The 144,179-nt window shown below is 41.7% G+C and overlaps 2 protein-coding genes across 7 annotated transcripts; both read right to left on the bottom strand.

Annotated features, from left to right (window-relative positions):
* Positions 1–4,416: 4,416 nt before the first annotated feature.
* On the bottom strand, positions 4,417–28,100 carry LOC121283572 (dehydrogenase/reductase SDR family member 13-like). Of its 3 annotated transcripts, XM_041198322.1 has the most exons (7): positions 27,883–28,100; positions 26,912–27,030; positions 23,416–23,539; positions 13,760–14,071; positions 5,915–6,144; positions 5,680–5,747; positions 4,836–4,882 (listed from the first exon to the last, which is right to left on the bottom strand). In XM_041198322.1, the coding sequence occupies exons 1-6, from the start codon at positions 28,007–28,009 to the stop codon at positions 5,727–5,729; spliced, it is 933 nt and encodes a 310-aa protein (XP_041054256.1). In that variant the 5' UTR covers positions 28,010–28,100; the 3' UTR covers positions 4,836–4,882; positions 5,680–5,726. The 3 variants fall into 3 exon arrangements, with proteins under 3 accessions (XP_041054254.1, XP_041054255.1, XP_041054256.1); XM_041198320.1 differs by lacking the exon at positions 5,680–5,747 and having other exon boundaries at positions 4,417–4,882; XM_041198321.1 differs by having other exon boundaries at positions 4,417–6,144.
* Positions 28,101–34,831: 6,731 nt separating this feature from the next.
* On the bottom strand, positions 34,832–107,141 carry phf12b (PHD finger protein 12b). Of its 4 annotated transcripts, XM_041197153.1 has the most exons (15): positions 106,870–107,140; positions 105,413–105,594; positions 75,938–76,010; positions 74,765–75,182; positions 64,801–64,921; positions 54,186–54,318; positions 52,921–53,085; positions 50,353–50,511; positions 49,243–50,107; positions 47,887–48,021; positions 46,612–46,761; positions 41,929–42,027; positions 40,380–40,462; positions 36,629–36,767; positions 34,832–35,943 (listed from the first exon to the last, which is right to left on the bottom strand). In XM_041197153.1, exons 1-15 carry the CDS (start codon positions 106,933–106,935, stop codon positions 35,615–35,617), a joined length of 3,117 nt encoding a protein of 1,038 aa, XP_041053087.1. In that variant the 5' UTR covers positions 106,936–107,140; the 3' UTR covers positions 34,832–35,614. The 4 variants fall into 4 exon arrangements, 3 of the variants coding, with proteins under 3 accessions (XP_041053087.1, XP_041053088.1, XP_041053089.1); XM_041197154.1 differs by lacking the exon at positions 41,929–42,027 and having other exon boundaries at positions 106,870–107,141; XM_041197155.1 differs by lacking the exons at positions 105,413–105,594; positions 106,870–107,140 and adding an exon at positions 104,978–105,079.
* Positions 107,142–144,179: the final 37,038 nt, after the last annotated feature.

Genomic DNA, 144,179 nt, shown 5'->3' with positions numbered 1-144,179 from the left:
TCGCACCCCCCCCCCCCCCCCCCCCCCAATAGGGGGGAAAATGTCCTTATTTTGGGGAGCATGAGTGATTGTTCCTCCAAAAGGATGAAAGCCATTATTATCTGAACTGCACAGTGCACATCCCGGAATTTCCAGAACTAAGGCAATTGCACGCAGCTATCTACGGTGGCCTGGAATGGACGAAGAAATAGAAAACTTTGAGAGAAGTTGTACGCAGTGTCAGCAAGTACAGAAATCACCTTCAACAGCCCCCGTTACACCCCTGGGAGTGGCCAGGAAGGCCATGGGTGCGAGTACACATCGACCAAGTGGGACCTTTTATGGGAACAGTGTTTCTCCTTTTAGTTGATGCTCACTGGAAATGGACGGACGTATATGAAGTGAAGTCGCCAACATCTTCTTGCTACAATTGACAAGCTACGTCAAAGTTTCACAACCAATGGACTACCAGAAGTGGCCGTTATCAGACAATGGAACATAAACTTCATCGTTCCACCCTTCTTCAAACGGACTGGCCGAGAGAGCGGTTCAGACTTTCGAGTCTGGTATGAAGAAATTGTCTGGAGATTCTATAGCGACTAAACTAGCAGGTTTTCTTTTCCATTATAGGACCACCCCTCATACAACAACAAATGCCACACCTGCGGAATTGTTGATGAAACACCATTTCCGATCGAGATTGAGCCTAATTATACCAAACTTAAGGGGTGTGGGGAGGTGGGGTGGTGGGGGAAGGTGGAAAGGAGTCAGGGAAGTCCGAAAACTGGACATGATTGGCACAGTCATGACAGGGCATTTAATGCAGGAGAGAAGGTATATCTGAAGAATTTTAAAGAAGGACCAACATAGTTGTTTGCTGAAACAAGTGCAGTAACTGGATCTCTTTCCTACCACATGAAAGTAGAAGATCGAGTCATAGGGAGACATGTAGATCATCTAAGAGGAGGAGAAACAGAATACCTAGAAATGATTCCACCAGTGTTCGTGTCTGAATCAACGTCTCCTGTTGAAAGAACTCAACAGAGTACAAATCTGTCTGCAGGGCTAACTGTACCTGAAAGAGTCGAAGAATCATATTTGCAGGTACCTACAGAAGAACCAGATGCTCAGATGACTACAGTGACGGAGGTTCTGAATAAAACATCAGAAGCTGTAGAGCTGAGATGTTCTACATGCATAAGGAAACCCCCAGCAAGACTGACTTTGTAAATTATTTCTGTTTGAATAATTTGATATTTTGAGAAAAATTGTAAAATATATTTGAGTAAAGGGGGAGGAATGTAGTAATCTGATGTGTAATATACCTTTAAGACAAATGTTGTAATGTAAGATCATATGATCTTGGTACCCAATAGCAGAGTAGTGTGGGCTACCTCTGTGGTCAGTAGACTTGAGTTAGAGTTTGAAGTGTAAAGATAGAGTTTTGAGTTGGAAGCACACATGTGTAGCTGCTGAGTTCCTTTTGTAAATAAAATGAATGTGTTTCTTCTAAGAACAGTCTACAGATCTTCTCTGTCTTGGTGCCAACTCAGTCACCCCGAAACAAGCGTGCAACCTGGATCCTTTAGGCCCAACAAACCAGGGCACTGGATCCAACACTTACACAATTAAATATTAGCATTACTTCATCAGTATCATTACTCTCTTGTATGCTGGCCTTTTATTACTCTTCTGTCTACCTGTATTTACCCCCCACCTTCCACTGAGTCAGTATTCATTGCACCTGCCTCCCTGTAGTCCTTCCTTTCCCCAAGCCTACTCTTATTCCCTACTCATCCCTAATCTCCCTGCAGTACCACCCCCACTCCTCCCTGTATTGTCCCCCTTCTCCCCAGCCCCTCTATTTTCCTCCCTTCTGCTCCCGACCAGCTCTACTGGTTCCTCCTCCATTCCTCTATTTTCCCCTCCCTCATCCTTCCTCTATTACTCCACCCTCTGCTACCACAACTTAAATTCATTTACCCACCTTTACGTCATGAAACATCTCAAGTGCTTCACAAGAGCATTATAAAACAAAGTAAAACACCAAGCCACATAAGAGATATTGGATCAGATGGTCAAAAGCGTCATCAAAGAGGTAGATTTTAAGGTGTTTTAAAGGAGGAAAGCAAGGTTGAGCGTCAGAGAGGTAGGGAGAGAATTCTCAAATTTAGGGTGGAGGCACATGAAGGCACAGCCACCTGTGTGAAGCAATTATAATTAGGAGTGTACAAGAGGCCAGAATGAGAGGAGCACAGATGTCTGAGGGTTATGGGGCTGGAGGAAATTACAGTGACAGGCAGGGTGAAGCCATGGAGGGATTTGAAAACAGGATGAGCATTTTAAAATCCAAGTTGCTTGACCAGGAGTCAGTGTAGGACAGTGAGCACTGTGGGAGGGGAATAGAACTCGCTACAAGCTCAGACACAGGCAGCGGAGTTTTGGACGACCTCAATTGTATACAGAGGGTAAAATATGGAGGAGCATCCAAGAGTGTGTGAGGATAGTCTAGAGGTGGCAAGTCATAGATGAGAATTTCAGCAGCGGATGAGCTCAGACAGGGCACGGTCCAACCATGTTATAGAGGTCGAAATTGCCTGTTTTAGTGCTGGCACAAATATGAGGGTAGCGAACAGACTGACAATCTCACTCTCCGCAACCCCCCCCCACCCCCCCCATTTCCCTTCACCTCCCCCTGTGTTTTCCCCACTCTCCCATTCGCCTCTCCACCAGCAGCTGCTGCTGGCTTTGATGCCGGCCACTCCGGCTGATATGGCAGCGCCTTAAGATCTCGTTGGCGCCACTGCTCGTCCACCACCACCTCCATCCAGCTTGTCCAGGTGCCCGCTGTCCCTCCGCCGCTGGCAGAACAGCAGCCCGTCGCAGAAGGCGTAGCAGGTGACGGCCTTGCGGAAGATTCCTGCCTTGGTGTTCTCGGTGCCTGGACCGAGAAACGGCACTCCACTGGAAAGGATACGAACAGAAAAGTTGTCCCGGACAGACGAGAGTCCTCCACTTTGGTTCCAGGATCGAGTTCAATGCCCGGATCAGCGACGCCATTGTCCTTCCTTCCAATCAGAGAGAGCTCTGTGCGCCTGCGCTCACATTAGCAGTGAAGAACTGCTCCCATTGTTGAATCAACTTTTGGTACAGTTTCACCAGCTTCGACGTTTTGTTTTCCCCTAACCCTGCTCATTTATTCCTGCTTATAATTTCCCTCAACAGCTTTACAAAGAAGCTGCAATTTTCTCATTAAAGCTGGAAGTCAGACTGAAATATTAATCATCCAATTTTAGGAGTAAATCCAATTCGATCCATCTGAACTCCTTAGGTTTAGGGTTAAACCAAAGCTGGAACTTTTAGTATCAGCATATTGAAGTTTTTTTTTTTTTTGCAAAATACACAGCTCCTTTTCCCTGCTTGCTGCTATATACATGTATTTAAGTCCCAGCACTATGTGCAGTTTTTGGTCTTATTTGAAAAACGATATAATGTTAGTAGATCAGAAAAGGTTCACTTGTCTCACACCTGGGCTTATCCCAGGTCGAAGAAAGGTTGAACAGGTTGGGCCGCTACCCACTGGAGTTTAGAAGAACGAGAGGTGGTCTTATTGAAGCATTCAATAGCCTCAGGGGACTTAATAGGGTGGATGGTGAGAAAGTGACAAAAAAAAACAAAAAAACTGCGGATGCTGGAAATCCAAAACAAAAACAGAATTACCTGGAAAAACTCAGCAGGTCTGGCAGCATCGGCGGAGAAGAAAAGAGTTGACGTTTCGAGTCCTCATGACCCTTCGACAGTTCTGTCGAAGGGTCATGAGGACTCGAAACGTCAACTCTTTTCTTCTCCGCCGATGCTGCCAGACCTGCTGAGTTTTTCCAGGTAATTCTGTTTTTGTGTGAGAAAGTGTTTCCTTTCATGTCAGAGGACAGAACTAAGGGGGCACAGTTTCTCTCAGGGGGCTGTTAGTCTGTGCAATTTTCTTCCCCAGAAAGCAATGGAGGCTGATTCATTGAATTTATTCAAGGCTGACTTATGCAGACTTTTGATCAACAAGGGAGTTAAGTGTTATGGGGTGGGGTGGTGGGGGGGGGGGGGGGGGGGGGGTGGTGGCATGATGATCTTGAATGGTGGAACAGGTTCAAAGAGCCAAATAGAACTTAGGAACATAGCTTACTCCTGCTCCTATGTACAGTTGACACAAGATTTGAATCAGAGATCACAAGCTAGAAAGAAATTAGGCATTTATTTTATAAAGCCATGTTTTTAAGACCCCGGTGTATTTTAACACAGAGCAACTTGCTGCAGATAAAGATGTACCTAAAATAAAGGAAGGTTTGAGCTGTTTAGATTCATGAAGACATCACAACAATAATTATTTATCTAGGACAGTTACTGCAAAGAATTTATATTAATTAGAAGACATGACTTACAATATATCAGAAAGAAGGCAAATTTTATTGAAGCACAAATAACTGAGAAATCTCTATTGTAATCTAAAATAGGCACATGGTAATTGTACGAGAGTATTAGCTAATGAAGGAATATATGGCTAGTATGTCAGTGGTCCCAGTTTTATTTTGTTTTTGTTTTGGTCCAACAACTTTATTTCACTTCCCTTGATCTGGGCCAGTAAAATTTGTCAGAAAACAAGCCCCCAAAATAATTCTCTTAGATAAAAGGAGTCATACGGACTCGAAACGTTAACTGTGTTCCTCTCTGCAGATGCTGTCAGACCTGCTGAGTTTTTCCAGGTACTTTTGTTTTTGTTTTTAATTCTCTTGGATGACTGCAGTACTGGAGACTGGCCATTCAACAATGCTGTCAAGAAACTTCAACCTTGACTTAGACAACACCTTCCATCTGCAGCAACAGATTCCAGCCATGCTGTAACACTGTGCAGCTACAAAGCAACCAAAATGAAATACATGTCAATAAAAAATAATTTCAAAAAGCACAGAACTGGGAGATTTAAAAGATGAAAAATTGGAGAAGAGGATTGAAGAAGAGACCATGATTATTAAAATTTCTAAAACTTTCATTTGAGTTATTCACATACATAGAAGTGTATCAGTTGCTATTTGGTGCTGAACTAGATGATTATAGCCCAAGTGCTGTAGGAACTCTTTGGCCACTACTTCTGTGGACTAGAGAAGCAAAGAGGAATTAAACAATAAAAATGGCATTGCTCCTTTGTCACTATGCAGTGACCTTGCAGAACAGAAGCAGATGGGGTTACAGTGTGGCCTGAATTAGACTCAGGAGCACACTAGCACTCATTTGTATGCTTACAAGAGAAGAATGGCCACACTGATGAGGTACTGAAGGACCACTGTTTCCTGCCAAGTCACCCTGCAGCACCTTCAGAAGAGGGGGAACAGAAAGAAATATCTGCCTGTGTTATATAATTCACCCATGTATAAGTGCTTTAATATCTTATTGATCTCCATCTGTGAAACTCTAGTGAGAAACGGAACAGCAAGTAAAATAGCTTAATATTCCTGTATTGAATTAAGAGTTGAAGGAATGTGATTAATTTATATTGGGTTTTTTTTTTGGAACACTTATTGAAGCATTAGTCTAAAATTTATTATCCTACCTGATTTGTCAGAATGTCTTTCGTCACGGTTTGTAGTTTTTAATCTTAAAGAAAAAGGAATGTCTATACCTTGAATTCAGGATAGTTTGAACAAAAGCTACCTCTCGAGATTAATTTTCCTCTTCAGCTGGTCCTTTTAGTTCTTTTGTCACTGAAATTTTGGAAGACCCTATAGGAAGTTAAAAAAAAAAGCTTCTCCACTGTAAACATGCACAAAATGTTTTCACATTTTAAATCGGCAGAATGCTCCACAGGCCTTTACAAATAGGCTGTCATTTTTAGAATGACTTTCTTCACTAGCTAATGACTGCTGAGTCCAACCATCCTTTCACTCACTTCCCAGAGTTTTCTGGCCACCGCATCATCTCGTGCATGAGGCAGGACCTCCTGAACCTTGCAATCAGTGAAGTACCTGCCACTGAATTTCTCAATGCCTTCTTGCACGGCACAGAAAATGGAAGTCTGAGCCCCATCAGCTGGGCTTCGAAAGAAAAGAGTAGCGACAGGGGCAAAAAATACTTTTTGCCACCATTTGAAATGACGAAACGCCTCAGTGTTCACAACACCTGTAAGAGGGAGAGAAAAAGCAATGTTTGTTGAACACAGATTTTATCATAAAATATTTAACTTGTTAAACAACAAACGTGAAGGAAAAACATTATTTTAACTGTTGAGCCTTTTACAAATTGTGAAGCAAGTTTCTGAAACCTCCTGACTTAAATGACCAACTTGTAGATCACAACCTATTTTCACACACCACAAGCAACTCAGCTGGAAAATTATTAATACTTTGTCTTCTGCTAGCAATAAAACCCTCTGCTTTATTTCATCCAGTTTATAGATAAATATTAATTTGAAAGTTAAAAACACACAAATCAAAAAAAAGATGAATGAGTTTCTGTATGATTTCCCCACATTTGAAAAGGGCTCTTCCAAATCACCTTTCACCTGAACGTGCTGGTCCGCCCTTGGAAAAACTACATATTTCCCAAATCATTCTACCTGCACATCCATATCATCCATGTTGCGCCCAGTGTTTCTGTGTCAGTGCTTAGTTTTAAAAACGGAGTTGCGTTGGAAATGCCTATAGGCGCTACAATACATCATGACATCCAGCAGCAAAATGTTAGTCACCGTGCATTCGCCAAAACCATAGTGAATGACAATTTATCCTGTGATAAATTAGTGGCTTAAATGCACCAATATTCTAACAGTGAACTATGCACACCGGGGTGGGGGGACTTGTATAATCGGCAGACTTTGCTGAATTAGCTGAGCACAAAGGGGCAGAATTTTCCGCTTGTTGGGTGGGCGGGCAGTCGATTGCGGCCGCAAAAACGGGCCACGACGCTATTTTGCGCGGGCGGGCCAATTAAGGCCCGGCCAGTGGGTTAGCGACTCCCGTGGAGAACAGGAAAATAGCTAATGGGGAGGCGGCAGCCTGTATAAAGAATGGCCAAGCAGCCTGCTTGAGGCAGTGCACCATGGCCACTCGGGGAGAGAGAGGGAGGGAGCTGTGTATACAGAAGAGCATGAGCAGGAGGAGTGGGGGTTGGGGGTTGGGGGGGGGGGGGGGGGGGGGGGAGAGAGAGGCGGCTGCAGGAGAGGCCGGCGGGGAGGCAGTGTGCCTCTCGATTCTCCGATGCATGCCTTGCTGTCCTCCTCCAAGAGGTTTCCAGCCGTCGGCACTTGTTGTATCCGGAGGATGGGAGGAGGAGGGCCCCCCATGTCACCAGCCAGGTGTGGGAGGAAGTTGGTGACACTGTGAGTGCCCATGATGATGATGTGCGTTGCATTGGCACCCAGTGCTGCAAGAGATTCAACGATTTGCTGCGCTCTGGAAGGGTGAGTTCCATGTTGGCCTTGGCTATTTGACCCAGCAGGTAACCTTAGCCTTTGAGCACCCGCCCTCCCCCCGCCGACGTCTTACTGTCGTTACTGCATTGGGCATTTGGTGCATGCTGGGTGGGCAAACAGATAGTGACCGTGCTTACATCAGCCTTAGTGGTTGAGGAGAAGATGGGTTCTCCCTGCAGCATATGTTGGTGTTTGTGGCATTTGAGTAGTCTGGGGGTAACCTGCAGGGGAGGCAGCTAGACACATAGTCAGAACTCAGAACTCTTATTGATGGTGATGAGATGGTGGAAGGGGAGCCTCAAGGTGTTGTGGTCAAGAGCCATCTGCTGGCCTCGGTACTGCACTTAGTTGCACCTCCTTGCCATGGGCGCTAAGACCCGTGTGTTATTTAAAGTGATGGACGCCGAATGTGTCCAAAGTAGCCATTGGGGGAGGGGGTTGGGAGCAGCCGTATTATCTTCTGGGGACTGATCACCAATAGTGTGGACAGGATCCACTGGAGGCCTCAGATGGGCCACTGTGGTTGGGGTGCGGCGTGAGTGTACAGAGTACATGAGCGATCAGCCCCAATAAATGCTCTTCCCTATTCTGCAGGCAAAAAGTCAACACAATCTTCGGGTGCACCAGAGGACTGGAGGTGTGCACGCCGTGCTCCAGCACCTCATCACCTTCGAGGAGCAGGCCATGGAGCTGGGCAGGAGGCAGGAGGCCAGGGCGGCCGGGGGCGGTGAGGCTGGGGTCCAGCGGCCAGGTATTTGAGGTCCGCAGTCCCATCCACTCCGTCTGCCCACCATCCAAATCACTGATGGCTGCTGCAATCGTTAATGCTGCAACACCGCTCATTGACAGACTGAGACACTCTGACGTGTGGGTCATACACAAAGGTCCCTCAGCCCCTTGAGGATTCGCATCTCCATCACCTTCCAAAGTCGCCTTATCCCATTTGTGACCACTATCCCCATGGCCTAACATGCCAGGGCATCGCTGCTGCACAGCCAAAGACTTAGTGCATCTTAGGAGGGTTTGTACCTCCACCACCCTTTCAGCCAGTGCGTCCCACATTACTCTGTCCAAAAGGTCCTCAGCTCCTCACCTGTCAACCTCATGGCACTCAACTTAAATAAATGCCACCACATTACTCATCCCTGCACCAAGGGGAAATGTTGCCTTTTGCCCATCCGGTCTATGTCCCTCCTAACAGAATGAAGGTCAAGCATGTGACCTCTCAATCTCCTGTGCTCCATGGCAAATGTCACAAGTGTTTGCAATGTTTCCTCAGCAACACAACTATCCAGGCCACAATGCATCCAGGTCAGGTAGCTCTGCACTCTCCCCGCACCTATGGTACATAACACGCCATGTGGCATTCCTGAGACCATCTGACCAGCCTGTCTGTATGTGCGTGTAATGTTTGGGCCGCCTCTTGACTATTTTCCACCCTACCAATGTTCGTCTCCTTAGGGTCTTGAAGGATGAGCGACTTATGAGGCTAGGGGGGGGAAAGGGATGAAAGGTGTTACTGACTGAACGCTAACTGATGCACTGTCCTTGTTGTTAATTTCAGCATCACCACCAGATCACCGCGCCCATCAACACCGCAGCACCCCCCTCCACACCTGCAACTTGCGACACATCATTTCAGCCAGCCAGGCACCAGCGTAGACACAAATACCTCGGTGGGGAATTTACTCTCAGCTAGTGTCCCGGGTCACAGAGGAGAAGGCACTTCACAATCGCTGGAGGAGATGGTAGAGACAGAGAGTGCCAATGGCGCCTACAGCTGGAGGACTGCAGGGGACCAGGCACATGCTGAGTCCGGCACTGAGGACGTGTCTCTGGAGATGTCACCAATGCAGCAGCTGCAGGACAAGCGGCAGGGTGCGCGGGAGCATCTGGCAGGGTTGCATGAGGGTGTGCTTCAGTTGGTCTCTGCGTTGGAGGAGTCCAGGCAGAGTGTCAGTGAAGGCGTGAACCTCAGGGCACAGCTTCAGGCTTCCTTCACTGAGAGATTGGCGACTCTCATGGAGAGGGGTTTCGATTGGATGCAGAATCTTCTGATTGGGTTACGCTCTGACCTGCAAGCCCTCACAGCGGTACTGGCCACAGGTGGTCATTCCCAATGTGGGAGATGTTGTGGGCCCCAAGTGTCGGCGCTCAGTGCCCATGCATCTGCATGAGCAGGGAGGTCGAAAGGGACCTCACATTGGCGCAGCAGCTGCCTGTCGTTGCTGTGAGCTCCTCTCAGGGTGCTCCCGGTGAGGGCAGCAGCTCCTCCGCCCCTCTGCCAGTCAATGTTGCTTTCATTGAGGCTGCGACGACCGGGGAGGTGCCAGCTGTGGAACTGGCAGCTCCCTCCCAGGCGGGGCCAGCACAGGCTCCACAGGCCAGAGGACGACTGCCAAGGTCATCGAGGCCAACAGGACAGCAGAGTCAGCAGCTGGCTCAGATACCACTCCCAGCGATGGGTGGCAGCTAGACGTAGCACCCGTAAACATAAGCATAAGGCACATTAGGCCCACCACGGGTTTGTCACTGGTGATTTTGTGTTGGCCTTAGAATAGGGAACAAAATTCTTCTTACTGCAATGGAGATGTATGTGTACTTTTTTTGGACATAATAAAGTCCACTTTTCTGACCAGGGTTGAGGGTGTTTCCTTTGTGCTGCATTTGTCTGTTACACAGACATATCATGAGTGTTTGAGTGGACATTGATGTTTCTGTACTAAGCCCTTAGTTGCAGCTGATGAGGTGGAAGATGTAGCACCTAAGTGCCACGTGTGGAAGCGCCAGGCAATGCTGTTCTTGCTGATCCATGTGTGTGGAGCTAGCTGAAGTTTATTTGGATTAAATTGTCCCGGGTGTCCTTGCCTCCTTGGTGTAGTAGCGGGTTGACGTGCTGCCCCTCATCATCACCCTGTGCTTCCTCATCCTCTGAGCCACTGCTGGATTCATCATGTGCAGCCTCATCCAGGGTGTCAAGGTCTTCATCGTCAACTGCATCCCCCCTTTCCAGTGCAAGATTGTGCAGAGCACAGCATGCAACCACCATCACTGAGACGTGATCTGGAGGGTACTGGAGTGCACCCCCTGAGCGGTCCAGGCATTGGAAGCGCATCTTGAGAAGACCGATGGCTCTCTCCACCACAGCCCTTGTGGTGCCCTGGCTCCTATTGTACCGCTGCTCAGCTTCTGTTCTTGGATGGTGGAGAGGCGTCATGAGCCACCTTCTGAGGGGATAGCCCTTGTCACCCAGCAGCCATCCATCCAGCCGGGCTGGAGCACTGAAGAGCCCCGGCACCTGGGAGTGTCTGAGGATGTAGGTGTCGTGGGAGCTGCCTGGGTACCTTGCACAGACTTGTAGAATCAGCATCCTGTGGTCACACACTATCTGCACGTTCATGGAGTGGAAGCCCTTCCTGTTGACGAAGGCACCGGGCTCACCTGCTGGCGCCTTGATGGCCACATGTGTACGGTCTATAGCACCCTGGACACAGGGGAAGCCAGCAATGGCCACAAAGCCTCTGGCTCAATGTGTCTGGCTTGTCTGGTCCCAGCAGATGTGGATGAAGGTCAATGCCCATCTGAACAGAGCGTCTGTAACCTGCTTGACACAAGTGTGGACAGTTGATTGGGAGACACCACAAAGATCACCCACCAAGCCCTGGAAGAAGGCAGAGGCATAGAAGTTGAGGGCAGCTGTGACCTTCAGAGCTGCTGGCATGGGGTGTCCTCCCACACAGTTAGGGGAGATCTCAGGGCCAATCATCTGACAGATGGAGGTGACTGTCTCCCTTGAGAGATGGAGCCTCCTTTGGCACTGCACCTCAGTCATATTGAGGTAGCTGCTTCACCGCCTGTATACCCAGGCAGCAGGATAGTGGCGTCTTCTGCAGCCCCTTCCACCTCGGCAACCTCTTGGCCCTGCACCCCTTGTGCCTGCACCTGGCCTCCCCTGGAGGCTGACTGTCCACTCCTGGCCTCCTCCTTATTCTATCCCTCCCTTCCTCCTCAGGGGAGCTGCTTCCAGTGGAGATGTCAGAAACCATAGCCAGGCTAAATGGAGGCCTCTGGAAAGCTGAAGGCCCAAGAAAGATTACTGTCTGCAGACTGGTTTCAAAGTCCACAAAAAGCTCTTGGAAATCGATGTGAACTGCTAACAATCACACAGGCAACTTTAAAACACTTTCTGCAATTAAAGCTTTGTGGAAAACTTGAACAACCCCTCTGAGTCCACATATCCCGCCGGTGCATGACTTTTATTAAAAAATCTCCTACCCGCCTGCCCATTGGGACCCGTGTGCCGACCTGAAGGGCCCCTCAAAATCCTGGACAATTGTCAAGTTAAGGGCCTTGTTGAGGCCTTTCATTAATAGCAGGCGCGTGTCTGGAAGCAGACAAGAGGTGCGCGCCCACCGACCGAAATATCGCAATGCCACGTGCTGACATTGGGACGCTCGGGCGACCTTTTAAGCGCTGACATGCAGGCTCTGTCACCCACCGCCAGCCGGAAAATTCTGCCCAAGGCAGCTGTTGGAGCACTATACAAATCGGCCTGAGGATTATTATTTGGAAGACTAAAGCCGCCGTTTTTGGCCCAGCCACAAAGTCTGTTTTCTGACTACCATTTCCATCCCGATCTCTGGAAAATGCCTGAAACTGATCCAGGCTGATTGCAATCTTGGTGTTGTGTTTGACCCTGAGAGTCACTCCATCACCAAGACATATCTACTTCCACATCTGTAATTATAGCCTGACTCTGCCTCAGCTCACTTGCTGCTGAAACTTTCAAATGTATCCTTGTTACCTCGAGACTTGACTATTCCAACGCATTCCTGGCCGACTCCCTTTTTCCGCCCTGCATAAACTTGAGCTCATCCAGAGCTCTGCTGCCCTGTCCCAACTTGCACCAAGTTCCATCACCCCTGTGCTCGCTAAACTACACTGGATCCCGGTTGAGCGTGCTTCAATTTTAAAATTCTCACTCTTGGCTTTCTCACTCTGCTCCCCCCCTCCCCACTTCTGGGGCCTCCACCTGCACTACAAGTCTTCAAGATCCCTACGCTCCTCCAATTCTGGCACCCCAACTTTAATCATTCCATCAATGGTGGCTGTTTCAAGCTATCTTGGCCCTAAGCTCTGGAATTCCCTCCTTAAACCTCTTTTCCTCTCCACCTCACTCTCCCCTCCTAACCTTTCTCTTTGACCTAAATGTTGGTCATCTACCCTGATATCTCCTGTGGCTGAATGTCAACATTGCTAACACTAAGTGCCTTGGGTGGGACCTTTTGTTTGATTGAAGGCAAGTTGTGTTGTTGTAATGATCTGAAAGGCTCATGCAATCAGATTCCAAAGGAATTTTCAAAGGGCAACGGGAATTGTATTTGAAGATAACTGTTTTGCAGCATTACGGAAGAGAGCTGAGCTATGAGATTAAATTTGGCAGCCCTTTCAAAGATTGGCCCTCCTTCTGTGCTGTAAGGTTCTTTGATTCTACCCTGGACTAGAGAAAGGGAAAATAGCTAGAGTAACCCTTTTTGGAAAAAACGTGCGTGCCAAGGAACAACAGGAGCCAGCTCAACTATGCTGCCTTATGTAGCAAAAGATTCTACTGGGACTGTTGAGGTTCCCATGTGAAGAATGACCATTTACCTGGAGGCATCAGAGGTTTGTGTAAGCCTCAATGGAAGAGAAATCAGGGAAGCAACACAGTGGGAACCAGGAAAGTCGACAATTAAAAAAAAATTATGCCTTAAACTCAATATTAAGTCTTCCAGCTCCACAAGCACAGTCCAACACATGACACAGACACAAGGAGAATCAGACCGATATGACGAGAGTCACCCCCTATCATACCCCGGCAATTTATTTATTTATTTATTTTTACTTACGTTTATATTAACCTGCAACACACCATCTCTGACTGGGTGGATGTTTGGAGAACAGCTGTAACCCCACAAATCTGCAGCTCGCTGTTCAGAGATGCCCATCAGTAACGCAAGGTGTTTGAAATTTTTCCCATGCTTATTCTTAACTACTGGAAATTATCCTTAAAAGAGGAGGAGGAGGAGGAGAAGGAAAGCTGTCGTGGTCTGTACTATATATATGCACACGTACATACATTGTGCACCAGTTTGAAAATAAAATGGTGGCCTTTTAATGTTGGCCAATGTGTTGCTCTTTTAAATGTTTCAAAATTGTTTAAGCTGGGAAAAAAAAATACACATTTCCTCCCAACCAATGGAACAATATCTGTCTTATTTCTATGGTCACGTTGAAAGAAGAGGTGTTGTGTAAAATATACCTGCTAAATAATTCTCTGCTCACCTGGATAAACAGAATAGCAGGTAACATTAGTTCCCTCCAGACAATTGGCAAGTTCTCTCACAAAAAGTACGTTGCATAGTTTGCTGTCGCTGTAGTACTGAATCAACTGGATCAAGCTTTCACCCGGAGGATTCAGGTTACTGAAATCTATTTTGCCAAAACGGTACATTGTAGAAGAGACTGCAACAATGCGGCTCGGGGCACACTGCTTCAGCCGATCCAAGAGAAGGTGAGTGAGAAGGAAGTGGCCCAAGTGGTTTACTCCCCAAGCCATGTTGAATCCATCAGCTGTCTTGCCGGCTGTTCCAGTACCTGCAGGATAAAAAGGAATCATATTACTTCTCAATCAGCTTTAAGCCAAGGTGCTGAATGAGTCACGATTGGTAACGTGTTAAACCAAGTCCCTGCTGGGTCTGGCCTGTTCTGTTCTGTTGGTTCAGCTGATTGCAAAAATCTCATGGATTTCATCCATGATGAATTGGTTCATAAACAGGGACTCCTTGCAAACATTCTTGCCTGAAATAATCATGACAAACACAGATAAAATTATTTATTCAACCCACTGCTCTTTGCGCAACACGATGCTGTGTTTGCCCAGACCACATTCCAGTGCATGTGGAGAACTCAAATGTTCCTGGGAAAGTGGCTTATAAATGTTAATATAAATAAATCCATAGGCTTTTATCTCTTTAAAAGTGCAGGATTGGATTGAAATTACTGATTTGGGTTAAATAATGTAACTATAAGTATTCAGCAACAGTGTGCCCTGATGGCTCAAAGGGGAAATGGTGTGGAATCAGCAGAAATCGGGAGTCCCAGGCATGATTCTTAACCTGTAAGTTAGCTGGTCTCAGACAGGAAGAAAGCAGAAATGCTACAATTGGCCTGAGCATCTCTCAGATACTCAAAAGGGGAAAATACAAATTGAAGTTCCTGATGGAAAGAGTGAGTGTCTGGCTGTATGGTGAGAACAGGGATTGGGCTCACCTGTTATGCTTGCCACGGCCGAATATCCTGCCCTCAATCACTTTCTATTGTCACATACAAGAACAGCTACTTGACTGAGGCACTAGGGTGTTGCTGGTGCCCCCAGAATTGTACCCCAGAAAGAATTCATTCAGGGAAGGTAGAAAATTAGGAAATAATATAAAACAATGCATGTGCAAAAGAAAGATTAAGAAAAGGCTATTCTCTAGTATTTCAATTCAACTGGTTAATCATTAATTTAATTGCAGCTTCAACTTGCCTCATGTCATTGATTCCTTGACAGATCATTCCACACATTTATCATCTGTTTAAGCAAAGAGATATTTTTGAAGCTGTGGTTTAAATGTATTTTTCACCAATTTAAATTTTTGTCTCTGTTCTACCAGCCTGACTGAGAGAAAAAATGGTATTCATCCTAACTGCGCTATTTAAGGCTTCACATTTCCCAAATAAGCTGCCCCTTAACTCCTAGGGTTTGGCGAATAGTTTCTGCTCTTTTTCTTCACAGCTTGCCCCCTTTACACTTACAAGATCGATCTTCTTGTTCTTTTCTGTTTCCTTTCCAATGCATTTACATCTTTTTTGAAGTGTGACAACCTGAATTGCATAGTACTTCAAATAAGGTCTGACTAATGAGTTGGTAAAACTTCAGCATTACTTTTGTATATTTATACTGCATGTGTAACTGCATTCTATTTGCTTCTCCACATTGTCTTAATAGGCATCTCACTTTTGATACCATCATTTCAGGCCCATTTCAAAGTCTCCCAGTGGTAATCCTATTCCCTTTATGGCGTACCAGGGGCTCATTCTTACTTCCAATGTGCAATATTGCATATTAATTTGTCAATATTAAATTTAATTTGCTGTTCACCCACACAAAGTGAATAACAGATCAGAATTCTTTTGCCACATGTTAACTGTCTTACTGACAGCTGTGATAATAAGCGTTGGTTTCTGCATTCAGATCATTTGTATAGGTAGGAAACTGACACAAGGTGCAATAAATAGTAATGTTATTAATAAATTATTAAATAATAAATGAGTATTGCTGTAAAAAGACATTTTGTCAAAGCTTTTCGTCTCGCACTCATCAGGACAATCGCAAGAATACCAATGTCGGTGGAAGCAACAACTTTATACTGAGAAGAGAGTGCTGATTGGTTGGCAAGTAGACTCTGGTGGAGGAATTGCCATGGAGAATGCACCAGTTGATGGTGACTGACAGTTAACTGCCAAGCTTCGTCTGAAATTGTAAATTAGGCAGCTTGGCTCTGATTGGTCAAGACATTGCCCTGGGGAATAAACCAGCAAATGGCTTTCAAATTTTGTTTAGCTGAAACAGGCGCAACGTGGGTACATGTTCTTTCTGTCTGCAAAGAACAAGGCCCTGTGTATTAATAGATGTAGCTTCCAGTACACGCAAATTGGCTGTCAGTGTAATTTTTAGCACAGAGGATTATTTAGCAAATGTTGTCCAATCGCAAGATCACACCTAATGTTGAACATTGGGTGTTTTGAGTTTTGCAAGCAAGGGCTGGTTGGGTACGGTCTGTACCTTGCCCATTGCGAACAGCAGCTGGGACATGCTGTATGATACGATCTGCTAGTCTTTGGGACATACGGCCTACATACCTACCATCACACTGTTACTGAAATTCATATACCACATTACTCAATTGTGTGCGATAGGCAGAATGTCTTTTTGGCTTGACGGCATCATCCTGTTAGTGGTGAATACCACGCATGTTGCCACTTTTTAGTCGCAGTTTGAAACAGTTAGCTTCACTTATTGCTCAAATTTTTGAGATACCTTTCCCTTCCAGGATAATCCGAGGTAGACAGGGAACTTTTCAGGGCCAAAAGTGACAGCCTTAGGCCCATTCACAAACCAACCTTGCCACCAATGTCCACTGAAGACGCTGAATCCTTGAAAACACACCTAGCTGATGTGGCACACACATGCTGCAGGATTCCAAATGACCAGTCTGACTTTCACATGCAACACGAATGTCTTACAGTGTTGCGAGGCCTTAAGGCCAACCCAGACATGCACATCAGTAAATCTGACAAAAGGGATGGGAATAGTCATCCTTAACAAGTGGGACGATATCAACAAAATGCATGGCATTCTTAATGATGCATCCAAATTCATATCCATTTGACCTGCTGCACCACATGACTAGGCAGCCTTGTTCAAAAGTAAGCTAAAAAACGCTTGTTGAACTTAGGTAAGAGCGATGAGCTACCGCGTGATATAGATGACAGGGTTCATCCTCATGGGTCGCTACGTCCATGTATGTATGTATGGGCTGCCCAAGGCACATAAAAGTGCTGACCCTTTATGCCCCAATTTACCTATGGCTGGTTCTGCACAGCATGAATTAGTCAAATGGCTGGGCGAGTTGTCACCACCAGTTCTGAACAAGTTTTCCAGATACCATGGTGAAGGATGCCTTCAAATTTTGTGAAGGCCAAACAGGACTCACATGTGCTCATTTGGCATTTCTAGTCTATTCACCAATGTTTCACTTAAGGAAGCCATAGAGGTTTGCGCTGCAGCACCAAATCATGGTGATCTAGATCTGCCACCATTGGGTGAATCAGTATTCATTGAGCTTATGAACTCGGCAACTCACAGAGTTCAGCTTTAATGACACCGTATAAGTCCAAATAGATGGCCTTGGCCCAGCCCTCACAAACATCTTTGTTGGGTTCAATGAGAAACGAGTCTTTGATGGATTGACACCTAAGCTCCTAACACTTGCATATTTCTGACATGTGGATGTTTTTGACACATTTAAATCCATAGCAGCATGCAATAATTTCCTTGCATGTCGCAGCTGGTTCCATCCTGTGCTAAAATTCATCTTTGAAATGGAGCAGTCAAATGAACTCCCTTTCCTTGATGTACTAGTTCAGAAATCTGCCAGGGGATTCTCTACCACAGCCTACCGCAAGCCTACCTTCACTGGTCAATACACATGTTGGGGTTTTTACAGTTCCACGCGCTATAAGGTTGGTCTTATCCTCGTAAATAGGACCAAGGCATTTGCTCACCATTTTTGTTTTGCATGCAATCTTGACGCTGAAACAGGGCGCATCAAAGACATCCTGTGGGATAATGGCTACCCTGATCAGATCATTTCTCACTGTATATCACGCAAACTCATGAGCAGGCCTAAGGCTGTCACTTTCGGCCCTGGGGAGTGCCCAGTCTACCTCACATTACCCTGGAAGGGCAAGGTCTCTCAAAAATGTGAGCAACAGGTGAAGCTAGCTGTTTCACACTTCCACTATGCAGTAGCAACACGAGTCATATTCACCAATAACAGGATGCTATCAAGCCAAAAAAACATTCTGCCTATCTCACAAATGAGAAATGTGGTATACAAATTTCAGTGCCAGTGTGATGCTAGGTATGAAGGCCTTACATCCCAAAGACTGGAAGATCATATCAAACAGCATGTCCCTTCTGCTGTTCGCAATGGGCAAGATACAGACTGTATCCAACCAGCCCGTGCTTGCAAAACTCAAAACCTAGTGTCCAACATTAGATGCGATTCTGTGATTGGACAACATTTGCTAAATAATCCTCAGTGTGTAAAAATTACAATGACAACCAATTTAAGATTATCAGGCTCACAATGTGACACATTTACATGTAATGGAAGCTACATATATTAATACACGGGGCCCTGTTCTTTGCAGACAGAAAGAACATGTACACACATTGCACCTGTTTCCGCTAAACAAAACAGGTGAACCATTCGCTGGTTCATTCCTCAGGACAATGCCTTGACCAGAGTCAAGTTGCCTGGTTTAAATTTCAAACAATACTTGTCAGTTAGCTGTCAGTCACCATTAACTGACACCTCTACCAGAGTTCACTTGCCAACCAATCAGCACTTTCTTCTCATACAGTATCAAGTTGTTGCTTCTCCTGACATTGGTATTCTTGCGATTGTCCTGATGAGTGCAAGACTAAAAGCTTCAACAAAATGTCTTTTTTCATCAATACTCATGTTCTATACTACCAAATGACTATTCATAAATGAATAAATAATTTCTGTTTTTGACAGGATTAAAGTGAGAATGTTTGCAAGGAAAGTGAAGGAAGTTCCCCAACCCCTCCCAGCTCCACCATTGAGATCACCACTCAGCAAATCCACCCCCCACATGACATCGTGCACAATCTTGTTTCTTATCCAACCCCACATTCTATTTTGGATTCTCATGAACTTTGATTCCATTGGTAGACTTTCATATGTGTCTTTGAGCTATAGCATTTCACAGGATATTCCTTTTTAATTAAGTGGTTTTTCGGGAGGGGATATTGCAACTAAGGTCTCTGTTGGTCATTAATTGCTTATTATTGTTGCTGTGAATGAAGGTCTTAGGTTTTTCTACCTACCCTGAATTGCATAATTCATCCACCATTAGAATACAGCACATGTATTATAGAATTTTACTTTTATACTCTGGCTCAGCTGTTGCTAGTTTCTGACATCTAGGGCATGTCCTAAGCAATAACTCTCCTCCATTAACCAAAAGGTTTGTAATCTGCTTCCAGTCGTCTACCATTCCAGTAGGGGAAACATGACATATTACTTTCAGAGAAAGTGATGAATGAAAAGTTATATTTTATGTGCTGTAATTACCAGCCTACCAGGCAAAGATCAGGTTTGAACTTGAGATGCTGTTTGTTTTGAACGAGATGATTTTTTGTTTGGAAGCAGAAGTCTTAAACGTACATTAACCCTCTGAGTTCTAAAGGGAAGTCAAAAATGTGAGATTTTTACTGCACTGTGAAGCATTACTCTTTCAAATGTATATTAATCAATCTCCCATGGCATTGGGAGTGAAGACCAAGTGTACACTTCAGATAAAAGTGTGGAGATTATTGAAGTTAAGCAGACAGACGTTATCCAGTGCCTATTTTAAAGCCATACATTCTCTGTTCTTAAGCTTATACTGTCGTTACAAATTCCCATATCCACATTTATAGTGGAAATTGTACACGCAATTTGTCCCAACATTAACAAATGCCAGTGGTGACATTGCCCCCACAGGGGTTTTAATCACATTATGAGATGTTTGCATAGACAGCTTCCATTACAATTATGGTCAGATATTAATGGACTTAAGTAAAATACTATGTTCATGAAATTATACTTGGTCTCTTGCTGCAGGAAAAGCCAAGTAAGGAAATCTCCGATGCCAAAAAAAAAATCCGTGTCAAAGGATTGTGGTTAATTTTAAAACCTCCAGAAAAACACAGCCTCACTGCCATGAAAAAAAGTCAGTGCACATGCCACAATTCTGATATAAACCTTAACTTCGTAATTAATAAAACTACTTGGATGCTTGCAAGTTCTATACTGTTATGTTAGTAAATAAAAACTTCAACAAACTTAAAAGTTTCAAGCTTGTTATCTCTTGACCCCTCCACCAATCCTCTAAACCAATTTTACCAACCTGTTTATACAGCGGTATCCATTCCCATCACATTGTTCAAAACTGGTCTCTAATTGGCTGACAACCAAATGCTAGTCACGACATGAAAAACTGACCCTGTGAAAAGCTGATCCTGACTTTAGACTTAATTGCCAGTTGAATGGATAAATTCTCTCATCAATAGCTCTGATAAAGCTATTGTGCTCTGATGATTTAACTTGGTAACAATCTTCAGGGTTCAAAGGAAACACAATCCACAGAAAAATCACTCAAAGTTTTATTATTTGAGACCCTACTTTCAACCTTTTTTTAAAAAAAAAGACTTGCATCTATATAGTGCCTTTCAAGATCACTGGATGTCCCAAAGCACTTTACAGCCGATGAAGGATTTCTGATGTGTAATCACTGCTGTAACATAGGAAATGTGGCAATTAATTTGCACACAGCAATGTGACAATGATCTGTTTCTGTGATGTTCAATGAGGGATAAATATTGGCCAGGACACCAGGGTTAACGCCACTGATCGTCTTCAAAAAAGTGCCATGCGATCCTTCAAGTCCATCTGAAGCATTGGCTTCATGTCTAAAGATGACAGGTTTGATAGCACAGCGCTTCCTCACCACTGCACTGGAGTGTCAGCCAAAGTTTTTGCGTTCAAGTCCACTTGAAATCAGAGATGAGAGTGCTGCCAAGTGAGTCTTGGCTGACACTTAAAATCTAATTGGCACTTAAATTACAGAAATTTCAGTAATTTTTTTTCATCAGATGTCCCAGCCAGGCTATCCCAGAATACATCAGATGTAGCATCATGGTAACATTGCCAGAGATGCTGTCTTTTGGACAGCAGGTTAACCTGAGGTCCTGTCTGCATGTTCCAGTGAACATAAATTACCTGACAACCCTATTCAAAGAAGAGCAGAACATTTTCCCAGTGTCCTGGTGAACAGCATTCCCCCAACTCAACAAAGTAAAAAGAGATTATCTGCCCATTTACTCATTTGTGGTTTGTTTATGTCATATTTTTGAGAAAGTTGCCTGCTGCATTTGCATTGGCTGAAAAAGTAAGCTAGTAGTTTTAAAATCCTGTTTGTCACCCTAATGTGAAAGGGTTATACAAATAGTAGCTTTCCGCTGATACTAGTATTTTAAATTAAAACAAACTGAGCAGAAATTGATGCTTGGTTTCCTGAAGTCCTTAATATTCGTTAAAATCCTACCTTAAATATCAGCCACTATGGTGCAAATAAATGCTCAAAAACTGTGTGATGGATTTATCCTGTTATAAGTTATAAGAAATTCAATATTTTATATCTTTCCATTTGAGTTGTGGCTTGCCTTTATAGAATTATATAGAATGCACAGCACAAAAACAAGCCATTTGATCCCACTGGTCCATGTGCCACTGTTAATACTTCACAGAAGTTTGCTCCCATCCTTCCTCATCTTATCCCATTGATACATTCTTCTTTCTCTTCCTCCCTGATATGTTTATCTAGTTTTTCCTTAATGTGCATCTGTGTTATTTACCTCAACAGTTCTTTTGCGCTAGTCAGTGCCACAACTCCCTCCCTAACAGCACTGTGGGTGCACCTACACAACATGGACTGCAGCGGTTCAAGAAGGCAGCTCACCACCCCCTTCTCAAGGGCAACTAGGGATGGGCGATAAATGCTGGGCCCAGCCAGCGATACCCACATCCCGTGAATGAATTTTAAAAAATATTCTAACTATTCTCTGTGTAAAAGTGTTTCTGCTGAATTCATAATTGGATTTACAGTGTCTGTATTATGCTTTGGAGGGGCTGGTTAGCTCAGTTGGCTAGATGGCTAGCGTGTGGATCAGATCAATGGCAACAACATGAGGTTCGATCCTCGTTCAGGCTGAAGCAGACACAGGGTCTGCCTCTGTGCCCCACACAAAGTAAAAAAAAAATCATGGCACTTTGCCATGGCATGGTAAATACTTGCCAAGGACCTGCCATTGGGCAGAGAACTCAAGAAGAAGATATACCTATGGACCCTATTTCTGGTGTCAACCCTCACCCCAAATGGAAACATCTTCTCAACCCCATCATCATTTTAAAGACCTCTATCAGGTTACCCCTCTTAGGCTTCTCTTTTCTAGAACAAAGAACTCCAGGACTGTTCAATCTTTTCTGATGGTTATAACCTCTCAGTTTGGGTTTGACAATGGGTCGCCCAAATTTGAAATTATTCACCTGAAGCACACAATGCTTGCCTTTTCTCTGTGAAGCCTGAAAGGACCCTGTGCTCAAGTGCTGACCCCGAAGCTATCTGCAGCTCTTCAGGTATTGCCAGGTCTGTTTCATAAGAGTTAACAGAGAACTGTATAAAATTAATGACAGAAACAGGCCATTTCACCCCACATGTTGACATGCTTCAAACAAGCCTCCTCCCACCCAACATGCATGGCCGTCTTCTCCTTTATCCATCATGTACTAATCTTGTGAACACAAGTTTTACAGAAGCCCTCCTCCACAAAAACACAATGAGATTGTACCTCTCACTTCAGGCGTTATGAGGCTCCTTTTCAGCAAAATACAGCCTCCTGCTTGTGTCTGTCGCTGAGGAACAGACACACAAAAAAAAAACCATGTTGCGTGGAAATAAATGAAAAATGCAAAATCTGATCAGTGTCCAGCCAACACACACTGACCGAGCAACTCAGGAAATAACACGATCCTCACACAGAGCTCCTCCTCAGTAACCGAGCCAGCCACTGGCTGAAGTCAGTTCAAAAACAGAATTACCTGGAAAAACTCAGCAGGTCTGGCAGCATCGGCGGAGAAGAAAAGAGTTGACGTTTCGAGTCCTCATGACCCTTTGACAGAACTTGAGTTCGAGTCCAAGAAAGAGTTGAAATATAAGCTGGTTTAAAGTGTGTGTGTGTGGGGGGGGGGGGCGGAGAGAGAGCGAGAGAGAGAGAGAGAGAGAGAGAAGTGGAGGGGGTTGGTGTGGTTGTAGGGACAAACAAGCAGTGATAGAAGCAAAACAAAAACAGAATTACCTGGAAAAACTCAGCAGGTCTGGCAGCATCGGCGGAGAAGAAAAGAGTTGACGTTTCGAGTCCTCATGTCAGTTCCCTGTCCTATTGTAATGATTCTAAATAGTTTCCCAGACTGTTACTGTTGCAGCTATATGGGCACTTTCAAAGTTAAACATTAGTTGTAACAGAATGTTTAAATTCTTGCCTGCATTATTGATGAGCACATGCAGCTGGGGCTCCGATTTCAGGAAAGTCTCTGCAAAAGCCCTCACTGATTTAAGACTCGCTAGATCCAGTTGCATAAAGATCACTTGGTTGTTGCCACTCTTCTGTGGATGACATATAAATATCTGCGTTAAAGCATCCTGCAAAATCATTAGTGTGCAATACTAACGAGAGAAAAAAAAACTTCTCCAAACCTCTGGGTGTTATTTGCAGCTTTCAAGACACTATGCTTGGTGTTTGAGAGATATTTAGAAGTTGCTGTTTCACATTCCTAGTAATGGGCTTAAAACATGGTTAGGAAGCAAGCTGAATATTTTTAAGCAAAACTTATTCTATGTAGAGCATGTTCCTCCTCCATTATTTTTGTTCTCTTTTCACCCTCCTCTCCTGGCAGCATTGACTGTGCTGAGCTACAGTTCCACAGGTGCAGCTGGACCCCCCCCCCCCCACCACATTTCTTGCCCAGGATACTATTCTTCACATGCAAGAGGAGCGCAAGCAGTCTCTTTGACTGAAGGAGAACATCAGAGCCAATTATAATCCTATCCTTTGCAGTTATCACGCTAGCTAATGAAGCTGAAACACTCTGATTTTTCTTCTCTCCAGCCCAAAGCTGAGGCCATAGCTGACTCGAGGCAATATTTTGTTTGTTTCTTGTACTTTCAAAGTTGTTGCCCTGCCTCTTTTGAACCTGCTAACTCACTGTTTGGATATCAGGTAGTGGGGAGGGGGGTTGGGGGGAAGGATGCAACTCTCTAGCAACTCATCATCACCTAGGAATATTCAACCATATGAGCCGTCACAGCCACATCCAATCCTGCTCTCAGAGAATGGACAAAGTACTTTTTTCAATAGCAAATAGACATTGAAACACTTTCCCCTCCCTAACCTCGGGTATCAGGCCAGTTTCCACCACCCTGCTCTAGACTAACTAATTGTAGACTCCAGTATGTATGGTCTGGTCAGAATGGATTAGTTACAGATTACATTTATCAGCTGAAAGCACTAGGGGGGCCAACAGTTTGGAAGAGTCAGTTCTCAGGACATTGGAAAAACTCTATGCCTACCAACAATTTAAATTGGCATTAAAACCTCCTTCAAATTAAATGAAAACAAAATTATCTTTCAGTTTGGAACCAACAGTTGATGGGAATTTGTGTTGTAATTATTTATATCTAGACCTCACCCATAACTGACACCACCCCCCGCCCCCCCGCCCCTCCCTCCACCAACAAAGACAAATATTTGGACACCAGTGCAACAGAGGAATGTAAATCGTGACTAATGTGACTCAAGCTGCAGGCAAATATTAATCGAACTTTTCTATTTTAAAGACAGGCAGAATTTCAGAAAGTGATCCCCTAAACACCAGTAGAATCCTAGCATCTCAGGAAAGAGCAACAGAGTTTGACTTAATTCAAACCAACAGCAAACAGTAGGCATCATATGGATGATAAAGGCAGTCTGGGGGCTGAATTGGTTGCACTCACCTCTGAATCAGAAGGTTGTGTGTTCAACTCCTATTCCAGGGTCTTGAGCACGTAACTTATGATCGCACTTCAGTGCAATGCAGCACTGAGGGAGTGCTGCGTTGCCAGAGATGCCATATTTTGATGAGATGTTAAACTGAGGTCCATCTGTCCTCTCAGATGAACCATTCTGAAGAGCAGGAGAGTTCTCCTTGGCTGATTTGGGGAGGGGGGAGGTTATCCCTATGAGGGAAAGTTAAACATGCTGGGCCTGTATCCATTGGAGTTCAGAAGAATCAGAGATTACCTTATTGAAACGCAAGATCTTGAGGGAACTTGACAAAGTAGATGCTGAAAGTAGATGATTCTCCTTGTGGAAGACACTAGAATTAAGGGGCACAGTTTAAAAATAATGGGTCTTCCATTTAAGATGGAGATGAAGAGAATTTTTTTCTCGCAGAGGGTCTTGAGTCTTTGGAACTCTCTTTCCCCAGAAAGCGCTGTAGGCAGGGTCATTGAATATTTTTAAGGCCCGGTTAGATATATTGTTAACTGATAAGGGAATAAAAGGGTATGGGAGGGGGAGGGGGAGAAGAATAGTGGGGTAGACTGGAGATTGGAGTTGAGGCCACAGTCAGATCAGCCATGATCTTATCGAATGGCGGAGCAGGCTCGAAGGGCCGAATGGCCTCCGCCTGCTCCTAATTCGTACATTAGTCAAGTCAAGTGCAGCTTGTGAGACTTTGCTGTACAAAACTGACTGCTGTCTTTCTTACAAGTGACTATACAACAAGAGCACTTACGTGGCTGTGAAGCTCCAAGGTGCATCCTGAGGTGGTTAAAGGCACAACATAAACGCGTCTTGCTGACTAAAGGTAGAAGGCAGAGTATTATTAACTATCCGGTTGAATTTAGGGGTGTCTAGCGTTTAGCCGAAACAAAATAGATGCACTGAAACCAGTCTCAATTCAAAAGCCCGGCTGAAATATAAAGGACTAAAGATGGCACTGGGGAGGCTGCACATGCGGTTACTGCTTTTTCAAGATGTTGAAAAGGCAACAGAGAAGATCACCTGGATAAAAGCAAAACACTGCGGATACTGGAAATCTAGAACAAAAAAATACCTGGGGGAAAAACTCAGCAGGTCTGAAGACATCTGCGGAGAGGGGACAACAGCTAACGTTTCGAGTCCGTATGACTCTTCAACAGCGCTAAGGAAATAGAGAAATGGGGTGAGATATAAGCTAAAAGCAAAAAACGGCGGATGCTGGAAATCCAAAACAAGAATAAAAATACCTGGAAAAACTCAGCAGGTCTGGCAGCATCTGCGAAGAGGAATACAGTTAATGTTTCGAGTCCGTATGACTCTTCAACAGAACTAAGTAAAAATAGAAAAGAGGTGAAACATAAGGTGGGTTAAGGCGGGGGGGGGGAGGCGGAGGTGTTGAAGGGCTTATAGTTCACCTCATTTCTCTATTTCCTTAGTGCTGTTGAAGAGTAATAGACTCAAAACTTTAGCTGTTGTCCCTCTCTGCAGATGCTACCAGACCTGCTTAGTTTCCCCGGGTATTTTTATTTTTGCTTTGGATTTCCAGCACCCGCAATTTTTTTTTGCTTTTAGCTTATATCTCACCCCATTTCTCTATTCCCTTAGCGCTGTTGAACAGTCATACGGACTCGAAAGGTTAGCTGTTGTCCCCTTTCCGCAGATGCTGTCAGACCTGCTGAGTTTTTCCAGGTATTTTTATTTTTGCTTTGGATTTCCAGCACCCGCAATTTTTTTTTGCTTTTAGCTTATATCTCACCCCATTTCTCTATTCCCTTAGCGCTGTTGAAGAGTCATACGGACTCGAAAGGTTAGCTGTTGTCCCCTCTCCGCAGATGCTGCCAGACCTGCTGAGTTTTTCCCCCCCAGGTATTTATTTATTTATTTTTTGTTGTTGTTGTTTGTTGTTGGTTTGGGTTTTTTTTAAAAAAATTCTGTGTTTGAGAAGAGGAGATGATCACCTTCCTGATGTCGAAGACAGCCGCTTCCGCACGCTGCTTGCTCCTACAAGCCAGGATGAGTTGGGCTCCCCGCCGGGCCAGGTCCAGCGCCGTCTCTTTCCCGAGCCCCGTGTTACCACCTGTCACATCCAACACAAGAGCTAAAGTAACACTTGCACTTTAACGCAACGTTAACATCGGTTCTGGAGTGTTGAACAAACAAACAAACAAACAACGCCCATTTCCTATTCGGAATATTATATATATATATAAAATATAATATAATATATTATAATAGAATTATAACATAATATAATATAATATATATAATATAATATAAACAAACAAACAACGCCCATTTCCTATTCGGAATATTATATATATATATATAAAATATAATATAATATATTATAATAGAATTATAATATAATATAATATAATATATAATATAATATAAACAAACAAACAACGCCCATTTCCTATTCGGAATATTTTATATATATAAAATATATAATATAATAGAATTATAATGTAATATAATATATATAATATAATATAAACAAACAAACAAACAACGCCCATTTCCTATTCGGAATATTATATATATATATAAAATATAATATAATATATATAATAAATATAATATAATATATTATATATATATTTATATGAATGTGTGTGTATACATTCGGAACTTTTCCCCTCCCGTTTATACTGGAACTTGTAATAAATTTCTGCAGCTGAAGTTGGACTTATTACTATAGCTAAAAACAAAAAAAAAACTGCGGATGCTGGAAATCCAAAACAAAAACAGAATTACCTGGAAAAACTCAGCAGGTCCGGCAGATCTGCTGAGTTTTTCCAGGTAATCCTGTTTTTGATTTGGACTTATTACTGCCCGGTGCAGGGTTTCCAGTCTCCCACCCCCACCCAGGGAGAGCAGCATCTATGGGAAAGCTATCCAGAGCCCTGCAAATTCTCCGCAGATGTACCTGTGACTATCACCGTCCTCCCTCGCAGGCAAGTGTCGCTCCTGCACCGAGTCCCTTTCAGGAGATTGTAGTAAGTTAAAACGTACAGGGCCACCAGCATCGCAGCAGCTACTACATAGGACACCATGGCTGCTCCTGTGTGGAGAGAGAGGGAGTGAGAGGAGAGAGAGGGAGAGTGAGAGAGAGAGGGAGTGAGAGAGGAGAGAGAGAGGAGAGAGAGAGGGGAGAGAGAGGGAGTGAGAGAGGAGAGAGAGGAGAGAGAGAGGGAGTGAGAGGAGAGAGAGGGGGAGTGAGAGAGGAGAGAGAGGGGGAGTGAGAGAGGAGAGAGAGAGGAGAGGGAGAGAGGGAGTGAGAGAGGAGAGAGAGGGAGTGAGAGAGGAGAGAGAGAGGAGAGAGAGAGGAGAGGGAGAGAGGGAGTGAGAGAGGGAGTGAGAGGAGAGAGAGAGGAGAGAGAGAGGGAGTGAGAGAGGAGAGAGAGAGGGAGTGAGAGAGGAGAGAGAGAGGAGAGAGAGGGGGAGAGAGAGAGAGGGGGAGAGAGAGAGGAGAGAGAGGAGAGAGAGGGGGAGTGAGAGAGGAGAGAGAGAGGAGAGGGAGAGAGGGAGTGAGAGAGGAGAGAGAGGGAGTGAGAGAGGAGAGGGAGAGGAGAGAGAGAGGAGAGAGAGGGGGAGAGAGAGAGAGGGGGAGAGAGAGAGAGAGAGAGAGGAGAGAGAGGGGGAGTGAGAGAGGAGAGAGAGAGGGAGTGAGAGAGGAGAGAGAGAGGGAGTGAGAGAGGAGAGAGAGAGGGAGTGAGAGAGGAGAGAGAGAGGGAGTGAGAGAGGAGAGAGAGAGGGAGTGAGAGAGGGAGTGAGAGAGGAGAGAGAGAGGGAGTGAGAGAGGAGAGGGAGAGAGGAGAGAGAGAGGGAGTGAGAGAGGAGAGAGAGAGGGAGTGAGAGAGGAGAGAGAGAGGGAGTGAGAGAGGGAGTGAGAGAGGAGAGAGAGAGGGAGTGAGAGAGGAGAGAGAGAGGGAGTGAGAGAGGAGAGAGAGGAGAGAGAGAGGAGTGAGAGAGGGAGTGAGAGAGGAGAGAGAGAGGGAGTGAGAGAGGAGAGGGAGAGAGGGAGTGAGAGAGGAGAGAGAGGGGGAGTGAGAGGAGAGAGAGAGGAGAGAGAGGGGGAGAGAGAGGGAGTGAGAGAGGAGAGAGAGGGGGAGTGAGAGAGGAGAGAGAGAGGGAGTGAGAGAGGAGAGAGAGAGGGAGTGAGAGAGGGAGTGAGAGAGGAGAGAGAGAGGGAGTGAGAGAGGAGAGAGAGAGGGAGTGAGAGAGGAGAGAGAGAGGGAGTGAGAGAGGGAGTGAGAGAGGAGAGAGAGAGGGAGTGAGAGAGGAGAGAGAGAGGGAGTGAGAGAGGAGAGAGAGGAGAGAGAGAGGAGTGAGAGAGGGAGTGAGAGAGGAGAGAGAGAGGGAGTGAGAGAGGAGAGGGAGAGAGGGAGTGAGAGAGGAGAGAGAGGGGGAGTGAGAGGAGAGAGAGAGGAGAGAGAGGGGGAGAGAGAGGGAGTGAGAGAGGAGAGAGAGGGGGAGTGAGAGGAGAGAGAGAGGAGAGAGAGAGAGGGAGTGAGAGAGGAGAGAGAGAGGGAGTGAGAGAGGAGAGAGAGAGGGAGTGAGAGAGGAGAGAGAGAGGGAGTGAGAGAGGAGAGAGAGGGGGAGAGAGAGGGAGTGAGAGAGGAGAGAGAGAGGGAGTGAGAGAGGAGAGAGAGGGGGAGAGAGAGGGAGTGAGAGAGGAGAGAGAGGGAGTGAGAGAGGGAGTGAGAGAGGAGAGAGAGGGAGTGAGAGAGGAGAGAGAGGGGGAGAGAGAGGGAGTGAGAGGGGAGTGAGAGAGGAGAGAGAGGGGGAGAGAGGGAGTGAGAGAGGAGAGAGAGAGGGAGTGAGAGAGGAGAGAGAGGGGGAGAGAGAGAGGGGGAGAGGAGAGAGAGGGGGAGAGAGGGGGAGAGGGAGAGAGAGAGGAGAGAGAGAGGGGGAGAGGAGAGAGAGGGAGAGAGAGGGGGAGAGAGAGAGGAGAGAGAGGGGGGGAGGGAGAGAGAGAGAGGAGAGAGAGAGGGGGAGAGAGAGAGAGAGAGAGGGGGAGAGGGAGAGAGAGAGGGAGAGAGAGAGAGAGGGGGAGAGAGAGGAGAGAGAGAGAGAGAGAGAGAGGGGGAGAGAGAGAGAGAGAGAGGGGGAGAGGGAGAGAGAGAGGGGGAGAGAGAGAGAGGGGGAGAGAGAGGAGAGAGAGGGGGAGAGGGAGAGAGAGAGGGAGAGAGAGAGAGAGAGAGAGGGGGAGAGAGGGGGAGAGGGAGAGAGAGAGGGAGAGAGAGAGAGAGTGAGAGAGGGAGTGAGAGGGGGAGAGAGGGGGAGAGAGAGAGAGAGTGAGAGAGGGAGAGAGAGGGGGAGAGAGAGGGGGAGAGAGAGAGGAGAGAGAGGGAGAGAGAGAGAGAGAGAGAGAGAGGGGGAGAGAGAGAGAGAGAGAGGGGGAGAGGAAAAAAAAGGAAAGACCCGGTTAAAAGTCCTGTTTAATGAAGCAGTGCTCCTCACATTGCAGTTCTCACCCCCCTCCCTCCCTCCTAACCCCCTCCTGTTTGAAGTTGGCTGGCCGGACCACGCACTGAAACCCAGAGCAACAAAGAGAGCAGATTATCCTCGGACTGCCACGTTTCAGTGCTTCCCTCCCCTCCCAATAAAAGCAGCAGACCCTGCCACTCGCTCAGCCTTATCATGTAAACAACTCCGGCTGTACCAATGAAAAGAGCTGGGGATGACTGCACCTCCCCACACACACCCCCTTCCAGGGTCTCTCTGAGTTTCCTTGGCATCTTTTTTTTTTCTTTTCTCTCTCTCTCTCTCTCTCTGGTCACAAAAGAAGTGATGGAAATAATGGAGTTTCTGCCATTCACTGTGACTCGTTTCTCCCTGGCGTCAATACATGCAACGTGTACATGTCATTTTGCTTCAGTTCTTGTCTGCTGTCTGCTTTCCATTGTTTAGCTTCATCTCATTCCCCTTCTCTCCGCTTTGTCCACTCTTCCTCTCTCCACACAACCCCCCCCCCCCCTTCAACCCACTCTTCTATTTCTCTTGGCTTTACTTTAACGTCTTTCCTTTCTGCATTCCCAGAGCATGGACCAAGTTTTAACCTCGAAGAACAGGTAGGTGGCTTTGGGGGGGGGAAGGATGTCAGCTGAGAGAGGTGAGCTGCCTACTTTCTCAGTAGCGACTGTGAAGGTGGTTTGCCTGTTCCGTTTTTGCCAGGCTTCTCTTTTTTCTTTTTTTTTTAAAAAAAAACCCCATTTCGGCTTTTGTGAAAGGAGACGGCCAGGGCTGGATTCATCAGTTAAGTGCATTGATACTACTTCTGGTCAGCGAGGGGCAAAGGTGTCCCCACCAACTCCCCCAACCAACCAACCAAAAGCCCAGCAATCTGCCAAGGAAACTCAAAAAGAGACCGTCTCAACCACATCCTTCCCCTTCCCCTTCCAACCACGACTGCCCCTGGTCTGTGTGGTCTTACACTGTACTACATTCTTTCCTGGGCAGGAAACTTGCAGCAAAACGCCCTCTGCAGTTAATATCTGGCCACCCACAATCCCAGGTTTTGGATCCACAACGCCACTCCGAGCACCTCCCCATGAATATCAGGCCCCTATCTCACAAATCAGCAGCACAATGCCCAAAAACGTGCAGTGTGGGAATTGCAACAAAATGGCTGCCAACTTTTTGATACAAAATTTGATTGCACATTCAAATATTATTTTGGCAGGTCAACTAACCGGCTTGGTAGCTTGTGGGTTAGTGGCACATAATAAAATGCAGGTTGCTTGGTCAATAACAGTGATTGCCTTCTACAGTTTGTTACAACTTTCTGAAAAGGGTTAAACATAAAAGGATAACACTTCATGGAGATGCTGACAGTCACGAGGTATATCTTGTGGCTCTGAATAATACAAACATTGGATAGCTAGCTGCTGTGATTGTCAAGTTTCTAAGCCTAGAAAACGTACAAGCATTACCTACAGTTTCAATTACTAAAAGTAATTTGCGAAGTTGCAATGCACATTTCAGTTGTACAGTACAGAAGAGTTCACATTTTCAGAGATAGGGATAAAAGTAAAATTTCAATCATTAGGTGCCAAACAACCATTAGATCAGACCCTCATTTCGATGTCAAAATGTTTAGTTCAACAAAAATGTTTAAACTGAAGACACCAAAGCAGTGTATGATTGCTGCCCAGGTTAAGTGCACACTGACAAGTAATAACAGTTAATACCTTTTTTTTTACATTTACTTTTTTGAACACTATTACAATCTTCAAGTACAATGATTGTAATGATCAATAACTGTAATACATTTGTGACAAATTGCTCACCTTACCTATATGCTATATTTGTAAGATCTCAGAGGTAAGCAAAGGCCATAGCTAACTGCATTACTGTAACTCCAAATATGTTGTTCAGAAGGGTGAAGCACAGGATGTAGGATCTTGCTTTACTTCCAACACCAAAGCCAATCTGATAATTTTGCAGTCATCAAGGTGTTAATATTTGGCACTCCCATTCAGACCTATAGACATGTAGTTCCCTGAATCATTGGAGCAGCAGATGGGGAAAGAAGAACAAAATTGAATCTAATCTTACAAGAGTGACAGCTTGTGGAGATGTAACTGAAGAATCATGACCAATAAAAATGGAAATGTTTAGAAGTGGTAATGACTTAATTACATCATACTTAATACAACTAATCATCAGCCAAAACCTTAAAAGATATTTGTCTCACAGTAGTTAAGCAGAATGCAATACATCTGACATGCAGCCATACATTAATTTGCACCTCAACATGCCAGAAAATTGACATTTACTCAACCTTTTTCACTTTTGGAAATAGTGACTTAATTTTCAAGATTCTGCTCTGTCATAGACTAAGAATAACAGTAACACATAATAGCAATGCGATTCGTGAACTAGAACCACCTCCTTAACATGGCAATGTACATAGGAAGATAGGACTTAGGAGCAAGAGGCGGATATTCGGCCCTTCGAGCATGTGCTCTTTCCTGTCTGCTCCTTCACTGCCCAACATCCCCCCCCTAGGCTGCCTTGTCTGTCAAAAATCTATCCACCTCAGCCTCGAATAAATTCAATGACCCAGTCTCCACTGCTTTCTGCGGAAATTCCAGAGAAATTTCTCATCATCTTGGTCTCATAAGGGAGACCTCTTATTTTTAAACTGTCCCCCCTAGTTCTAGTCTCTCTCACAAGGAGAAATCTGCCTTAGCCCTATCTCTTTCAGACAACAGAGGTAATATGCAATTTTATTTTTTCATTTGATGTCCCAGAAGTCTGGGGGTCTGTGAAGTCTTAAGATTGTAATCCATTCAGGGATAGAAATGACAAACTATGAACTATTCTATATTGGTCATCCATATTGACTTAGTATACAATAAAAGTATTGTATACTATTTCAAAAAACCTATTCTGCCTGATGGTACAGTTGTCCTTCAGTATCTACTGTGGGGAATTTAGAACAGGGGTTACCAATGTTTTTGGGGAATTTGCCATACAAAAGTTGCAAAGCCACTGCTTCAAACTAGAGCTTAAATTTCCACTTAAATTCAAGTATTTGGATTCCTTCATCTCTAAAGACCATCTCAAAAGATTTGAATGATCATCTCATTCCCCCACCCAAAATGAAGAATAGGTGACTCAATCCATTTAATGTATGTTTCCTTTTCTACAATTCTGTTGAAAATACCATTAATTATATCTTCTTCCCTAGAAGTGGGAAAGACCTTCCTCATTGCCAGAATTTTATTTGGGATTGGGTGGTTATTTCTTTGTAGTCAAAAATGAGGCAGATGTGAACAGATTGGGCCCTTTCTTCTGTTCATGCTGCAAGTTGACTTAAATCATGGATCCTGCCAGCAAACAAAGAGCTTGCAAGTCAAATTGGCCTAAGAATATTAACATCTCAGCCCGACGTGTGCCAGCATCACTTTTGGCCGTCTAAACTACCTGCTCTCAAACCCTATTGCTTCTGAGGAACAAATTGATGTTGAGCAACATTGTCAGGAAGTATAAACTATTAATTCTATTATTTCAAGCCGCTGAATTTGAGCTCCTCAGTTGCGTATGTAAGCTGAAGCCCTCTGCTTCAAGCCTGCTGTTGCTGCCGACTGTGATAATTCAGTTACAAGTTCCAGTTTTGGATGAGGACAGTTTGTGTTGTCAACATTTTCCATGATCCCTGGCTTAGAACTGGTCCAATTGGCTGGTCTGCATTAAGAATGGAACTCATTAAAATGCTTCAGTCTACATTTCTCCTTACTCTTGATTTTTTTTTGCCCAATGTGGTGATTTCAACATAACCTAAATTCCCATCTGAAAAGAACAGCAATTGAGTAAACCGAGTACTTTCTAACCAAAAGTCTGTCAGACATCACGGTGTGACTGATTTTAGGATCTCTTCCAACATTTTAATAGCATAACTTTTCTTTTTAAGTTCCATGAAATGTGGCAGAATTACTACAATGCACAATCTCAATGGGCTGGCAGGTACAGTGGTTGGCAACCATTACATTTGATGACAGTCTTTCCTGTTGATTAAAATGTTTGAAATGACTGATATTTGAAATAATTCTCAAGCTCAGATTTTGAAAACTAATGTGGTACAAAGGGAAAGCAAACAACATTGAGCAGAAAGAAAAACTGAAGGTAGTATAAGGATATATATATATTTGCAATTTTCAAGTCACGTGATCAGCTTATAATGTGCTTCCAAAGCAGTAAAAATCCTGGAAAAAAACTGTCCATCTCATATCATTACCTATAAGATGTGAAAGAGGATAGGTGAAGAATGATGATAGCAATATTAAAATATTCAACTGCAACAAGGAGTTTTTCTTTAAAAAAAATCTGATGTATTTACAGTCATAATAGACAGGCAGAGACAGGAATTTGGAGTCAATTTTTTATATACAGAATACATGAAAGTGTCTGTTGTAAAATCTGAAACAATACATTAACTATTTACATTTGAACTACTGTGTGAAAAAGGACCTTAACAAGCTTACGACAAACTTTTACGCTACAATACAACACAATGGCAGCTGGTGCCTTACCACAAGTTTTTAGCATGTTAGACATTTAAAAACCACTGACACCATTAAAGGTGCATTAACACAGACTCTACTTTAACACTTTTCCTTTCTCAGTCAAATAAAATCCATTGATATTTGAAAGGGCTTTTTTTCCTCTTTAATCAGTACACAGCAGCTACTTGTAGTGCAAAAGTAGCAGAAAACATCTGGGTCATAGGATTCCAGATACATTAAATAAAACAATGATCAGAGTAGATAAACATATCCTTTTATGAAAACTTTGCACATATTTATAAAAACTATTGTCACTGGCACAAAATATAACAAGTCTTTGATTATTTTTACATGTTTAGGGATGCAGTCTGAATGTATCCTAGGCTTTTCCAGTTCGTTCTGCAAAGGGCTTCACCATGACCTTCAAATAGGACCTTGCTTCTTTTTCTCATTCAGTCAACATTTACAACTATGACAAGTTACATATTTAAAAGAGAAGTCATTATACAAATTCTATGTGCAACTGCCCACAAAATCTGAGCAAAAAAGAAAGAAAAATGCTGAAGATACTTCATTTCATGCAATATAAAGACAGCTTCTTCGGTTCATGGTTCCCAGTTTAGTCCTATGTACATTTCAGAAACCTCACGGAACAGAGTTGGATCGTAACACTGGCACTTGATGAAGTTTCATCAAATGCTTCTGTTCTAAGTCAGCGTCGTGTACTAGGGTTTCCTCCTCTTTCGGCTGCTTCATTGCAAATTCCGTGATGCTGAACACAAACTGCAAGCAACCAAGCTTGATGTAACTCCCATGGTGCAACAATGCAGTCCCTTCCCAGCCTGCTCCACTGCCACCTATTAGACTGGAGCTGCTGGCCTTGCAGTTACAGGTTTTACCATGCATCCCCTGGCCTTGGGAACTCATGACAGTCTCTTCCTGTTCCTCCTCTTCCTTTTTGCTCTTACAATATTCTGCAAAAAAAAAATCAGAAATTATTGACCCTGAAGTTCAAAGTAATTGAAATATTGCCTGGTGTTTCCAAACTGTGTTGGAATATTTCAAGGTCTACAAGAAAACCCCACTTAAAATCAGCTTCAATTCGTTATAAGATTATTATAGTACAAGTTATTTAAGTGAGTCCCATTTTACGAACTTGAATTGTCCACTGAAAATATTTGCACATTTCCAAGTGCTATGGTCAACTGGATGTTTTGGTCTCATGAATATTGGACAATACCGTTGTTTATGCACTGCTACTAAACTTTACTGGGGAAAAACTACACAGTGGTAGATGCCAATCACTCTTTAGGAGAGATCCTGTGTCTTTGTTGTTGTTTCCTTCAACACGGGCACCCAGTGAAGAAGAATGGGCTACTCTCCATCCAAACAGTTTGAATTCAAAGAATCAAGCTTCTGTTAGTGAGGGTATCAGCATAATTATGCCTCTGTTGCCCAGAACACAGCTGTTCTGTTGTACTATATATTTGGTTTCCTTAATTAATTATTTTCACTGTTTAAATGCTTCACTATATTGAAAAGCTGCTTAGTGGATTAATGGCTGGATGGTATGGTTGTCTGCTATTACAGTACTAAACGCCAACAGTTATGGTTCACCTACTCAGTTTAAATCTGGAAAATGTAAAACAGTGTACTTACTTATTACACTTTGAACTTTGGCAACAATACTGCTTGGTGGAGTGGGAGAGGTTTTCTCAGAGAAGTCACACGAATACAGAACGTTGTCAACAGTCGTCCCATGCTCACTGTAGTTTAGCAATTCATAGTGTTTTGTATTCTAAAAAGATAAGAATTTAACAAAATTTAAGACAAAAACATGCTTAGCAACAGTTTTTTTTTTTACATGGTGTGGCTCAGTTTATTGGCAATTAAAGTACTCCACAGTTCAACAAGTTAAGGCATCCAAAGTCTCGGGTTAAATATGGACAAATTCATTATAAGTAAAGTGTAAGCTGTTTATCTGGCTCCCCTCAGGAAAAGCAAATTGACAGATAACAGGTGAACCCTCAGTAAACAAAAGCTGCTTTACCATCTAGTTCCCACTATAAATGTTATATTATGAGTTTTAATTTGCACTGCTCAAACAAAACTGGTATTTCTAAACTACCAGCCGTAAGGTAACTATCACTTCTGATTCAGACATTAGTCTCGATTGTTATTATTCTTCCATTTGCAACATCATTTAAGTGCAACATCAGCAAAGACACCTCAACATTGACACACTAAGTATTGACTTTTTCCCCACTAAAAGCTTAATTCAGAATTTGTTCCTGTTCATATGCAGTCTTTCCGCTTACTTGTATTTTTACATGAAAGATAGTATTCTCATTGCAATTACACAACATTTGCCATGCAAGCAGCTAGTCACTGGGCAGCAAGTTAAAGTACCTTTAGCTGAAAATATTCTGAAGAAATTCAAGACAAAGATCACTGACAGACAGAGGGTAACTATACTGCTTTTATAACATCACCCAAATCCCTGGATTTCACTAGCATTTTTAAAAGAAAGTCAAACTACTACAGGAATGGGACGTTGTACGCTGTATATTTACAGTGGCAAACTACATTAGTTTATCTGCTCATTTACCCTCCTTGAACTTTGGCAGGATGTTGTGAATTGGAAATTTACTGAGCATAATAACCATACATCTCTACTCAAAGAAAATGGTAGCCAGCAATTAAGTAAGCAGAGGCTCCGAAGATTTAACGCATCACCAAAAATACATTTTTGTATCGGAGACCAATTTGTATTGAACACTGCTGCCACAGCCCCCACCCCTGCCGCTCCCAAAAGAATAGAACTTTGGAGGTTGGGTCACTACTGCCAACACTAATTCCCCATTGGAGTAATCTAATCATTGAGAACCTACCCATCACCCTCGACATTCGAAGGCATTACCATCGCTGAAACCCCAATATCAACATCCTGGGGGTGACCACTGACCAGAAACTGAATTGGACCAGCCATATAAATACTGTGATAACAAGAACAGGTCAGAGGCTAGGAATTCTGCAGAGTGAGACTCACCCCTCCTGACTCCCCAAAGCTTGTCTATCACTATCATGCACAAGGTACAAAGCTAGGAATGTGATGAAATACTCCCCATTTGCCTGGATTGATGCAGCTTCAACAACACTCAAGCAGCTCTACATCACCCAGGACAAGCAACCCATTTGACTGGCACCCCATCTACCACCATAAACATTCATTACTTCCACCACTGACACACAATGGCAAGTGTGTACCATCTACAAGATGCACTGCAGGAATTCACCAAGGCTGCTTAGGCAACACCTTCCAAACCATGACCTGTACCACCTAGAAGGACAAGGGCAGCAAATGCATGGGAACACCACCACCTGCAAGTTCCCCTCCAAACCACACACCATCCTGACTTGGAACTATATCGCCTACCTTCACTGTTACTGGGTCAAAATCATGGAACTCCCCAACAGAACTGTGCGTGTACCTACACCACGTGGACTGCAGCGGTTCAAGGTTCACCACCTTCTCAAGGGCAATTACGGATGAGCAATAGATACTGGCCTAGCCAGCAACACCCACATACAATCAAAAAAAATTTATTCCAATCTCATTTTCCTCCCCTTTTCCAGTGCCTTTCAACTATTTATATCTCAATGTGGCTTCATTAGCTACCCGAGTGAAATATATTCAACATTAGAATAGCACTTTTCCCAAAAAATTCTATTTTCTCCATTTGTGATTCTTGAGTATTGCTGATAGGGCAATGCCTTGACCTGAGGAATAAGTCAGCGAGTAGCTGTCACTTATTTTATTTAGCTGAAACAGGCGCAATGTATATACATGTTCTTTCTGTCTGCAAAGAACAAGGCCCTGGGTATTAATATATGTAGCTTCCAGTACAGGCAAATGCACCACACCGCGAGCCATTCACTGATGTTCCTTGACCAATCAGGGTCAAGCTGCCTGGTTTAAATTGCAAACAATGCTCGGCAGTTAACTGTCAGTCACCGTCAGTGGTGCATTCTCCATGGCAATGCCACTTGCCAACCAGTCAGCGCTCTCTCACATACAGTATAAATTGTTGTCTTCCCCTTATATTGGTATTCTTGCGAGTGTCCTGATGAGTGCAAGACAAAAAGCTTAGACATGTCTCTTTTTTCAGCAATACTCAAGTTTTGTACTACCAAACGACTACTGATGTTTCTATAACAAATCCTAACTTCATTACTGATTCAGGAACCATTTGAAAATTAGCTTTCACTATATGCAAAATGTAGAACACCTCTAATATCGGAACCTTTTTGGCCTTTTTCTGTTCTAGTGACTGCAACCCTATTTAAAATCTAACGTAATGATAAGCTTTTACCACAGGTGTGGTTAATGAATTATGAATTACCATCTAGCCAGCTGAATCTTCCCATGAGTTACTCTCTAGTATTTTAAAGGATAACTATAGTCTTCCCTTTGTTCCATTTGGTTACCAATATATTGTTGTCACAGGTTGTGCAATTCCATTCTGTAAATAAGTCTCTATTCCTGACATTTCCTTTAGTCTACCAGCGAGCATTTACCCAATTCTGTTGACCTCAAATTACTTACATTTTGCTGCCAGTTAATTTGGTTTTCTCCAAAATAATCAAATATATCCAGTTTTTTTCAACCATCTTGGAAGTAGCCCAATTGCAAATCCTAATCAGTTTGCGTTTAGCACATCAATATCATATTTAAGTTAATTATCCCATCTAAGCTTTTCTGTAAGTGCAACTTTGAAAATGCATTTTTTAAACTTCAAAATATAATGGGTTACTAAATTTAAAGATTATCCTGGGCATCAAGGTGAATTGTTTTCTGAATCAACTAGCTGGCTCAGATACAATTTGCTAAAACAGCAGCACAGAGTGTGCAGGATAAGCAATTATGAGTATTCAGCAGGAGTCACTGAATTAAATGAAACAGCATTCTGAACCAAAAGTTCCTTTACACAGAATTCCTTTAATTTGTAACTACAGTCTCTGATTTCACCTTGATAAAGAACTATAAAGGTAAGACAGTTAGATATGAGGGAATCAAGGGATATAGGGATGAGTTGGCAAAGTGGAGTTGAGATAGAAGGTTAGCCATGATCTTAGTGAATGGCACAGCAGACTCCAAGGGTTACTCCTGTTCCTATTTCTTATGTCCTTCCTTTTGCGTTCTAATAATTGGGTTTACACACTTTTGTTGTATCAAATAGCATTAGTAAGAATGATATAAGGCTGCTGCCAACCCAGCAAACATTACAATCACACAAAACTCCAAGTAATTTGAGATGCTGTTCCATCTAGAGGATGGTACAATTAACAATTTATTTTTCTATTTTCTTTTTGTAACAGAGAGGATAGAATTCAGTCTCATGAACCTTACCTCATCATAGAATATGCAGGCATGTTTGCCTGAAACATAATTACAATGTCCATAATTTATAAGGCACACATCCATGTCAGCACCTGAAAAACACAAGAAAGTCTAAGTTACAATAGTGTGTATTTTACCATCTGTTCTCAAATTACTTGGAACATTGAGGATCAGTACCATGAACAAAGCTGCATAGATTCAATGACTGCAAGTGTTTTTAAATAAACCCAACATGGAGCCATTGCATCCAACCTATCCACGTTAAAAAGTTTGCTTATCAAAGTATCAACATCTTATATTTATATGTCACATTTAATATAATAAAATGTCCCAAGGTGCCTCACATGGGCATTATAAAACAACATATGACACGGAGCTACACAAGGTTGGGTCAGATGACCAAAAGTTTGGTGAAAGAGGTTAATTTCAAGATGCATCTTAAAGGAGGAAAGCAGTCATTATATGATTAGACCGCCTCCATCATTACTAATTTGTCTATTCCAATCATATCATGTCATCATCACAGATCAATCGCATCTCAGTCAATCCAAACATTGTGTTGTTTTTTTGTAATTCTGTCCATACTTTTCTGTTAAGTCTTGAACTCTTTTATCTTTTCTCTTCTCTCACATAGCCAACTCCCAATTGGCTCAACCTGTCTGCTCTTTCCAATACAAATCTCTCAATCAATATGACTCCACAGCAAGGTTTCCTGGCTCCTCTCCACAGTCTAAACTCAACCTTGCCTCCCCCTCCTTGCATGACCGATCTAAAGTTCTGAATCACTTATCCCCCTTCATCCCACACCCATCCCCAGCTCTGTCAGGGCTGAAAAGTTCAAGGGGAGAATTTGAAGTTCAGAACAAAAAGAAGCTAGTTCAAGAAGCTTAACAATGAGGAAGAGTGGAGTGGAGAAAGCATGCAATACGAATGCAAGCAGACTGGCAGATAAACTAGTTTTATTAAAAACATATTCCAGTTAATATTGGATATGCTTAATTTAGGCAAATTAGGTAAACCAGACAATGTCAAATCATAAAAGTAAACCACATTTCTTTGATTTTGCTGTCAAGATCATCAGTTTCACCATACACTTTCTTATTTAATTTGGCTGTAATTCACTTTAACCAAATGCGATCAAGTTAAACTGTGCCTCTTAGCATTGCAGGAATTTTTTGAGACACAATGGTTTGGATTTTACAGTTGGAGTAACATAACATTCGGACTTTTATTGTGAGCATCGAATAAAAACACAATGATTCTGGGCTTGGTAGACTAGAGCAATAAAACGTTATTGATTATCAAACATTCATATCATCAATTTAGGCCAGGGAAGGGAAACTTTTTTTTTGAGGGGAGGTGGTGTGGGGGGGGCGGGCAGGCATAGCAACGTTAAGTTCCCCTGCATTTCAAGTACATTTATTAATCAATGGACATGAGACAATGTTACAAAGGGCACCTGCAGAAATCAAGTCAGTACAGATTATTCTGAATTGCAATGATTGACCATTGGTAAGGTATGTCATTTTCAGGTAGCTGTTCACAAGGTTTTCTTTACCTGTTCCTATGTAAAGTGTTCTGTAGCACATATTAATGGCTTGGCCTTTACCCGTCAGTGGATAAAACACCGCTCGTGCCTGAACCTCTTTCACGGGGACTAGATAGAAAGACGCAAAATAAATTATTGATATAGTGCTAGAAAAGGCAGCTTTGGCTTTTGTGCTGGAAATGAAACAGTTGCCAAATGTAAAGATATTTACCTGAAAACTAATATAATACGTAACTGACAATAAAGAGTAACAATATTCAGCAAACACAGATGTATGCAAATTTGTATCTGGTCTGTAGGTGATTCAGGGGAGGTGGTGGCAGAGTGGTATTGTCACTGGACTAGCAATCCAGAGACTGGAGTTCAAATCCCATCACGGCAGATTCAATAAAAATCTGGAAATCTGATGATGACCACAAAACCATTTCTGATTGTTGTAAAAACACCACCTGGTTCTAAGGAACTCTGAAATGTGCACTTCTGGGCAACTGCCTTGCAAACCTTTACCTGGGAACCTCCAAAAGGGATTTCATAACATTCAAGGCTATGGGCCAAGTGCTGGTAAATGGGATTAGGTGGGTAGGTCAGGTGTTTCTCATTTGTCGGTGCAGACTCGATGGGCCGAAGGGCCCCTTCTACACTGAGATTTTCTGAGATTCCCCAACGCATCTTTGGGGTACCCCCCAAATCCAACACTGGGGAGCTTTGAGGTCATGGGCTAATTATGCTGATGCTAATGCTGGACAAGTCAGGTCCCAGAGTGGAACCTGCTTTTACAGAAGTAGTTACTGAACACATTCACAGGAGTCCACTAATGTACTTTTAACAAAAGAACAAGAAAAGATGAACTATATTACACTACTCCTTCACCCCAACTAAACTGTTACAGATATATACAAATTTGTAAAGATAACACAAGATATGTCCAATCCCTCTACACCTCTATCCCCCACCGGGATGGTCTGAGGGCTCTCCGCTTCTTCCTCGAACAGAGGCCCGAACAATCCCCATCCACCGCCTGGCTGAACTTGATCTCTCACTGAATAATTTCTCTTTAAACTCGTCTCACTTCCTCCAAATAAAAGGTGTGGCTATGGGTATCTGCATGGGCCCCAGTTATGCCTGTCTCTTCATGGGGTATGTAGAACATCCCTTGTTCCAGTCCTATTCAAGCCCCCTCCCACAACTCTTTCTCCGGTACATCGATGACTGTTGCAGTGCTGCTTCATGCACTCGTCTGGACCTGGAAAAATTTATTAACTTCGCTTCCAATTTCCACCCCTCCATCATTTTCACATGGTCCATCACTGACACTTCCCTTCCCTTCCTTGACCTCTCTGTCTCAATTTCTGCTGATAGACTGTCCACCAATATTCATTACAAGCCTACCAACTCGCAGAGCTACCTCGACTACAACCCCTCACACCCCGCTTCCTGTAAGGACTCCATCCCATTCTCTCAGTTCCTTCGCTTCCGTCACATCTGTTCCGATGATGCCACTTTCCAAAACAGTGCTTCTGACATGTCTTCCTTCACTGAGGTTTTCCACCCACAGTGGTTGACAGGGCCCTCAACCGTGTCTGACCCATCTACCGCGCCTCTGCCCTTACACCTTCCTCTCCCTCCCAGATCCACAATAGGGTCCCCTTTGTTCTCATTTTTCATCCCACCAGCCTCCGCCTTCAAAGGATCATCCTCCGCTATTTCCGCCAACTCCAGCATGATGCCACTACCAAACACATCTTCCACCCCCCTCAGCATTCCGTAGGGACCGTTGCCTCCGGGACATCCTGGTCCACTCCACTGCTGTATCACCTCAACCCCCTCCCACAGTACCTTCCCATGTAATCACTTAAGGTGCAACACCTCCCCTTTACTTCCCCCCTCCTCACTGTCCAAGGGCCCAAACACTCCTTTCAAGTAAGCAGCGCTTCACTTGCACTTCCCTCAATTAGTCTACTGCATTTGCTGCTCCCAATGTGGTCTCGTCTACACTGGAGAGACCAAACGCAGACTGGGTGACCGCTTTGTGGAACACCTTCGGTCTGTCAGCAAGCATGACCACAGACCTCCCTGTCGCCTGCCATTTCAACACCCCATCCTGCTCTTATGCCCACATGTCCGTCCTTGGTCTGCTGCAATGTTCCAGTGAAGCTCAACGCAACTGGAAGAATAGCACCTCATCTTCCGATTAGACACTTTACAGCCTTCCGGATTTAACATTAAGTTCAACAACTTCAGATCATGAATTCTCTCCTCCATCCCCACCCCTTTTTGATCCCCTTTTTTTAAATATTTATTTTTTAATTTTATATATTTTTTCCACCTATTTCTATTATTATTTTTTAAAATTTATTTCTATTCATTGTTTTATCCGCATCTTTTAGCCTATTTCTATCTTTTTACCCCACTCCCCACCCCACCAGGACCATCTGTCATTTGCTCAATCTGCTTTCTACTCTTAATGTCACCATTAGCAGCTCCTATAGCCAGTATCACCACCATCAACACCCCTTCAACCTTTTGCTTATGACATATTTTGCAATCTCTCCTTTGCCTCCACCTATCATTGGCCTTCTATCCAGTTTCATCTGTCCCATTCCCCCCCCGCCCCCCCCCTAAACAGCATATATTTTCACATTTTTACTTCTCTTTAGTTCTGAAGGAGAGTCATATGGACTCAAAATGTTAACTCTGTCTTTCTCTGCACAGATGCTGTCAGATCTGCTGAGTTTTTTCAGCAATTTTTGTTTTTGTTTCAGATTCCCAGCATCTGCAGTATTTTGCTTTTATCGTTTACAAAATCTCTTATACTTTAATGGTCTCAGTAAGTATACAGTCCATATAAACCAACAGGCAAACTGTGGTCAGACACCAGGCTCAAGACTAAGTTTCTATTGATTTCTCATCAACCCCCCAAAGGCTTGTCTCACAGTGAGCCACTCGGTCTTAATGAAACCCTGTCTTTCTCACGAGGGTTTCCAAATTCCACGTTCAAAGAACTTGTCTTAGAATTCTCTCCCAAACGACACTTTCACTCAGATGTCTCCAACAAGGATCCACCTCCAGGGTTCAACCACTCTTTCTGATGCTCCTTCCCCTGGATCTCTACGTGCATTCAAGCTTGACCTTCTACACACATGCACACACTCAGATATTCAGCCATGCCAAGCAGAACAGCACTGCTCCAAATGCCCGTTGTAAGGAGTCACCAACCTTTGGCTGCCTCCACTAATCTACTCGCTTCTCTCAAGCTTACTTTGCTTTAAGTCCCCCACTAATTTGTCTTTTCTTCTGCTCCTTACTTTCAATTTCACTTAACAGGAACTGTTTCAGATTCCTGTTCTTGTCCCTTGACTAGACAGTCTTCCTGGGACCTCTTCTGTCTCACTCCCTGGTTTTGGGACCACCTCCTTTGTTTTGGGACCTGCACCCGGTCTCTTTCTTGTGTCCAGATTCTTCTGGCATTCTCTTTGAGATCACCCGACCCTCTTTTCGCACTGTTTCACTTTTGGGTCTTCTTTCCTTTCAGCACAGGTGTGCCAAAACAGTTTCCAGCAAAAAGGAAACAAACTGCGCATGTGCACAAGGCTGTTTATCAGCCTGAATGCGTAAATGTGCACCAACTGCACATAGGCAGAACTCAAGGATCGTAAAAAAAGACACCAGCACGTGGCCATTCCAAGGTCGGCCCATGTGCAAAGACCACTAGAACCTGCTGGGAACTGTAGTTCCTGTACTCAGAGGCCTGATCTCTGACTTACAAAGGTAAGTTCTCTATCCCCTTTTTTCCTTTAGGGTTTGTAACAGTTAGAACAAAATGCACCTGAAAGACAGTGACCATTACAGAATTCGCCAGAAATTTTGGAAGGGGTGGCTGGGGGAAAAAATTGTCACCAAATGGCTCATGACCCAGTAGGGAAAGTATACTCAAAGTGGTGTGTAACTTGCTAAATATTTACACATTTCTATCACATTCCTTAAAGACTGGCAAGAAGTAAGGGAACACATTATAATTGAATGAAGTAAATGTTAAATTACAGAAACTACTGCAAAAGTAGCTTGCATTTAAAAAAGCACTTTAATGTAGAACAACTTCCCAAGGCTTTTTACAGTAACCAAATTCAAAAAAGGGACGCCATACTATGAGAGGGAATATTAAAAGTAGTGGGTCTGAAAGGTGGATAGGAAGGTGGAGATGGAGGGGCATTTAGGACAAAATTCCAGGGTGTGGGGTGTAGGTAGTTGAAAGCATTAATGCCTTTGATGGGGCAGACAAACAACAGGGATGCACACATGACTAGGCTCAAGAATTTGGGGGGGGGGGGGGTGGCGTTGGGGGAGAGGGTTGGATGGTTACGAAGCTGAAGAAGAATAGAGATAGAAATGAGACCATGAAGGGATTTAAACACAAGGATCAGAATTTTTAGTCTGAGGTCCTGAGGGGGGACCATGAGCCACCGTAGCTCAGTGAGACATGCAGACATGGTGAAAGGGAACTGATGCAGCGTAGGATATGAGCCTGAGTTTTGGATGATCAGAATTTGAGAGGGTGGAGAAACATATGCTGGCTAGAAAAGCACTGTTGGCTCCAGTGGCAACAAAGGTATGGCTGAAAGTTTTAGCAATAGATGTACTGTAGTAGAAGAGGAGGAGGTGTTACAGAGATGACCAAAAAAAAAAAATGCATACCTTCAGTCTGCGTTGTAGCAGTAGTCATCTGGGTTTTTGAGGTGCTGAGTACAGATGGTAAAGAGGATGCTTTGGGAGGAAACAGTTGTTGAATTCTCTGCCAAGCCAGTACCTGGATCAATTTTTCATCAAGCTTACTCAGTTCAATCTCTACAAAAGGAAGAGCAAACAAACCAATTTAAGTTTCTCTAACAGTTCTTTATATAAGACTCCAATTAAAATTGGGTGTTTGAGAGTGCGTGTAGAGAGAGACCGTGTGCACGAGAACGTGAATATGAGCTTGATTTAATTTCTACTGACAATTACCAATCTTGAATACAAAAAGGAGAAATAGAATGGATCACTCGCTAAACAAAGCTCTTTCTGGCATGTCGCGTCCCACCCACCACCACCACATAAATGACTTGTAAGGTGCAGCATGAAATTTGGTTCTGATACCGTTTTTGGCATACTATTTTTTTTTCAAGTGAACATGACGCAGATGGGCAACTTGGTACATGAGCATTGAAGGATATTTCCAATAGGTTCCTCAGTTTTCAATGGGAGTTACAGAGCTTTTGTGGAGCTAATTAATGGCTCAGTCTTTTGGTACACGTACAACTAATTGCATCTGTCTCTGAATTAAAACTGAAGAACAAAACAAGCCAATTGGATACAAGACCACAAAGAGGTTTCTAGAACAACGTAATGACCTCCCAAGGCAAAACCCAAGAACGAGCACCACTGGGGTCAAGAAGCTGATCACTTACCTGGGGCTTCTTCTGACTGCATGCAACATTCAAACATACTTTGTTGTGCCTCCATTGATATCAATCAATCAATGCGGGCAGCAGGGGAGCAAGAATGAGACTGGCAGGTAGATAGAAGTAAAATCTGTGTCAGGCTGATGTTTCAGAGCATTTTAGCATCTCACACACAATTAGTTCCTCTGCAGTAGTGGCAGCAGAAGTGAATTGCATAGGTACAAAAGTGAGCCATGCAAAATGCACCCAGCCCAATATATTTTGAATATCTGGTAACACAAAGACATTACTTTATACAGTGTGCCAAAGCGCATCTGTTACACAAGCTGCTCCCCTAACTGAAGGCGTCCAAGGAGAATTTTGTCAGTCAAAATTAAGAAAAATAGTGCCATGTGCATTTCTACATGTCTTGGACCAGTTGGAAGGAATGGTGTGCAATGCATTTGTAACCCAAAACTCAAACCTTTCCATCTACTAAATGATAAGTCAACTGGAGAAAATAAGTTCACTGAGGAATTTACAAAGCATTTACCTCCACTTCCTTCCATAGCTGCCTGCAGAGAGTTGGCAAGGTCAAACATGATTGCAGTGTTTGATGGAGAAGATAAGGGAACTGGTTTGTTTCCCATGGACATGCTTGTGGACAGCACGGTTGGACTCACTTTACCTATTATGAAAATATACATATTAGTTATAATCAGTTTTGGAACAGAAACTGTGCAAGCTCGGTGTCAAACTTCAACACAGTTTTATTCTATTATTCTAAGTAAAATTTGCACTAGACTTGTAGCAGTCAAAAAAGGAGTTAATTTAGTCCACTGAAGTTCAGCCATCTACTATTTTAACTATCCAACCTAGTGTCCAAATACATTTGAACACTCCAGTGTCTGAATCTGTCATCTTACTTATACAGTCAAAGATATATTCTAATATGATGAGTGTATAACGTCCTTGAATTGCAGAGAAAAAATAAAAATGACTTTAAATGCCAAGATCTGTTAGTGTTGAAGAATTCAAACAGTAATATTGACAATTATTATTGGATAGCATTGCTAACTTTTTATTCTGGAAAACTGTGCTTGTTCTACAATCTACCAAGCCCAGTTCAACAACTAATCCAAAAGCAAAATACTGTGGAGGCTAGAAATCTGAAATAAAACCAGGTGAGTTCTGAAGAAAGGTCAGAGACCTGAAACATTAACTGTTTCTCCACAGATGCTGCCAGACTTGCTGAGTATGCCTAGCATTTTCTGTTTGTATTCCAGTTTAACAAATCCCAACTATAGTGCTGAGAAAATGCTTGAATTAGATTCAAATGACTATCCTTACAAAGGGTTAACCAACATACGTTTTCCAAATAAATTGAAAACTTGAATCAAGGATTTCGTGAACGTGCCTGACATTGTCTTATCATTCGAAAGTGCAATCCCCATACTTCAAAGAATTTTAGCTACATTATGCCCATAACAGAGCCACACAGTGAACATACGTTAAAAGCATTGGTCTGCAACTAAACTTAAAATTTGAAACATGTCGCACATTAATTAAATAGGAGAGCTACAATTCCTCCACATACTCGAATGGTAGTATGTTTCTCTGGGGTGGTCAACTCCAGATTAGCTCCTACATCTGTCTGAGAAGAGAAGTGAATTCCTTCACGATGCAGATAGCCCGTCAGTGTAACTGATGTGAGTCAGAGGAGGATCCCTTACACTGAAAGATTAATATTGTCATGTACATATACTTATTATGTTGCTCAATCATAAATGGGGTGGAGTATGAGGAATAGCATTCACCCTAGGCTTTTCAAAGCTTTAGCTTATCCATGTATCCTAATTTCTATAGAGAACACAAGATTTTGCTAGTTAACAAAGAACAAGATACTCACCTGTAGCTGCTGGTGAAATCAGGTTTCGTGAAGGTCCCAACACTGTTGAAACACTATCTACTGCTGCTCTTGGAGGAGTAATAGCCCTGGCTATAGCAGAGGATGTCGTAACAACCTTTGCCATAAATGTGGTAGGTCGCCCAGCAATCTGAACTGAGGCGGTGCTCTTAAGCTGTGAGCTGCTGGTGATCTCAGAACTGGCACACGAAGTAGATAATGAAGCGGGCACACTTGTCACACTGACAGGAATTCGCTGCAAGCATGAAACAGGTCCTCCTACATTCTCTGATTTGACAAGCGCTCCCACAAAATGGTTTTGGAGGTTGCTGGCTGCTGGTGGTGTAGCTGGTCTCAGCTGAGAATGCAGCCATGCTTGTCCAGATATCTGGCTTGGCACCTGTGTTAATGGTCCCTTTGGTCTCTGTGTGTCTGCCAGCTGTCTGGACGGTTCTGATGAAATGGTGCATGGGAAAGGTCCATTTACTTTTACCTCTGCTGACAAAGGTCCATTAGAAGTTCCACTGCTTGATGTCTTGCACGAGGTCTCTGAATATAAACTAGGGGCATTTTCTTCCTGTGCCATGGCAGCACCAGGCTGCTGAGATACAGAGGAACCTGAAGAATTCTGGCTATTGGTCCCTGAGGTGCACGTAACATTGCATGTCGTCGGAGAAGGGGAGGATGATGGTTTCTTTCCAGCTGTCTGATGCGCACTGTTTAAAGAGCTGTCCGCTGAACACTGGGCTGTGACACAAGGCTTAATATCAGCCTTTTCAATGTGTTCACTGTCCCAAAATAATGGCATCTGCTTAGCAGATAAATGTTTGAATATGCTGCATTGAAGTGCAACAACACTACGAAGCCACTAGAGGAAAAGAAAAAAAGTACTTGTTAAAAGGAAGGGAGAACGGTTCATGAGAAACATGGTACTTAGTAATTCACAGGTAGACATACAATGAATATCATGCAGCAGTGCCATAACTTTCTATTCAACTATAGTTTACTTTATTTATAGAGGGTATAGGTTCAACTGAGCATAGCAATTAGTTGAGAACTTAGGGTTTCATAAAAGGAAACTTGACAGTTAACTAATAACACTGAGCTCATTACCTCCTGTTGTTCTTCTTCAGTAGCAAAGTGCTCATAATTGGAAAGGTGCTTTTGTGACTCAGTAGGAGTCTCGTTACATATCAGCTCTCCATCACGGATTCCTGCCGGTGGAAGGAGAGGTGGTGGATACTGGTACTGGGCCTTAATTGCTTCGGGAACCTTAAAGAAAAGGTAAGTGAAATCTGTCACATGTTGAATTGTGTTTAAAGGGGCACCAAACCGAAGCTGTAAAACATACAGGCTCAAAAGTTATTTGCTGTAATTGACAGCTTTTGTTTTAGTCTAGCCAAGAACAATTGCTGATATTTTAAGTTATATGCAAGCCAACCAGGTAATACTAGTTATTTTAAAATTTCCAGTCCTGATATGAAAAAACAACAAATGCTAAATCAGGAGTGTGTGTCAAGCACTTCCTACAGTAGACAACAGATTTACTATAATTCATCCACCCACCCCATCCGCACACACGCAATCCAAGATATTTACATTAATGCAGCCTTAGGGAAAACTGAAATTACACTGAATATTTCTGGATAGCTACCATCTTAGGAATATAACTCCTACCCCACTCCCCAACTTTTTAACCTAAAAATACACCGAGACAACACAGATCTCCTCTACAAGTGGGAAGGGGTGAAGGCAATTTCTAATTCCACCTTGTTGTACTCACCCAAACACCAAACTTTGGTTGTATTGATAATGTTCAGTCTAGCCAATGTTACAGTTGGGGTCTAGTGAACCTCCAGAAGTTTCTATCACAAGCTCTTCATTTAAAAATTATATTTTGAAGGTAAAAAACCCACAATTTTCACTTGAGTGTATCTGCAGATTTATAACCTCCCTTTAATATCATGATACTTGAGACTGTTTCAATGATCAGGAAAAAAAGTGAGGAGTAACCTTAGGGAGAAACTAATACTCAGCGAGATCACGTGTGTTACTTTTACTCTACATTTAAGCAAGCAGAGATTCAATTATTTCCCACACATTTTACCAATATTTGGCATAAAAACAGACTAGTGAAAATATTTAGACCACTACAAATATTCAATTTCCGAAGAAACTTTAACAGCTCCATATAAAACTGAAGTTGATATATTAATAAATTCCAGTGCAAGTCAAATCGACCAGTTAGGAGTTAAAATGATACAAATGAACTAGGAAGTCAGATGTGTGCCAATTTTCAGAGAAACTTCCTTTTACAGCCATTTTTCATTCCTCTGGTAAAAGCACTCACTTGGTTAGGCAACCTGACTTGGAATATCTACACTTGCTATGAGTCATTGCTAGACATATCACAGCCAACCCACAATTAATGTGTAAATTCTTCCTCTTGTGACTGTCATTCTAACCTAATTAAATTACTTAGCATTTGAGGGGGAGGAAGAGAAGGGAAGGGGACTTGCACAGGACTTTGTGTCCTTGATCACTTACCCATAATTCTTAGCAGGAAAAATGTCATGGCAACCCAGGTAGCCTAAATAAATGATCATAGAGTGCTTAGATCAGAGGAACAATAATTAAACATTCACAGTAACTGAATGGAGAAAATATTAACTGCAACAAAAGGAATTGCACTCCGACGTTTAGTTCCTCTGCAAATGTTAGGACCCTTAAAAAGGGTATAATAATACTCAAGAATCCAGTACTTATGTTTCGAGCTACATCAGATGGCAACCCATCTGCACTATCCTGCTTGAAATGAATACTGATTTCTGACAATGAATTGCTAAACCTATTTTGTATAAACACCAAAATATTAGCTCATATTTTAAAAGGTTCCTAACATTCAGCAGGCGTAGAATATTAAGTGCAAACAATGATACAGTATCTTAACACAAATAAAATTAAAATCGAAGGAGCGTAAACAATGAATGCTAAATTTGAATGTTTCCAATTTAGTGTTTTGGGCTGACTAAAAAAGGTAGCCAGTTCCCATTATACCCTACTTCTGGCACTCATGGGGCAATTTGGAAACTATGAATGGAGGTCAGCAAACAAAATATGTCCATGTCCACACCCAACATCAAGAATATTGTGAAGATTGTGGTTCAAACTAGGAAGCCTAGACAAGGAGCTTTAATAGTTGTTTGTCTTAAATAAGTTTTAAAAAACTAAGCCAAACAGAATGCTATCAAATTACACCATTAATCCATAGAACAGGCTTGTAAAGTATGTATTAGATTTTAATATTCTGCTCCCAGATGGTTCTGCAACTCTGTCTCACAGAATAGAAAGTTCCCAGTTAAATTGCTGGTCAGTACTGAGCCCCATTAGGGATGAGTCCATATGAATAGAGCTCTGCAACCAATGCACTTCAAGTACATATATCGAAGAAACATTCTTCACATATTCTTGCATTGTATAATGGGCTTAGTCACTTATATTTTCAGATGGCATCAATAATGCTGCAATTTTAGAAACCCTCCCACACACTAATCCCATATGAAACTTAAGGCAATTCCAACCTAACCGGACAGCAATACCATATCCGAAGTAGATTGTTAAATTTTCTTATGCCAAATTGCAAAATACAGCGTAAGCAATTCATATCAGAAAAATACTTACTTTCATATTTTTCCTCTTCACTGGCTTTGTATGTCGGCGATTGGGTGGATGCTTCCTGTGGATCTTGTTTAGAAAGTCTATCTTGATTGCGTGCTGTGATATTCGGTCTTGAAACTTGTCAAATATCCTGCACCTATTGCTTAACGTCATGTTCTTCTGATTAAGCTGAATGGAAATTAAGTTAAGATTCTATAAATATTTTACTCAATTAAGATCTTATGTGAATTGTATTTCTCATTTCTAATTAAATCATGTAAGGTGGGTGGCATCAGAGAATGGTATCACAACAACCTAGATAGGACTAAATTCTTACCTATTGAAAACAAAAAGCCGCTTTTAGACATGTTAAGTAAGACAGTGTAAATTCATATCTTCCCTCCTTCAGCTTTATTAACCCCATACTCCTAAAATGCAAGGGAGCCAAGATTGTGAACTGAAATTTTCTTGGGGGCATTTATGGTGATTTAATTCTCAAACAATACTCACTGGGTGGTAAAACACCTCAAGTTTCAGGATGACAATACATTACACCACCAATTTTGGACGTGTTTTTAATCCTTACTATATTATTTGTTTCACCGATAGTGCAATGGTGCTCAGTGGAGGCTGAATAAGTCAGTAAATATCATTCTTGACTCTCTCTCTTCCATGTCTCTTTATGATCAGTTCAGGGCACCAATGGCAGGGGCCCCAAGAGGGAAAACAGCTCCCACAAAAACACGGAAAAGGAATCTTTTGGGTTGAACAACATCAAGCTTAAAGTTGGTAACATAAGGAATTTGAATTGTACCTGTAAATGGATGCTGACCGTAACGTATCTGAACTTGGAAAAGAGGGGCAAGCTATTTTTGTTAATGAATGGGTGTAGCTAGGTTAGCATCAGGCTAGTTCTAAGCACCAACTTCCAGATTTCTTTTAAGTGCTCCAGATTCTCATGTAAAACATCAGAGTCACTATGTAATGCCTCTAAACTGGGAGGATGAGATGAAGATTGAAAATGATGATAAATTTTTACCAGGTATGACATGTAAGCCTTGAAAAATATATACACTAGAAGCACTCCCTCGCCCCAAACCTGCCTGAAAACAATTTGGGCACTCTACTCTATAAAGCATTAGCAAACATGTGCACTGCCTAGACAAACTACATAGCAATTTTAAAGTATATAGCACAAATGATAATCACATTCATTTTGCATCATAAAATACAAAATAAAAAGTGACAATTTTGATTCAGATATTTGACAGAAGTGCAAAATTGCTTACCACCACATGTTCAATGTGATTGGGGCACATCCATCTCCCTGTTGGCATTGCAGTAAGAGGTGGGTCCAGGCAGTCCATGTGGAACAATAATGGGCAGTAATCACACTGGACAAGGGGGGCCACTCTACAACTCCTACAAAGTAAATATCACATTGTTATGTCATGTGTTAGGTGTAAGCAGAAACAAATAACAGGCAGCAAAGAAGTAGATTTTACTCACCAATGGCAGTCCTTTAAATTAAGATAGCAACTTGTACAATTTTACTCGCAGGTAAACAATGAGGGAAAAATGTCAGAGGAAAAGGCAGAAAATTAAAATAAGGAGGCAGATTTTCCTTCCCTTGCACTAGGGCAGAGGGTCACATGGGTGGAGTGCTCAGGAAAAATTGGACAGCGAGAATCGTACATGTCAGAAAGCCTTTTCAATGTTTTATCCATTAATTTCAATAAGCAGAAAACCAAACAGGTTCCGTTACTAGCATATGATATTCCCTGATTTTCTTTTCTGTGCTGTGCCCAGATAATCATCTATAAGCAAGAGGAGGAATATCTGCCCTCATGTGCCCATATGGTACTCTATTAAATAAAGCAATCATCTAGATGCCATGGATGGACTTATTAAAACAAAGCTCATAGGTTGCTGTCCCATCATGACCAAAGTAAATGAATAAAAGGATTCCTATATTGCAAATGGTATGGTACTTAAATTCTGATATAGAATATAATATATATAAAAATGTATTCCACTTTCCAATATAAGTTGCCTTTCTTCAAAGTTTACTCGCAGGATATGCAGCTATGGTCAGGAGTTACATCACCAAATTTTACTGTGCCTGTCAAGTACTGAATTATCAGTACTCCACTCTTCCGCTCCAGTACCTGATCTCAGGGGAATCCCCCTAAACAGCACTTTTTTTTTTTCTTTCCATGCATTATTTAGATACCTGAAGAAAGCCCTATAAAGCTAATGACAAAATGCCTCTGAAATTTGATAGCAGCTCTTTTAAACAGACAGAACAGATTGCAAGGTTTGGATGAAGATGTCTCTTTAGTCTATTTGATTTCATTTTTCCAGGATATTGATTCTGCTGTCTTCTGGTTATGGTATCAAGCTATTTCTTGAACAGTCTGAGCCTAAAATGCCACTCCAAACATCACATTTCAACTGTTGACCGTGCTTTGCAATGAAAAAATATTTCCGGTTCCCGGTCTTAAACTTGCCTTTCATAACCTTGAAGCTGTACCCTATGACCCTACTGATTTGATGCATCTGGTCTGGGTTACCTTCTTTACATTATAATGCCTTATATATAACTCCAAGGTACCCATGTGGTGTCTTTTTTTTAGGTTGTAGAGTCTCCAAGGCAGAACAGGAATGTGATCATTTGTCTAGTCAAGGCATTTGGGAATTGGGGTGGTCACTGGGAGAGTTAATAGTAGAGGTACTGGCGGCCTTGACTTTTTTGCTGCAAACCAAATAAATGTCTATGGGTTAATAAGTGAGGATCTTGACCTTGGGGTCAATCCTATGGAGCTGAACTCAGGTATTTTCTTTAACTTAACTTGGATGATGGTGTCCACAAGGACTGCACCAGCTTATATTCAACACTAATGTCTGGAACTGCAGCTATCGGCAATTAGCAGGAAGCAAATCCTGTGCAACTGCTAAAACTTAATGCCATTGCTTAACAAAGACCAAGAGACCCATATTATGTTTGCCACTTCATTCCTGCATATAATACTGTTTAGCTTTTCAAAATTCTATATTATGGAGACTGTACTTTCTATGATGGTACAGGCTGACGACAGTACCAACACTCCAAATAAAAACTAAGATTGTGCTTATGGTGCTGAATTCAAATTTCTCATCACACTGAACCAGACGCTGAGCCAAGGCCAATGCTTACCCTTTCTCTCCTCCAAGTTGAGAGATTTGAGGGTAATGGCCCTGCCGTTATTCATGTTGGAACCGGCGAGAGCTGAGCACCAAGATCAATTCCTGATGAGCAAGCAACAAGTTTTGAACAAATGCCAAATTAAGAGCACTGCAGCTCTCCTCAGTGGGGGACAAAATAAAGATTTGGTTCAATGGAAGTGTTTCTGAGGCAAGTTAGGTGATTAGGAAATTGTTTCTCAAGACACCATTTGATAATTATAGGAAACAGTAATCAGCTTTTTGGGCAATTTCTGCATGTTCTCAGCAGAGTGATTGCGAAAGGAAATATAAAGATTTGATGAAGGGTCATTCGGACTCGAAACGTTAACTGTACTCCTCTCCACAGATGCTGTCAGACCTGCTGAGTTTTTCCAGGTATTTTTGTTTTTTTGTTGAGAAAGATTTGTGCTCCAATTTGTGTTTTGTGCATTTGGTAGTTTGAGATCCTGGATCAATGCGGACTAGGTCTAAACAGCATTAACAAATTTTGCTAACAAATCCAAAAAGCATTGGTCACGTCAGTTGCACGAAAGAAAGATTCACATTTGTACATCACCTTTCATGATCTCAGGATGCCCTCAAATACTTTTGAAGTGTGGTCGCTACTGTAATGTTGCAATTTGCACACAATAGTGATCAAATAACCTGGTTGAGTGGCTATGACAGAAAGTTAAATATTGGCCAGGATATTGAGGAGAACTCCCTTTCTCTTCAAAGAAATAGTGCCATGGAATCTTTTCCATCCACCCGATGGGGGCAGCATTTGAAATTACTATTATGCAGGCAAATGTGACTATTATTTTGTACACAAAATCGAATGTCATGAAGAGATTAACGTCTATAATGTTTTTGGAAATTTTTTTAAAAATATAGTTTAGTGGTGTCTGTGTCTGTGTGTGTGTGTGTGTGCGTGTCTTAATTGGATTAAGGCCAGCTGGTCTTTAGGCTTTGATGTATAGAAAGAAGGTGGTTTGAAATGATAATTAGATAAACATGGGGAACTTTAGAAACATCAGTGCCAAAGGGGCAATTTGCATTTTTAAATAAACCATTCAAAAGAATGGGTGAAATCTTGCACCTAGCTAGAAGGCACCAAGTAATGTGTTTATGTTTTCATTAATAAAATTGGTAGAATCAAAGGATGCTATTGTTAGAAGAGGTTAAATTAAAAATGTAGTAACACAATGGAAAATTTACATTCAAAAGATATGTATAAAGGAGAAAGACGATTGTGTGTAAGGTAGAGGCATTTTAAGATCCATCAAGTGCGAGAAGCCTTAGTCTAAGACCTTGTTGCAATAGTACACCGAGGGGCTGGGAAAGGTATGGACCCCTCGGGCTGTAAAACTGACAATAAATGTATGTAGTGAATACTAAATGTGTCGTAATTGTATTGAAGCACCGCAGAGTGCAACGTGATGTATGTCGATAGTGCAATGGGATTGGAGTTGTCTGACTGTCTGTAATGACCATGTTGAAGTATCTGTGGTGTTCATTGATTGTATTGAAGCACCTCGTGATCCATGTGTAAAGGTTGAATCTGATTACACTTTCTCGTGATGGCCATTTGGAAATGTTTTGTAATGTTCTTTCAGATATTTTATGAATAAAAGTATATTTTTCCAGTCTGTAAACCTCAAGTCTGACTGCAAGGCTGAAAGAAATTCATTTTGAATGCGACTGTCCAGGTTGCGCTCTGCCAGGTGGCTTTTTAAATCTATGAGTTTTACTGTTGTCTTAACGGGACTGTAACTGAGAATCAGATTAATTAGGGGATTTTTGTAGTTATTATAGTAGTAATTTTGTAGACATATGTATGTACTTACAATCTTTCAAATAATCCTACAAGAACACAAGAACAGAACCAATCCAACAGACGGTTAAGGTCTCTACTTAATGTGTTTCTTTTTTTGGGGAAGAGGCACTCATAAGAATAGGGAATTTTGCTAAATATAACAAACCTAAACCACAGTACCCCTCTAATCTTGGTCTGTTCATAAGTATGAACAGAGATTATGGGCACATGTATTGGTTCAACCCTACGAACGTCAAACCTACAAATGCATTTGCACAGTCCAAATTTCCCTTTATACATTCCCGTGAGGTGAGGCTACATGCCAAAAGTGTTCCCACAAAAAATCTATTCTTTTATATTTTCCCCTTTTATTAATCTCCCAAAAGTGTCGGCTCATGTTGGAGCATGTTTCATGATGAGGGGGCCTATGTTACTTTCAGAAGTAACCACAGACAGCGAGCACAGATGGATTAAAGTGTTCATCTGTAATATCACACTTGAGCCCAACATATATAACACATACAAACCCTTTTCGGAAACAGCTGACTGAATGGCCACCAGGGTCAAAAACTGAGATTGATTAAACAGTCTCTTGCCTAAATAGCTCTCAAACTAATTGCATACAATATTTTGAGACCACAGAAGTTACAACAAATTGGGAATCAAACCTGGCAACTTCTTTCTCTGTGCCTCACCTGGTCTTGCATTTACTCAAGAGACTTCAGAAAAGCCTGCATACTTCTGGTGATATAGTGACAAAAATGCTCCTGTATCATTGGAACTTCTGCCTTTAATAATAGCTGCTCAAGGACTTTGAGCAGAAAAATTAGGTGAACGGCAGTCATGCTACAAGTTTCTACATGGTGAGGCTTTGCCTAAAAAGTTCCAACAGCTATGAAAATAATGGTCCCTGATCTGCTCTGATCCAGAAGTAAGAGTGCAACCAACTCAGCTAAGCTTACACATCCCATGTGTATGGTACTGGAAGAAAACATGAGGAAAGGCAAATGCCATTGTGACACTTCGTGGTTTTTAAGTAAAAACTTGACTTGTTTCATTTCAGGTGTTGTCTGTAATTTAGTGAGACAACACTGACATTTGTTAAATGAACAAAGCTTCAATAAAAATGCACATCTCAGTTTAATGCACAAAACTATATATCCAGAGACTCGAGTTAGTAAAGCAGTCTCTCCCAAGAATTAGGTGCTGGACCAAATGGAAAAGTAGGAAACAAAATACCACACGCACTTTCTCATGGTTAAATTTAGAGGGAGGAAATGGTTGATTCATGGGAAGAGGCAAAAAGAATTTTAAAACTGTACTAAGAAATGCAGCTTCAGGGTACTGAATGTGGAAAAAGAATTAAAAGCACACTGACAGGCTATTCAGACAAAATTTGCTCCCTGTACTTTTTAAAACACATAACTGAAGTTATTTCAGCAACCAGATTGAAATCTTATGAACATTACATTCTCAATTACATTCAAATAGAAAATGAACACTGCAAGGCTCTTTTTAATACCTTATTTATTTTGAGTAATAAAGACAAACTGATCAAAAAGCCTGCAGTAAAATTTAATTCAGTTTATTCAAAATTTATTCAAAAGCATTACAGTATTCATCTGTAATATCACATTTGAGCCCAACATATACACATTTTCTGGAAACAGCTTATTGGATAGCCATCAGGAATTAAAAACTGTGGTTGATTTTAACAGTCTCTTGCCTAAAAAGCTCTCAAACTAATTGTGTACAATATTCTTGAGACCACAGAAGCTACAACAAATTAACCTGGTGACATCCTGCTCTGTATTGCTCAATACCACACCTGGTCTTTCATTTACTCAGACTTCAGGAGGAGCCTGTATATTTCTGGTTATGCAGTGACAAAAATACTCCTGCGTCATTGGAACTTCAGTACTTAACAAAACCTGCTCATGGAGCAAAGTCATTTGGTGAAGCAGAGTTTACAAGTTTCTACATGGTGAGACTTTGCCTAAAATGTTCCAACATCCATGAAAATAATGGTCTCTAATCTGCTCCAAGAAACAAAAATAATCGGCTTTCCTAACTTTTACTAGCTCAATATCCTTCATTGCCTTGTAAATTCAAAAATTCCCTACAGTAACAGTAATGGTAGCACACCATCAAAACACTGCACTACAAAACATCAGAGATAATATATCAAACAAAACATCAGCTGGTCTAGCATCAGTTACAAGCAGAGTCTGCTCTCCTGTTAAAGTTGATTCATTTGAATTATCTACCAACTAGAATTGAAATCAAGCAAAAATATTTCCATGATGTTTTATTTTGCATTACGGATTAATTTTTTTTTTTGAGCAAAGGTGTGGACTACTGCAGCATAATTGAAGTGTGAATGAGCCAGCCAAACAGTTGGTGTTTTATTAACACATTTTCACTAGTTTACTACCTTGTAACATTCCAAACCAGCATGCATCAAATTATATATTGCTACAAGATTTTTTTTAAATAAAGCCTCTCAAAATATCAAATGGTTCTATTTTTACATTCAGATATTTTACTTCCAAGATGCAACTTTTCCTAACACTTTGTTGGCTTATTATATTTACATGAAAAAAGGCAACATGCCTTGCATTTCTGGTTGCTGAAGTGATTAGTATGGACTTTCATTTAGAATAATATGCATGTTCATCCATAGGAATACAGGGCTTAGAGGAGTCAGCCCTTCGAGCCTGCTCTGCCATTCAATAAAATCATGGCTGAACTGGTGGTAGTCTCAACTCCACTTTTCTGTCTGTCCTTTATGGGGCACAACCCTCAACTCCCTTTGTCTATCAAAAATCTGTCTCTGTTTTGCATAAATTCAATGAGCCAGCCTCCACATTATAATGATCCCATGGGAGAAAAAGGAAATCTCATCAGTGTCTTAAAAGGGAGACCTCTTATTCTTAAACTGTATCCCCAAGTTCTAGTCTCTTCAACAAGTGGAAATATCCTCCTGGTATCTACCCTATCAAATCCCCTCATGATCTTATGTTTCAATAATATCACTTCTCATTCTTCTAAACTCCAAAGGGTATAGGCCCAACCTGCTCAACCTTTCTTCACAGGATAAATCCTATATCCCAGGAATGAGTCATGTTCTCTGTGTTACTTTTAACCTAATTATATATTTTTTGAAATAATTCCTTCAACATTACACAGCTGTGAAATTCTACCCATCAAACCAGTATAAAAACTGAAATGCAAGGTTAACACACACACACACACACACACACACACTTTGATTACCTAGAATCAGCCAACAGTGTAGCTGCTTCACTCTCAGTCTGACATGAAAGACCTTCAAGTGGGGTGGGAGTGTGGTTGGGGGGGCATGGGGGGGGGGGGGGGGAGCATGGTGGTGGTTGGAAAGAGGTGCTGTGGACATGAATCACATTGACTGAGAGTCACAGCTGCAGATCCTTATCAATAAAAAAACAACCTTCCAGGTTCCAAAAGAAGATCCCTTTTCAACTACAGACTTATTGGGAAACAATTATAAGTAGCCTACAATACATTAGAAGGTACAAGTGCCTATCAGTCAAAAGGAATTTTTGAAGAGATAATCCACAAAGCCCTGGACATACCTAGTCAAGTTAATGTACAGTGAATTTTTATCACAACAAAACTGTTCTCCGTGTTCTTAAAGATGATTCTTATAAGGCACCATTGTTTTGCAAAGTTATTTTGCTCTTCAATTTTAAAAAGCCAAAAATGTGGCTTAAATAAACTTATGAAATGCATTGAAACATTAGCGTTAAAGCACATTTACTAAAATTATAAATAATTATTAAATTATGAGGGGCATAGATAGGGTAGACAGGAAGAAACTTTTCCCCTTGGTGGAGGCATCAATAACCAGGGGGCATTGATTTAAGGTAAGGGGCAGGAGGTTTAGAGGGGGGATGCGAGGAAGAACTTTTTCACCCAGAGGGTGGTGGGAATCTGGAACTCACTGCATGAAAGGGTGGGAGAGACAGAAACCCTCGTAAAATTTAAGAAGTATTTGGATGTGCATTTGCGATGTCATGGCGTACAAGGCTGTGGGCCTAGTGCTGGAACATGGGATTTAAATAGTTAGGTACTTGTTTGACCGGTGCGGACTCGATGGGCTGTAGGGCCTTTTCCTGTGCTATAGACCTCTATGACTATATTACTGTTATGAAAAGGATATGGACAAGGGATAGAAAGTGAAGTGTGGACGTAATTTAAAAAGGAGCTAAAAGTTAGCGTATGCATTGCTCTGATTGGTAAAGGTTTGCCATGGAGAATACGCCACTTGTCAACCAATCAACACTCTCTTCACATACAGTATAATTGTTGCTTTCCCCTTATATTGGTATTCTTGCAAAGCGTCCTAAGGAGTGCAAGACGAAAAGCTTCGCCGTGTCTCTTTTTTTTTTAAGCAATACTCAAGTTCTGTACTACCAAACGACTAATGTGTATGTACTGCTATAGCACCCAAAATGAGAAAATTAAAATAGTAACAGCTGTGTAAATAAGATCTAGAAAGATATACATCACTACTGCCAGAAAGCAATGGTATTTTGTAGCTATAATCACAATTTCTGCAAGTCTTATGCACAAGTTTTGCAAAATCAAATAAACACAAACACTTGGGAAAGTATGCATTTAAATAACTCACCTCATTGTACAGAAGCTAACTGCCTTGCAATTCCAACATGTCCCATTTTTATTTTATAAAGATGTGCTAATAGTAGTTAGGGGTTCTTAGTGTTAACAGTACACTATACGATGGAGACAAACAACAGGTGCATTAGGATAGATTAATAGTTCATATTGAAAGAGGAGATTCCAGCAGAAGAGTGTTTAGTTTGATGTGCATTTCTAGCCAGGGTTTCCTAATTCCATATTTCCAACTCAAGTTTTGTTTTTGTCTTTTCTCAAGTTGAAAGTTCTGACAAAATGGGCTGGATTGTGTCATGTAACAATTGTTAATTGTATAAATTATGATTTTTTTTCTTCACTTTTAAAAAGAAAAATATCTTAATTTATATAATTAACAATAACTTGCAGTTTTATTGCTCTTTAGAAAAAAATTCAAAGGCATTTCACAAATCAACGAGGAAAATGAACATCAAGCTAACGCCATAGGAAGGAGAACTAGGAGGGTTTATCAAAAGCCTTGTCAAAGTGATATTTTTAATAGTCATGGATGTTGGAGAAACTGAGGGAAGGAATTTCAGAGGTTGGAACCCAAGTAGCCAAAAGAACAATGGTAGGACAAAGAGGGACAGATCCTTGACTGGAGTCAGAGGAATTGAATATTCAGGAGGCAAGATTGTAAGATTAGAGGGAGTTACTGAGATAGCGATTTAAACATAACAATTATGAATTTGCTGAGCATCTGCATCTCTCACAGATGTTGCATCATTTTCTGTCTTTATTTAATTTAAATATAGAAATTGAGTTATGGATCAGATTTTGTGACAACGTACTAGGATTCTGAGCTTAGCCAGTCAAAGTCCACTGACATATATTCATAGAGGGGACTCTGTTAAAGCCATTTAATTATCAGGTTAAATGGCATACAAAAGCCTGTGAAATTCAGACAAAGAAAATTAGGAACTTAAAAAAGAAATCCTTTGATGGAAACTCCTGAGAATTCCAGCTTCCCTAATTTAGTATCACTGACATCGAAATAATTCTGGATATCCAAAGTACATGTTCCTGTAATATTAACACTATTAAAGACATATTAACTATATGCTACAGACAACTTAAAAACTAAACTTTTTTAAAAACTACTTATTTTGTTTGGCCAATCCTACCTTTTCTCCTTTTATCCTTAAAAAGCATGATTCTCCCCAATATAAAGTTTACATTTGTTATTGGAACATTTCCAGAGCCTCTAGGTGGATCTCCTTAAAAAAAAACTGAGCTTAATGACTCAAAGACTATATTTTCAGCCAGTTGAGGATCATGCGTATAAGAATCAAACGGTCATGCCACAAATGGGACGACAGCAAGTTTTGAATGTCATAGTTTAAACCAGATTAGATCAGACAGTTGTCTTGTGGACAGGGCTGATAGCACATTCAGACCCAAATTAAAACATTCTTTAAAGACGTTCCAATTAAATTATTGCGATTTAATGTATTTCTCGGATACCTCTTTTCAAAAAAAAAATCTAGTATCCAAAGATAATAAATCACCTATCAAGTCTTTTTTAAAATGTGAACGTAAAATGAGGAACAATGTTATATCCACTGAAATAAAATTAGAATTATTTTTCAAAACAGAGCATTTAATCTTATTTCAAAAATCACAATAGAAAGTCTTAATTTTGTTCAATACAAGTTACAGACTTATCCACATTTGGAACATCTAGTAGATTTTAATATGCAAAATTAGCACCTAGCAGTCACTGAATTACAGTAGCTTAGCAAATGGTGCAGCATGCTGGTTTACTTTGAGGACAAGGTGGAGGATGCAGTTTCACACCTGCAATTTTGAAGATGGCATGGTCACAGCTAGTGTAAAATGGTGGGGTACAGATACTGGAAAGAAAAAACTGCACTTGCCCAGCATAACCAGTTAACCATTTACAGTTTGCCAGTTACGTACAGTTTCCTGAGCATTACTGAGTAAACATAGATTGGTTATCATCATGCAGATACAAACTAAATTTATAACTGACAAAGGGATCTTAGCAAAATTGCATGTAACTTTATCATCTAGGACATCACTGACATCAAGGCTGAGCAAGTCAAGTCTGAGTGTTCAACACTGCAGCAAGATTTTTGCAGCCCACTTTGCTCACACGTTCATTTTGATATCTTGGGATTCAGATGTTTATATGCAAGAAGAAAAAAATGTAGAAATTAAATCCCCACCTGTTACAAGTGAAGCAAACTTTGACAGGCAATGGGACTAGGCCATTGTGGTCTAGTTCATGCTGTGCCTTCTTCACATTCTTCCCTGTTGTTTCCTCTTTTCTTCGCCTTTTACTGGTACCTGCATAATACAGTTTGTGTCATTATCTGCAGTAAAAATTGGTTTGATTTACGTGCCTCCTTCTAACCCCATGGTTAGATTGCCTTTAAGTTTTTTTGCTTCAACAACACAAATACAGAGTTAAGATAGGCAAGCAGATGGAAGTAGGAATTCCTTCACAGTTCTACAGCCAGTATGGTTCCAAATAATTCCGTAGACCATGCCCCTCTTATCTCTAATCTCTCCAGTCCCACAAATCTGCGCTCTTCCAATTCTGGCTCTTGACCATCTCAGACTTTAATTGCTTCACCATTGGCAGCAGGCCTTCAGCTGCCAATGTATTAAGCTCTGGACTCTCTCCCTTAAAGGTACTCCTTAAAATCCACGTTTGTGGCCAAACTGTTGGTTATTTGCACTAGCACCTTCTTATGTGGCTGGTGTCAAATTAAATGCGCTGCAAAGTCCTTTGGACCACCTTAATACATTAAAGGTGTTATATAAATCCAACTTCTTGTTTTTTTATTTTGTTAGATCACCAGGCTTTGGAGAAATTGATGTCTATAAAATAGCCTTTCCTTACATTAAAGCAAAAGCCAGTTTCCGGGTTATGAGCAGACTTTTTAAACAAAAAAACGGTTCAGAAAATACTGAGGTAGCAAAGTTATTGTATGGATCAATTAAAGACATACCGATTTCAGCAATCTTTCACAAAGGTTACAAGAGAAAGTCACTTTGGTCAGTAAAATGGTAGATGTTAGCTTCTTTTAAAACTTAACCTAATTCTTGATCATTTTCTTCTCCCTCCCCCTAGGCACTGACTCCTTGTTGGATTGTTGCATAGATGCCCTTTGGCATTTTGTTCAGGCGGCCATTGTGCAAGCTTTATTGAATATTAGTGGGCTATGGGTCTCGTGGGTGGGGAAAGAGAATCACAGGGAGCTTGAATCCATATTCTCAATGGATACCCAACTTAATATATTAACATATTACAATAGATGCATACATACTTGCAGCTACTAATTAGCAATCAGGAACAGAAACCCTGGTAATTTCTCTGCCACTTCATCTGAGGTCATGTCTGTACCATGACTGAAATGAACAAATTGAACAAAATTATTGGGAAAGCTTTGTTGTCTTTTTTAAAAATTGTATTACTGGGGTGGTGATGGTTCTATGTGAAAACTGACCTAAGCCGCATTTTATACGTGAAATCCAAACTAAGTCTGGAAATAATCTGGAATGGACAGACAGTTATGGGTTCAAATAAACAATTCTCTGAAAATGGATGTTGATAAAAAGCCAGAGAAATAAGGATGTAATCATGAATTATTCAACATATTAGTTAGAAAACATTACTTGCCATTTTGGGTAGTTCATTATAGCATGAATCTTAAAGTCATATATACCATAAAAATAGCATAAACATAGATTCAACAGATTGATGCCAGTATTGGGAAACTAGCTTTAAGGAACAACTATTTCATTGCAGCAGAGAATGCCAACAGGGGATTGAACTGAGGATTCAAAATTACAAAGAGTTTTGATAATAAAAGGGCAAGACTAAGTCCCAGTTTTATGTTGCCCCATTTTAAACCGTTCTGCTTTAACATCGGTCAGTTATTGGGGCACTTATTTGCACTTGGAGTTTTGTTTTAAAGTCGTTCCATGCTGGGTCTGACACAGGGCCTCATGACCTGATCGGTGCCATTTTGGAGGGGCCTCTGCTGCTCCATAACTCTCATTCTCGCTGCCAACCCTCTGGTTCACAGCCTCCACTGCCCTCTCACTACCTATCCAACTCACCTCCTGCAAGCCACCGCTCAGAGTGAGGGCTTTGGAGAGGGAATAGTGAGTGGGAGAGGAGGGGAGCAGGAGGTTCGATGAGAGAAAGGGCCCAGGGGGTCGGTGGCAAGAGGGAGGGTTAGGAGTGACAGAGACTGCAAACCAGAGAGTCGTTAGCGAGGTGGGGAGGGAGGGGTGGATAGAGGTGGTCAGGGAGCAGGATGTATAGTAAGTGGAAGGATTGGCAACAGGATTGGTGGTGAGCAGGAGCAGCAGCAAGCTGGAAGTTAAAAGTTAGCATATTTCTTTTATATTTTCAAATTTATTTTATTTTAAAAGTTATTTCATTTACAATATTGGAATTTAGCAAGTATTTCAACTAACGTTTTAATGTTTTTTTCTAATGAGAAAGGTCCTACAGAACTTATTTACAGTTTTTACGTTGGTCTTAATAGGAAGATCTAAATCGCTTAAAGTTGTTTCATTTAAAGTTGCACTTTTCAGGAATGCAACTACAATTTTACGTGACAATTTACTGTATCTCCTCTGAGGCTCATCAATTTAAATGAGGGAAGACAGAGGTTAGGAGAATGGTCTTATGAGACGATTGTCATAGCTTGGAATGTGTTTGCCACCAAGTGGCAGAAATCACTAAGTCTTACAGGAAATTGGATTAATGTTTGAAGCAGAGGAAGTTAGAATGCTATGGAGAAAAAGCGGGGCAGCGGAATTAGTTTTGGATTACTCTAGCAAACCATCAGCACAGACACGATGGGCTGAATAATCCCCTTCGTGCTGCGGACTTTGATGGCTCAGATACATTAAACCAAATTACTTAATTGGGAGGTCATAAAATGTTTTTTGAAACAGTAATCTGTTGAAATCAAATAGAATGCATTCTAAAACTAATATATGCCAAGGTAGTCAAAACTTAAAAAGTATATAGTAAGGCCCATTTACAGTGTTAAATGACAAAGGCAGAGATTGAATTATAAAGTATTTTCTAGTCTCCACAGAATCAAACAAAACTTATGGCACAGAAAGAGGCTGCTTCGCCCATCGTATCTTCACCAGCTGAAAAACCAGCCACCCAGCCTAACCCCACTTTCTAGCATTTGGTCCTTAGCCCTGCAGGTTACGGCATTTGAAGTGCATATCCAGGCACCTTTTGAATGAGTTGAGGGTTTCAGAATCTACTATCCTTTCAGGCACTGAATTCCAGACACCTGCCATCCCCTGGGTGAAAATATTTCTCATCTCATCTCTTTTCTTTCTACCAATCACTTTCTGCCAAGGTAAATAGGCCCTTCCCATCCACTCTATCCAGACCCCTCACAACTTTGTACATCTCAATCAAATCTCCCTTCAGCCTCTGTTCCAAGAACAATCCCGACCTATCCAGTCTTTCCCCATAGCTACATTTTCCAGTCCTGGCAACATCCTTGTAAATCTTCTCTGTACCCTCTCTAATGCAATTACATCCTCTCTGTAATGAGGTGGCCAGACTGCGCACACTACTCAAGTTCCAGCATAACCCCCCCTGCTCTTATGTTCTATGCCTCGGCTACTAAAGGAAAGGATTCCATATGCCTTCTTAAACACCTTATCATCCTGCTCTGCTACCTTCAGGAATCTGTGGACATTCACTCTAAGGTCCTTCACTGCCTCCATACCTCTCCGTATTCTCCCATTGTGTATTCCTTTACCTTGTTTGACTTTCCCAAATGCATCACCTGACATTTCTCCAGGTTGAATTCCATTTGCCACCTTTCTGCCCATCTGACCAGCCCATTGATATCTTCCTGCAGACTACAGCTATCCTCCTATCAACCACGTGGCCAATTTTTGTGTCGTCTGCAAACTCCTACATATATGTCCAAATTGTTAATATATACACCACAAAAAGCAGGGGACCTGGCACTGAGCACTGCTGAACCCCAGCTGCAAAAACACCAGTCAACAATTACCCGTTGTTTCCTGCCAGGGAGCCAATTTTGAGAGCTTGTTACATCCCTGAATCCCATGGGCTTTTTAAAAAAAAAGTCTGCCATGTGAGGCCTCGTCAAAAGTCTTACTTACTAATCAATTGCACTACCTTCATCAATCCTACTTGTTACTTCCTCAAAAATTCCAATTAAGTTCATCAGATACGATCTTTCCTTATGAAATCCATGCTGACTATCCTTGATTAATCCATGCCTTTTTCAGTGACAGCTTATCCTGTCTATCAGAACTGATTCCAATAATTTGCCCACTACTGAGGTTAAACTGACTGGTCTGTAACTATTTGGTCTATCCCTCTCTTTTTAAACAAAGGTACAATGGCAGCAATACTCCAATCCACTGGCACCACACTTATATCCAATGAGGTGTGGAAAATGGTAGTCAGGTCTTCTGCTATTTCCTCGCTGGCTTCTTTTAACAGCCTAGGCTAGATTTCATCTGGCCCTGGTGATTTATCCATTTTCAAGGATGATTTAATCCTTCCTCTCTCCCCATGTTTATAACATTCAATACTTCACACTCCTCTTCCTTCACTACAATATCTGCATCTTCTGTGAAGAAAGACAAAGTATTCATTAAGAATCATACCAACATCTTCCTCCTCTACACATAGGTTTTTCTTTGTCTTTAATGGGCCCTACTCCTAGTCTCATCTTACTCAATGTATTGATAAAAACATCTTTGGGTTCTCCAATCCATCTTTATTCCCAAAAACTGTCAGCAACTATTGCTACACCACAAGAACAAAGGCTTACGTATTTCAGCATTGGATTATGTGATTATTTCCTCTCACAGGTATTAGACTAACACAATAGATTCCTTTCACATAAAATCAGTTGATCTTTTCGCTTGCAACAATAGCAGACCTCTACCAGTGTTGCCTTTTAACCAATCACAAGGATAAACAGGTTGAACTTTACTTTTGGGAACACATCTAGCCAAATATAGATATGATATAGTACATTACCACTTGGTATTGCTGCATAAGCAATAATAACAGGATGGAAAAATCACATGAAACAATGCCGAAATGATCTGGACATTTTTTAAAAAATACAATCAGATTATCTGGCCACTACAGTACTGGTTTTCTAAGCCATTCTTTTGTTTATGAATGCAGATTTAATGGAAGTGCCTGACAACGGCAGCAGTGAGAAAGAAAAGCAATCAGAAGAGGAGAATTCAGCCAATACCTTTTCCATACATTTCCCAGCAACCAACAAAAATATGCTGCTTTGTAACCTCAGCTTACTTTCAGAGGGTGTGATTAAAAACCAGCAAAGGGGGGCATGGGAGGAAGAGAGAATTGACACAAGTGCAGACTGAATCAGTACAAAGCAATTCATCTACATCCTTGCTATTCGTCAGTTTCATCTCACAGCATCTTTTAAACCTGTACCTAAACATCTGACACCAAAATGCCGCATTCTAACACATTTAGAAAAGTTATGGATTAGAATCTCAGGATGTAATGAAAACAGAGTACCTCTTCATCTAACAGAAGAAATCAGCTACAGAAATTTTCCTACCCAAAATCCTTTGTCAATATCCCAAAACGTTAAGTATTTGACCTATTTGGTTTTCTAACCCTTTCAGCACTCAACAAGCATTTTGTAGCACAGTCAAGAGATTCACATTTTCGCTTACTCTGCAGCTACACTGTGAAAGAATCATTCCTTATCGGAATATTATTTCCCAAGATTGTTAGGAAATGACATGGAAGTTATTATAGCTAAATTTCTAGCTTTGTAATTCCAATAAGTGCTCCAGAGATACAGTTTCACTATGCTGCAGTTAGCTATTACAACTGTGTTGTGTCTTGGTATTGGTCGATAATTATAGTATAAAACAGGGTTCGCCTGCATTGCTAATTGTTTTACATCAACAAAAATCGGTTACTGGAGGCAATGAAGGGGGGAGCAGAGTTTTAAATCAACTCAACCATAAATATGATAAAACGATTAGATTATAAGCATCGATTCCATTCGATGTTAAGGCCAGCGATCAGACTGCTACTAAAAAAGGAATTCAAAGGCTTGAGTCTGGTTCAATTAATCTAGTTGTTACATATTATCCCTATAAAAGTGTAGGATATTGGCCCACATAAATACGTGTATGCCATGAGGTCAATAATTTTACCAAGCACTCTTTCCATTCCCACAGCTCTCCACCCTATGCTGTAGCATAGTAACTAGTTGAGTTGGTGAGGGGGAGCTAGTGGATGTGGTTTATTTAGACTTTCAGAAGGCTTTTGACAAAAACCCACATAAGAGATTGGTGTGTAAAATTAAAGCGCATGGGATTGGGGGTGGTGGATTGAGATGGATCGAAAACTGGTTGGCAGACAGGAAACAAAGAGTAGGAATAAACAGGTCTTTTTCTGAATGGCAGGCAGTGACTAATGGGGTCCCGCAGAGATCGGTGCTGGGACCACAGTTATTCACAATATATATATTAATGATTTAGATGAGGGAATTAAATGTAATATCTCCAAATTTGCAGATGACACAAAGCTGGGTGGGAGGGTGAGCTGTGAGGGGGATGCAGAGATGCTTCAGTGTGATTTGGACAAGCTGTGAGTGGGCAAATGCATGGCAGATGCAGTATAATGTGGATAAATGTGGTTATCCATTTTGGTAGCAAAAACAGGAAGGCAGCTTATCATCTGAATGGCTATAAATTAAGAAAGGGGAATGTGCAACGCGACCTGGGTGTCCTTGTACACCAGTCGCTAAAAATAAGCATGCGGCTACAGCAGGTGGTAAAGAAGGCAAATGGTATGATAAAAGCAAAAAAATTGCGGATGCTGGAAATCCAAAACAAAAATTAAAGTACCTGGAAAAACTCAGCAGGTCTGACAGCATCCGTGGAGTGGAACACAGTTAATGTTGAGTCCATATGACTCTTCAACAGAACTAAGGAAAAATAGAAAAGAGGTGAAATATAAGCTGGTTGGGGGTGGGGGTGGTGGAGGGAGTTGGTGGTGGGACAGGTAGAGCTGGATAGAGAGCCAGTGATAGGTGGAGATAGCCAAAAGATGCCATAGACAAAAGGACAAAGAGGTGTTGAAGGTGGTCATATTATCTAAGGAATGTGCTAAAAGGTAATATTAAGGGTAGTAAGCAGGACAAGCAAAGTACAGACAGCCCTAGTGGAGATGGGGTGGGGGGAAGGGATCGAAATAGGCTAAAAGGTAGAGATAAAACAATGGATGGAAATACATTTAAAAATAATGGAAATAGGTGGGAAAAGAAAAATATATATAAATTATTGGAAAAAAGGGGGATCGGAAAGGGGGTGGGGATGAAGGAGAGAGTTCATGATCTAAAATTGTTGAACTCAATATTCAGTCCGGAAGGCTGTAAAGTGCCGAGTCGGAAGATGAGGTGCTGTTCCTCCAGTTTGCGTTGAGCTTCACTGGAACGTTGCAGCAGGCAAGGACAGACATGTGGGCATGAGAGCAGGGTGCAGTGTTGAAATGGCAAGCCACAAGGTGGTCTAGGTCATGCTTGCAGACAGACCGAAGGTGTTCTGCAAAGCTGTCACCCAGTCTACGTTTAGTCTCTCCAATGTAGAGGAAACTGCATTGAGAGCAGCGAATGTAGTAGACTAAATTGAGGAAAGTGCAAGTGAGATGCTGCTTCACTTGAAAGGAGTGTTTGGGCCCTTGGATGGTGAGGAGAGGGGAAGTAAAGGGGCAGGTGTTGTACCTTCTGCGGTGGACACTTCAAGTGAAGCAGCATTTCACTTGCACTTCCCTCAATTTAGTCTACTGCATTCGCTGCTCCCAATGCAGTTTCCTCTACATTGGAGAGACCAAACGCAGACTGGGTGACCGCTTTGCGGAACACCTTCGGTCTGTCCGCAAGCATGACCCAGACCTCCCTGTTGCTTGCCATTTCAACACTCCACCCTGCTCTCATGCCCACATGTCCATCCTTGGCTTGCTGCATTGTTCCAGTGAAACTCAACGCAAACTGGAAGAACAGCACCTCATCTTCTGACTAGGCACTTTACAGCCTTCTGGGCTGAATATTGAGTTCAACAATGTTAGATCATGAACCCTCTCCGCCATCCCCACCCCCTTTCCGATCCCCCTTTTTTCCAATAATTTATATAGATTTTTCTTTTCCCACCTATTTCCATTATTTTTAAATGTATTTCCATCCATTGTTTTATCTCTACCTTTTAGCCTATTTTGATCTCTTCCCCCCACCCCACCAGGGCTATCTGTACTTTGCTCGTCCTGCTTTCTAATCTTGTCACCTATTCACACGTTCCTTAGATAATATGACCACCTTCAACATCTCTTTGTCCTTTTGTCCATGACATCTTTTGGCTATCTCCACCTATCACTAGCCCTTGAACCAGCTCTACCTGTCCCACCCCACCCCCCTTAAACCAGCTTATATTTCACCTCTTTTCTATTTTTCCTTAGTTCTGTTGAAAAGGCAAATGGTATGTTGGCCTTCATAGCCAGAGAATTCGAGTACAGGAAAAGGGATGTCTTGCTGCAATTGTACTGGGCCTTGGTGAGACCACACCTGGAATATTGTGTGCAGTTTTGGTCTCCTTATCTGAGGAAGGATGTACTTGCTATAGAGGGAGTGCAGCAAAGGTTTGCTGACTGATTCCTGGGATGGCGGGACTGACATATGAGGAGAGATTGAGTCGATTAGGATTATATTCGCTGGAGGTCAGAAGAATGAGGGAGGTCTCATAGAAACCTATAAAATTCTAACTGGACTAGACAGGATAGATGCAGGAAGGATGTTCCCAATGGTGGAGGAGTCTCCAGAACCAGGGGTCACAGTCTGAGGATTTGGGGTAGACCATTTAGGACTGAGATGAGGAGAAATTTCTTCAGCCAGAGAGTGGTGAGCCTGTGGAATTCGTTAGCACAGAAAGTAGTTGAGACCAATACATTGTATGTTTTCAAGAAGGAGTTAGATATAGCTCTTGGGGTGAAAGGGATCGAAGGTTATGGGGAGAAAGCGGGAGCAGGCTATTGAGTTGAATGATCAGCCATGATCATAATGAATAGCGAAGCAGGCTCGAAGGGCCGAATGGCCTATTCCTGCTCCTAGTTTCTATGTAAATAAGGCAACAGACTGACCTGAGCTAAAAGCAAGGGTTCTACTAGGTAGTCAGAACATAACCCAAAGATGGCATACACATTCCACTGAAATCTGAATACCCCCCAAAAGGTCTCTTTGTGAAGTGCATTCAAGGGACTAGTGTACCCAGAAGTTCACATTGCTAGACTAATGCCAGTGTCACTGTCTGTTTTTTTACAAGTATTGATTACATTATAGTATATTTCTTGTTTATTCGCTGCAAATGCTTCAAGAGCAATACTATACAACTGTCCCCTTGGCCTTTGGCCTGAACTTGCAGTAACACTAAGCTACATAGAATTCTCTAATATTCTGACACATGAAGAATACTCCAACAATTCTGATCAACCATTTGGCAATTTATTCCCTCTGATAAAAACAAGTAAATTCCCACGAATGCTGAAGCTGATCGGCACTTACGCTGTACAGATGAGCAACCAATAATTACTATAAAAATAACAGTCTTGTGTGGAGTTTCTTAGGCTGTAATTAAACAAGACATCAATGGCAAAACAGGTCAAGTCAACTCAAATCATGGACTGAAGAGAGATTCCTCACACCTATTAAAAATTTCCATGCGACAAGCAGCAACATTGTCACTACTGAATTTGATCTAGAACCTAGTGCATATTTCTTGAAAGTGAATGCACCGAATGCCGAAAAGGTTCCCTTTTGAATATGCAGCATGAATATAGTTAAACAACACTTCTACTGATGCAAAGTTATTCATACACCTAGAAACCTCAAATGTGGTAATTATATTTAAATAGTTACTGGAACAATTGTCCAATGGCCATTATAATTTGAACAAATGTATAGAGCTGGCAATTTTTAATTATGCTTTCAGTGTATTTGTTAACAGATTGCAAGGGCGATGTTGGAACTTGCAGGATGAAGGCATGATGATTTTCACTAAGAAACTAAATAACTCATTTGTAACTGCATTTACTGACTCCCTCACCTGGAAGTGCCGTGGTACAAGTCAGTTCATTTGGAAGTTGAAATTGAGTTGGATTTCTCTCCATTGCTGCTGCTATAAGTATTTCAAATGGGTTCCTTATTTGCAATTGGGAGCAGTCCATCTCCATGGCAGCATTTTCATCGTCCACATCAATCATGTCATCATCCACCTCATTCTGCTCAGAAGTGGGTGTGTCAGTGCTTGCATTTGATGTCGGCGTGCCGGGTCGACTAACACGCCTTTCCAAACCTTTTGCTTGTGCAATTGATCTACAGTTACTGTCCACCCTTGAATCCAATGCTCTACTGGAAGTTTTGTCAGGGAATTCCATGTCAACAGTAGGGGATGCTGTTCTTTTAACCGTCTGCTTGTCCATAACTCCATTTACTTGACCAAGTCTTTCTTTTTTCTCTTGCTTCTACAAAAATGGAGAATATTTTAATTATTTGCCAGACAAAACTGCTTACAGAAATGAAAAGTATGAAAGCAGTAACAAATACATAACTGTGGCAGTTAAACGAAAGTTGAAATGTCCTAAAATTGAAAAACTTAGCTAAATTGAACCAATCTGAGTGACTTTTAATTATGCAAACAGTACAAATGGATTAAATGCAACTCCCACACTGTTTAGGTAACAAGAGAATTTTTAAGAATTTACCACCATTGTACTATTAAGGGGAAATTACTAGAATGTTTCCAAGTAGCTCAATTTTAAACAAGAGATTAGCTAATAGTCTTTAAAATCTAGTCTCAGTTTTTATTTGGAGGCATGGGGGAAATGGGAGACAGGAGAGTGATTTGTGTTTTTATTGTATGTATGTATACACACACACACACACACACACACACGCACAGTAAACTTCATCATCCAATACAATCACAGCTGCAAGACGGCACTGATCTCTGCAAGCATCACAAGTGGACTTTGTCTTCCCAAGTTAAGGAGCATTCTAGGGTGAAAGAAAATTTGATAGTCTTCTGCCAGAAAGTGTGCACGCAAAAATTATTTGATAGCTGAATAGGATTTAAACATGATAGCTCATGTAATGAAACAAAGGTAGCTTGCTGAACTCACTGCCGAGATTCACATTCCTTTTGTAGATGATAAAGATAATTTATATTCCCTCCACTACCAGTAAAGCACTGTGCATTAAAAAAAAATGACCTACTTACTTTTCTGCGAACTGTGCACCTATGACACATCCAGTCCCCAGGTGGAAGCATCTCCTCACTGAGTGGAGGGTTACTGTAACAAAGAAGAAAGCAGTTCAGCTAGTTGCATTCAGAAGTTAGTAGCTTAAAATGGTACAGTATAAAACTACATTCAAACACATTATGCCACTCCTTGTCGATAGCTGAAAACATATGGAAATTCTAGTAAAACAATTTGAATATTGTTAATGACACCAGGGTTGGGACTGGAAACTCACGAAACGACAACCAGCTCAATAGGAGCTGACATTCTAACAAGTAATAACATTGCCTGCTTACTCTTCTATCCCAGGTGAAAACTTGGTCCAACACACAACACATGCAAATCTGATACATAAGATCATGGGCTTACTTTCTATTTTACAACTTGAGCGCATAAAACCAGTCTGACATTTCTTTGCAATACTGTTAGGATGGTATGCTGAGATACTGTCCTTCAGACAAGGCCTGCATGATGCTTGTCGACTTCATTATAATTGAATGCTTTTCTGATATGCCAAAATGCTACATGAATTCAAGTCATTTCAGAGTGAAGTGTTCTGACAATGCAGCCCCACCAAATTGAGAGACTGCTAAAAACTGAACAAACTCACTCAATAAACAGAGGTGATATTGAAATTGTGCCATTTTTTTTCTCCACTCATCATTACAAGTTGTGATAGTAAACAATCAGAATGCAATTCAGCTGCAAGAACATCCATTTTTCCAGACATCCACACACTAATATTTCCAGTAGGGGGTCACTGAATGCAATGACACAAAGGAACAATGGTTCATTTTTCCATTTCCAACTTGAAAAGACTGAAGATAATTTCTGCAAGATCAGCAAACTCAGCAGAGATCAGCAATGAATCTTGCAACTTCTCAGGTCTGTACAGTTCAGCTGGTGGTAGCAGCCTTCCATCTCACAAGATGACAGTTTGCTCTTGGTGAACAATTCTTAAGCATTGTGTGGTGTGGCTCAGGAGCCCCACTCTAGCATTGCCGTCTCTGCTGCATTTGCTGTAGAGGAAGGCAGCAGGCTTAGGAGGTGTCTATTCGCTGGGCTCCGTTTCCTCTGGGCCCTCTTCTCAGTCAGCTGAGCTTTTGCATTTCTGCTCGCCTCTTCGAACGTACTTGCAAATAGTCGGCCTCCAGAGATCATGGCCTTCAACTGTTTCCCAGTTGTTAGTGTCAATGTTCACCATCTTAATATCGCACTTGCAGCAGAGATATGGACGACCAGGAGGTGGTAACCCAATGGCCAGTTCTTTGTGTTGGCTCTAAGGGGAGGTGAGGCTAGGAATCCTGCGGCAAGTAACTCACCTCTTGGCTCCCCAAAGCCTGTCCACCATCTAGAAGGCACAAGTCAGGAGTGTGATGGAATACTCTTCACTTACCTGGATGAGTGCAGCCCCAACAACATTTAAGAAGCTTGACACCACCTAGGACAAAGCAGACCACTTGAGTGGCATCCCATCTATTCACTCCCTCCACCACCGACAGTGGCAGCAGTGTGTGCCATTTACAAGATCACTGCAGGAACTCACCAAGCTCAAAAGCACCTTCCAAACCCATGACTGGTACCATCTGGAAGAACAAGGACAGCAGATACATGAGAACACCAACACCTGGATGTACCCCTCCAAAATACACCACCCTGATTTGGAAATATATTGCTGTTCCTTCACTTCACGGGGTCAAAATCCTGGAACTCCCTCCCTAACAGCACTGTGGATGTATTGACACCACATGGATTGCAGCAGTTCAAGGAGGCAGCTCATCACCACCTTCTCTAGGGCAATAAATGCTGGCCTAGCCAGCGACGCCCACACCCAGAATTACAGAATTTTAATGGCACAGAAGGATATCATTCAGCCTACTGTGTCCGCACCAGCTCGCCAAATGAGCATTATGACTTAGTGCCATTGCCCTGCCTTTTCCCTGTACCCCTGCACATTGTTCCTAATCAAATAATCATCTAATGCCCTCTTGAATGCCTCAATTAAACCTGCCTCTATCACACTTCTAGGCAGTGCATTCCAGGCCCAAACAACTCGTAGTGTGAATAATTTCTCCCTCACGGCACATTTGCTTCTTTTGCAAATCACTAAATTTGTGTCCTCTCCTTCTTTATCCATTTATGAGTGGGTACAGCTTCTTCCTATCTACTCTGTCCAAGCCCTCTCATGACTTTAAATATCTCTATCAAATCTCCTCTTAGCGTTCTTCTCTCCAAAGAGAACAGGCCCAACCTCTCCAATCTATTTTCGTAACTGAAGTTCCTCATTCCTGGAACCATTCTTGAAAACCTCTTCTGCACTCTCACTCCAATGTGTTCACATCCTTCCTATAATGTGGCACCCAGAACTGTACACAGTACTCCAGCCAGGGTCTAACGAGTGTCTTATATAAATTCAGCATAATCTTGCTCCTGTACCCTATGCACTATTGATAAAGCCCAGGATATTATAAGCTTTATTAACTGCTCTCTCACCTGCCCTGCTACCTTCAATGATCTATGCACACAGACATGCTCCTGCACCCCCTTCAAAGTTTCACCCCTTATTTTATATTGTCCATCATGTTCTTTCTACCAAAATGCATCACCTCACACTTCCCCACAGTGAACTTGATCTGCCACCTTTCTGCCCACTCCACCAGCTTGTCTATGTCCTTTTGAAGTTCTACACTGTCCTACTTGCAGTTTACAACACTCCCAAGCCTTGTATCCTCCGCAAACTTTGAAATTGTCCTCTGCATTCCAAGATCTAGATCATTAATATTTAATCAGGAAAAGCAAGAGTCCTAATACTGACCCCTGGGGAACTCCACTACAAACCTTCCTACAGCCCGAAAAGCACCCATTGACCATTACTGTCTGCTTCCTATTTTTCAGCCAATTTGGAATCCAAGTTGCTGCTGTCCCTTTTATTCTATGAGCAATAACTTCTCAAGTCTGTTGTGTGGCACTGTATTAAATGCCTTTTGAAAGTCCATGTACACCACATCAACAGCATTACCCTCATCGACCTTTTTTGTTACCTCTTCAAAAACTCCAGCAAATAGTTAAACACGATTTCCCCTTTAAAAATCCATGCTGGCTCTTCCTTATCAACCCATATTTTGCCATGTGACTACTAATTCTATCCCAAATAATTGTTTCTAGAATCCTGCCCACCACTGAAGTTAAACAGACTGGTCTGACCCAATGAATGAATAATAATAACTGGCAGTGCCAGCATTTCTTACCCATCCCATACTGCCCTAGCTCGAGGTTATGGGATGAGCCACCTTCTTGATATTTGTGGTGTAGGTACACCCACAGTGCTGTTCTGGGGTTAAGAAGATAGCTGTTACCAAGTGCTGAAATATAGACAATTGCCTTTACAACTACCTTGTTCCTTCAGAACTAAGAGTTAGGTATATAGCTAAATGTAATGTTATGCATGTTGGTAAGGCCAACATAGAATATTCATCATTTACAGGAACATGAAAGAAGCTGAGAGTGAAAAAGATCTAGGTGTTATTGTGCATAAATCACTGAAGATTCATGTGCAATGTAGAGATACGGTAGCTGAAGCTAACAAGGTATTGGATTTTCATAACAGAACTATAGCATAAATCAATGGACATAATCTTAACACTATAGATGCTACTGGTCAGTCTGCATTTAGAGTACTGACACCCAATTTTGGTCCGTCTGCATGGTGAACGCTTTAGTGACCTTGGAAAAGGTCTAAAAGAGCGTTACAAAAATCATGCCTGGTTTAATGAGCCTCAGCTACTCAGATAGGCTCAACAACCTTGGTCTATTTATTTTAGAACAATATAGATTTGGAAGCGACCTGGTGAAGGTCTGTAAAATAATTAAATAGCTGGATGCTGTCCTTATTGATAAATTATTGCAGTTTAACAGATTACACTGTCCACTGACTGGTGTGATGCATGCTAATTCTTTTTGCCATCAATTGGAGGCTGGATCAGTTCTTGACTGGGTCAGAGTTGGCATCATACAGAAGTTAAGTGTCTTCACAGATAAAACTTGGCTCATGAGACTTCCAGGATTGTTTGATTGTCAAGGGAGTTCACAGAAGAATTTCTGGAAGTTTCTTTTCCCCTTATTCTCCCTGGTGTTTTGTGTTTTTAGCCTCTCCCGGGTGATTACATAGGACATTCGAGCCTACAGATTAGGAGGTGGCCATTGAACAGTAAAAATATTTCATGACCCTGCCTCTACTGCTCTGTGGGGCAGAGGATTCCACAGATCAATGACCCTCCTCATCTCCATCTGAAAATGGGAGTCCCCAAACAGTGTTTAGTTATGCCAGTCCGTCCATCAAGGTTGGCTTCATGAACCTACTGATCGGCTCCTGCACACCAACTTAAGCTTGAAATATATAAAGCAACTTTTTGCCCCAAGATTCAAATCTTTCTGCTCCGATTTCAAATATTCATCATCTGGGATTTACAGACATTACAAATGTTCTATTATGGCAAATTTCCATTGCAGATTGCAATGAGCATCTTTTTAATTTACATGTAACTACATGCTAAAATAGTGCAGGTCAGCAATAAGTGAGTTTAATTTATACAACTAAACATACACCTGTAAGAAAAAAATATTAGGGCTTTTTGCCCTTAGAATGCTTTTTAAAATGTGAAACTGAGCAACAGCTGATGGCAGCTAAATTTCATTTAAGCAATCTCTAACTGTTCAATATTAATCTTCCTTGCAGGCAAATATACAAGTTCCACTTAATTTTGATAGACAAGCAATTTAGTTCCAAGTTACTCAATAGTATGCCTTATTCAATGCAGTGAATCATTTTACTCTTGATAAGCTAGACAAACAATCTGTATAGATGGCCAAAAAAAATCATTTGTACAGCTGAACAGCACTGTACACATTCAACTTATTGTCTGTCACAGTCACTCAGGAAATGTATTACAGATTTAAATTCATCAGCCATCCCCTCTTGCATGAAAGAATCATTCTGCCCAAAAAAATGCTAAACTGATTAATGTCAAATAGTCTCACCATAGCCATGGTGTATACAAGGTCTTGTTCTGGATCTACAACTCATATCTTTCATAGTTGTGGTGGTGGTGGTAGAAGCAATCAGGGGACAGATCAAGGGTGTCGACAAAAATGATAAGTAATTCAAATCAGGCAATCCACATCAGGTAGAGAAGGAAGAACTAGAAAAAGTTTCACACATAATGGCTGAACTACGAAGGATGGAAACATACTGAAAGCACTGACTTTGTGCAACTTCCACAAATTTAATCTTATGTTTAAAGACTGATTTTTGAGGGCAGCAGATACTACTTTCACTATTAGTCATCACAACACTAAGAACATATGCTTTAAAGTCTACTCTAGGGAAGCCCTTCATCCACGACATGGCCAAACTAAGAATATGCACCCTTTTCTTTGCTTGATAGTTCTTGGGGAAAGGTCGCTGTCTAAGACCCTTCTGCCATATGCATCGAGGGGCTGGGAATTGCATAGACCCCTTGGGGTGCATGACTCACACTGAATGTATGTAGTGAAAACTAAACGTATCATAATTGTATTGAAGCATCTCAGAATGCAACATGAACTATGTAGATAACTTGAACACCGTTGCACTGACTATAATGACCATACTGAAATGTCTGTAATGTTCGTGATCTATGTGGAAAAGTTGAACATGATTGCATTTCTTGTGATGGCCATTTTGAAATGTTTTGTAATGTTCTTTCAGACATTTTATGAATAAAGTATACTTTTCCAAAAAAAAAGTTTTCAACCAGCTCAAAAGCATTACTAAATCCCAGTATCTATTTACCCGTTCACCACCAAGCAGCAAATTTGTCATTAGTTTTAATAGGGAACATCTTTGGTCCAGTCCATACATAGGCAAGGCTGTGCAACACCAGAAAAACAGTTTATTTTAAAGTGATTCAAATGCTGGCAAACAAGATGAAAACATCTCAACAATTAAACACAATGTACCAAGTCTTTTAAAAGTCTGTGTAAGAACATAATGCCAGAATCTAATGCTGGTGCTGATATCAACCAGTAGCAGCATGAAGTGGAACAATGAAAGGACAACAAAGTATTAACAAGTGTCAGCACATGCTGCTGTAGAACCTAACACCAAAAAACACACTATTTAAATCAGAACAAGACTAATTTTAATGAATGATATCATTGAAGACGACAAAAAGACAAGACCTTCTTGAAACCAAAACACAAGAACCTCCCATTACAGTAAGACCATCTATGTTATGCACAAAGAAACCAATTCCCCAAAAAACAAATATAGTAATACCTCCTCCAATCAAACAATGAAGAATGGCATTGAGATTGAAAGACAAAGCTTCTCAGGCCTCGAGGACTTGTAAATTAGATTCTAAAATCAATCTAAATTTATCAAAATCCAGTTAGAAAGCAGCCTTTGACCTTCTTCCAGCCTTTTCAAGCTCCAGGAGTGAAAGTCAAAATCAGTTTTGTATACAAGCATGCAAAGAATAAACTGGCAGGGGCTTTGTGTGATGGATCAAAGGAGCTGCATTTTACTCAGCCAAAGCCATATGGGACACCCGCTTTAGATCACACAAAGCATTTCAGGTTCTTGAGACGACTACTCAATCTTTGTAGACGTACAATTCTCAGCCTACAATTTATGAAACCCAAAAATGTATAAACAACATTTTCCATTAGTTGGCAGACCAATATCAGAAGACAGTAATTCACACAACATAAATCTATTGCCCAACTTCCAACGGAATAAAATGGAAGCATTTCGTCATACACAATCAGCAAGTTTGATCCCTTTTTAAAATAAAAATCAGAGAAACCTGATAAGAGTCATTTGACAAGATTTTCTATACAGGTTCATTACTTACTGATCTCTAACAGAGATAGAGCCAACTTAGGTATATAAAACAGAAGGATTTACACGTTTGGTAAATTACATAATCAGACTTTTCTAAAAAAAAAGGTAAATATTTTCCATGTGGATTGTGGCAATAAATAAGTGGTTTATATATGCGGACAATATATGCAAACTTGTATGTTAGAGTCAAGTGCAGCAAAATACAGCATCACAAACAGCTCATCGTGATCTAGCCAGCTTCTTTTCAGACATTCTAGCAAACACATAAACCACTCCTCCTGCTGGTTAATACACTAAAATGCAGGAAACACAATTTTAGTTTGGAAAAAGAAACTTTTTTTTGCCTTAATTTTGAAGATTTGATACCACATAAAATCCTGTTGTGTGGTGAAATACAGGCAAAGAAACCAAATCTTCTCCTAAGCCATCTTCGCCTCCTCCTACAATGCAACTTTATTTCTGTCTGAAATCAAACTAATAAAGTGCTTACAAGTTCTTAAATACTTCAGGTGGGTCTTTATAACAGCATAAACAATTGTTCATGTATATAACAGATACTGACATTTACTTTCCTTAAAAGATGAAAGTAGCATCTCATTAAATAGTGCAGACAGGGGTGGGGGGGAGAGAGAGACGACACAGGTGAAAAAGGAAAACTAAGAAAAATCAGGTCAGCCACAAAAACCACTCAGTTGGCCCTCTTTTAAAACAGACTCATAATAGAGTATTGGATGACAGAAACTAAGAATTCCTTTGATCCATTCCACAATCAAATAATCCATCTATACTAACAAACTTGGATGAGATACTGGAAGGGAGAACAGGTAGGTAGATGCAGGGAAGAAATGAAGTCTTAAAATGGACTTACCATAACATGGCTGGTGTCTCCCATAGGGCCTGATATCTGAAGCTTCAGTGGAAAAAATATTCCACCACTAAATCAATGCTTTTCAAATCAGCTGCAGGTAGGATGGTAAACATTTCTATGCGAGCCTTCAAATCTGTGTTTGATGTACAAGACCGTCCCACTTCCCCCACCCCCTCAAGACCTAACTAAGTTTATTATGCTAAAACATTCTCACTCTTGGCCCATTCTTCCTCCATCTCGAGTTCACAAAGCAAAACTGACTAAAATTCTGAGGCAAGTAACTCGATTCCAGACTCCCAAAGCCTGTCCAGACAACATAAGTCAGGAGTTTGATGGAATATTCTCCACTTGCCTGGACAAATGCAGCTCCAACAATACACAAGAAGCTCAACCACTTCCAGGAGAGAGCAGCGCGCTTAATTGGAACCTTAAACATCTGTTCCCTCCACCAATGATGCAGTGCCAGCAGTGTGTACCATCTACAAGACATGCTGCAGCAATTCACCAAGGCTCTATTCATAGCACCTTCCAAACCCATGACCTCTACCACCTAGAAACACAAGGGCAGTTGATGCATGGGAACACCATTACTTGCAAGTTCCCCTCCAATCCAAACATCATCCTGACTTAAATACAATGCCATCCCTTCACTGTAACTGGGTCAAAAACCTGGAACTCCTTTTCTAACAGATCTGAGTGCACCTATACCAAAGAGCGCAGATCGAAAGTGGTTCGCCACCGTTTCTCAAGGACAATTAGAGATGGGGAATAAATGCCAGCCAACACTCATATCCTATGAATGAATTTTTAAAAAATTCAATTCATGCTGGGCTCAAAAAACTGACCTTTGATTAAAACTGAAGTAGTAACACGTAGAGGAGGGAGGGGGTTCAGATCAGATGAAATCTGGCAAATGCTGCATCTTTAGAAGAAATACACAGTAACAGAGAATACCTGGTTCTATGAGTCATTACCCAAACTTTCCTGGCCTTGTCCCCAAAAAACACAGGCACATTAAACCATCTACACTTCTACTTAAGCTAACAGATAGTCTTTGAAATTCCTCTGGTTAATACCAAAAGGCGCCCAACCAATTTGTTGGGAGTACAAAACTAAGTGCACATGTCTCAGGACAAATCAGTTATTAAATTGCATTCAAAACTAATATATATATAATGTCTAGAGTTACCAGGCTATTTTGTTTCTTCTTAAAATAACAAGCAGCCACATAATTAGTAGACAGGCATTTTTAAAGCCTGCTTAACACACAGACAAGGGAACAAAGCTTTAAATTAGGTACCACACTTCAGAATGCTAACGGGTCTGGGGAAGAGAACGAATGAGGATCTGTCTGTCCCTTTGGTGGGTCACAGAAAAGATGCTTAATGCATCAAGCACACGGATTGGAAACTGTCTCTTCAGCCTGTCAAATATATTCCCTTGTTTCTTTGAAGGTGGTGTAGTGGTACCAATTTCTATTATATTCCATGTCAAAGCCAACTGCAACAGCCATTAGACTGACAAATAGTATCTGCTACCAAATTGTTCACCTTGAAACCTTTTAGCGACCATTTGTTTGCAAGGAGGCATTTATCAATGAGCTGCAGCAATTGAGTAGGAGAGGTAGGGTCTATCTGGATGGATGGATGGAAGAAGATGGGTTTAAAAGGCCTTCCTCAATTGTAATTATCTTGTAATTTTCAAAGGTGCAGGAACAAGGAAGATGCATTGTGTCATAATATGTTATTATCTTCATTCCATTTATCTCTGGTTATACCCTGTATGCCAAAAAGAGAAGCCAGTGTTCAGTCCTGCAGAGCTTGCTGGGCTATTTTAAGTTTGGTATGCATTCGAAGTCCGAATTTGTTTTACATTTCCTAAATGGATAAGTACGCAACATCCTACTAACAAATTTTGAATAAGGAGCACCAGATGAACTCACATTTATACAGTTACACAAAAACCAGGAAAATTAGACCACTGCACTAGATAGGACCTCTGATACAATGTGAAACATTTATTCCTCAAGCTAACTAACATATGGTGAGATTTGGACATGCCTTAGTTTCATGACATATTCATTCACATACATACTGAAATGAGAAAAGTTTGCATATAAATGGACTGAAGGCTGCAAGTTGATTTTTCATGCACAATGACCAATCATGGTAATGCAAATCCATCACACCTTCTGGAGATGTGAACAAACACAAGAATTACTGAAGCACTTCATAACATCAATGCATCAACTGCTTTTTTAAAAAAAGTAGACTTACAAAATAATTCAATGTAAGCACTCTGATTTTAGGGTTAAGTCAGATAATTAATCCCCAGATAAAACAAAAAAGTCACTGGCATACTATAGCTCTGCTGTGATGTACACAACTGCTTTCCCCATTTTGAACATGTTTTAAATTCTCTCTACACCAATGGGCACAAATGGCACCTACAGGAACCTGCACTGAAGAGATGGCCGAGTGATTTGCACTGAGAAAGAAGCATTCAGGAAGAAGTTAATCAAGTACATCAATTCCTTTCAGTATTACACCCCAAAGGCGATCAAGAGTTTATTTCATGTGTTCCTTAAAAAATAATTTTGCAAATAAATCCCAAAATACTGCAATTAAAAATATTTGTTTTCACTGGGAAAAAAAGTGAAATGACTTTCAACTGATCACCTAGGCTATCGGGAGAAAAATAATGAAACCCAATCAGAAAACTGTAGTGAAACACCATAGATGAAAATATGGCAACTCTGCATATACAGCTCTTACATGCGCCATGAGAAACATCATGACATATGGAATTTGCAAATTTAAACTAAATGGATAAAAAACAGACATACCTTGCAGTGCAAGGAGCATTGTGAAAACTCTTCTCAATTCACAAGCTTTAGAACTGATTGCCAAAATCCTGCAGAGCAACACTGGAGCTAGTTAATTTGGGGAAAAAAACTGTGCGCTGCAGGCTGAAAGCAGTGGATATTCAATTACATTCCTATGTTAGCATAACATGCTGCGCCTTCCACAATGCCAAATCTGAGTGTTGGAACCATTTTGTCTGTGTGGACGCAACAAGAATTCCTATGTATTATTGTTATGGCATATATCAGTATCTTCCCTTCTCCATAAATATCTGTTAATTTGTCAGTAAGAGAATTGAAGTCTCAGCTACAGTGCTGATAACCTGAAAGCCTATTTTTCAAGTGACATTATGCAAAGAGTTTCACGAGGGTGAGGAGGAATAGGGAAAAGATTGGAAGAAAATGTTGATGCAGTAACCATGGATTCTGATGTAAATACTTTAATGGGAGACACTCATCATCTGAGGTAGGAAATAGTTTTTTAGAGCAAAACAGTACAGAATAAATTAAAGCAGGGGCTCTCAAACTAAGTTGCAGATGAGATTTTGGGATCTCCGAGCTCCGAGGCAGCAATGGTAACCATGGAGCTTGGAACTGAGTTTCGACAGCTGCAAGGTCCCTTTAAATGTTGGGTTTTTTTTAGTGGTGGTGGTCATGGCTTAATTGTCCAGTCTCTGAAGCCCAATTCCTGCTACAGCCACAGCCTGTGAAAAGGGGGGGTGGGGCTCTTTGCTTTTTCCAGGGCAAGCCCAGCAGTTTTAAACACCATCCCGTCCCCCCACCCTCCCACCTCCACAGTCAACAAAAACTTTCCTCACCCTGGCTGAACAACTCTCAACATTCCCCCCCTTCCAATTTTTCATTGGGGTCACACAAAGTCTGAGGCTTTAAAATGGAATTACATTAAGAAAAATTTGGGAAGCACCAACTTAAACACGGATTTTACCAGGAGACATACATATTAATAGACAATATTTGCATCACTCCACAATTCACTATAGGTTTAAAAACAAGTACTCGGATTAAAATTGCAAAGTGTGCAAATCAATGCTCAAATCTGTTGAGGGCAACAGTATTTGAAATCAAGGTGATCCCCAAATGTTAACACTGTCCTCTGCTTTCATTTTTGTTCTAATTCTCAAGCTCAAACTGAAGTTTCTCGCTGTTGGCACCCTTCCATCTACGAAAGATGATGGACACACAGCAAACAATCCATGGCGGCGGGGGGGGGGGGGTTGTGTGTGTGGGTGGGTGGGGTGGTTCTTATTGGTGCATCTTTGCTGATGGCTGTTAGCCAGTGACATTCATGCACAAACCAATCACACTGAATTTCCAAGATGAAGATACTACATAACTACTACTTCTCTATGGGGTTCCTTTAGCTCTCAGTACACAAGCCAAAAATTTCATCACACACCTTTAGGGGTCAGCCTTGACTCAGCCACAACATTCAATGCCACTTCAGAAGCTTGTGGGTTCAAGGTCCACTTGACAGACCTGAGCACACAACTTAGGTCAACAATTCAGTGCAGTTTTGAGGGAGTGCTGCACAGTCAGAGGTGTTGCCTATTGGACGAAATAGTCAACCGAAGCCCAGTCCGTTCTCCCACTTAAAAGATTTAATGGCATGATTCAAATAGAAGCAGGGAGCTCTTCTGTGATCTGATCAAACTTAATGCCTTTATGAGCATCACTAAAATATCTCAATTATCTTGTTGCTGTTTGAGAGACTGTCATGCAGAGATTGGCTTCTGCATTCCCCTATTACAATGGTGACTCCACTTCAAATGTATTTCATTGGCTGGAAATGGCAGTGAACGAGCATTTATTGTTAAAAATAGTATCCCCATTGTATATTGAAGAAACTGACGAAAATAGATTTTATTAAATAAAACTCCGTCTTCATGTGACAAATACAGGCTTTTACACAGATTTTTGCAGAGTTGTAAGCATGCTTGTGTGTGTCAGGAAGCTCCACATTGGGCCAATGTAATAGCTCCCATTGCTTTCATAGGTCTCCAAGACTCTCCCCAATGATATCACTGCTAATCTGCTTCAGCGACAAGTCCAAACCCAGTCGAACTCCACGCTAGATGGAAAAATTAATGTTTGGCTGTATTTTGCTTTCGGGATGGAAGAGTACTTTGAAGAAATAAGTGCTCTAGATTTTCCTTGTCTTTTAATGCTTCAATTTTGACAAGCTACAGTACCTCAACAAACTCAAGAGAGTAGCAACAAACATTTCCTCTGATGTACATGAGATCTACACAGAAAATGTCTAAATCTTGGTTGTTATTTTTTGACTTCAGAAATCATCAGATCATGAAAGTTTTGTGCAAATTCCCAACCCCAAATTTAAAATATTATGGACCATATATTTTAAACTCAAGTTTTAATATTCTTTTAATTAATTAAAAAAAATTTCAGACATCTATACAATATTGCCTTGGGATGTCAAAACATGCACATTTTCCCACATGACAATGCTGACAGCCTTTATACAATTTATGCACATACAGAATTTTTATTCTTCCACAATTAGCAGACAGCATGGAAGAAACTAATGTGCACTTTGAAACTAAGAAGCACGTAATAGAAAACATCAAGAATTTGGGTGTTCAGCAGCAAACATTGGGAGATATGAGAGCTAGCGGTGAATCTTGACTGTGTCACTGCCAACTTTAAATTGGAGGATTTAGAATGACATAGCTTTTCACTTAGTAAAACAAGTCAGTTCCATTTGCCATAAAATGGCACACCAGGGACTAATACAACTATAATTAGAGATCTACTTCTATAGGTCGGGGAATGCCTCACTGCTTTCTCAAGTCACTTTTCCAGCAACAAGTACACTTAGTCGGGGAAGCAGGAAGTAATAAGTATTTTTCTTCAATGAGCTCAGCAGTGGATTCAACTGGGTAGTACTATTTTCATGGGGAGGAAGTAAATAAAAGTGGACATTAAAGAATAGATTTATTCCAACTTCTTCATAAAAGTCCTAAACTCACATGACTCTGCAGTAGAGCCTATCCAAATGTCAGCCTACCATTTCCAAAATAGGACTTTGACAGTTTAAACAAACTGCGCATTCCAAATTCCATTAAACTTTAGCAAATTCAAGTTTACAGAGTCTTAACCTTCATGAATTTATACAAAACCACCACTGAACAAATACAACTTTTCAGCTTATTTTTTTAAATTGTTTATTAAACTGATTTGCATAAAGCATACGAGAGAGCAATTTATTTTCTATTCTACTTGCTTTTCTCGATGGGAGTTTGGAGAGGGCGGGGGAAGGACGAACAGAAAATTTTCATTTTTCCCTACATACACTTGCTCTAGGCAATGGACAACAAGCGAATGGCTTGAATGCAAGTTAACCAACTCTCTAATTTACCCCCTTATTAGGTCATCATCTATCCACTTAAACTAAATGAATAATTTTGGCTTCTGGCAGTGAACAATTGAAAGATATAGATTACATTTGTAACTTGTGGAATCTCACAAGATGAAATCTAAATCATGACAGAGCTTAATTATTTAAAGGTAACATTTTAAATAAAAGTATACCTTACATTGGGATCTTTAGGTCAAGTTTCCTAAAATGCAAAAGCCTCATACAAGAACAAAGTTACCAGAAATCATATTATTTGGAACTGTACAAGCATGGCTGTACAGATGAGCTTGAGTACCTCCAAAAACATCCACTACACAAGTAGTCAAATTTTAGAAAAACTTTTCATTGCTATGCAAGTACTTTTATCTATAAAAGTCAAGCAATGTACAACCGATTTGGTGGCCGGCATAATAAATCAATCACAAGACGCAGTTTCTCACTTTAAATTAATACAACGCTAAATATTTTAATATAGCTTGCATTTAAAATGTTTATACTGATTGCAGTGAGGTCGTGCAGCTGCAACCAATCTGTTACATGTGCAGGCACAAGCAAGAACAATCAAAAAGGAGAGAAGGCTCTAAAAATATCAGTGATAATACAAAGGAAAAACACCATAAAAGATACTAGTATAAAATGTTTACTTTGATTCAACTGTTCTACATCAAAAAGCCAAGCAGTTAGTCAAATAACGTATTTTACGACAACTGTGTTGTAGTCTGTGTAAAGTTACTAATACGACATAAGAAACGGGAGCTAGAGTAGGCCAGGGAGCCCCCTCAAACCTGCTCCAGTATTTTCAATACTCGATAAAATTTTGGCTGAGCTGACATCAACACCACTTTCCTGACCTATTTCTTGGTTTCCTTTAGTGCCCCAAAATCTCAAGTCTCTGTCATAAACTATACTCAACAACTGAGCATACACAGCCCCCTAGGGTAGAAAAATCCAAAGATGTGCAACCCTTCAAGTGAAGAAATTTCTCACCTCAGTGCTAAATAGCCTACCTGTGCCTTATCCTGAGACCATGTCCCCTAATTCTAGACTCTCCAGCATCTGCCCCGTCAAGTCCTCAAAAAATTTATCCGTTTCAATGAGATAATCTCCCATTTGGCTCATTCTACTCAATCTCTCCACATATGAAAGACCTCTTATCCCAGGAATCAATCTAATAAACTTCTGTTGCACTGCTTAATCTTTCTTCTACAACCTCTGTGGCCCCCTCACAGGCCATATACCCCCATCTTTGTTCCCATTTGTCTAGTTGCAAAGGACTGTTCAGAGTGCCTCCTTATTCATTATGGGCTACATTTACAGGTGACAGAATTTAGAATCATGGGTATTTACTAGGCCTAGATTCTCTGGAGTTTAGAAGAATGAGATGTGATTTAATTGAAAAATAACATTAAGGGGCATGACAAGATAAAAGCTGAGAAAAGGTTTCCATGAACATGGGGACACCATCTCTGAATAAGGATTGAGATGAGGAGAATTTTTTCACTCAAAGGTTTGTTAATCCTCCTTGAATTCATGTCACATGCACATCCCTAGTTTTCATTGCTCTACCACTGGCACCTGCTGCCTAGCCCATAAGCTCTGGAATTTCCTCTGCAAATCACTCTGCACCTCTCTCCTCAGGCATTCCTTAAAACTTAGCCCATTGAACAAACTTTTAGCTTCCTGTGGCCTGGTGCCAAATTTTGCTTGATAATGTTTCTGTGAAGCACCACAGAACATTTTACTATGTAAAAGTACTGTCTAAATGGGAGTTGTTGTTACTGATAAATGAAACAATACAGTCTGGCCCAATTTGAATTAGCTGATCATTATTTAAATTTCATAAACGTGAAATAATTCAGGATTGGTTATTTATCTCGAAACACAACTAGAACATGATTTTTAATACAATCTCTCAGAATCCTTAGCAGATTAATTAAGGAATTCCATCACATCTTTCTGATTGTTCCTCAATCTAGAAGCCTAGATCCATCAAGTTAGTTATCAAGATTGCATTACAGATTACCTTAGCTTCCTTTTTAGAAGTTCGAGTACATTGCAAACACGAGAGAAAGTAGTATATAAAGAGCTGGCTTTTTTGGTATTTGATTTTCTGGTTTCGGGGGAAAAAAGGAAATTTGTCTATTGGCTTGGTAGTACAGAACCTGAGTACTGCTGAAAAAAGGAAGCATGTTATCGAAGCTTTTCGTCTTATACTCAGCAGAACAGATATTCTTGCAAGAGCCCCTGTTAAAAAGCGGCAGCCTGGAGGGTGAGGCAGAGAAGTAGAGTTTCCTTCAGAAAGGAAAATAAAAGCATCTGCCCGGAGGACAAGCAATGAGAAAAACTCAATCTATCTTTATGGACAAAACATGATTTATTGATCAGTAAAAACGGAAACCAGCACCATGGCTCCATTTGAGCTGGTTGGTAATTTACAGTGCCTGAATTCCAGTGAAACAAAATGAACTACGCCAGCTTAAAAACAGCTGAGCATACATCAGAATCAACCATCAATTTGAAATTTAGCCAACCTATTAAATACAAGCTGTGATAACACATTTTCAAATAACATTAGTCAAATTAAAACACCATGGTAAGTTTTGTTGCAAAATATCTAGTCCCTACATTTGTCCAAGATTGTAATCTTGGAGAGATGCCCTTCACCACATTTAAAGTTCGTGTAGCCAAATGCTTTTGCGATCCTCGATATTTGATATATATTTAGCCCATATTTGGTGATTATTGCTAAATATACAACACTCAATTCATTAGCAATTAACAATAGCATTTACTAATTAAACTTACACAAGTTAACCAAATTCAATATATTGCTGAAAGGCATTATGTCATCTAAATAATTTAACTCTGTTAAGCACTGATTGCCACTGGAACTGGTTGCCTCAAAACTGTTAATCATATTTTCAACAACTATGAAAATATGCATATTACCTTCAGCAGAAGCTAAAATATCTTTTTAGGTTCCTTGAGAACATAGGTCTAGTTAACAAATTAACATGTCATCTGGTTATGTAACATCTTTGATGTATGCAAAAGGCTTCAAAAACTCACTAAAATCACCTAGCAGGAAATGACAACTGCATTGGCTAACTTACAAAATTGAACAGGAAGTACTGACAGAAAATTGATCATACAAGGAAGTATGGTTTGTGGCCAGGAAATGAACACCCAATAACGTCAAACATGAAATCTGAGAAGGCCACGCCCAACTGCCTGGTAGAAAAAACAGCAGTTACGCCTCTCTCCTCTTCCACATCCCCTTGCATGATACACTGACCAAGCGGATGGACAAACAATATGAGATACTGAAAAGTACTTTCTCCTAGAAGTTCCTAGTCTCCAATCAATGCAGGCATCATCACTGGGCAAAATTAATCACAAAGCCAGAATACTGAATCATCAAGCAGTCTTTCAAAATCACTTGGGTAAATATAGTTACAGGACCGCACAGGTATAGTTATTACTCTGGCATACATTTTGGTACACAGTCCCTCACTTTATTTAATACACGTTGTGCAGAGTGTAACGTAAAAAAACTCGACATTTGATTCGTTATTGCTTCCAAATGCAATACTGCAACATGCAATTTATAATACTCAAAAAGAAAGATGCTAAAACCATCGTATCACAGAAGACTTCCGTTCATGAAAGTCTGTGAGGTGGTACGGTTTGGATAGTTTTTGGTCAGACGCGTTCACACAGCATCAATATTGCGTTCTAAAAGGCAGGAACTGACACAAAACCTTACTGCTTTTAATCACGAGAACCCACCCATTAATTTATTGCAATCTCCAGCTGTTTTACTCACTATTGTAACAAATACAAATAAACCTAACCAGGTGGCTATTGATATCAAGCAAGAAGGGATGCACCGCAGAACTTTTACTGCCTTGCATCGCAGCTCAATATGGCTCATTACAAAATCCAATCAATTCAAGACCCAAAATAACCGTTTACAACACAAACAAATAATTTGCAAACTTTTCCAAATCACTAACTTGATCTGCAGGTTGAAGAACATAGAATCATTTAGACAAAACAATGAGGTCTTAGATAACCTTAGGTTAACAGTCTAGAGTAATGGGGAGCACATAAAACTTTTGCATAACGTCCATTTGAATAGTGAAAACCAGATGTTAAATAGTTTATACAGTGTGGAGGATGAGGTGTTGGCCAGAAGAACATTGAAAGTCAATTCCAGAAGTGACAGGCATTGATCAAGATTTTGGCAGATGGGCTGAGGAAGTGTTGGAGACGAGTGGCGTTCTGGAAATGGAAGTAGGTGGTCTTTGTGACGTTGAAAACATGGGGTCATGTTACGATCTGGCAGATGATGTATGCCAGGCAGACCAAATCCACAAGGGAAACCTGGCCACGCTATCACAACGGGTTTGCAATTTGCATTTATTATGAGTAGATGTGTGCACTGAATTCAGAAATAATGAGCCCATTAAGGCCGTTTTAAAAATTAAATTCAAACACTTATTAAAAGAAAATATTTCAAGCACACACATAAGACTACAATTACTTAATACTTTAACAAATCCTGAAATTCCTAATTAATCACACTCTAAGTTATAACCCCCCCCCACCCCTTTAAGGCAACAGTTCAAAATAGATTTTAAATTTAACAAGCAAGCCAGCAAGTTACCACAGTACCCACTTGAGTGGAATTCCAAAAGCTTGTCTCCAACTTTAGCTACTGGACACAGCAGACTTATGCACAATGGCTAGAGACTTCCTGAAGGCGGTTTCACACACTCCTGTTAGATCTTACATGGCTCCCCCAACACAGCCTTTCATTCTCCTTTATATATGTTTCTCTCGCTTTAATCTGTAAATTCTTTTGAAATATTCTTTTCCCATAATACAAAAACTTTCATGTTGCCAATATTGTCAGTAACCTTTGGGAAAAATAAACACACTACTTGGCCTGGATTATCTAGTTAGTTGTAAACATTCTAACATCCCACTGAAATCCAAACAACTCCTGCACTTCCCTAAAAATGCAAATTCCCTTCACATCTTACATGCTAATCTCAGCCATGTTTACTCATTAACATTTCAAGTACACTTTTACACCTAACTTTTGATAATTTCAAGCTTGCAGTCCACCTGACTCCAAATGCAATTAAATCACACAGAGCCATCTACACTCACACCCATAAACCTGCTTGACAATAAACCGGAATATTATGAACATTCCGTAATAGTCAGAACATTTAATCTTTTGAGAAGAGAAAAAAGGAAACAGTTGTTTATTGTAATGCCCTTTCCTTTTTTCACATGATTTGTATTCAGTCTAGATTGGCTTTGTTGGATTATGATACCAGAATGGCTCTCAAGCAAATGTGTTATTTTCCCACATTAAGATTGCAAAAGTAAATAAATATATATATATTCTCCTTAAGAAAATCTTATTTCTATCATAACCTTAATCTGTTCAAGGTAATGAAAATCTTAAGGGCATAATATACAAGTCATTACAATGAGTATAAACTTTAGAAATGTTATATACTTTTAAAGTAAAATTCCTTACTTTTTATTTATTTCAATATGTCCTATCTGGTTTCTTTGCATCCTAGAATGCAAACATAACTCCTTTCCTCTATTGCAAGCTGCATTCTGAAATCCATTCCCTTGTCTCTTCCACCCTCTATCTCCAACAAGTGCAAGGAGTTCATGTATTTCTTTTGTCACTAAAATTGAAACCATCCAATCAACTGCCTCTGCCACTTCCCTCTTTCCCTAGCCCACCAGGGACAACTTCCTCTAAAGCTACCCCTCCCCCTTAACTTGTATTTTTCTCTAGTTTCTGTCTGAGCCCATCTCGTGTCTGAGACCCAGCTCCTGCTCTCCCAACCCTAATCTCACTGAATTCCTGAAAATGCAACTTCCCTTCCCTTATTAGCTGACATTGCTAATTGTTCTCACTCCTCAGGTTCTGACCCTCTCTTCTTGAAATCTGCCATCATTAGCCCGCCCCTCAAAAAAGAACCATAAGCCCCACTATTCTTGAAAACTAACTCGCCATCTCCAACCTCTCTTTCCTCTCCAAAGTCCCATCATGTGTTGTCACCTCCTAAATCCATGCCCATCTTTCCTCGAATGTTTCAACCCCTCCAATCAGGTTTCCACCCCTGCAACATTACCAAAACAGCTAAGTCACAAATGACATCCAATGTAAGTGTGATAAAGGCAAACTATACCACCTTGTTCCTTTCTGACCTATCTGCAACCTTTGACATGAACCTTTTCCAACAACACTCCGCTATTCAGCTGGGTGGGACTGAATGTGCCAGGCTCAATTCTTATCTAAATATAGGCAGAGAATCACTTGCAATGGCTACTCTTCTCACTCCCACATCATTACCTCTGGTATCCAAGGATCAATCCTTGGTACCATCCCATTTCTCAACTTCATGCTGTTCTTCAGTGACATGATCTGAACACACACCACATATACTGGTGGCACACAGCTTTACCTCACTAACAACTCTCAACCCTTCCACTGTCTCTAAATTGTCAGTCTGCTTGTCCAATATCCTGTACTGGACGAACAGAAATTTCCTCCAATTAAACATCGGGAAGACAGAAATCATTGCCTTTGGCCCCCTCCAACAAACTCTGTTCCCTTGTCACCGACTCCGCCCCTCTGCCCAGCAACAGCTGAGAGACTGAACAAGACTGTTCACAACATCATTATATTCGACCCGAAGAGTTTTCAACCACATATCTATGCCTTCATTAAGATTGGTTCCTTACACCTCTAACATTACTCGACACAACTCCCTGCCTCAGCTCTTCTGCTACCAAAACTCTCATCCAAGCCTTTGTAACCTGCAGACTTGACCATTCTAATGCATTCCAGGCCAGCCTCCCGCATTTTACCCTCTGCTGCCTGTGTCCTGACTCACACCCAATCCTGTTTGCCCATCACCACCGTTCTTGCTGACCTACACTGGTGCCCAACGAAGCGCCATCTTCAATTTTAAAGCTCTCATCCTTGTTTTCAAATCTGTCCAAGGCCTGGACTTCCCTATCACTAACCTCCATCCTTACAAACCTCAGATTATCTGCTCCTCAAATTCCAGCCTCTCACAAAGCCCTAATTTTAATTGCTCCAACACTGGTGACCGTGCTTTCAGTTGTCAAGGCCTCAAGCTTAGGAATTTCCTCCATAAACCTCTCCACCTTGCTCATTTTCCTCCTTCAAGATGCTCCTTAAAACTTAACACCTTCGACTAATCTTTTGGTCATCTGCCCCAATATCTCCTTATGCAGCTTATTTTGTTTCATAATGCTTCTACGATGGGCCTTGGGACTTTTTATCATGTTAACAGTGCTATAATTAATACAAGTTGCTGTTGCTCTATTCCCAAAGTTTCCAAGTTACATCACGTCTTGGAACACTAACAGTAGACAGTAATGCCATCAATGTGCAAAAATACATTGTTTGCAACAAATTAATAAGCATAGAATATATATTAATCAACTTTTTTCCCCTCTGACTACAGACACAAACTCTCAATGGAACACAGGGCCACCGATAAAAGTAATCTTCTAGCACCAAGCCTTTATTTTGCATATCTACACCGCTAATGCACAACCTGTTACCATCGGCCACACGTAGCCCCCAATTCCTGGTGCCCTCAAAAGTCCAGGTTACAGAATCCTATTTGTACTTATATTTTTATTGTGTGCCAGTAGCTTGGAAATGGCTGGTTTCAGCATTTTTCATCATGTGGATAAATTTTAAAATCAGATCAGCAAACTTCATCTGTATCAACAAGCTGAGACGCATAGAAGTTCATGGCAGCATGGACTTAAACTTTATATGTGGCCTCCAATACCCCACAGTAGAGAGTCATGAGGCCAACAAAAAAAATTGAGATTCATGGTCTAGATAGAAGCTGCTTTCATGCTGGACATAATGTGGTGCTAGCACTCTTAACATGTGGCCTTAGTAAACCTTGGAACCAAGATGCACAGTATAAAAACAGCCAGAGGGTTACTCGTAGGCAGGCTGTAATCTGAAGGAGGGCAGTCAAGTGAAGGCGGAAAGAGACAGCAAGATTGGGGAAAATAGGCTTCAAAATAAAAAATCTCTAGACCAGGCCAAATGATGTGGGAAATGAAGCCAATTCCAGCACTCTTACCGTTTCCACAAATTTTAGCTGTTATGTCTCAGCACCACACTATTCAGTGTATCAATACACAAAATGAGGAGAAGTGCTAATCCAGGTCAAAGCATGTAGTTGGGTGTTCTCCAAGTGCAAAAACGAAATCAGCCAAATTAAACAAACAGTAAACTCGCCTTAGGTATAATGTAAAAATCTAACTTCATTTATTTCTGCTCATCAGGACTGAACGTAATGCATGCCACCATTCAATCTTTATGAACTATTTAAGAATCCTCTTTGAAAGTCATTAACCATAAAGAAAAATTAGTTCGTCAAACCTACTCTTATCTGCTCAAACTATTATGATTTAAAGAATTAGAATTTAAAGCAAACAGGCCTAAGTGTTGCACCAATCCAGATCTGCCAAATGTACATAAAATTAATGTGTCAAAGTAAACATCCTTCTTTAAAACAAGCATTTTACTAATTGGCTGTCTTTAATTGGCATATACTGATCTGTATCAGTTACTCTTACTGTGCAGCACAAGTCACAAAGTTGGCTAATAAATCAAGAAATGTGATATTTAATCTCACGTGGCAGTCCAATAACATATTAAAACAGCATCACTTTCGATATAAAGTGTGGAGTACTCAAATGAACTACAAGATAGTTGGGATTGTTCATCACCCAACTGGTTCCAACAGTCTGCGTTAACGTTGCAAGTCTGTATGACTCTTTTTCAGAACCTTTGAGTCATAAGGACTCGAAACATTAATTCTGCCTTTCTCTCCACAGATGCTGTCGGACCTGCTGAGTTTTTCCAGCAATTTTTGTTTTTGTTTCAGATTTCCAGCATCTGCAGTATTTTGCTTTTATCTATGGTTCCAACAGTCTGTTTATTTTAACTCCAATATTAGAAATAATAGCTTCTGGTTCTTTGATAGAATGGCTAACTGCTGCAGTTTCCTAAAAATGACATTTGCTATTGGTTACAGCAGAGATTAGTCCTTTTTTTACTTTAAACTCCGATAAAGCCAAGGCAAAAGAAGCTATGGATCAATCTCTCCAACTAAGCTTACAAAACTCTAATTTATGAAAAAGCAAATTGGATGCGGTATAGGTTCATTAGGTGAACTCTCAACAATACACTTACTGTTTAGTTCAATGTAAATAGAACATTATTTTCAATCAACGTCACAAAAACAGATCTAGTCTTTACCACATGCAATTTGAGAGCTTACTGTGCGCAAATATTGGCTGCCTCGTTTCCTACATTACAACAGTGATTAAACTTTAAAAGTACTTCTTTGGCTGTATAGCACTTTGAGTCCGGTGGTCCTGACAAGTGCAAGGGTGTATAAATGCAAGTCATATTTTCTTTTGTTGACTTCTATAGCTTTATTGCACTCTGACAAATGACTGGATGAGAAACAAACTTTTCATTAAGATCATAAACATCATCTTCCCCTCACTGTCATCAAAGATAGTAGAGTAAAACTTCAAACTGCATGATTCAATATATATCTTCTGTTATTAAATATTTTAGCCAAATAATACCTTTTAAAAAGCCTTAACAAGCATAGCATTCAATTGTTGAGAAACCACTATTAATCGTGCACAAACATATTTTCTGCATGGATTTTTAAAAAATGCTCAAAGAATTGGCTTAAACTCTTTCAGTTTAGAGTATCATTCTTAACTGAAAAGAGACAGAGAAAATACAAAGTAACTTCACAACACAATTAACTTTCGCCATCTTCCTCATGGTCACAATGGCTTCCGTTATAGTCATCACCTTTGTGGTGTTGCCTGAAAACGTGAACTTATCTGAGGATTAAATGTTAACTGTGTTCAAAAAAAAAATTCAGGTTTCTGTACTTAGAAAAGCTATATTCTTAACAAGCAGAGTCTTTAATCCCTTTTAATTTTATAATGTCTGACCATTTGTGTTAGCATTGCCCATGTTGTTTCTGGATTTTGCTTTATAGTACAGTAGGCCATCTCTTCTATAATACAGAATCAATATTATGGTGCAACACGACATATGAAGTCTCATTAAAGGTTAATCCAAGTAAAAAGAGTTTGACTTTCAAATTACATAATGAGTCATTTTTAAAAATCAGTCTTTTATAAAATAGATAAAATGGTGGAAATACACAGCAAGTCAGACAGCATCTTAAAAGAAAAAGTAGCCTTCAAACAGGTTCCTTTGCATGATGATATGTCACAGCTAAAATATTAAATCTTGCTAGTAGACTAGATCATTTTTCTTCAGTCGGTAATCCTGCTAGGTGAGAATCTCGGCACAGGGCCTTGTTCGTGGTGACTGTGGGTCAGAAACACAGGGACGATAAGTGGGCTTACCTCCACTATCAAATTCATCACCATAGAGACTCTATGCTGGGAGCCCCACAAGATTATCTCCACTTCAATTCCCAATTTTTCTTTCCATCATGACTTTTGTAAATATTCTGCACAGCAGATTATATTAGCTTCCAAGGAAAAGGTTTAAAATGGAAGAAACTAGAATCTAAAAGAACGTTTGTTTATTTCAAGGGTATGAAGACTTAAACATCTGGCAACCTAATTAATTTTGATAGGAGAAGGCAGGAACACTATTGCATCCCTTAGTGCAAACAGAATGCAGTCTTTAAAAGAAAATCACTGCTCCCTCGGCATTACTGATGTTTATTAGGAAGTTTGTTAATTAGTACATGCTATTATTAAACAAAAATTGACAAGTGCATCAAGTTGCACAAAATGTGACCCAAATATTTTAACTGGCATCCTCTCCACTGAAGAATTTCTCAGTTAAAATTACCACTCAAATTTCAAAAGATCTCTGTCCCTGTTAGTACCATAATTTAACATGCTCTATACCACTCAAAAACCCCAACTATGGAAATTAAAGAACAGATCAGTTTCTGTGACTAGTAAAACACTTGGGTTTAATAATGTTGAGGGGTGCCATTGTACTCTAGGATCACCACAATTATCTTTAGCATCCAACTACACAAAGGCATAGAAAGACAGCAAAAAGAAATGCACTGGCCATGAATATAAAAGGCCAAATTTTCCAAACGTTACATCACTCCACCCCAAGTTTACTCTATGCTCTTAAGAGTGCGTGCGTAGCTTGTGCCATTAAAATATGCTCACTTCTGTTAAACAGGCAGAATTTACGAATCAAAATCTTTATAGCTCCATGCTTTATAAAATTGAATGGTAACAGCACAGGAGACAGCCATTCATCTTGTCGCGTACTTGCTGGCTCTCTCCATGAGCAATTCATCCAAACCCACTCCTCCACCATTTTCCCCATAGTTTTTCCTCTTCAGATAATAATCCAATCCCCTTTTGAAAGCCACAATTGAATCTGCCTCCACCACACTCTCAAGCAGTGCATTCCAGAACCTAACCACTTACTGCGTAAAAAATGTTTTTCATGTCACCATTGCTTCTTTCGTTTGATGACGTTTTGGACTTCCATTCACCCTGAGTACCAGAAATCTTGCATGATCGTGTAAAAGTTATGCCAGCTAATCGTTAATACTAGTTTAAAACTATTGCGCATTTCAATATTTGGCACAGCAAATCACATCTGTTTGAACCAGCAAGCTTTGAAACTGCAAAGAGGGTATGCAAATAATAGAGCCCATTCAAGAAAATTCATTATACCGTCACTTGTATTTTTAAATGTACAGTTAAGGCTATATCTTTGACATGAGGGAAATACCTTCAGCGGCCTTAATTCTATCATAATATTCTACTGCAGCAGCATTATTCTTTTAAGTACAAATGCAAGGACCATCTATGGATTTAAACAAATGAAAAGTTTAAAAAAATCAAGGGCAAGAGTAGTCATTTGATCCACTGAAGCAACCTATATTGAATGGTCAACGACCAAACTGTTAACTCTGCTTTCCTCTCCAAAAATTCTAACTGACCTAAGTATTCCCAGTATTTTCTGTTTTTATTTCAGATTTCCAGAATCTGCAGTATTTTACTTTTACATATAGGGCAGCTTGGCATCAAAGTACAGGTACAGTTATCACACAAAACTGATGAGTCAGACACCCAGTAAACCACATCCTCCAGAACTACTGACAGAAACAAAACAATAATTGGCATGTGGTACAACCCAATTTAGTGGGTTTAATCAGTTGCATCCATTTTAGATAAGAATCAGCAATGCCTTTTAAAATTTTGAGAGGCAGTGTTGGGGAATGTGATCTGATAAAAGTGAATACTAGAACTAGGAAGAATCCTACTTAGGAAAACTCCCCCAAAGAGCACACTAACATTAAATGAATGCAGCATAATATTGTGGATTACAGCCAACACTGCTTGGGGCCCTATCACCACACAAACTTGCAGCAGTTCAAGGCCCATCACCACCTTCACAGGACAACATTTGACGGGCAATAGTTGTGGCCTCACCAGGAACACGCACACACACACACACACACACACACGAGAATTTTTCCACCTCCAATCTATGCAACTGCATTTCAACCTTCTAGTATAGAAATCCATAATTAAATGGAGACACTATATCTGCACCAGATTTTTCTTCAATACATGTAGTAATGCCAGTTGACAAAGTTCCATAAAGTGCATTTCATTGGGAGTCTCAACGTAAAACTGACATTGTTTAAACAGCAGCTATCCCCTGCAGCAAGAAGCGTTGTTCAACTTCCTGCACTCAAAAACAATTGTGGCTTTCATACCCAATTCAGGCTAAAAACTTCAAAGATAGCTGTCATACAATGCAAAAGCTAATCATATGAAAATAAAACACAGAACAGGTAATTTATGACTGATTAAAAGCACCCAATAATCAACCTTCTACTGACTCATTAAAATGGCCGCAGACTTTTAGTTTTAAACCAAACATATAATCTGCACAAAAGAGATAACTGCTTCCGCGATCTGGCACATTCACCTACTTACAACAGAAAGAACAAAAATTCTTGAATTATCATCTGCTAACAACTGACCAAAAACCTCTATTCTGCATGACCCTAATTTGTTAATACTGTCCAAAGTTCACTTGCCTTGGTTAGTAAACGCAACCATTCAATTGAGAAAGGAAGCAGGAAAGCAAAAGTCATAAAATCATGAATGATGGCGGTGGTGGGGGGGTGCGGAAGTGGAAGTTGATTATAAAATTTAGCCTTAGTCCACTCTTTAGTACCTCACCAAAATGAGAAGGTTTAATACAGCCATTTTCAGGGATCATACCGTTCAACTTGAAAAACGCCACTACTTGCATACTAACCACAAAAATCACAATACTGTAAATAAAGCACTCCAGTTTACTTTTATAGGTTATTAATGCCATACCATATTTTCAGTCTTGGCTCAGTTGGTAGCACTCTAGCCTCAGCCAAAAAGGTTAGTGAGCTCAAAGCCCACTTCAGAGTCCTGAGCACAAAAATCTAGGTTTACATTGCAATGTGGCACGAATTGGTTGCTGCAATGTCTACACTATCAGTGCGTGATTGGCCATAAAGTTTTTTAAGGACACCCTGAGGTCATGAAAGGCACTATACAAAGGCAAATCTTTGTTTTTAGTACTCAGTAAATATTACAATGTGGAAAGGAAAACAATTAATAGAAACATTATACCAAAATCCTGTCTACTTGCTTAGCCCAATTACGTGTACATCAAAATTTATGCTCAAATTCCTGGATTGCTGAATATGCTAGAAATTTATACGAACTATACACAATTGACGACATAATTTGGATGGTAATGAATAATCTAGCATGCTTTAATACAACAAGAATTCTGAATTTGAACGGTGCCAAATGCTTCAAGTCTATTTCCACACAGACCATAGATTGAGAAATTAGATAAAACTTGACAATAGTGTAATTACTGGATGACAAGTATGGAGTTAACTTACATATGAGGTATAAAGCCAGTAACTAACCTTTTTCTACTGGAGAGGCTCTAGAAACCTACCAAACCAGTTTATCAAACAAGACAGAGGAAAATGGAATGGATTATTCAGACATCAAACTGATCTAATTGGAAAAAGGATATATTCCAACACCCAACTTTAAAGCTTCAGGTACAGGAGTACCTTGCAAAGTATTACTTGCTCTGCTTTGTGCAGATAAATATTTTGAACAAATATACTAGATTTTAATAAATCAATGTTAGCTATTTACACTGTCCATCCAAGTATCACATATACATTTGAAGTAAAGAAAGTTTAAAATCTCGACCAGTGCCAAAAAGATTGGAGTTGCACTTACATTACCAGGGAGAATGGAATGCCTTTCATGAAAAGCCATGGTAATAACCTTAACCCAAAAGGATAACATGGCTACTTTTATCTGAGATTTTTTTTAAAAATAGGAATCTTGAATGCTATGACAATAAACCAAGGTGTCCCAGAGCTTCCTCAGAACTCCAACACTTCTTTCCAAAATCACCAACAACATTGCCAACTCAGTCCAAATCTGACACTAACCTCCCGAACCGAGAAGTCAACTAAAATGGCGCTGCGAATCGAAAATATAATTTAAACGGAGGTCGCCATGTTGCGTATTTGCAAACACACAAAGTGGAGGAAAGGAAGGCATCCGGCTCGGTGCATGGATGGGTGCTCAGGGACCAGGCCTGTGGGCTGGAAGCGATCTCAGAGGACAAATGAAGACCGTGAAGAGAAACACAGACGAGTGTTTAGTCAATAATAGCTACCCCCCAACCCCCAAACACACACATAACCCTACCTCATGAGGCCCTATTTGCAAAGTCAAGAGAGAGAGAGAGAGAGAGAGAGAAAGGGGTGTGGGGGAAGAGATGGCTCGGAGCAGCCAAGATCTGAATCCAGTGACAGCAGAACCTCACTTGATTAACGGGGCCACCACATGTTTAAGCATTTACAGCTTCCTTCAACCTTTCTAAAGTTCAGATTCAGCTTCAGGCCTCGCTCAGACCCCAGTTAGCAATACGTGGAGGGGGGCGGGGGAAGCAGCTCAGGGCGAATGGTTTAACCGCAGCTACTGCAGTACAAAAAGCAGCCACTAAAACACAGACCAGGTCCACCCACTCTCGGAGGCCAAACCTTGGAAATCACAATTAAAAGGCCGGCCGTATCCAGGCTGCAAGAAATTACCAGCATGAGGACGAAACAAAACCTAAGAGCGGTTGCACTGGATAACATTCTACGCCCCCCCCCCCCCCCCCCCAGTGTAATGCATCCCCGAACCATGCGCCCACCCCCCCACCTCTCTGGGAGAGAGGCTGTAGGAAAGGCCGAGGCTGCACAGCAAGTGGACTGACCAGCACTGGAGGTGGAAGGCGGCCGGGCAGTGATCGCAGCAGAGCAGGTCTCCCCCTTCCTTGCAGCTATCGCAGGTGTCGTGGTTGGTGGCCCGGCCGCTCCGTCGCGGCTCCTTCTCCAGCTTCTTGGCCTTCTTGTCGCTCTCCTCGCTCTTCGGAGGGGCCAACAGCGCTTGGATTTTCTGCAAGGGGGTGGGTGGGGGAAACAGGAGGGAGAGGGGCAGGGAGGGAGGGGAAGAGAGAAGGAGAAAAGATTAAATACCATGGGATAGAGGGGAGGGAGGGAAGGAGAAGGTAAAGGGGATGGGGGTTGTTTTTTTTTCGCAAGGAAACGGCCTTTTTGAAAGATGAACCGAATGTTTATTTTTTGTTCTCTTCCCCCCCCCCCCCCAAACACACACAGACAGGAATAACAAAAGGAGGGAGGGAGGGAGAGAGAGAGAGGGGGGGGGGTAATGAGAAGGAAATGAGGGAGAGAGGGGGGTAATGAGAAGGAAAAGAGGGAGAGAGAGAGAGGGGGGTAATGAGAAGGAAAAGAGGGAGAGGGAGAGGGGGGTAATGAGAAGGAAAAGAGGGAGAGGGAGAGGGGGGTAATGAGAAGGAAAAGAGGGAGAGGGAGAGGGGGGTAATGAGAAGGAAAAGAGGGAGAGGGAGAGGGGGGTAATGAGAAGGAAAAGAGGGAGAGGGAGAGGGGGGTAATGAGAAGGAAAAGAGGGAGAGGGAGAGGGGGGTAATGAGAAGGAAAAGAGGGAGAGGGAGAGGGGGGTAATGAGAAGGAAAAGAGGGAGAGGGAGAGGGGGGTAATGAGAAGGAAAAGAGGGAGAGGGAGAGGGGGGTAATGAGAAGGAAAAGAGGGAGAGGGGGGTAATGAGAAGGAAAAGAGGGAGAGGGAGAGGGGGGTAATGAGAAGGAAAAGAGGGAGAGGGGGGGAATGAGAAGGAAGAGGGAGGGGGGGAATGAGAAGGAAGAGGGAGGGGGGGAATGAGAAGGAAGAGGGAGGGGGGGAATGAGAAGGAAGAGGGAGGGGGGGAATGAGAAGGAAGAGGGAGGGGGGGAATGAGAAGGAAGAGGGAGGGGGGGAATGAGAAGGAAGAGGGAGGGGGGGAATGAGAAGGAAGAGGGAGGGGGGGGAATGAGAAGGAAGAGGGAGGGGGGGAATGAGAAGGAAGAGGGAGGGGGGGAATGAGAAGGAAGAGGGAGGGGGGGAATGAGAAGGAAAAGAGGGAGAGGGAGAGAGAGGGTGGATGAGAAGGAAAAGAGAAAGATCGAGGCCATTCGTACAGGAGAGAAGGAGGAGGAGGGGGGGTTATTTTTGTATGTGTGTGTGTGTATATATATGTGTATGCGTGGGTTTTAATTCCAATTCAAGGTTGCAGGTTTGGTTTGGGCGCGATCAAGCAGCCAAAATAGAGGGGAGAGGGGAGAGGGGAGAGGGGGGGGCTAAAAAAAAATCTCACCTCCATCAGCCCTCCGGAGGTATCCAAGTCGTAGACAATCGTCTTGGTCTCCATTTTATCCCACATTCAACACGGCCGCTTCTTTTCTCTTCTCTCTGTGTGTCTCTCTCTCTTAACGGGGGGGGGGGGGGGGGGAAGAGAGAAGAGGAGGCGGCGGCAGCAGCCCCTGTGATGGAGGAAAGCCCCCCCCTTGAGCCGTCACCAACACCCACAAGAATCCGTCAGGGGAGAAAAATGGGGCGGCCGGCGGGCGAGAGGAGAAGGTGGGGGGTATGGGGTAGGGGGTATGGGGGGGGGGGAGGGGGGGGGGTTGGGTTATGGTGGTGGTGCTGCTGCTGCTGCTGCTGCTGCTCCCTGAACCCCGGCTCGCTTCCCACTCTCAGGCCCCCAGACCGAAGACGAGACGGATTCAATGGGAAGGAAAACAACAAAGAGGATAAATCCACAAGGATCCCGGCCTCTGCGAGCCGCTCGCATTCAGCGGGCCCCAGCGGAAAAAGCCAGGCCTCGGCCGGGGCCTAACCGACATGAAGCCTCCCCTGGGCGACAATAATATTCGCGTCGAACCACTCGGTTTCCATCCGTGCGAAAAGACCCCAGAGACACGACCATGAAGCAGATAATCCCGCGGCCGGACGGAGGGTCGGCGGGCGCAGGCCGCGAGTGGCAGGCGGTCTATTCCCCGGCTCCTGGAGCTGCCTGAAGGCCGCCAGCGCAGACACAAACACTCGGAGGCCAGGCTTCTCGCTTTACATTTTTTTCTGCCTCCAAGTTGGCGCAAACTTTCCACACACATCACACGTACTGCGCAGGCGCCACAAGGCAGGCAGGCAGGCAGGGGGGGAGGGGGGGGGGGGGGGGGGGGAGCGGGCGAGAGAGAGAAGGGGCCGACTACGCACGCGCCGGGAATGTCTGATCGAGTTCTCAATGCGCCTGCATCCCTTGCCTGCCGTTTCACAGCCAATGCGCATGCTCCGTTTGCGCCCCCTCCCCCCCCCCCCAAAAAAAAAAACCTTCTCCTCGCGCGTGCGCCGGCCGGTCGGGGTTACGCGCCCCTGACGTCAAGACCCGAGTCCCGTCGCGTGATCGCGACCGGGACAGCTCGGCCAATCCGATTCCCCAGGTTGCCTCCCCCCCCCCCCCCCCCCCCCCCCCCCCTCCCCCTTCGTTTCCCTTCAGCATCTGTTCCACTAAGCGGAGGGCCTGTTCAAACCTTCTCAATACGCATGTGCGCTGTGCTTTCTCCTCTTCCCCCCCCCCCCCCCCCCCCGCCCCCGCCCCCGCCCCCCACCCCCCACCCCCGATCTCTCCATCACTGCGCATGCTTCATGCCAAGATCGCAGTAGGGGTTGACGTCATTGCATCGTGAAAAGCGCGGGATTCTGGGAGTTGTAGTTAAAATCTCTGAGGGGCGAGGGAAAGTGCCTCTGAAGAAGAGTTATCCGGCCTGGAAACGTTAACGTCGTTTCCCTCAACAGCTGCTGCCAGACCGGCTGAATTTTTCCAGCATGTTCTGTTTTTATTTCAGATTTCCGGCATTCGCAGTATTTTGCTTTTATCTACAAGTGTTTTCAGCTGAGGCAAACTGGAGCAGTTGGTGAACATTGTGGTGCTGCAAACTGCCATTGGCCTGTCTTGGTCCTGTTCATCACAATTTCACCTTTTTGACTGTAATTTGGAGCTTTGGCATCAAGTCCTTTGTGTCGTACTTCTGGGCAAAGTAAATTTAAGCCACCTTATTGCAAAATTAATCAGTCCAACAAGAGGCTGCTAGCCGTAGTGAAAAGTGCTAGCTGTCATTTGGATTTTTAATGTTTCTTCTCGATTTCCACTAAATTAGTCAAGTAGCAAGAGCAGAGTTTTGAAAGTACACCAGATCATGAACCCTGCTCTGTTTCCAGCCACCGTTACGGAAAACTAACCCCGTTCACCATGACAACTTGCCTTAATGTCATGCCTTTAAGGCATCCCAAAGCATGATCAGGAAGAAAATTGACATCAAGCGAAAGAAAGCGATATTAGGAAGGGCGACAAGAAGTGTGGTCCAAAGGTATGTATTAAAGAGGGTCTGAAAGGAGGACAAAGATGTGAAGAGCTTTGGAAGGGAATTTCAGATCTTTGGGCCTAAATGACTGAAGGTGGGGCTGCCAATGTTGGTTGTGAAGGGAGTGGGGTATGTGTAAGAGACCAGAGTTGAAGAAATGCAAATTTGGCGGAGACTGACCAAGGGGCAAGACCACAAAGGGATTTGAAAACAGGGATAAAAAATTTTAAATTTGAAGATTTAATGGTCAGTGTAGGACAGGAGTGGAGGGGTGATGGGTGACCAGGATTTGAGGCGATTTCTTAAAGAGGCAGCAAAGTTTTAAATGAGCTACAACTTATGTAGGGGTGGAAGATGGGAAGCTTGCCAGGGAACTTTGGATTAGCCAATTCTGGAGGTGACAAAAACAAGGATGAAAACTTCAACAGTAGCTGGGCTGTTTCTGTGGAATGTTACGAGTAGGTGGCCTTTATTTTAGGAAAGGATATGGGGTAGTGCATCCTGAATCCTTCGAGGTGCAGAGCTGCTCAAGATCATGCTCCAAGGCCATCTGCAGTCTCCTCCACTGAAAGTCAGCAACCTTCCATCAGCCAGGCTGCAGCCACTGAGGAATGTAGGAACACTACGACAGGGAAAGATATATGAATGACAAGCACTAAGGCAATGAACAAGGGTGATTAGTTTTAATTGTGTATGTAATATGGCATGATTTCTAAATTTGATTTGCAATATTTATGTTGTAGTGGTTTTTATTTTTGCATTTTGGCCAATAGGGCAATGCATTGGTCGGTGACAGAAGGTGAAGAGTGCGAAACTATTGCTGAATGGAAAATTGGGATTGCAGTTGCTGGTGTCACAGTTATTGGTATTGCACTCAATTTTTTTTTGTGGACAGCCTAGGCAGAAAGGAGCTGTCTAGATTGCTTCCTCCACCTTGTCCACATGCTCCTACTCCTCAGCTGTTCACCTGACAGCTGGAGGGAAGGGCTGTCCCCTCATGATGGCAAGATTGTTCAGCATGCAACAGACCATCACAAATCTTGAGACCCACTCAGCTGAGTACTAAAGAGCTCCTTCAGAGCTTTCTAGACAGTGGAATCATTGTTTCTACTTGCCAATGATCTATCATATTCCTTGTGGTGGCATGGCTTTCATTGTATGAATGCTGTGTGTAGCTGGCATACCTAAGTCATGCACATGGGGTTGAATTTTCGTTTATGGATCCCAATCAGGAGGAAATGCAGGTCGGGAACCCACACATGCTGATGTTGGGATCCAGAGGACAATATTTGAGGAAGGGGCCAATTAAATGGCTTTCTCCAGGACCTCCATCATTTTAATGATGGAGGATAGGCTCCCAAGGCTGGAGAATAATAGGAGGCCCTCCAGCACTGAGACACCAGCAGCCCCACTGTCAGAGGTGGGAGCTGCTGATGTAGGTGTGAAAGAGAAACGGCACCTCAAGAAGGAGGCACCTTCTGAGGACTTTTTAAAAACCTTAAAAATAGAAAGAGGCCACAAGTGCCAGGTCATCATCATGGTGGGATAACAAGAGTAGCCATCTTGCACTCGCGGACATGGTCAGGAGGGGTTAAAAATGTTAAATATGGCCTGCAACCAGTGGCCACCTCGAATCATCAGCCCAGGACTCGGCATTAGCGGGGAGCTCGACTGCTGACTGCAAAATTCCAGTCATTGTTTGCATAATGGCCTTAACAGGCTCTTTAAGAGGCTGAATTGACTACTGGCCACTTGCTGGTGGGTGACTGAAACCCCCCCACCCTCACCACCAACCAGGCTCTTCAAAAATGTGCTGAAGCAGGACTCTGCCACCAAATCAGCACACCAAATGGTAGCGGGAAACTGTGGGCCAGTCCCGCCCTATGCAGCCATTTAAAAATTCAGCCCATGTTGTCAGTGGGCAGCCCTTGATGCCCACGTAGTAGCCATCTTCTGATTTGCCGTGGTGGCTGGGATGCAGCAGATACAGCGGACTGTCATGGAATGAAGGCATCATGACTGCTGCCAGGATAGCTGGCATTGAGCTGCACGTTGTGTGGCCTATGGTCACATACCACCTGGATGCTAAGCGAGTGGACTCCCTTTCGGTTGCGATACGTGGCAGAGTTTAACTGTGGTTCCTGTAAAGCGATGTGCATGCAATCAATAGCACCCTGCACCATGGGAAGCGTGCAATTTAACAAACACTTGTGCTCACTCTGCCTGCATGCCTCTGGCAAGAGAGATTGATATGTCATTAGCTCTCATTGAATAGAGACCTCCCTTATGCAACGGTGGATGGAAAACTGAGATTTTGCAAATATCTCCAACCTGGAAATCCAGAGTGCATAAAAGTTCATCGCCACAGCCACCTTCATAGCCATTTGGTGATGTTGAAATTGCAATTATGGTTGCAGCAGTTAGCAAATTTCAGTGAGGAAGCCCTTACCGAAACATAGATATCTTACAGATTATTCCATGCTGAGGTTCAAGTAGGAGAATTGTTCCCTGAATACACTGGATGGATACCGCCTCCTGCTGGGAGTCCCACTCCCACTCCTCCTCCTCCTCCTTTCATCAACTTGTTTTGCTCATTTTCCTAGTCATTGTCTACTGACGAGAGCCTACCAGTGCCAGTGCACTCAACTACTAATTTGTGCAGAAGCCTTCAAGCCAGAAAATGTCATTCAGCACCTGCTACACCACTTCCTGTCCACTTTCACAACTCAAAATACCAAGCACTTATGGAATTGTGACAATAACGAGAATAATTCAGTCAGTAACTGACCTATAAGTAGTTGGTGATCCCCTTAGATAATGCTGCTGGAGGGGTTCACCTGTCTTCAGCTGTGTGAATTTATGGAAGGGGATACACTGGAGCATGGAGCTCCTAAATGGCAGCTCTGGTGTCAAATCAATATTGCACACTGACTGACATCATGATCTGCCAGCTCTGCATATTTCTGGTGAGCGTTAGTCGTTGGTGCGCTAACACCTTCATCAAAATGGCGTTCCGTGCAATTTACAACAGAAGTACAGCAAACACCATTTTGGTCCCTGTAATGCCCAAACAACAATGCTACTGAGCTCAAATTTGCACCCTCTTTCTCTTCATCTACTTATGCAAACTTTTGCTTCATAATTTTTTACAATGTGTGAAAGAGGGAGAAAGGTGCTAGTTAAACTGATAGAGATACAGCCCCAGTGTCATTAATTTGACGTTGGTGAAGTCTAAATTTATTACTTCAGTAGAAGCTAGTTTCTTATTTATATAAAGAAAACTTGGTACTTTGATACTTAAAAGCATTAAATCACAGCAATTGGACATGGGTTCATTCCTGCTATTTCCAGTCTTGTGCCTGTCATGAGGTTCAGGTATTAAATGAATACTTGATACTCCCTAGCTGGACGAAAAGTTGAACTGAATTGGTAGGTGAATAATTAATCTGACTTTTTCTATACTGCCAGGACAACGGAAAATTGTGACTGAGTGAAATCTACCCATTACTTCACCAGCGAACTAAAAACATATTGAACTGTTTAAAGTGGATCTGTTTTTTAAAAAATTTCAAGAAAAGATACTGACTAAAGATGGTGAACACCACCTGATGTCTGGTATTGTAAATTGACCACTTTTCTGGAAAATTCCAAATGGATTGCACTGCAGACCTGCCCTGACTTGTTGCGTGGAATTTCATACCTGGAGATGGGTGTAAAGGTCCACTTTTTTTTAATTCATTCACGGGACGTGGACTTTGCTGGCTATGCCAGCATTTACTGTCCGTCCCTAGTTGCCTTGGTGGTGGTGACTTGCCTTTTTGGGGGAGGTGATGGCATAATGGTATTGTTGCTGGATTAGGGAAATGCTCCGTGGACCTGGCTTCAAATCCCACCACAGCAGATGGTGAAGAGATCAGTAAGGGATTTCTCTCTTTCTCTCTCTCTCTCTCTGAAGTTAAGATTGTCTCCAGCAAAATGCAGTTACCTGAACTTCATTTCAACTCTAGGATTTTAGAGGAAACCAGCTAATTTCAAACAGCTACAACGTTCAACAATCTACATCTCAAGGACAAGCAAAGGACTCAATTGCATATTCTTGTGACTTTTATTTGGTCCCTGACTCTTCTCACTTCTGATATCTTGTGTGCGTATGTCGTCACATCTTTTATTATTTTTCTCAGGGTTGGTAACTAATAAACTTACCCTTTCTTTGGCTCAAGAAAACCTTGTTTGTTTGGCTGCTTATTGAAAAGTAAATACAGTTGGATTGGAAAAGGCATTTATGGGGGAAATAACTTTTTAAAACAGCCTTTATTGCAACCAACCAAGGAGGCTGAATAAGGGGAAGCCAGTTCACTCCTCCTCACCTGGTTGGAACAAAATAAAGCAAGACAATAATGGTTAGTAGCATGTACATTCCTGCATTCCTTGCAAGTTACAACAATGCCACTTCCAAACAAATGATTTTGGTTGGATTCTTAACAAAACTTTCAGTTCTGACAGTATTCCTACAAGATTCCCTTCTTCCAAAATTTTGTGAGCATTTTTAAAAACAATTGTATTCTAACTGAAAAATATCCCACCGTTTGCTTTAAAAAGGTTCAAAATGCATAAGGATCCATAATTGCTTTTGTACAGTGGCTGGGAGATGAGGAGCAGTGAATTTGATACACAACCTCAGCTACAATTAGTTTACCCTTGGATCCCAGGTACGAGATATGGGCTTATGTTGCACACGAGTGAGAACATGCAGATAGAAGGTAAAAAATTGGACGGTTTTCATGAGTGGGTATAGCGAGGCACCATTACCCCGCGCCTGCTCAAGAGTTATTCAGGTGGCACTCAAGTTGTGTGCTGCCTGCTCATCACAATAATTGTGACATGCAGCCTAGCGCTAAACTACTGGGAGTGCATCTTCACCCTGCAGATCCGCTTAGACATGACCACCTCCTTGGTGAAATCACCTCGGACACTGCTCCAGTGGAGGTAAGTTCACTGAAAATCCTAGGTGGGTACAGCCTTCTAGTAAGGGAGCCCACCACCTCCTCCTCCGTCTGTGTAGCTTCCCCCCACTACTGCATGTGTTCCATCTCGCTGTTTGTGGCATCAAGGAGGGGTTGCACTGTAATTTCCAGAATGATAACAGGCTTTCTATTAAGAGGCTTTCAAGCTCCACTGCACTCCTTGAAAAAGTCAATAACACTACTTCTCTCTGACTTCAACAACCTTTCAGAGATCTTCAATAACACAGTGTACAATATTTTCACTAACTCTGCAGCAGCAAAGGAATGTTAAAAAACATCTCAAAAGTCTATTGCTGATACTTTAAATAGTGCTGGTGGGGGGCGTTTTCATAGCAACAGGAGTAGGCCACTCAGCCCCTCGAGGCTGCTCCTGTTCCATTCAATAAGATCATGGCTAATCTGATTTTAACCTTAACTTCACATTCCTGCCTACCCCAGATAACCTTTTACCCCCTTGCTTATCAAGAATCTATCTACCCTGGCCTTAAAGATATTCAAGGACTCCACTTCAACCACCTTTTGAGGAAAAGAATTCCTAAGTCTCAGGACCTTCAGAGAAAAGAAAATCCTCATCTGTCCTAAATGGGCAACCCTTACTTTGAAAGAGTGACTCCGAGTTCTAGGTTCTCCCACAAGAGGAAATATCCTTTCCACATTCACCCTGTCAAATCCCCTCATGATCTTAAATGTTTCAATCAAGTTACCTCTTACTCTTCTAAACTCTAGCAAATACAAGCCTATTCTATCCAGCCTTTCCTCTTAAGACAACCCACCTACTCCAAGTAATAATCTAGTAAACCTTCTCTAAACTACTTCTAATGCATTTGCATATTTCCTTAAATAAATTGACCAATACTGTACACAAAACTCCAAATGTGGTCTCACCAATGCCCTATGTAATAGAAGTATAACCTCCTTACTCTTGTATTCAATTCCCCTTGCAAGAAACAATAACATTCTATTAGCTTTCCTAATTACCTGCTGCACCTGCGTGCTAGCCTTTTGTGATTCATTGACTAGGATACCCAGAAATCTCTGCATCTCAGAGCTCTGCACTCTCCATTTAGATAATATGCTTTTTTATTCTCCCTGCCAAAATGGACAACCTCACATTTTCCCACACCATACTCCATTTGCCAAATCTTTGCTCCTTCACCTAACCTATCTATATTCTTTTGTAGCCTGCTTATGTTTTCTTCACAACTTACCTTCCTACCTATATTTGTGTCATCAGCAAATGTAGCAACCACACCATCAGCCCCTTCGTCCAAATCATTTATACAAATTCGAAAGAATTGATGCCCCAGGACTGATCCCTGTGGCCCACTACTCATCACATTCTGCCAACCAGAAAAAGACCCATTTAGGCCTGCTCTTTGTAGCTAGGGATTCTTCTTTCCATGCCAATATGTTACCCCCCTAACCCATGAGCTTTTATTTTCCCAATAACCTTTGATGTGGCAACTTATCAAATGCCTTCTGAAAATCCATATACAGCACGTCCACCGATTCCTCTTTATCCACAGAACCTGTTGCTTCTTCAAAGAACTCCAATAAATTGGTTAGACAAGGTTTCCCTTTCACAAAGCCATGTTGACTCTGCCTTGGACTATTAACTTGGATTTATCTATGTGCCCTGTTATAACATCGTTAATCATAGCTTCTAACATTTTCCCTATGACAGATGTTGAGCTAACTGGCCAAAGTTTCCTGCTTACTGTCTCCCCTTTTTGAATAAAGGAGTTACATTAGCTATTTTCCAATTTAATGGAACCTTACCTGAATCTAATGAATTTTGGGAAATTAGAACCAACACATCAACTTTCTCACCAGCCACTTCTTTTAAGTCCCTAAAATGAAATCCATCAGCACCCAGGGGCTCGTGAACCTGCAGTTCCAACAATTTGCAATTTCACTGAAGATGTTACAGAAAGGATGTTAACGGTACGTGAGGTCCAAAGTGGCAGAAGTGCCAAAACAGCAATTGATGCTAAAGATGTCATGATCTTCCCACTCTGCATGCTTCCGGCACATGCACAATATCCCTCCCCCCCATTCACACCTTTCCAAGTATAGTGCACCACGCAGGCACTGCCAGGAGAGGGCGGAAGGGAATCAGCTGCCATTTTCATCACCTCCAGACTCTCAGTGCCAACACTAGTGGCATTACAGAGCCCAATTCTGAGGCCAGAGTCTCAAGCCCAGTCACAGTTGAAAAGATAGCCCGGTTATGGTAAAAATAGGACTACCCCACTGTTAAAATAAGAAAAAATGGTATCCTTTATTAGTAATAGGATGTTCACAGTTCTGAAAGCTGTAAGGAGAAATAAACAACACTGCCCTTAAAAGAGAGCTGTTCCATATTGTACTTGTTCTTTTTACAGACTCTTTTCTTGGTTAAATTTATGATGTGAAAAATGTCCCTGATCACTTCCTATATTTGTGGTAACCAAATAGCATCACCGGCAGCCTGAAACTACTCCTGGGGGTGAACAGCAGCTGATCTGAAATTACTTATATACTACAATATCACTATATTGGCCAACTTGGCCAATTTTCTTGGTTTGAAGTGGACTGAAGCGGTTCAAGAAGGCAGCACACCATCACCTTCACAAGGACAATTAGGGATGGGCAATAAATGTTGGCCTTGTCAGTGACGCTTACATCACGTGAATGAATTTTCAAAAAGGTGAGAAAACAGGTGACATTCATGCATCAAGTACATATCAATTAATACTGATCCTGGACAAGTTATTGGCATTGTAAAGGTGTGAGTCCTATTATCAATGAAACAACAGCCTTGTGTACTGAGAGTTCCATTAAGGTAACGACTATGCTGTTGGGGTTGGCTCTCACAAGATACATTCAGCCCTTTATATAGTGACTCAGTGAGACAGGCAGGAGAACAGATTCATTTGTAAGTGTGAAAGGTTTACAGCAAAATTGCATTGTGTCTCCTGGTTGTTACAAACTGCATATTCAAGAACACAATCTACAGGTTAGAGATTTGTCTTCGTTGGTCATATGAAATGAGCGCTATCATATCAGCCACCTGATCTACCATTGCCTTCAATTGAATATCAAGTGAGGTGTATAAGAGGCAGCTAAAGTAATGTTGCCCATTTAACATTATGGCCCAAGGCATATTTCTACCCTTGCAATCCTAATGTGAAGTTTTTGAATTCAATTTTTTTGTTAATTCAAATTGAAACCTTGCAAACAAAGTCTCTTATGCTGTTTTATTAAAAGTTATTAATTTATGTCACAGGATACAATGTTTTTCCAACAAAAAATAATCTTGAATTAAAAGGAGTCAACTACGGGGTAAAGTTAAGCAGAAAGTTGGTGAGTAGCCTCAGATGATGGACAGTGCTAACTTTGTAATAATACTGACAACCTCCAAGCTGAAAGTACATTGCATTGAAATCCAATCGTTAAATGAACAGAACTGATTCTATTTAACATCAAAATTGAAAGTCCAGTAGTGAAACAAATAACTTAATTTATCTTAGAATGAACTGCATAGAAAATGGTAAGAATGTTAGAGAGATTAAAATTACATTTTAATGGCAAAATTTAAAAGGATATATTTGAGCCAAGTTAGAGAGACAGGAATTATAGATAACAGTAGGAATTACTGAAGAAGTATTATTGTCAAGATTGGTTAATAAAGGTAGTAAGACAGTCCAAGCAGTTGATATAGTGGTCATAAAAAAATACAGCTTACATGAGAAGTGATACACACTGGAAATGTTAACAATGACTAAACAGCTGATGACAAGAGGAGTAAACTACCGGATTTTGAGTGTGCCAAAGGAGGAAATGCTAATACAGTAACACAATATATACATACAATTTAGTACAAAAAATATGAAAGCCAAGAAAGACCTGTCTGTGCAATAATTTGAGGTCAGATTGAAAAATTATTGAAGTAACCTATTAGGTCAACCTTGTCCTGCTCTAGACCATACATCACAAACCATTTCAAGAAGTTCAGCAAGACGCTAGATGAAGAAATTGAAGACACCGTCATCCCAACTCCTTTGAGTTGTGAAGAGCGTTAAAAGAAAGATAATGCTTTGACGGAACGTCCTTTATGCCCTAAGGAAGTTCCAGAGTGCTTCATGGTCAATTGATCATTTTCAGAATCACAGAATCACACAGCGCAGAAGAGGCCCTTTGGCCCATCGAGTCTGCACCGACACATGAAAAACACCTGACCTACCTACCTAATCCCATTTACCAGCACTTGGCCCATGGCCTTGAATGTTATGACGTGCCAAGTGCTCATCCAGGTACTTTTTAAAGGATGTGAGGCAACACTCCTCCACCACCCTCCCAGGCAGCGCATTCCAGACCGTCACCACCCTCTGGGTAAAAAAGTTTTTCCTCACATCCCCCCTAAACCTCCTGCCCCTCACCTTGAACTTATGTCCCCTCATGACTGACCCTTCAACTAAGCTGCTCCCTATCCACCCTGTCTATGCCCGTCATAATATTGTACACCTCGATCAGGTCACCACTCAGTCTTCTCTGCTCCAGCGAAAACGATTTTGAAGCATAGTCACCACAGTTATGTGGGCCAGCACAGTAATCACTTTACACACAGCAAAGTGCTACAAACAGCAATGAGGTAAGTGACCAATTAATCTGTTTCGATGATGTTTGTTGAGGAATAAATATTAGCTAGATGTCAGGTGAATGCCCCTGCTCTTCAAACAGTAGCATTTTTACAACCACCTGTTCTCAGTTTTCTGTCTCATCCTAAAAAAAGGCACCTCTGACAATGCAGCACACCTTCAGTACTATACTAAATTGTCACCCTGGATTATGTGCTCAAGCTCCTTGAACCCACAATCTGACTCTGAAAAAAGAGGGCTATCACTGAACCACAATATGACAATTGTAATGCAATCTACTTGGCCCCACATAACAGTTTACCTTCTTGGAGTATTTATCCAATCAGAGATTAATCTCTATTTATAAATGTAACAAGAGAATCACCATTAACATAAAATTCATGATTGATTGGTAAATAATTTCAGAACATGGAGTATATTACTCAGTGGTAATACTGATGACTTCTGAATAGAGATTAGTAAATGTATTTAAACCAGGATGGAAGCAACATAACAGAATCTGTTAACATTAAATTGACAGTAATATGATGGAACAAATGTCTTCACTCGTTTAGCTAGGAACAAATTGCACAGTAAATAGTGATGCTGCTAACCATGTAAGATGTTTATTACACAATCATAAAAATGTGAATATGAAAAGTGTCAGGATCTACTGACATACCATTACTCCCAAGGACCATTAGAGATGATACGCCTGGGTCGTTACAAGTTGTCATAAAATAACTGTCAATGAGGTATAACACAAGCTTATTACAAAGAACAGAAACTTATGCTGTGCTTCATTAGTACTGAAAATTCAGCATTTTGGTTGTTCTAGACTCTGAGCTATGTTGCACTGCACTGCAAATATACCTCAAAACTTTGGTATCGATTTCTGAAATGATTCTACCTTCCACCAGCTTTTTACAGCCTCAATCTTTTTCTCATCAGGTTTTCTCCTCCTGCCTTGAAAGTGTTGACTCCTTGCTGAAGTACTGTTCCACCAGTCATCACTGAATATGCCTCCCAATAACCAAATAAGAGCCTTGGTATAAAATGTCATCAGGCTATTTGGCATTACAGCTGAGCACAATCATGTTCACATCCAATGGCTACACACATGCATGTCTCAAAATAGTCTATGGATTACGATCATTACCTGGAACCTCAGCAGATGAAATATAAAAAGGCCCAAAAATGAGGACTGATTGATTATTCACCTATTTGGGGTAGTAGGAGGGGTGCGACCATTGCCCTCAGTACTCCAGGTGAGTTTAACTAACTGTAGCATAACCCAAAGGTCAAAACTAGGCCCATGCTATTTTGTAAACTCACTGAGACATCAGGGGAACATTGACCGTCTAATTAGCCAACAATTTGCTTTGTGATTGTAAGGTATAAGGAATAACAGAATGGTTATGTCCCTTTCAGGATTTTCTTCTGTAATTGGGGTCACAAGTAAAAAGTATAACAGAAACTATAGCCAGTAAATACAAATTAAGTCAATTGTATTTGTGATTTAGGCAGGTAGTTTTAACCAATTTCGTTCTGAACTGGCAGATAGGAAAGATGCAAGACTGACCAAGTGATGAATCTGCTGCTGATTGTCCTTCTGCCCATGCCTGTTCCTTTGGATATTTTGTTAGGGTGTTCTGATCTCTACTTGCTCCCCCATAGCTGCCTGACTGAGAATAGGAGTTCATCAGATCATAGGCGTGAAGACATATTGTAGCATTCTCTAACTTCCTACATTGATTTTCCAATATTCTATCACAGCATGAACCATAAAGTGTAAATTAATATCATTAATATGCTTAACTTCCTGAATACATACAGAGATCTTGTATTGGCAAATTAACAATCAAATGTTTTACAGAAGGAAGAAATGATCTTTGTTTTCAATTCCTCAACAAGCCTAAAATGAGCACTGCCAACAAAAATCGTCAAAATACAATACTTGGAAAAGGAAAGTGCTTCCAATTTTATTATTATCGCACCACAGAATAATTTACAAATCCCACTAGATTGTGGTAATTTCTTTTTTAATCTAATTGGAATTAGCAAGATACCTCTTGCATAAAATAACTTCATGCAATAGTAATGGAAGCACAAACAGAATCAAGGCCTAGGGTAAAGGCAGGTGTTAATTTTTAAGATAAAATTTAATAACTGTTCCTTAAAGTTTATAATAAATTAGTTCGAATTAACATAATTATATCTGCACCTCATGATAAATCTACTGGTCTACCAGCAACAGGTCATGTGCCTCAGTCTAATTAAATGTAACAGTCCAAAATGAAATATTTGTGAATACACATAACTTAAAACGCAAGTTGTACTGCTATAAAGATTTTTAAAAAAACTCCATATATCATTTAGCCAAAGTACTTCAAATGAGATACTAATGCAGATTTATAACACATAGCATCACAGAATTGTAGAAATCAATACACAAGGCCACAATTTTAAAAAAGTAAATCATTATTAAACCTTAGTATTGATGGGTGAAAAATTACCTTGTGGTGTAATATTCACAATTATTTTCACAATTATGTTCAAATAGAATGGGGATATACTTTGAAACAAAAGGTACATTGAATAATAATTCTAAGAGACTTAAGTGGTTTCTATGCAAAATAGGAAACAAATATTTCTAAACAGAAATGGTTTAGTTGTAAAGTTCTTTTCCACTAATCTACAAGCAGTCATACTTCAGAGTGATCATTAAAAATTAATAATGACACTTTATTGCCTTCTCAATGAATACAGTTCTATAGTGTCTCATAGGGCTAAAACTGCAGAACTTCAAGAGGTGCTGGTGAACGTGGCCAAGGCAAAAGATGATGTTGTTAACATCATACAACACTTTTCCAATGGCTCCTTAATGTGCCAACAAAAAACAACCTAAGTTGGACCAGAAGAGGATGCTGTCCTATTATAGCATATTTCAAGCTCTATATTGCAGTTTATAATGGCGTGTAGCTTTTGAAAATACATTCTAATCTGTAAGGCTCTCTTTTACAAGCCTCCCCCAGTTAAAACTAACGGACCTGGGCCACAGGTATCTTCATTTAAATTTCATGCCATGTTGAAGCACATTGACTCACCACATTATAACACATAGAGTGCATGTCTCCTAAGGACTGTGCTATATAATGGTAGTAGATTGTCATTGTCATTAAGTACCATTTAGGTGCAATGTAATCACAATCAATTTTGTTGGATTTCTAAATGATGAGGAGTAAATGTAACTACCCTACAAGTAAGTTGTGTAGCAGGGTGCATGCAGAGTATCAATTAAGTTGAAAACAAATCCATACATTTTTATGTTGGATAGCCCCAATTAAAACTAAAGCACAGAGTAAGAGAATAAAAATTAACTTCTTATAATGACGTCAGATAATTCCTGATTTACTCACTGCATAGTTAAGTTCACTGCAAATCTGTCAGAATGCCAATTTTGTATTAAATCAATGATACGTTATCACAAGCTGTCAGGTTGCAATGATTAACAATAATCATTTAGCAAAAAAATACTGAATCTGTGCAAGAGCTGATGTGGAGAACATTAGCATTGCAACATGAATGCAAGATTTGTCAATCTCCCAGGGAGATCAACTGCAAATAAGCATAGTGCAACTGTGTACAGTCTAGAAGATGACACTGTCAAAGAAAATCAGAATAAGCATTTTGTCCATGCAAGAAATGCAACAGTTCAGCAAGGTTATTTTCCACCCTTAAGCAGGTTGTTTTAAATAAGCATTTTTCATCATAGTGTTCAATCTTTTTAACAAGCATGAGTTTGCATTGATTGCTTCCCCCCTACCTGCCACTACAAACCTCTATCAAGTGGTTTGGAAAATGTAGTCAGATAACCAATGGAGAGAGATGATTCATCATTCCATGACCATAGCTATGCATTTTGTTTTTTTTTCCCGGTAGTTTTATTCCCTTTAGCAAATTACCAATTAGAGCCATGCCTCTGTTTCTGTGAATGCCAATGGACAGTCTGTTTGCAGACTTTTATCAATGACGCCTTTTAGCCTGCCACAAAGAAGTGAAAATTACCCCCTTTTCCTCCCACCCACCCCACCCATCCCACATTGAGATGAACCTGCACAAATTTTACTCCTTTTGCTTTACATGGTTGACATGAGGATTAAGTATGGCAGGAGGCTGAGCTTGTACCTTCTCATTTGATAGCACTAAATAACAGCAAGCTGACATTTAGCACCACAGCTCTTATTATTACTTGTTTTAAGTACATAAACCTTTGCTTATAATCATGTTATACATTAGGATTTGGTAACCTGTGATTATTTATAGGAGCATTCATTTTTCTGGGAGGTGTTTGTAGTCCCTGGTAACTTTGCAACAAAACTTTGTAGAGATTGAGAGCAGTCACATAATGCCAATATATTTTAAAGCAGATTTTAAAGCATTTATAGGTTTATTGTTTTTCAGAAACATTTTGATAACACAAGTTCCTTTAACCAGTGCAATGAATTGCATCAATTTAATCCAGCAAAATTTAAAAAAAATTGATTATTCCAAAGGTTGCAATGCTTTCTCTTGCCTGTAAGGAGGGAACATTATTTTCATCTTAAAAGTTGCTTTTTTTTTATTTAAACCCCTCATAGCATTTGTTAGTGATAGCTTTTGCTAGACTAACAGATCAACAGTGGTGACAAGCTTTCAAAGCTAGAGGGCTCTTCTTCGTGTGCTGAAGTGTTTTTGTCTAAATGCTCGATTTAGCAATTTTTAAAAGAAGTTTCTTATTGTGTTGAGAGGAGGTCAGCGTGTGGTTCCTTGACTTCAACCAGGCACAGTCACGAGTGGAGGCAATAAGCTTCACCTGAGAAAAAGAAGAAAAATCAGTAGGCAGGACCCCCTCTCCCCACCCTTCCATGGGCCCCTCTATTACATTGCCTAACATCAGCCTGAAGAACAGACCTGGGAGCAAGTCTTGTGCCCATCCTTCCAGACAGGGTTCTGGGATCTAAAAGGGAAAGACCCAAAAAGGAAGGAAGATTGAAAAAAAAACATAAACTGGAGGAAAAGAATGTATCAAGAGCAATGTCTACAATACATGTCTAACCTGACAGTTTTGGTAATACATGCAGATAAAAGAAGACCTGCAGAGTTTTTCCAGGTATTTTCATTTTTGTTTAGTTAATACATGCTGTGTGTATGAAGATAAATGTCTAAACCTCTTTAATAAAATACTTTTTTTTCTTTACACACAGTAGAAATTACACCCCCTGCTGCACACAACACTGTACCATTTTAATGTTCAATCAGCATAAAATTTAGGATTGTTGTGCCTGGTATCATGACATGATAATCAATAACTTTCTCATCCTGTGAATTGGTATTGTTAAAACTCATTAGATCAATAGCTGTGGTATTGGAAATTGTCATACATCAGTGAGAAGTGTAAATGGAACGTGAAAGTCAGTAAACACACAGCACCACCTGCAGGGCAGCAGGGGAAGTGTTTTATTAATCTCTTCGGCAGCCTGTCCTAAGCAGCACTGAAGAATTGTGTCTGTGCCAAGTTAACTGATGTCAGCCTGGATATAACTAGGAGGCATAGAATTACCTTAGAGGCTCCAGACTGGGAAGGGTTGAACTCAGTCAAGAGTATGTGCTCCTCCACTCTCCAGTGTCCACTTTTGGAAGGTGCGGATGCCTATATTTCTGTACATATACCTCGGATAAAGTCAGGATTGTGTTTGGCTGCGATGCCATGCACAGTTCAATAGTCTGCCATAATTTGTGGTTAAGGATCAGACTTTAAGCATGGCATGGCTACTGGGGCAAGAAAGGCGTCAGCAGGAGTCCAGCAACTTCAGGAAGTGGGAAATGTTGGGAAAGGAAAGAACTGTGTAGGATTGGATATACAGCAATGATATTATTAGTTGGTGACAATTTGTTCTAATTAACTAGAGTTAGGTGAATGCTAATGGTGTAGTACGATAGGTTTCGGTATATTTCACACATCTACCACTCCAAACCTTGTTCATATTTCGATCATTTGTTGGTGTAACCCTTCTTTGCAGACCAATGTATTGGTGGGGCATTGGTGTTACGATTTTATAATACAACTTGAAGTAAATGGTGGCAGCTTTAGAACTGTTGTCAAGACCGTAATAAAATGCCTTTAAGGAATAGCAGCATGTCATCACTAAAAGGGAAGTGTGTCAAAGTGTGTCCAGCCTCAGTTTCACTTTGGCCTGTGAACATAACACAGCAGGCACAACCCTGCTGCTGACGTCTTCAAAGCTTTCTATCCATGTATATATGTTTTCAAGTGCCTAGATTAAACACATGAACCCAAAATGTGTTCACATAATCCCTTATGAGTGATTGGTGCCATTATATCATTATAAAAACACAACATGGTGTACAGCAGTGGTAAAACAGCGTTGCAGCAAGATTTACATATAGGTATGATATAGTGAACAGCCTTAGATCATGCTACATGGCATGACTCAACCCTTGATGTTCTGGTCAGACTGCAATGAGTGCAGCATTGGAGACTGTTGAAATCGCAGTGTGGTGACTGCACAGAAAAGATTTGAAGACTCAGTGCTGAAATAGCGCTTAAATAAAGAGCTAGTAAGCAGATGGATCCCTTGTGGTGAGATTGCAGCACATAGCCTGTCAGTTGCGTGAATGGGACAACACATTGAGAGGGCCAGCTCCGGGTTAGCTCAATGGGGAAAGGCGAGTGACCAGGGCATGGGCTTGATTCATAGTGAGTGAGGGAGAGTCAAACAAAAGAAAATAAACAAAGCTATCATAAAATTCGGGCCAGAGAACGTTGTGATTATATCAGGTGGGGCTTTTGGAGTTACTGAATAATAAATTAAATAAAATAAGGAGGAAGGTCATATGGTTATTGTCAATATATCCACAAAATTGACCAGTCTGAATTGGGATGCAGCTGACCTACTATCCAAATTCAAAATGCTTAAATAGTGTACAGAGTTCTGGTTTCTTGATTCAGGTGTGTCTGAACCAGACAAGCAAGCCATAAAAATTCTCCTAGCAACTGGAAATATATACACATTCTGAACACATCAGGATTAACAGCAAAGGATCCCCAAAAGATATGGACAACATTGGAAGGCTGTTTCAGTATCAGGTTAAACTCCCAAATTCATCAATTAGGGATTTATGTCATTTCGACAACAGCCTACAAACTCCATAGACCACCTCGTTAGCAGATGCAGAGAAAAGGTTATGTACTGTGAATTTTCAAATGCAGACAGAATTGTTGAGTTGGTGATCACATCCACTCCCATGGAAGCCTTTCAGAAAGACCTGCTAGACTAGCCCAAAATGAAGAGCCACCCAGGGGTGGACGTAAGTGTAAAGCGATGCTCACCGATCGACAAAGCTTACAGGTCCTGAGTACAACCCCAGTTGTTGACACACTTACTAGAACACCTAAACGTAGCAAGGCGTGGAAGGTGTAGCCTTTTCCATGCATCAAGGAAATGCCAGCTTTCCATCAATACAGCAAGGCATGTGGCAGAAAGGCTCATTGGCAGTGGCAGTGCACTAGAGCAAAGGCTGATGCAGCTACAAAGAGCCGTGCACTGATCCAAACAGACCGTACACAACGGGGAACCTTCAAGCAATAAGATTGACCATCTAGTATCCCATCAGAAACATATTCATGAAGTGAATGATAAACCAAAAAATGACAATGATGTGCATAATGAGACGAAGAGCAGCAAATACATGTTTCACAGTCAATCTTGTGGAAAACATAGATACTGTCACACCATCTGAAGTATTCACCCAAGATTCAAATTATCTGCCTTAAGAAATTTGATATCTATTCGTTATTGGCCAAGATTGACACAGGGGCAGGTGCCAACATACTGTCTCCACAAATCTTAAAGGACATGTATCCACAGGCATGGCAAAACCTATACTGTGAAACTCTCAGCGTACAATCATTCACTTATTCCATGTGCAGTTTCTATAGTCCTGGAGTGCAACTACAATCAATCCTCCTGGGTGTCACAGATGTTCTACATCATGGAGACCAAAGACCTGGCAATCACAGGTCTATCAGCATGCTGTGAACTCACACTTAGTGACAAACTATGGAATCAGTCAGACCTCATATGGAAGATCAACCTCAGAAACTATTCATTATCACCTTAGTTCATGACCTAATATTGAAATATCCAGAATATTGTGACAAAATAGGCAGTTTCAATGGAGCTGCAACCACGCTCACAGGAGAATGCAAGTCCATCAGAGGTTAAGAATCCTGCAGCGATTAACTCACCTTCTGACTCCCCAAAGCCTGTCCACCATCTACAAGGCACAAGCCAGGCGACTAATAGAATACACTTCACTTGCCTGGATGAGTATACCTCCAACAACACTTAAGAAGCTTGATACCATCCTGGACAAAGCAGCCCACTTGATTGGCACCCCATCCGCAAACGTTCACTCCCTCCACCTCCGACGCAAAGTGACAGCAGTGTGTACCATCTACAAGATGCACAGCAGAAACTCGCCACGGCTCCTCAGACAGGACCTTCCAAACCCATGACTGCTACCATCTAGAAGGACAAGGGCATCAGGCATATGGGAACACCACCGCCTGCAAGTTCCCCTCCAAGCCACTCACCGTCCTGACTTGGAAATATATTGCTGCTCCTTCACTGTCACTGGGTCAAAATCCTGGAACTCCCTTCCTAACAGCACTGTGGGTGTACCTACACCACATGGACTGCAGTGGTTCAAGGAGGCAGCTCATCACTATCACCTTCTCAAGGGCAATTAGGGATGGGCAATAAATGCTGACCTAGCCAGCAAAGCCCACATCCCAGGAAAGAAGTTTTTAAAGATCTGGTACATTTTACAAGAAGAAACGGTGAAAGATTCCATATTGCAGAAACTGTGGAAAAGCAACATCAAAGGATGGCCTGATTCAATGTTCATGAACACATGAGACCATTTTGGCCTTACCAGGATGAGCAAGGCATCTCCTGGGGAGTTATTTTCAAAGGCAGGCAGGTCAACAGACCGGAGTCTTTGTGACCTGAAATTCCTCAACAACTTCATAACTCACACATGGGCATGGATCAGAAGAGAATATTCACAAGAGAGACAGTATATTGGCTGGGTATGAACAATGACATTGAAGTCATTGTCAAGTCGTGTGAGGCATGTCAAGAGCATATGCCAAGTCAGCACAGAGAACCATTGATTCCACATGAATTTCCTATCCATCCTTGGTCCAAAATCACATCCAACCTCTTTCATGTCCATGGCACTGACTTCATCATCATCGTCGACTACTTTACCAAGTAATCCATTATTTGACAATTGCACAATGTATCAAGCACAACTATCGCGTGCACACTAAGTGCTATTTTTAATTTGTTTGGTGTGCCTAGAGAGATAATTATACATAATGGTCTGCATTGGTAAGCCATTTCAGGATATGTATGAGAAGTGGAATCTTGATCACACTACTTCTTCTCCTCATTACCTTAAATCTAACGGCCTAGCTGAATGAATGATTTGCAAAGTAAAATCCCTAATTCTCAAATGTAGACAGACCAATCAATATCTATACATTGCAATGTTACATCTGAGAGTGACACCTTTAAGTGCAACAATTCCATCACCAGCAGAGCTCATATTTGGCAGACCTGCGCATACCAATCTACCTACTCTTACCCATTCTACTCTCTCGGAAACTAGAGAGCAACTTTTAAAACTGCAAGAGAAGATGACCAACATGCATGACAAAAATGCGGGTACAGAGTTGCCAAGTTTACAGTTGGGACAACAAGTTCTCATCCAGGGTCCCATAGGATGTATGTAGCAACCCACCGAGGTGACAAGGATTTGTTTGGAACCAAGGTCCTATTAAGTCATTACACACAAAGGTGTGACAGTGAGGCATAACCGAGGATAAATCAGGTCCATTCCAGCTCCTCAATGATTGTGCAGTCCCATTGCATCGATGACAAGATCCCAATACAACCAGGAACAACATCCAAGAATGACAATCCCACAGATCACTGTAATCAACTGAGGAAACCTCCAGACAAGGTTACCGTTACAAGGTCTGGACATAACCGTAGATTACCTGCATGCTTTAGAGACTCATAGATTCATCAGTTCTATACACTCATAATGGTAGCTAAGCACGAAAGTATTTGTAAAAAGTTATACTTCTTTTGAAGTGGGGAAAGTATCTTTAAAAAGAAAGGGGGATGTCTTAATATGCTTTTAAGGGATAATAGCTGGCCATCACTAGAGGGGAAGTGTGTCATGTGATCCAGCCTCACTTTGGCCTGTGAACAGAGCACAGCACACACAGTCCCACTTTGATGACTTCAAACTTTCTATCCATGTATATATGTTCTCATGTACCTAGCTTAAATAAATGGACACACACGTGTTTACACAATCTCTTATGAGTAATTGCTGCCTTTAAATCATTTTAAAAACACGATAGAGATCTTCTTCACACAAACATTGATAAACACGTAGAACCGACTTCCAAGTAGGTAATGGAAGGAAACTCTGGAACCATTTGACAATTAAGTACTGTGATGGGGAACTATAGGTGCTTCCTGCATGTATGATAGCTAAAGTGATCTTTCTCATCTTTATATATTTGGTGGTCTTTGTGAAGCTGTGTAATCTATTTATAAAACTACGTTTGTAATAATTATATTTTACAGGAAAGAACCTCAATAAATTTGATCTGCATACTTCAGTATTATTGTGTTGCTTAGTACTCATTTGGGAACTCCAGTATAATGAAGATCATGATTACCATTATTGGAGCTGTCAGGCAGTGTGATATTTATCAGACGGTTTAACCCAACATAAACAGAGATGGGATCTGAACGGAGGGCGGTGATGCAATACCAGGCAGGAAACGTGGAAGATTGGGGGGCACATGGGAATGTCCAACTGCAGGAGGGTGCCTCATTCTTATCTTACTGCTGGCTTTTGCCTTTCTAGTGTGCATGAGCGGGTGGCACCCGCATGATGTGATTTCAGCTCAAATATTTAAAGAGCCAATGCACATCTAGAACTTGGAGGAGTTGAGAGCATTGTAGGGGAGAAAAGTGTTTTAGAGGGCTCCCTGCTGTGAGGAAGAAGGCATGGCTAGATGCGGCTGAAGAGAACACCAGCAAGATTGTCGTGCCCTGTACCTGAATTCAATGCGAGAAGCAATTTAATGACCTAGCCATGTTAGGAAATGTGAGCATAATTGCAGGTTCGTTGCTACCCTGTAGTGTACCTCCCTCTACTCTGTCTTCTCAAGGTGAGGCACTTTCTCACCTATCCCTTTCTCCATCCACCATTGATGTGGTGTATATGGACTTCCAAAAGGCATTCGATACAGTGTCACACAACAGACTTGTGAGGTAAGTTGTAGGTCATGGAATAAAACGGACAGTAGCAACGTGGATACAAAATTGGCTGAGCGATAGGAAACAGAGAGTAATGGCTAATGGGTATTGTTCGGACTGTAAGAAGGTTTGTAATGGAGTTCCCCAGGGCTTGGTATTAGGACCCTTGCTCTTCCTGATATATATAAATGATCTAGATCTTGGTGTGCAGGGGACAATTTCAAAGTTTGTGATGACACAAAACTTGGGAGCATTGTAAACTGTGAGTAGGACAGTGTAGAACTTCAAACGGACATAGACAAGCTGGTAGGGTGGGCAGATAGGTGGCAGATGAAGTTCAATGCGGAGAAGTGTGAGGTGATAGACTTTGGTACAAAGGACATGGAGAGACAGCATAAAATAAAGAATACTCTTCTAAAGGATATGCAGGAGCAGAGAGGCCTGGGTGTATATGTACATATGTCACCAAAGGTGGCAGGACAAGTAGAGAGAGCTGTTTCTAAAGCATAAAGTATTCTAGGCTTCATTAATAGGGGCATAGAGTACAAGAGCAGGGAGGCTATGATGAACTTATATTACTTACTGGCTAGACCTCAGCTGTGAACAGTTCTGGGCGCCACATTATAGGAAGGATGTGAACACATTGGAGAGAGTGCAGAAGAGGTTTACGAGAATGGTTCCAGGGATGAGACGCTTCAATTATGAGGAAAGATTGGAGAAGTTGAAATTTTTTTCCTTGGAGAGGAGAAGGCTGAGAAAAGAGTTGATGGAAGTTTTCGAAATAATGAGGGGCCCGGACAGAGTAGATAGGGAGAAACTGTTCCTGCTTGTAAACAGATTGAGAACCAGAGGGCACAGATTTAAGGTGTTTTGCAAAAGAAGCAAATGCGAGGTGAGAAAAAAAAGTTTTTACACAGCGAGCATTTAGGGTTCGGAATGCACTGCCTGGAAATGTGATGGAGGCAGGTTCAATTAGAGTGATTAAGAGGGCTGTTATCCAAATAGAAACAATGTGCAGGGTTATGGGGAAAAGGCAGGAGGTTGGCACTATGTTAAAATGATCAGAGAGCCGGTGCAGACACGGTGGGCCGAATGGCCTCCTTCTATATTGTAACAATACTGTGTTTCTGTGATTTCAACACTAAATGAAATAGGATCACCTTATCATCTGAATTTCAACATTTTTACACTCAAATGAGTATATCGAATCTGTGTCCTCTCTCTTCCAGAGCCGTAATGTGAAGAATCTCAGCCCGGTCCCGTTGTGGACAATGTTGGTGCTGATTTCTTATGGGGTTGCACTATCACAGGATACGTGCTTACCAGTGACCAGTGCAGATACAGGGTTTTCCTGGTTCCAGGAAGATGGGGTTGGAGGTGCGGGGATAGCCAGAAAAATGAGGGGGAGCTGCATCAAGGTTCCCACCCTGGGCAACTTCTCCAGGGTCAGGCTGGTGCTAGGATCAACTGCTCATTGCATGAGGGTGGCCAGCAAATTAGGGAAGTTAGGCCCCAATTAGGAGTGATTCTGTGACATCGCCGGAACTTTCCTACTGGCAGAGTGGTTCCTCCCAGCTGTGTGCGGAGGCCACTGACTCATTGCAGGTAGCCTCCCTGCAGCAGGCTGGGGTGTCATTGGCACCTGAGGCTTCATGGCCCAATGATGGGACCATGTGAAGAGAAGACCACAATCGCAGCCATGTCTGACCCTGTGGAGAGGTTTCCCCTCCATCCCAATGTCTCTGCTGGCTTCAGGAGTCTTCACTGCGGCCCCTCTGTGTTGGTTATGTTGAGGTGTCCTCATGCTCTCCGAGCTGCCTCAGCAGCGTCTACCTCTCCCAGTTGGGGGGGGCTGCCGAGGCTCCAGAGCTTCCTGTCTTCTAATTGGGCCGGCAGCATTAGGAGAACATCTAGCATCCTTAATAGGAAAACGAGTGCAGAGGCAGCCACCTCTTGGAAGACTGTGCCTCCCATCTTGCTGCCAGCAAGTGCGGGCTCAGAATCCCCAATTGGTCCTGACGAAAGAGCCCCAATACCCGCAGGAAAGTTTAGCCCAAGGATTTCACTGGGTCCTGTTAGAGAGCTAGGTCTTATCTCAGTTGGTGAGTTGCAGCTCACAAGTAACCATGAGTAAAACATGGTGATAGGGACAGCTGTACAGAATCCATGTCAGAGATTGCAGAGATGCTGACTTGAGGGACCATCAACGAAAAAGGGAACAATACCAGATCAGCACTTGGTGCTGGGAGTCCTGTCAGGCACACATCCCGCAATAGCAGAGAGGATGGAGGAGTCCAGTTCATGCATTTGTGGATTGATGTTGCAGGTCATTGTGAGGCTGTCTTCCACAGGTAGAGAGGCCTCCTTTGCGGAACTTAAATTGTAGCAGGCTATTCAGTCCCTGTATGCTCTGATGATGGCCCTGCAACTCTGGATCCAACCATTTCTGCTGCTTTAAACAGTATGACAGATACGTTAGCTGTGGCCTTACAAAGCCCCACAAGTCTACTCCACGCCGTTCTCCTGCAGACAGGTAGGAGTGATGTGGCACTGGATTAGGAGGGGGTGATGGTGAGAAAAGGGTACATGAAAGTGGGACCTAACCTCAAAGCGTTTCAACATCTCACCCATTGTATCCCAGCCCCCTCAAAGAATACCCACCATGCTATCTCCTCTCCCGATGGTTGAGATTTTTTTCTTTATTTTTTAATGGGATGTGGGCATCACTGGTGAGGCCTGCCTTTATTGCCCAACCCTAATTGCCCTTTCCCTTGAACTGAGTGGCTTGCTGGCCCATTTCGGAGGGAAGTTAAGAGTCAGCCATGTTGCTATGGGTCTGGAGTCACATGTAGGCCAGACCGGGTAAAGATGGCAGATTTCCTTCCCTAAAGGACATTAATGAACCAGATGGGTTTTTTTTACGATAATTGATGATAGTTTCATGGTCACCATTATTGAAACTAGCTTTATATTCCAGGTTTATTAGCTGAATTCAATTTCCACCAGTTATGCTGGGATTTGAATCATGTCCCCAGAGCATTAGCCTGGGCCTCTGGATTTTGAGTCCAGTAACATTACCTCTATGCCAACGTAGTCTGCCCCTGCACAATTTGGTGGGGCCCTTATGTGGTTGGCAGTGGCATAGTGCTATTGTCAGAGGACTGGTAATCCAGAGACCCAGGGTAATGCTTCGGTTCGAATCCCACCATGGCAGAATTTGGAATTAAAAGCCTAATGACCACGAAACCATTGTCGATTATCATAAAAACCCATCTGGTTCACTAATGTCCTTTAGGGAAGGAAAATCTGCTGTCCTTGCCTGGTCTGGCCTACATGTGACCCCTGACCCACAGCAATGTGGTTGACTCTTAAATGCCCTCTGAACAAGGGCAATTAGGGTTGGGCAATAAACACTGGCCTAGCCAGTTATGCCCACGAACAAATAGAAAAAAAGGCACCCTGAGGTTATCAGCTGTGAGCATCTCAGCAGTCAGAGCAAGGGGTTGAGCAGCCTGCCTCCACCTCTGCTGAAGCCATAGGAGCTGCACCATGTAGAGAAAGGAGAAGAAAAGGTGTTGCAGGAACAGAGAGACCCAGGAGCAATTATGCGCAACTTGTTAGAAAGATTGCAGAAAGGATTTTCAACAACCGTTCCAACGCTGAGGGGCTTCAGTTACATGGTAGATTGGAGAAGCTGGGGTTGTTCTCCTGAGAGGAGAGAAGGTTGGGAGGAGATTTGATAGAGGTGTTCAAAATCATGAGAGGTCTGGAGAAGGTGGATCAAGAGAAACTGTTCTCCTTATTGGAATATTTGAGAGCCAGAGGACACCAGTTGAAGCTGAAAAGCACCAAAGGCGACATGAGAAGACATTTTTTTATGCGGCAAGTGGTTAGGATCTGGAATGCAGTGCCTGAGAGTGTGGTGGAGGCAGGTGCAATTGTGGCTTTCAAAAGGAATTGTATAAGCACCTGGAGATAAAAAATAAATGTGCAGGGTTGCAGAGAAAGGACAGGAGAATGGGACTAGTTGACCTGCTCTTGAAAAGAGCCAGTACAGAGACGATGGGCCAACTGGCCTCCATCTGTGGTGTAGCCATTGCATGATTCTATGGCCAGGATTTTACAGCCCTGTTGCAGCATGTCTCTCCCCGGTGGGTGCGGCGAGATATTTAAATCTCCCTTTAGTTCGGTGAGACCGTAATATCTCGCTGGGTGGGAGTGGCCATAAAATCCTGGCCTATGAATCTAAGGTTCACTGTGGGTCTGTTCATGAAAATGTTGTGTCCAGGAAGTGTCATTTATTTATTCAAATAAAATTTATTAATTTGCATCACTAAGTTCGCCATTCTCACCTGATGAGTGCCAGTCAATGTTTGGTTGCTTGGTGATGAGTGTGAAGTCGTGTGATCAATTGACCGAGGCCAATTGGTGCATGTGCAAAGGGTAGATGGTTGGGTTCAAGACTGCTTTGTTTCAGTTTGGTGTGGGGATGGACAAGGGATGTGATAGTTACTTTGGTTCAGTGTGAGTGACTAACTGATCCATTGAGCTTCTGGTGTATCCATGGCAACCTGAGTAGCAATGTAATTAGCTGGTCAGGCATTGGAGGCACCATCTTCATCTTCCTCTTCCTTCCTGTCCTCTGTTTTGGAGCCTTAACTATTAACCATATTCATTAGTGATTTGGATAATGCAATAGAGAGCCAAGCTTGCCGATGTCACAAAAATTGATGGCCTAGTTTGTAATGCAAACGAGGGCATAAAATTCCAAAGAGACAATGCTAGATTAAGCGAGTGAAGTTGTGGCAGATGGATTTCAATGCAGTTAAAGTATGAGGTGATCCATTTTGAAACAAAATTGGATAGATCCATTTAGTTTTAAAAGGCGTGAAAAGCTAGGAACAATGGGGTTCAAAGCAATTTAAGGGTCCACGAACACACATCACTATAATTCAATACAAAAGCAAAGTTCTGCAGATGCTGGAAATCTGAAATAAAAGCAGAAAATGTTGGAAATAGCCAGCAGGTCAGGCAGCACCAGCAGAGACAGAAACAGAGTTAACGTTTCAGGTCAATGACCTTTCATCAGAATTCGGAAAGTTTAGAGTTGTAACAAGTTTTAAGGAAGTACATTAGAACTGAAAGGGTGGAGGGGTAGGCTTCCCACGTCGGGAATTTTCTAAGGTTCTATCTCTCTTTTGCTGGGCAATCGGGATGTCAGGGATAACCTGACCTATAGTTACTGTATGGATGGTAATGTGACTCCCCATGAAGAAATGCTGATGAGTTGGCCCTGCCCAAAGCTCAGATAGTCCAGTGGGGTCAGAGCAGAGGTCAGGGTGCCTGCTCTGCCACGCTTACACTGGCAGAACGGGGCAAGGAATTTGGGCACAACTATTTTACAGAGGGAGGCAGTGGAAGTGGGTGGCATTGCAAGTTCAGGAGGGAACTGGATAGAAATTTGGCAGAGGAACCAATTGGGGGATATAGAGAGATTAGCTACAGTGCACCATCTTTTTGGCTAGATATCTCACAATGGGGATAGATTTTCACGTACATCATCTGGGCATGAAGAATTACCTGCCAAGAGCATAGATAGGAAAATTGGTTGGAGCTTAGACCACCAGTGGAGCCTGTCTAATTTTTGTTCCATTCATTTAAATAGAGGGAAACTCTGTTGAGGTTGCTTGTGCGTGAGAGGAGGGGTCAAAGGAATTCAGTGCCTGATCGGGGGACATGGCATCAGGAAGGGGGCAGAGGCCCACGACAAATCACTGCCCATTCCCTTGTTGCCAAACCCCTGTTCCTGTGAACTGCACCCTGCGACCCCCACCCCGCTATCACTCACCTGTGGCCTGGGTCCCTTGACAATCCTGGCCCTCGGGTGGGTGCATTACTGACAGCAGCCACTGGTCCTGCTGGCTCTGCCTCCATTGCACAGTTGTAAGCCTCTGATTGGCCAACAGCTTAGAAGTAATTGGCACTTAATTCTGGCAGGCCCTTCTCAAAAGTAGTGATGCAGGGCTCTCGCTTGCTCTGTAGCCCCTGTCATTTCTGTTAAATTCCACCGTATTACTCTACGGGTTCTCAACCATTTTGTTTCTGAGGCCTCCTCCTGTTCTGATTTAGAAAAATTCTACAGACAAATCCTGTGACACAACTATTTTTTTTCAGAAATATGGTAAAAACCAGCATCAATTTTGTACACAGCAAGATATCGCATGAGAAAATCCAGGCTTACTTTCCAATATAAAGACTTCACCTTTCATTGCCGCCTGAATCTCACGTGACTGACACCCTTCGGGACTTAGACCCAGGGCTGGGAGCTGCCGGTGTCAGTGGGCAGTTTGACCAGCTGCCCGTGCCATGCTGGTCTCTGCCAACAGCTGCCACGGACAAGCTGTGGCCAGCTGAATAAAGATCGATTGGTGAAGTCAGCCGGATAGGCACTGACAACCTTTGATTAATTCTTGTCCCGTGTACCCCACGAGAAAGGTATCAAACTCCACTGACAGGTTGCTCCACTTGCCAGGTTTAAACAGTACGGCTGGAGAGCGTCATCGTCACCAACAGATTTGGGGAGAGGACGGGGTTCTCCTTCCCTCCAATAAAATCAGCAGCAACAAATCAACTCGACCCCACATCGGTGCACTGAATTTAACTTTTATCTGAAAGAACGTGCAGCTAATTTTGAGGTCTCATAATCAGTAATAAATCGCGCAGCAATGACATTGACGGTGATCAGTCTCACTCTTTTCCTTGTTGACCCTGCTTACAGTATGGGGTTTTATCAAGTTTTTATTCTTGAAAGATGATGATTTGGTGACTCTGAGGAGGCCACAGACCCCCAGTTCAGAACTCTTGTTTAGAACAATGTAATAAACTCGTAAGATGTATTACGTAGCCACAATTGGATTTTATATTGACTTAAGCTGGTTTTAATGGCTTTGATAAATTTACTCAAATCATTTTTATCCAGGTTGGGGAGATTACATTTCATTGTCTTGAAAGGAATCGTGTCCCTGTGCCAAACATAACCCTTAATTAATGATGAACAATTTTCCTTCCCCGTCTCCCCACACAAAATACCATAACTTGAATCGATACATTTCAGATTAAATGGATGACTAACATGACATGAGACCACACAGAATCCCACCAAGGTAGAGGAGGGCTGTACACTTTCTACCTCAGTTCCCTGGTATTCTGGCACCAGAAGCTGCAGGAAAACAGTCCATTGGTTACTATTCGCATATTTGAACTGAGGTTTACATGTTGATGGTGCAACATAAGTTTAATGGGGCAGATCTTAATTTTGTGCCATGTTAAAACTGGTGATTAGCGAGTCAGTGACTCATTTTACATTTCTCCCAACATTTATTTCCATTAAAGCAAATTTTCGGGTCACCATGAAATGGAATCTTCACGTAAACATGGGATTTGTTACAGAACAACGCCTTCTTTCCTTTTCACACAAACACTGCTCTACCACTGTATGAGCACAGAAATTATCAGCAAAAATGATGTTGTAACAACATTTATAACAGAACTACAGGGAAGTGGTTTTTGTCTATCTTCTCTTTATTTGTTTTGCTGATTAAACTGAAGAACATCCACTGGGGAATGGCATTGTTTTCCTGTCTGCATTCATTGTCCAGCATCAAACACTTTCAGGTCAGGAGTCACTTCAAATTGTCCTCCATATTGCCTCATGAACATGCCCAACACTAGTTGCAGAAAAGCACCGCCTACTGGCTCGACTGGAATTCTCACAGAGCCAAGTGTCTATGATTGCCTTATTAGCTCCAGAAAGTTGATTTAAATTGACTAGGCGCTGTGTGCAGACGGTACAGAATTATTTCATTGGGATAGCAGACCAGCTGTCGGAAGGAAGGAATGTTCATCTTGCCTGTGTGTATTCAGTTCAAAGCCAGATCCTATAATGAGATAACAACGTTCGAATTGCCTGTGATACATAGGCCCGTGTGGATTTGTACTTTCTGGTACCAAATATGCATTAAAAAGCCATATTATTGCTAGGTACTTATAAAATGCAACAGCCCAACACATTCAATTCAATGCAAAAGAGAAACACTGCGGATGCTGGAAACCTGAAATTAAAACAGAAAATTCTGGAAATTCAGGTCACACAGCATCTGTGGAGAGAGAAACAGAGTTTATGGGCTGGATTCTACCAGCAGCATTGTGAATCCAACCTTAGGTCCATTTCTGGGTCCCACCATGCTCGAGGTTGTTGCGTAACATTTGGCAGAGTTTTGCGTCAATTAGTGCTTCACCTCCGTGATCTTTGTCTAATTAGGGATGGCAGGCATATTCAAGAGGTGGTAGCGAGACATGGTGATCTCCATTTAACGGGCACCCTTCAGCCATCAACTGTATACTGTAGGCATACTGTATCATGGCAGAGTGTGCAAGTGCAGAGGGCAACACCACAGAACATGGAAGGGTAGCCCCGTCGATTCAGTGACACCTCCCCAGAGGTTCTGATCGCGTCAGTGAGAGTTCGCAGGAATGTTTTACTTCCTGACAGTGGCAGGAGGAGGTCAGCTATGCAGAGAAAGCAGGCATGGCTGGAGGTCTTTTCGAGGGATGCAGTGTGGTGGCCAGTTTGAAGGTCAGGGGCAGGAAGCACTTCAGAGGCCTCCTGGGGCCTGGCTAGGTGAGTAAGATGTAACTTCCAGCTGGTAGACATGAAGTAAATTCACACTGAACCCACCTCTGAGCAGAAGGACCTTAAGGCAGGCATCACCTGGGAAAACCTCTGACACGTGTGCCCATGTCGATCCCTCACCCAATGACAAGGCTCACGGCACATTAACGTTTGGAGATGTTGAGTTAAACCCATGAGCAGTAAATTGGCAGGATCATTACATGTGAACATGCCTCATTATGTTGCAATGGGGAGTATCACAGTTTTAACACTGAATCTGCACTTGGCAGGGAAAGACAATCACACAACGCCCAGACAAGGGATCGTTCCTGGGGTGGAGTTCCAGTTTTGACACTGATAGAGGAGGAGGCAGGCCAGGTTGCTGCAGGACAGGCGGTTGCTGAGGGCGAGTCTGTCCATACAAGCACTTGGGAACAGTTTCTTCACTTAACAAACAAAACAAAGAAAAGTACAACACAGGAACAGGGCCTGCACCGATCATATTGCCTGTCAAACTATTGAATTTGTCCAGTTGTTTCCAGTAGTTCACAGCTAATGATGTCAGATAAAAACAAAAAACTGCTAGTTCTGTTGAAGGGTCATGAGGACTCGAAACGTCAACTCTTTTCTTCTCCGCCGATGCTGCCAGACCTGCTGAGTTTTTCCAGGTAATTCTGTTCTTGTAATGATGTTAGATGTCTGACGAGGCAGCTACTCAGAGATGCCGACATAGTGTGGGGCCCCTGAGCCACATAAAATTGCAAAGATGTGTCAAAAGACATCTCAAAGGCTTGTTTAATCATCCTAATTGTCTGCCTACAGCTACCAGGCCCGTCATCCCCTACAGAAAAAAATCCCGCAGAGGAGCTATTGGCATGATATCCTCCTGTGTGAAAGTGCCGGCATGCCCAACTCTGAATCTGCCTCTGCCTCCATGGGAAAATTCTGCCCAACAGTTCAGGGGTCGATGAAATGCACTCTGTTTCTCTCTCCACAGACGCAGCCTCAGTAGACCTATTGAGTATTTCCAGTATTTTCTGTTATTAAATTTAATTCAGTGCTGTACCTACAAATACAGCAACTATCAGGCAAATTGTTCATTTTTTTAACCCACAGTAGGTTAGACCTATGTGGAACATTAGCTGGTAGCATTTTCACCTGTGTTAGGAGGGGTGTGGGCTCAAATTTCATCTCAGAATGTCAGCATATAATCGATGCTGGCTCTCTAGTATTGAAGGAATGCTGTGAGGTTGGAGCTGCTGCCTTTTGAACGATGTTAACCTAAGAGGTTAATCTGTCCCATCTGCCTGTTCATGTGGACACTAAGATCTCATGGCACTATTTCAAAGGAGATTGCCTATTCAAAGAGCACTAAAAAGTTCTGTATCCTGACCAAAATGAATGCCATCAAAAATAGATTAACTGATCATTCATCCCCTTGTTGTTCATTGGACCTTGCTGTGTGCAAAATGGCTGCTGCATTTGTCCACAAAGACTGAACTTCATTCTAGCACATGTGAAGTGCCTTAAGATGTATCTGAAAGACGAGATGCATATAAATGCAAGTCTTTAAATCACAGCTTTAAATGTATTCCTGCAGTTATATTTCTGCAAGGTGTCTGTATGTTCCAAAAGCACTTTTCTCCCTTTGTTTGTCACACACTACTTCAAGGACCAATCCCACCACATCCATCCACCCAATAGCAAGGGGAAAAAAAATCCAAGCAAAGTGGCCAAGAGTACCCTGAAATTACTGATAGAAGGCATATTCAATACTTTTAGTCTCTCCCCACTAGAATCAGCGATTTCAAAGCCATTTACTATCTAAGTGCCCATTTGAAAAATTATAAAAACTCATTCCTCAAGCTAGGTAGAATATAATGGTTGTATAAAAGGAAATTTTGTAAATGTTGGCAACACGAAACACATCCATCAGCATCTGAAAACAGAAAAGTTAGGTTAACACAGAGTCTTCAGCAGAACTGTCAATGTTCCAACGATAAAATCTGCCCCGAAACATTAACCAAACTTTTTGTTTCTTAGATGCTGACAAATCTGCTGTGTATTCCTAACAGTTATATTTTCACTTCAGGATTGAATATCTGCCCTGACTTGCAAACATATAACTTACCAGCTGTAAAACACCGCAGAACGTTATTAGCTGTTTTGAACACTGAGCACACATGTTCCATTGCTTGATTAGAACTTCCCAGGCTATGAATATGTAAAAACTCTTAGGTGTCAACTACTGCAGATAATCTGATTTTACAACAGTTTGGAATCTTTTTTTGGAATTAAACCACAAAACAGTGTTAAGCAGCAGTTTTCAAAAACAACAAGAATTATGATTTGGCAGAATGTTTAGTTGTCAATAAAGAGGAGTTTATCAACTGTCATTTATGTCCATGTCATTTTGCTTGGTTATACCATTAACTATATGCCCACTTGCTCTGATATGCTTGTAAACTGTTGCTGCATTTTCAATTTTCTTGTCCCAACAATGTCACTAAATGTAGCTCACCAAATCTGGTAGCTCTACTAAATTCACTTCCTCAAACATACAGCCAAGAAGGACCTGGAAAACAAGAATTGCGGCCCCCAGCAATTGGAGGGGAAACCTTCCAGTGAAACCATCAGAGCCACAGGAATGGCCATTATTATCGATGAACCCTTCCATGGGTCACGGCTCGGCCATTAAGGAAGACCTCTCCCTTAGCTTGCCGTCCCACCCCCAACCCCAACCAAAACCTGGGAATCTGCTGGGAGGCCAGCATGGTTTATCTGGTGGTCTCCTCACCCCAGTGCTGGGAAAATGTTGGTGGGGGTGGGAAATGGGTGTCAGTTGGCCAATTAATTGGCTGCCCATCTACAATCAGCAGGCAGCTGTGCTGCTGATGCTCCCACTATTGAGAATATTCCATGGCAGTTGGAAAACGTTGGGCTCCCCTCCCATCATCTTCTGTCACCAAATTATGAGGCCTCCCACCTCCCGGCCCATCCCCAGAGGGCAGGTAAAATTCAGCCCATTGTCTATCAAATCACAACCACAGCTGATCAAGAGGCACTTTGCCACATTTTCAGAAAAAAATGTTTATTGCAGATGTGATACTCTTTTATAAAAAGAAGCAATGTTTGCAGTGTTGTGTGTTTTTTTTATCGGGTGTGGGTCAAGGTGGCCGAATACATACAATCTATTTCTGAGAAGAGAGAGCTAGCTAGTTGCACTTTTGTTCCATTTACGTCTAAGGCGTATGTCATTATGTCTGTAGGAATGGGTGGTGGCAACCATTGATCCTTTTCCTGTCAATGGGAATTTTGCAAACTGTTCTGCGTGGGAAAAGATTGCAATGGACAGATGATCGACAGCACAGTCAACTCAATGGCAGATCAATATGTTCTCAACTGCTTACATGAGTGGCGGTGGTGGGGGTGAGGGGGTTGTGGGCCCACACCTCACTAAAGTTGAAAGAGAAGAAATGGCTAGAAGATGGATCCCAACCTCCCCACCCATTCTGGTCAAGCATATCATCCAAGGTGCAACTTTGTTTGCGTCAGTGGAGATGCCTTCTAGATAGTGATATAATGTGCATTAAGGGATTAATAGTAGGAGAAATTAAGTAATAAAATAAATAATTAACTAATTTAATTAAGAAACTAGGAGAATAGGTATAAAAACTTACAAATGGAAGTAAACACAATAAAATAATAAATAAAACTGATTTGTTTGCAAACCAGCAAATAAAAGTAATGTTTGTATATCTGTATGTGAATGGGATATATAGTTAGGGTCAGGCATAAGCCATGAACTGTAAATGACAATTGAATATATTATGGATGTATGTTGTACCACTTTTCAAGAAAAGGGAGAGGGATAAATCAAGGAAGTACAGGTCAATCAGCCTAACATTGGTGACGGAGAAGTTATTGGAAACTATTGTCAGGAACAAAATAAACTTTTATTTGGAAAGGCAGGGGAGAATCAAGGAGAGCTAGCATGGGTTTGCTAAAGGTAAATCATGTCTGACAAGATAGATTGAATTCTTTGATGGGGTAACAAAGAAGATTGATCAAGTTAGTGCAATAGACATTGTATATGTGGACTTTTGGAAGGCATTCAACAAAGTACCACACAGGAGGCTTATAAAAAAGATTGAAGCCCACAAAATTAAAGAGATATAAAATTGGCTCGGTGACAGGAAGCCAAGGATGGTGGAGGATGGATGTTTTTCAGATTGTAGGTGATTTGCAATGATGTTACCCAGGATCAGTTTTGGGTCCATTACTTTTTAAAATTTTTATACATAACATATTCTTGGATGTAGGGAGCAGCATTTTAAAGTTTGTAGATATTAAGAAGCCTGGAAAAGTAGTAGATGGTGATGAAGATAGCTATAGACTTCAGGATGACAAAATGACAGCAGATGTTCGAGGTGGGGAAGTGTGATGTGATGCCCTTGGAAAGATAGTAAACAATAATTGTTATAATTTTGATAAGTGTAGATGAGCAGAGGAATCTTGGTGTCCATATAATCAAAACATTAAAGGTGGCATGGCAAGCTGATAAAGTTTAAAAAAAGCATCTGGGTTATTATAACTAGAGGAATAGAATGTAAAATAAATTGCTAGAACTTTATAAATCACTGGTGAGTCTTAGGCTGGAGTGTTGTGGGCACAACATTTTAGGAAACATCCAAAGCCCTTAGAGAAGGGTCAGAGGAGGTTTACCGGGATGTTACCAGGAATGAAGTACTTCAGTTATAAGGAAGGGTTGGGAAAGTTAGAACATTTGCATGGAACAGAGAAGATTAAGAGGTGATGTAATAGATAAGAGGTTTTGATAGATTAAGTAGGGAAAACATTCTCTCTGGTGAGAAGGTCAATAAGAGAGGCCATAGGTCAAAAAATGTTTAAAAATAATTCACGGGAGTTGAGGAGAAATTTATTTACTTAGAGAGTTGTCAGGATTTGGAACACCATGCCTGAAATGGCAGTAGAAATTGATTACATAAATAATTTTAAAAAGGAGTTGGGCAGTTACTTGCCGATGAGAAACTTTGAGGGGTAGGGACAAAAAGCAGAAGTTTGGGACTAATCACTACTGCTATTTCAAAGAGCCAGCACAGAGATGATGGGCTGAGTGATCTCCTTCTGTGCTATCAGTTTCTATGATTCTACAATTGATTGAAATATATTATACATTGTAGGTGCAAGTTATATTGGGAGAGTTTTTTTTTCGTGATACACACAGTATTTACAAAATAATCTCACGTCACCTTTTCTGGACAAAGCATCATCATGGTCCTTGATTCAGGCTCAATATGAGGATATTAAGGTTTTTTCAATTCACTTCAATAATCAGTATAAACTGTTGTCATGCCTTCACTTCTGTGGCGTCATGGAAGATGGAGCATTACACGGAGATGGGCCACCGGATTGAAGTCAACTAAACGTAACATTTTTGACTCTTTTTAATTACAGCGTTTCTTTGTGCAGCAACACAGTTTCTACTGAGAATGGAGAAATAATTTTATTTTCCGT

The sequence above is a fragment of the Carcharodon carcharias genome, chromosome 10 (assembly GCF_017639515.1).
Source record: "Carcharodon carcharias isolate sCarCar2 chromosome 10, sCarCar2.pri, whole genome shotgun sequence".
NCBI classification, from domain to species: Eukaryota; Metazoa; Chordata; class Chondrichthyes; order Lamniformes; family Lamnidae; genus Carcharodon; species Carcharodon carcharias.
This window is presented reverse-complemented; position numbering and strand designations above follow the sequence as displayed.

What these genes read in the sequence shown, in the direction of transcription:
- LOC121283572 (XM_041198320.1), bottom strand. Translation starts at nt 28,009, where the DNA reads ATGGTGTCCTATGTAGTAGCTGCTGCGATGCTGGTGGCCCTGTACGTT. An exon ending in GAGGACGGTGATAGTCACAG is followed by an intron (nt 27,031 to 27,882) that starts GTACATCTGCGG and finishes TGGATGTGACAG; the next exon opens with GTGGTAACACGGGGCTCGGG. An exon ending in TGGCCAGAAAACTCTGGGAA is followed by an intron (nt 4,883 to 5,914) that starts GTGAGTGAAAGG and finishes GTTGCTTTGTAG; the next exon opens with CTGCACAGTGTTACAGCATG.
- phf12b (XM_041197153.1), bottom strand. Translation starts at nt 106,935, where the DNA reads ATGTGGGATAAAATGGAGACCAAGACGATTGTCTACGACTTGGATACC. An exon ending in ATCACATTGAACATGTGGTG is followed by an intron (nt 53,086 to 54,185) that starts GTAAGCAATTTT and finishes ATTTCCATTCAG; the next exon opens with CTTAATCAGAAGAACATGAC. An exon ending in CCTGCATATTCTATGATGAG is followed by an intron (nt 36,768 to 40,379) that starts GTAAGGTTCATG and finishes TTATCTTTTTAG; the next exon opens with AATACAAAACACTATGAATT.